The sequence below is a fragment of the Larimichthys crocea genome, chromosome XII (assembly GCF_000972845.2).
Source record: "Larimichthys crocea isolate SSNF chromosome XII, L_crocea_2.0, whole genome shotgun sequence".
NCBI lineage: Eukaryota > Metazoa > Chordata > Actinopteri > Sciaenidae > Larimichthys > Larimichthys crocea.
Window position 1 is genome coordinate 8787171 of NC_040022.1, and position 144179 is coordinate 8931349.

Genomic DNA, 144179 nt, shown 5'->3' on the forward strand with positions numbered 1-144179 from the left:
TTATTCAAAATTATTTTTATATAACTGATGTAGTGGAGCAGAAGAAGAATGTCCCAAGGAAGGAAAAGCAATACTGGGAAATACTAACAAATAAACTTAAATTTGTACTTCAATGCATTACTTGAGTAAACTTTTCACCACTGAAGAGCAGTGATGTTTTTCACAACTCACTATCCACCTATTATCATGAACCACTGGTTCAGTATTACACCATTCAGCATTATATTGCAGACCATGTAGTGTACAACAGTATGTAAATTTGGGACGTGATAAAAGTTTAACATGTCCTGTAGGCTTTAAATAACATTAACAGTCAAAGAAAGAATACTTTACATTGAATGAAGCATCTACAGGAGGTTAATGACATATAATAGTGAAATGAATGAAGTAAATGACTGTCTGTTTTCTTTTACATTTTTAATACACCTTGTGAACCTGGTTTATAGACTAAATTAAAGATGTTCTCTGAAAAACACATAAGATTTCAAGTCTTGTGGTAGCAAGAGATACTAAGACATTAAATGGCTTGTTTAGCATTATACAGGACACTTTCAGACACTGTCACACAAGAAGCGCACAATGCATTGATAGAAAAGACTTTTGTCAGAACAATTAATACACAGTTTATATTCCTAGTTGCAGTATATCATTTTGAACTGGGTGCTGATATGGAAATCATGTCCTATTAATTGTGTCTTTTCATTTTTGTCTAGGTCATTTGAATTCACAGGGTATTATTGCTGTGATGCTAAGAGTCAAAGATAATACCAAAAAAAAAAAAAAAATGCTCCGTAGCTCTGAACAGATCCTTGGAGTTATGATTTCAATTGCTATGCACAACTTGATGTTCAAGGTCTGGAGTCTTTCTTGAATGAATGCTTGGAATCTGGCTCTGGGGGTTAACAAGGAGGCTCCATATACTGTTTAACAATTCAACCCATGCTCACCCCACGTGACGGTGCATGCAATAGGGCCTGCACTTGTTTATATCTCTGGATAAAGCATCCCACTGGCCGCAAATTAAGCATTCAGGCTTGGCAGCCTTGTTGTGCTCCAGTATGACGTGTTTAGAGTACTAATCTGACTCTGTGCCCTAGGTACACCGCAATCTTGTTTGGGGGCTTCATAAGTTCTAAGGCTGTCATATCCTTTGAAAGGACTTCAATACACATGATTTACACTTGATACGGAAGTAAATTCATTCCTTTTCTTTAAATGGAATGACTTGTGGGGTTTATTGGTTTTGCAGTGTTTACAAATTAGAAGTCCAGGTTTGTCACTGAGAAAATGCAAAAAGAAACAACCCTTTTTCTAGATTGAGAATAGTATAAAGGCCATGCAACTGGCTCAACTTTGTGAGCAGCAAGATAAAGAGGGACCATAACCCAAGGATTAGTTGGAAAGTAAAAAAGATTTTTTGTACAAATAATGCCATGAATAAACCATGGGTGTCTGAAGGCCTAATCCAAAAAGAAGAAAGGATAGAGTTTGAGTTTGAGCTAGCCACACAATGCCTGAAAAACAAAGACAAAGACTAAGAAGAAGTAAACCAAACTAAGAAACAAGGAAGTGAAGACTGCACTACCAGACCTCCATGCTTAAAGTATAAACATAAAAGTTATAAGAAATAGAAGTTAACTCTAAAGACCTATTCAGGCCTAATCAGGCACTGTGAGGAATTGCCACGGGGTTGTGTTTATTTATGATGAACGTAACCACAATGAAACAATCATAAAATAACTTTTATTTCTCAGATTTACCACCTTTCTTGGTACTGATGCTCCCTCTCACTCATTCACTGTCTATATTGCTTGACCACTGCGCTCTCTGTTTGTCTGGGAGAGTGTCATAGTTTGAACCATAAACTTTGCCTGGCGTTTCAGGCTGATTGCATTTCTCCAAAAGTTGAATCTGACAACTTCTCTGCAACAAACCCAGACGCAGCCAAAATGCAATTCCCCGTTCAAATTAATAGAAAAGCCTGTGTTTTTGGCACAGTGCCGAATTTGGTCTGTGTCTGGCCTAAGGAGGTCATGTGGCTGCTTTGTCTTGTAGAGAAAGCTTCTTCTCCTCCAGCCTCCCTTAAATATGGGCAGCAGGGCCACCTACTAATCACCCAAGAATCAGAAACACCAGATAGCGAGAGAGGGGAGTGGGGGTAAGAATACAAGAAGCCGGTCGGTAACAAGGTCAAATTAATCAGACACCACTTTTCCATTTAAGTGTTCTAGTATAAAAAAGTCATGGACCAAAACTTCTTCACTATTAGCAAAGAGATCATTTTATTTGTGGTCTGATGCTGAAAAGCCCTCATCAGAAGACAAAGATGAATATCAAAGAAAATGTAATTTGTGACGTTTAGATTCTTTAGCTGTCAGAAATCATCAGAAATCAGTGTGGAGACACTGATTTCTTTTATATTTCCCCATCAAAACTGGCCAGAACATACAGTAATCGTTTGCCATCAATCAAAAGCAAAGTTTAACCATTTTCAAAATCTTCTACTATATGAGCCAATTAACTCTTAATGCAACCTGGCATCCTACATAATATCTTCTAATAAAACCTGATCAATATGTTCCAGGTGTATAAAGTTGGAATCAGCATCAAACTCCACACCAGACAAGTTTCAGTTGAACACATCCTTGTAGTAAATGAAATATCCTTCCACATATGTCGGGGAGACGTTAGGAAACATTCCTATTAAAGCAATTAATAGATTTTAGCTCGCACTGACGACTTGGGAAAATCCGGATCTTTAGAGACAATTCCTCTGACAACATATTACATGCATAATTAAGCACAAGATTCCAGTTAAGCACTGAGAGGTAAGTCTCTGAGGATGATACATACAAGAAGAGACACATGTCCTTATTTTATATTTTTAGCACTTGGTTCTGTTTCCTGTGTGTTTGGCTTTGCAGGGCAACATCATGTGCAGAGGTAACCCGGGTGTGCTTGCCTTTCCTTTTGATTACGACTCCCTTCTTCAATTAAATTCCCTGCATTTTACACAGATCAATACGGAGGAGTCTATAAAAATGTCAATACCTAAAGTATAGACTTCAGCTACAGAGAAACCGAAGAAAATAAAGCATCCCCCATGTGCGTATGCCTAACAAGTTCTCCCCTTTGAACTTAATGCAAGCTTCTTTTGTGAAATACCAAAACATTGATTAATCCATCTGTACTGATCTGAATTTTCTCCCGAGTTGTGTTGCATCCCTTTGAAATATTCAAAGCAGAGCTCTTGGAATAACTATTATATGGACCTCTGCTCTCATAGGGGCAAGCAATGAAAGTGGCTGCATACAAATGAAGTATCAGCAAAGCAAAGGGAGCACAGAGTGATTGAAACCACACTTGCATAATCATGCTTTCAGATAAAAAATAGCCAAGTCATTCATTACAGAGTAGTTGTCGACAGAATTGATTGCTTAATTAAGAGTGATGGTATCTGGCTTATCCGTGACTAAAATGTGAACTATATACATACATGTTGAAAGATTAAATATAATGGTAGCTGAGAAGGTTTCTCCAAATTTTGGGATTTTGAATGTTTTCAGCTAAATTAAACTAAATGTTCCTGCACGGACTGAGAAACCTCTCCTTCTTCTTCTTATGTTACCATTTGCATTAGCAGACTATCACATGAATGCATCATCACGAAACTGAAAACAGGGCTATTATCTTGAAAGCTCATGAAAAGTTGACTTTGTAGAGACCCAGGATGGTGGCACTTCTACATGTGCAGATATCTTGTTCCACACAAAGGGACTATTGAGTGACTCAAAAAGATTAAGCGATGATAGCCTGCACACTAAAAACATCTTGATGCAACTAGTTACTACTACACTAATGTTCTATTTCTTAGCATTAAAGTGCATCAACTATTTATTTATTTTTTTTCCTCATTCTGGCACATCCTGGCTACTGTACCTTGGCTACATCCTCTGTATGTATGATGCATCCGATATGTGCTATAAATTGTGGTGTTGATGGGCAGGCATTAAACAACATGGCTGTCTGCCAGGCAGTCGTTCTCAGTTTCCTCTGTATGTGGTTAAAATCTATCACCGTCTCTACATCTAATTGGTATAATCAGACATTATTGTGTGCAAGTTATACAGAACAATGAGCAATGTTCTGTTTACGTTTATAGAACAATATCATATCAGGTGATGCATGCTGGTGAAATTTAATAATTATGCTAATAGGTCTGTGGATTGCCTTTAAGTTAATTATATCTGAAAATGTATTCATTGTTGACGTGTGGGTATATAATTAATAAGCACTTTTTTTTTACTTTTTGGTGTCCAACTGTTGACACAGTGGGAAACAGGACAACATTTAAAGTAAAACTGAAATGAAGTGAAATATTCAGGATTAAGGGTGTTGTGTTTATATTACAAAGCATTATGAAAGCCTGGCAGAAAATAAAGAGAAAATAACAAAGGTGTTTCAGACGAGATGGACAAGTTAACAAGAAAAACTCTGCTGGATCTGTTATATGTTGTAAAAATATGTTGGACACATGCTTAAATCCTAAAGGTTAAATACATCCAATAACCCTAACCCTTCTGACATGTCCTGTCCTGTACTGTATGTTAAATTCCACTTATACTTAAGCTTCCATACACTCTCGTTCACTGTGACACATCCAGTCTAGTTAGGGACTGTAAAATGTTAAAAATATGCACTATGAGGATGGAGGTCTGGTAGCTCTAATGACAGAAAGTGGTTTGCTTTCCAGGCAAATTCATTTTTTTCTTAAATTTCAACATAGATTAAATTTTCCTCAGCACTTTAGTGCAGGTGAACAACCTCGAACACTCAACAATCAGGTGATGTCTACCATTTCACATCCTGTTCTGTTTTTTCTGTCCTTAAAAGATGATGCTGCGGGTTAGAAACACCTCATCAGTGGGGTCCATGTCAGCACAAAGACACAATTCATGCACCTAGCTGGATAATCTGTACCCCTCAGGGCAAAGCTACCTGGACTCTGACAGACCACAGGCAGGCCCTGACTGACACCCCAGGCATCCACATCCTCGGTTGCTTTTATTCGATAATTTTGCTTTAAAATATGCAGCGGTGTTAAACTCTTGGCTTTTATCAGCATGGCTGGCTGTCTCTGTGCAGAAATGCAGGGTGTGTTTGACTTTTCTTAAGAGATTCTGCAACAGGGGTAAGCGTCTCAGCTGGCCTCACTGTGTTATCTCTGGCACACTGCCAGCGTGATACAGTGTTCTGCATTTGGCTGGTTTCATCACATTAGAGGCCGACACACTCGTGGCACGATAGGGGAAATTAGTGGTTACAGCCAGCCACTGGCTGTCTCACAGGAGACTACGCTCATGTTAGCAGTGGACACAGTGCTGCTCAGTGTGACTTTTGGTAAACTACAAGTTCTATGAATTGTACCACTGAAGTCCTTGGCTTTCTGACCTTGCCGAAATTCCTGACTACTTATCCATGGTGGCTATTATGCATCTGCATACTTTCATACAAAGATTACAATGAGTCATTCTGGCAGTTAAAATAAATACAAGTCCTTTAATAGGATGTTATATGTAACAAAGCGACAGTGTTATTGTAGTGAAATGCGATCCGACTCGAATCTCAACATAATTTCTGGACAGGTTTTTACTGCAACCTCTTAATTAAACATTAGAACTAATGGCATTGTGTTTCTAGTCTACTTGATTTCATGCAAAACACAACAACAGATTACACACATTAAATATGCTATATGGTAGTAATTGGCTAACCTCCAGTACAAAGAGAAAAGCTATTATCATCAAGTCATATACAATGAAAGTCCATCCAGTTCAGCAAAGAAACCGAATTTTTCAACTTATCATTCCAGGAACATAATTTAAAATCTTTGTGCGAGAATTTAATAAAATTTGATGTTTGATGTCAGTGTAACTTGAAATGCTATTATTAGTGAGGCTGCTTCCTTATGCATATTATGGGAAATACAAAGGTCGCATTGACATAACCAAATAATGAAATACACTGATTACTAACTAAATACATATTTTTTTTTGTTCTTAATTTCTGAATGTAAACATTCTTTTGGAGGATCATTTTTGTATGTATCAGATTTTAAATGTTACCACTGTAATAATAAGTTAACACAGAGGGTTATATGTGGATGTGATTATTATATTGATAATTTAAAACTATAATCCAAGGATTCTAATTAAAATCTGTAATTAGGTTTTTTAATGAAGTCTCAGTTGACAAAGAGCAAATAATGAGTCTGTGTACTGCACCACCTTAAGAGCCTCAAGGGGCAGCATTGGTTGCAGTATGAAATGCTAATGAACAGATTCATTCAAAGCTTTTCATGGGAGAGAAAGAATGCAGCATTCAAGTGCAGTTCTTTTATGATATGGAGGACAGAAAGACCAAAGCTTAAAATAGAAAAAAGGGTTTTCACTGCAGCCCTGCATGTTTTTTTTTTTTGTTTGTTTGTTTTTATCGTAGGAAGGAACATAATCTTCATATTGCCACATGAATTTGGTAACAAATAACTAAATAAAGGATTTTTACAGTAACATTAATTTGTTTCTGGAAACACCACTACCACTGAACCCAGAGAATTACCCGTGAAAAGAAAAGGCAGACAAACTGTCGTGTATTGCAGAACTGGTGAGAATCACCCATTAATCTTTATTCTGTGTGGCTGCCACTGATACAATAATCGAAAAAAAACTTTTGTGTGCGTGATCAGATGTCAGCTGTTTAACAAATGTAAAGTAAAAGAAAGCATGAATGAAGAGCGATTTTAGTGATGCTTGGGTGTCACTGAATAAAGTGACCAAACATTATGGAGCACAAGTGCGCTGAGTTATTGACATGCTCGGGTAGGCAGGTGACATTAAGATTGCAGTATGCTGCTGGTTTGGCCTCACCACATACTCTACAGCGCTTCTCCTCCCGATCACGAACACTGAGTTACAAAATTGATGAAACGACTTGAATGCGGCCTAAGAAAAACACCAGTTTACTGGTGCATGGCTGCGTTTCATACCAAAATAGAATCCATTTCAACTAAATGAAAAAAATAAAACATAAATACAAACACTGGTTTTACAGGAAAAAAGTCACCAACCTGTGTAAATTCCACAGAAATGCACTTGGTTGTACAGATAACATGCTGCTTTGCTCACACCACTGAACACTGTGCTCCCCTTTTCCACAGATGCTATTTTTGCCTTGGCCATAAACTATTTAATGTTATTTTCTGCGGCATGCATTGGCTATGGCCAATTGTGATGTGCACTGAAGTGAAGGCAGGGGGTCATGTCCCCATATATTTAATACTTGAACCAACAAAATAATGTATTCACAAGAACTTGAACATGATTTTTTTAATCCGATTGTTTATCCACTTCCTGCGCTAATGCTGCCAAAAATGTTTTTAGCATTTTGTAGGTGAGAAAGTCACAATTGATTTAGCATTCTGACACATTTATTTATTTATTTATTATTTTTTCTTTCTACAGAAAAGTCAGGTGGCTATCTAAATTATGAAGCTGCAAAGCCATACAGAATGTGCCATTCATGTAATTTGGCATTTATATCAACCCTCATACGCTAATAAATAAAATCAGTTTAGTGCTTTATTCTTTGCAGCAGTAGTGTCTGCGTCTGCCAAGAACTCAGAGTTGTATCATGTAATTTATTTAGCAGTGTAATTTTAATTTCTACTGACATGCCATAAACATAATCTTAACAATGAAATCTGCCAACCCCCCAACCCCCCCCAAATCTGCTTCGTTTCTCTCCTCTAAATAGCACATTAAAGTTAAACCATTCAAAAGCTGTATTGCACCATAATGATTTGTTCTCATTATATTGCAGTCATTATTCTCTCACCTGACACAGGGACATCTTATATGAGAAATGGGAGCGTATTCCACTTTAAGCGGGTGGAAATTTCCTGAGCAAAAAGATGACAGATACATTCTGCACATCAGATTCTATTCATATGAAAGGTGCTTTATGAATCAAATTACACTTGAAATGACATATCAGCCCATTGCAAATGCCTTCAGACACATACAAATATTTTGCACAAATAACCTCAAGTTTCTAGAACAAAACTGTCAGGATAAACAGGATAAACTCACCGCTGTAGTGAATGTAATAGTAGGATTCGTGTGCAGTCTGCCAAGACCACCGCCAAGGTATCAAGGACAAAGAGCTGCCTGTTGAATCTCAAATTACTGAAGAGTTGCGATTGAAGGCCTTGAAATAAAAACACATAGTTATCAAAATCATACATGAAAGCTCAGAAGGCAGAGCTGTGGTTGAAATTACTCTGCACTTCATCTCCTGATTTTTTTAAATGTCTGTTGGAATTGTTGGTTAAAAGAGAGCCTGTACAAGAGAAGTAAAGATGTGTATGAAAACTACAAGTATATTAATATGCTCCACCTCTGTTTTTCTGAGATGACAGATGTGGAAACAACAGATATGTGACACCACACCTGTCAGTAAACGATAATAATTAATACAGTAGGTGTCTGAAAACTCTGCTCACTATACCCAATTGAGGATTCACCGTGCCAACATCTGGGCTGCTAAATACAGAAGCTTTCTCATGATGACAGTTCACTGGGTGAAAACAACTACAGGACGCAGCATTATACACAAAACATTGCGTGATGTTATTGATGGTGACATTTACAAAATGAAATAATCTGTCCAAGCAGAAGTAAACGCTGTTTACCATTTCAATAACTACAGAGCTGACCAGTTTTATTCCATTCCTACTTATCAACTGTATTCTAAATATTAGAAAGAGAATGTAACTATTTATTTAATCTGAAACATAAAGTCAACAGATTTAGGTTGGTGTTGGTGTGCTTGTCGAAGTTGAATTTTACATAGGTAACCAATAAAGCGACTTACAATCTAAAGGCGACCAAGTGCATCTGCTTGGGGAAACATACCTACAGCAAACTGATGTTGGTATGGTAGTATGTAGTCTCAAAAAATGTCAAACACGACTCAACCGAATGACAAAGGAAATGGCAACAACAGTTGTTGCGGCACATTTCACAGTGCGATGAAACACAGCATTTTACCTCCTCTCCCCACCTTCTGATCAAACTGTTGTATAGCTGTGGTTTTCTAAGTTACAAAAATACTCTATTGTGTGCAGGTTCAGGATGGCACTCTGAGTGGGCTCACCTATATTGTCTATCAATGCGGCAAAAAATGAATAAAAATTGCTGTGTGAAAGCCAGCAGACAAAGAGAGAGAGGGGGAGAGACAGAGGCAGAGAGAGAGACGGTGAAATATCGAGGCCACGCAAAACATGAGAAAGTCAGCAGCAGAGTTTCCTTATCAATATTCAATATTAAAAATGGATTCAAACTCACTATTTGACGAGTTTAAAGCAGCTCAACTCCCAAACTTACTAAACTATCTAAAAAAACAAATAAACAACCTCTAACTAACTGCTATCATCCGCCAAGGTGTGCTCACGTGAGTGATGTTTGACGTAGTGAAGCTTCCTCACTGATCTCCGGACAGTGACAGCCTCACAGGGATGATGAATTGTGGATCTGCTGCTGATCTCACACCATCATTACATCACACTGTATCGTGCTGTTGGGATGTTTACGTGTTGTTGTCGCCTCCGTTCAGTGACCGTAATACCTGGTTTAGACGTCATCACTTCATTACCATAGACATATATACATAGACGCCGCATTGAGCGGTTTGGTCGTTGGTCGCGATACGTCAACGGGTCCGCCATATTGGTTCGGGCAGATCTGCCGGTAAACTAATATATATATATATATATATGTATGTATGTATGTACACGTTAGTGCTCTTTATTCAGAAAACCCTCATGTCACATCTACATTTCAGGATCTGGTTATTATAGACACAGATTAAATGTTAAATATAAATATTTCAATATTTATCATCACAGTAACAGTGTACACACATTAGTAGCTGTAAACACTCAGCATTAGAAAAATACATAAGTTGGTTTGGTGCTTACATAAGGAGTAAACATTTATAATCATCACTTTAAAAGTTACATACGTTGTTTTTGGTGCCTGTTTGTTTCCCAGATATATTAGTGTGTGTGTGAATGGGTGTATAAGAGACATTAACTTAAAGAACTTTGTAGAAAGGCGCTTTATGAAGTTCAGTCCATTTCCTTGTATTAGTTTACGGGCAGATCTGCCCGATCCAATATGGCGGCGACCTCGACGTACGATTCAGCGCTCAATGCGGCGTCTATGTATATATGTCTATGTTCATTACCACAACACCTGAAAGTAGGAGGACAAAAAGTCTCTGTTCACCTTCCTTTTCAGGCACCGGGTGGTTGTCACCTACCGCGCCCCTTCAAGTGGATCCGTCCATGTAATGTCAGAGGTCAAGCTGGAAATAATCAAATGAAGTCTGAATGGAACATGAAAATGAAACGGATAAAAGAGAAAAGGAGTGGGAAAGGTCAGAGAGAGAAAGAAAAAAGGAAATCTGGAGGCTGGTGCTGCAAAATGTTTGTCACGTAAATGTCACGCCTGATTAAATTATGCAATGGCACTTTCTTTCATGACGGACCAATGCGTTGGACATGATGATGATGAAGATGACGATAAAAAAAATAAATTAAAAAAAGTTATCATGGATGATCTCTGCAGCATTGCATAAGGTAAGACTATTTTATGTTTACTTTAGCTTCCTGTGTTTGCTGTATGTGTATCACGTGACACCATAGTTTGCTGTCAGTTTGTGAAGATGCTACTTTGTTAATGTGCTGTTGGAGCTTGTTATTTATTATTTAGGGTACAGGTGTTGAGATACTGGTGCATGTATTTCTATTTATTGTGCAGTTGGCTTTGAGTGTTTCTGTACTGTGGGAACTGTTCGGGTCTAGTTGTTATGCTGTGGGCTTTGATGGGTAGCTATAGGCCAGGACAAAAAATTTTTTCTCCATCCGACACCCGCTTGTGTCTGTTACTTAGTGGAAAAGAAGTGATGGATGTTAAGTTTCAGCCACATTTACAGAAAATACTGCACAACTCCGACTGTAACTTTTCCTCATTGCTTCTGTTTTGAGAAACTTCTCCTTGTTACATCAAATCTTTGGTTTTGATTTAAAAGAATGGTATTTCGGGAAGGTAACGCTTTTTCTCAATAGGTTGATAGACCATGCTATCACGATAGACCAGTTTCAAACTGAGTGTCCCCCCTCACCACAATTAAAATGATATTATTTCTGTTTTCAGCTCTTGCATAGATCATGTTCTGTCCCACTCATTATTACGCAACCCAATATAATAACCTAAACAATGCGCCGCGCTTCTGAATTCACTGATTTGTCAAGTGTCCACCAATCAGTGTCATTTTTAAGGCTGTTTCCATAGCATGAATCACGCTTGTGGCTCTTTTTGACAGAACCTGTCACTATGCTAGCTAGCTGATTAGCTGTCATGCCGAAAGAAAAGTCTTCCATTTTTTTCAAAGAGCTCCAGGAAGCCTACTCCATCGTAAAGAACCCGGCAATGAAAATGCTGCGTTCATGTGTGTGCTCGGTAGCTCGGTGCACTAAGCTCTGAAATAAATGTCCACTATCCTGATGAAAACTTCCACATGCATGTGCAAGTGCATTCATGTGTGCGTGCATGAACGAAGGATCCTGGTTTAGCTACATTATTAAAGGGTCGACAGTCACTCTTTAACATGACAAACTCTACTTGCTGCAAAATACATCTAACCCGAACTACATCTGGGCTTGAGGAGATGTCAGTACCTGCTCTTCTGGTCTGCTATAGTTCTACTACTCATGTAGCGCTTCACAAGGAAGCTCTTCTGCCAACAGTTCAGGAAGACTTTAAGGAGTTTTCTTGCCTTGGGTCCTGGTGGCTGAATGATCTTACTTTTGGCTGAGATGCCTGGGATGACTGCTCCAGTTCAACAAACTTTGTGCTGCTTGTCGTATTATGTGGATGTCCATGTCTTGGTTTAAGCCTTTGTTTTCTTAGCAATAGGCGTTTAGGTAGAAGACTGCCTGCTTAATGTTGGTGTGTGCTAGCTGCAATTTTTTCTTCTCCTATACTATCCCCTTTGAGCATTCTTTGCGCTGGCAGTCTACTTTTTTGCACTAACTGCTTATTTTCCTTTGGCTTGTTGTTTGGCATGGGCATTATGATACTTGCATGCTGTTGATTGTCACAGCGGTGGAAATGAATACTCATGTTTCAGTATAATGAGTATTTTGGGCTGAATTGCTTTTGCAGCATATTTTCCCCTTGGTTGTTGCCGTTGTTTTATTGGGCTCCTTTCTATTTAGACTGCCAAGTCTCTAGTAATATTGTGCGTTGGCTATAGAGGTGTAATCACAACTGTAGTTTTGCACACATCCCTTTCACACAAATATCACCGTCCTGTATTATGAGCTTCCTGGGAAACTCAACACGTTTTTTCTTGCACAACAGTAGGTTGACATTTACATGTTTCCACCCACGTCATCCTCAGCTGAGCAGTATGAAGGAATTTCAACTCAGTTCTTACATATTATATTTTATAAGACAAGTGTTACTAAAAATGATATGCTTTGAAGTAATTCACTCATTTTGCTTTCATTTAATTTCTCTTCTCCAACCTGAACACCGCTTCAAAAAACCTCACCCAGGCACAGCTGGCACTTTGTTTTAGAGAGATCTCAGAATAGCCACCACTTTTTCTTTCTTAAGAGAAGTATTTTACTGTGCAAGACCAAATTTACTCAAATCTAAACAGCTTAATTTGTGGGTGCAAGTGTTTTGGAACTGCATTAACATTATCTTTGTAACATAGAGAGTCTAAAATAACTAACACAAAAATGCCTTTTGAATAATCATTAATTCAAATGCTGTTCTATAGGTTTTATTATTGCTGTCATGTAGGACTCAGACGTTAAGAGATCTTAAGCCATCTGTCTAATATTTGCATAACAAAGGGGTCATTCTAAATGGTGTTCCAATGGTTTAATGATTAGTGGCTTTGTGGAGGATATGGCATCCTATCTAAAAATGAGGCGTTTGCAGCTTGAGGGTGACTTTTTTCATAAAAAGTTCATCTAAATCTAAAATTTGACAACTTTTGCTGCTTTTTGTTGCTGGATCAGCCAGAAATATATGGCCACGGTGTACTTACGTGTCATATCACCCAGCTTTGGTATGAAATTCTCTACATGTTCAGGGTCTTTAGTCCTTCCAGGCATCTTTTTGTCTGAGGTCAGACTTAATAACTTACTTCTGTGATAAAATAAGTAGTAAGACAACATATTCAGTCATATGAAGCCTAATGGCAATAAGAAAACCATTATTTCTTTCCTCCCATTATGAGATCTTCCGCTGCAGAAGAATATGGTGGATGGTGGCCTACAGCCCTGGGACTACATTTTGGCGTAACAAGTCAAAGTCACATATTTAATTGAACACACACTTCTCCACAGCAACAAATCAAATTTAACTTGATCATGCCTCTTTTGCCACAGAACAATCTGACACCTGGCGAGAGCTGGGATTTAAGAGCTGTCTCTTTCAGGCCCATTTAGACTTTTATGTGTAGTAAAATGGGAACGAAATAGTTGCCTCAGGACCACATTTCAACTGTTGTAAGCACAACACTCCTGCTCTTGACTATTGCAAAATTAATTTTCATGATTCAAGATAAGAATGACAAATTCTAAGCTTTGGGTTGAACATCCATTAAATAAACCAAACAAGCAATTCCCCAAATCTCAAAATTACAAGAGCATTTAATGCATTTCTTTATTTATTAAATCCTAAGCCTTTTCTTTCTGTCATTTACTATTAGAGGTTTGTTAAAGCCATGGCAAGTCGATTTCCCTCTTTCTCCATTAACCACAACCATTGTGCATTGTTCTGAACTTCAATATGATTATTGTGGAAGGTGTGGATTCAGTAACCGGACACCTGTGATGCAGGTCTTTTTTATTGAAGTTAATATGCCAGTATTAAACTGTAGGTGAAGACAACAACGGAGTACTGTAACTAAGTAACATGGTTACTCAGAGAAACCAGGTACCATGGGCAATAGGAGAATGTCTTTACGTTTGATCGATTGATTGGTCGGTCGTCATGGGACAAGGACACTTAAAAACAGATAAATAGGTAGATAAGGTGCAGTGTCAAGATGATATGATGGTAATGGTATTGTTAATAACAGTATATAGTAATAATAGCAGTATATAATAATAATATAATAATAGTAACAGTATATAGTAGTAATAATAATAATAATAATATAATAATAATAATAATAATAATAATAATAATAATAATAATATACACATATAAATATGTCATATATCATATATTTAGCCTGTGCAAGGTGTGCATACATACGTAACTATATATAATATGTACACATGTACAGCTCTCTAATGTTGCCTAGCAAATAAAGACACAATCAAAAGTGGTTATATCAGTAAATGAACGGTGTGTTTTGAAATTTTCATTTGGCATTAAGTTGATAAGTGTAAGTCAGCAGGTGGAAGCAGGCTAAGCAAGGTAGTCCAGATGTCCCTCTTGCCAGCAACGTTTTTCAGCTCCTCCTGGGGATCCTAAGGCGTTCATAAGGCAGATGAAATATATAATCTCTCCAGCATGTTCTTGGTCTACCCCGGGGTCTCCTGCCAGTTAGACTTGCTCGGAAAACCTCCAAAGGAAGTCGCCCAGGAGGCATCCTGATCAAATGCCTGAACCAACACAACTGGCTCCTTTTGACGCAAAGGAGCAGCACATATTCTCCAAGCTTCCTCCAGATGTTTGAGTTCCTCACGTTGTGTCTAATGGTAAGGCCATCCAGCCTGCTGAGAAAACTCATTTCAGCCACTTGTATACTAACAAAACTAACAACTATTCTGTGCTCCTTTACACCTTTCTCAGCTTATGTCCTCCTCTGTAAGTTGCTTTGGATAAAAGCGTCTGCTAAATGCAATGCAATGTAATGTAATGTAATGTATACGCAATCTTTTTATTTTAGTCACTATTAAAGGCCCATGGCTGTATGAGGCTTTGTCTCAAAAAGGATCAGTTTGGGTGTTTCTGCAACTACAACACTTTCCCAGGATTGTAATTTTGCCTTTATTTTGAAATGCGTCATGTGACATAAAAATCGTTAGCAAATAATGTGATTTAATTAAATTTGTGAAGCATTTCATGGGTCCAACGAAGCTTCTCCTCATGTCCTTCAACAATCTCATACAAAAATAAGCTTTTTGAATTATGACATTTAATTTTTTTCATCAAGTGCATGTTTCCCTCAATGTGAGTCCTGAATGAAATCCCATAGTAAAAGTGTCTTTCAAAACCAAACAAATGCAGTTTCTATGGAAACAGAAGTTATCAAGTGGGCGCATGGATGACAGGTTGGGCCACCCACGCAAACTGACCCTCAAGATCAAGTAAAACAAGGTAAAAATAATCTTTTCTTCTGAAGTATTTGTGTGTCCTTACCGCAATACTTATTTTGTGTTATGAACAAAATAAAAAAATAAAAAATTAATATTACTGTTGAATTCACAAATTGTTAAATGCTAATAGTCAAACTTAACAACGCAGACCAAGCTGCCAGCTGCAATATTCGCAAAATGTTATTTCCGCAACATGTCTTTACTGAGGCAGCTTCAGCTGCTTTTAAAAAATAAACATTTTCCAGACTAAAACCAGAGTCAAGAATGACTGTAGTTGCAGAAATACTTGTTTACTGTATGCAGAACAAGCTTAAAAAGAAGGAAATACTAAGATTCAAAACGAGTCCAACGAACTGTCACATTCTGAGTTTGTGAAAGGGGATGTTTAAAATAAAAAAAAAAGACTGACTAAATAACTCGCTTGTCTGTCACTGAGGATTGAGCACAATAATCAACCAATCTTCACAACGAGCTATTTTAAATTGTTATGGAAATTCAGTCTGTGGGATCATCGGATACTGCAGTCAGTGACTCCATACGGCGGCTGTATTTTACTTGTCAGCTAAACCTTTTGAGATCTACAAAAGGTAAGAACAAAACCAAACAAACAATGATGCAAAGGAGGCCTTTTGAGTGACAAATTCATAATGAGATTCTTTGAAGAGAACATTAAGAGTATTTAAGTTATGTCACATTTATATATTATACATCAGGAGCCATGGGAGTGTAGGCTCCATGACGGTGTCGACATGAATAGCAAAACCGCTTTCAACCCCTTGAATTATGTAAAACTGACAGCAGACTATGTGATTAAGTTCAATGAATAGGCTTTGAAAAAGTAACTCATACTACACAGTCAGATTTCCCTGTCACTCGACCAGAAAATCAGCTGCCCTTATGCAATTAGAGTAGCTGTCAATGCAACAACAAACAGGACGGCTGTTACCATGTATTAGGAGAGAGCCAAAAATGGAGAGAAAGAAGGATACGGCACTTCCACAACATGCATCTTGCGTACTGATAATTTATCGTTTACTGCAAATAACACCTTCATTATTTGTTAGTCAGTTGGTTACCTGAAAAGCAAAACACAGTGGTTGGTTAGTGACATTAAATCAACACTGTTTCAAGCAACAGCAATCTTTTTAGATTCACAAAAATCCTAATTAAAAAAAGAAGCTGTTTACTCGGCTGTTCCACAGACATCATACAGACAAGATATCATACAGACATTTTGCTGATGGTTTGTGATGAAAAACTAAATGCAACGTCGTACATGGTGGAGAACCTGTATGCGTTTCTGAATTTCTGTCCTCCTATAAAAATCTGAAATCTTTCAGGTCCTTTCATGAGTATTTGGTTTTCCTGAGGACAAGGTTATAATCCAGAGGGGATTGTGCATTTGCCATCGGTGCACTAAAACAGTGGAACAGCCTCTCCCTTGATACTAAACTGTTTAAACAAGCTTTGGACATGACTGTCTTTTACTTTTACTGTTTTTGGTGAAACACTTTGTAACCTTAACCTATGAAAAGTGCTGAAATGTATTCCTGTAAACGGGTGGTTCCATAAAGGATTATTGAAAAGGGCTGACATACTTTAACTGAGGTGGAGTTGGACATAAAAAACGACACAGCAGGTTCGTAGAAGTGGCGAATACAAATAGACAACAAAGGAGACAAACTAGGCTACAGAAGAGCCAAAAATGTGTCCAACCGTTTACCAACCAGTTACAAGTAAACATCCGATCTGTGCAGTGATGTGAGTTATATCTGCATTGTAAAGGGGTTCAGCAGAAGAGATATTTCTGTGCTGCTTCCTTTCAGATTGGGTATGAGTTGAATCTCTTGCTCCTTGGTTTTGTTGAGTCATTGCCGTTTTTTTTTAACAGAATAAGGGACAGATCTGTGAATGAGAAACTACGTGGAGGTGTCATGGCCATGCAGCTTTGTGTCATTAATGGGAAGTTTCTTCAATTTGTATTAATCTAAAGAGATGAAGCCATTGTCACAGCTACCGATTGAGCTATACTAGAGGGTAAAGAGTTGAGATATTTCAAGGTGTGTAGCAACTAGGGCTGCAGCTATTGGATATTTTGGTAATTGAGTATTCTGTCGAATATTCTATCGATTAATCAAGTAATCGTATAAATCTATTATTCTTGTTACTTTAGTTTTGCTGCGTTTGCTCATTTTTGCAGTTTTCACTGTTTTCGGCGTCTGCCATTCTGTACGTCAACACCGTCCACACGTTACCAAAAGCCTGCTTCCGTCTTCTTTCACTTTGCAGGAGACGCATAGCCTGTGACGTAAGCACGTTATGTCACACTAAAAAGAATCTGTGCGAAACATGAGCTTTAAATTTAATTAAACGAGGCTTGGTGGAAGAGGAAATTTCTCGATAATTCTTTGTAATGGAGTTACTCGAGGTACTCATTCGTTGCAGCCCTAATAGCAACAAGTTTGAACATTTGAAGACTTAAGGTTTATGTGTTCGGAACACCTTTGTCAAACATATCTTCAAGACCTTACTGTTAAAAGTCACTTACTGTGACTCTTGTGGGCTCAACACTCTTAGTTATGCAGAAATACTGTACTTTATACTTTATACATTGGCATGGAAAAATAATGTTCCCCCTGCCAAATTCCCTTCAAAAGGTGAAAATAATGTGGAAATAATTGCTGGCTTCCTGCCAGTCTGCTGGCAGAATTGACAGGCTTTCCAGTCACTGCCAAAGATTCAGCAGCATTTGATTTGCCTTGTGGCTAGTGTTAATTTGCCACCCCATACACTAACATGAAATACTGCTCTTCAAGACAGGCAAAGTGACTAATTGCAAAGGACTTAGTCTTTTGCAATCAGCAACCAGAGCCAGCCTCATTTCTTTTGATTGATAGACACCCTCACTCATGAAAGGTGTCATAATGAAATAGAAATGAGGAAATATGTTTAAAGAAATTCTACTGTTTAAAACGAAAATCAAGAAGCAGAAGTTGAGTCTTAGTTGAATATTTTTGTTCCTCCAGTTGTGGGTAATTCTATTTCCTTTTTTAAATTCCTTATATTATTAATGCACCGTATTTTATGACATTTTTGCACTACATCTGTTACAGAGAGACTTTTTGCAGAAAGTTAAGTTTATTCTTTTCCAAAGTTATACAATTAGTAATTTCATCCTATAGTAGAGACAGGAAGGTTACTCATTGTAACCCCATTTCTATGAAAAGATGTGAATGTCTCTCATGGGTTTTATTGCACTTTATATTTAGCATAATACTGTTATTGGCCGATCAAGACAGAGCCACCATTTTATATCTTGCAGTCTGGATATCACAGAACCGTGGCCGTGAGTCAGGCCAGTGCTGTAGCACCTCTCACCCTTTGTATTGTCACTCCTAAAGTTTCGTCCTTATCATGTGTTCAGGTTTTTCCCTTGTTATCTTAATGACCCTGGCCTGAGATTGAAATCCACTGGAAACCTCCATTTTTAGACAGAAACTTTTCCTTTTTTCTCAAGCGAGTAAAATAAATATGTAAGCCTGTTATTCCTTTTGGACAGATGTCACAAAATGTGTTCAACAACATCAAGTCAGCGTTATCGTTAGACCACGAATGAGAGATTTGCTCTGTTTTTTCTTTTCAAATTTGGTCTTATCACAAACAAAACCTGGAAAGAGGTCTCTTTGGTGCATTGTAATTGGACTCTTGGATTTACGCTGGATTTTGCATTACAAGCTCTGCAGAACACACTGTGGGCTCGGTATCGACACAAGCAGCTGAACATATTCTCCGTCCTGAATTTTAAAGCAAAAACCTTTTACAGTTACCAGTTAGGTAAAAACGAGGTCAGCACCTGCAGCATGCACTGTCTTGGTGTACTCTGTATCTGATGTTTCATTGACTACAGTTGGCCTAAAATTTGCAAGATAATGAATTAATCTGCAATTAATGCAACAGACTGTATATTTGCACGAGTGAAATTTGAATGAGCTTTTTTCAAGAGCTACATTTAAGATGAGAGAAACTGATTTTTCATCGTCATTCTCCTCACTATCCTTTTTATTTTTATACCTTAAGCATGCCTCCACATGTGTTTTTCTTGCTTTATAAGTACTTGGTTTACTTACATTGAGAGCATGCAGCGCAATCCAAAGGTAAATCAATGCTATCACAGCCACCGTCACGACGATCTCCTGGTCCGTCATACTTAATGCGTTCAATACATTGTTGTATACAGAAGCTTCGCAGTTCATTCAAAAGTTGCTCGGTATCCAAAAACCCAGCGCAAAAAAACAAAAACAAAGCAAACCTCGCCATACTGCTGCAACACTGGATGGTTTGTGGACCAATATCTGTGATCGTTCTACACACAGCAATGTGGTGAAGAGAGCTGAAGAATGGGTGACAAAAGGAAGAAACTCGAGCAAAATATTAGGATAAACATACCTAAGATAGAGCAGAGCATGAGGGGTCACGTTCGTTGAAGGATGAAAATGATGTGAATAATAAGTGTCATATCATACACAATTCACTTTTTTCCTAATTTCCTGCAATGTGATGACTAGCACACCACTAGCATAAGGTTAGTACAGTGTGTTCTTAAAAAAAAAACAAAAAAAAAAAACAGCATTATCCGTAGTGAATAGTAGTAAATAGAGTTTGACATCCTGAAGCGGGAACCTTCTTTGTGCATAAATACTCTTAATTACAGGGTAAGGTAGGATGCACTGTCACTTGAGAAGTAAACTGAATGCCCACTGAAAAAAACAGATAAATACTGCACTAAACCACTCATCCTCATTATGAACTACCTCAACCGTCTGTAGGGAATAATCATACATATAATTATTATACAGATAAAAAAATGTTTATTTGGTGCCCTTTTGATTCTTCCTGTAGTTCTTTTAAGTTGTAGTTTGTGTTCATATTGCAGTTTAAAGAAGTAAAATCAAAACCCTTCCTTATCTTCCCTGGAAGGAAGATCTTTTTTTTATTTAGGGTACTGTGCCTCTGTCCAGTGTCTTCAAGTTTTATTTAATAAAGATCAGTAGTGCGGAGCAATGTGGAGAAACAACATCCCTGCTGTACTGCGGGGAGTCAAGACAGAAAGTTTTCACCCACTCCCATCAGCAGGGCAGTGGAGCAGACCCACAGGCCATGGGAAAAAGAGAATCTGGCCTCAGTAACACTAAATTAGTGATCAAAATAGTAAAATATTCAACATAAAGCACAGGAGCAAGACACTCTACCTTTGTCGCCTTTCTTTTGCAGCAGGCAGACAGACTAGAGTGCACTGGGTGAACATTTTTTCCTCAATCAGAAGTGCAATGATTAGACATGCAAATAATTGTAGAAGATTATTTGTGTTTTTATTATTAGTGTAATGAAAATATAACACACTGATAGTGTTATACCAGTATCTTACTTGATGATAAGTGAAACAGACTACAAAGGTCTATGCATTTTAAGTTGTTGAATGAGCTCTGCACTTGAGGAGCATGTTTGGCTTCACTGTCAGTGATGATTCTTCTCCAGGAAAAAATGCACATCCAAGAAAACCTCCAGTCTACAACATGTTACACGTGCACTATAGGACATTATTGCCATATGTTGTGCTATCACACATACAGGATACATTTAGTTAGGTCCAATTAGCATTAAAAAAAACTAATGTACTTACAATGTCTATCTAAGCGTGAGTCAATAAAATATAAAAAACTAAAATAAACAGATGAAATAAATAAATGTATGTAATGCTCTGTCTCATACATTCACTCCACTTAATTTGATGAAACTGGATAATTTTTATGGAGAAAGTGTTCGGCCTCAATTCCCTGATTTACAGATCTTTCTGATGGACAGTAAAGTAAACTGCTACGAGCTATAGCTGTTGTTAGCTAATGTCAGCTCAGTTTGTTAGCTGGGCTGCCCAGACTGCAGCTCAGAGCACCGGGGGAGTGTTTATACCAAAGACAATTCGGGCCACTGGGAAGAGGAGGATTTCAGGCCTGGGGCATAGGGGTATGCTAAAGGGGAGTGGATCTGATGTCAGCTGGGCAAGTGGGCAATGTGACCAGGCTGAGCAGCCTCTGTGAGAATAAGAGACTGAACATTGACAGAGGAAGAAGAGAACATGAGAGTAAAACTAATAGGCTACTGACTTTCAGGTATTGGCAAGAGCTTTGGGAAATAAAAGACAGACGCCAAGCTTGCTGCTATCAAGTAGTATTATCTGGCTCCTGTATCTTTCGTTGTTGCATATGCTTGATGTTTGGCTGTTTTAAAAAAGTTGCCGAATCACTATTTTTTGAAAAAAATAAAATAACAATATCTTAACAAAAACATGTGTACAGCTGTTATGACCATCGTATTGCACTCTGGAACGTGGGAGCACTGAATCACAAAAATCCTCCGATTTCTTTGTCTTTTTACACCGTCAAATTCAAGCAGATTATTTTTTTCAAAACCAGTGTGGCATATACAGAGACAATACCTACACAAAATAATTACAGTACTGTCAAAAAACAAAAAACTTTCTGTCTACGCTGCACATGCATGTGTGTTGCATGCAGGTGTGGGCTTGGATTCCTGTCGTTTGTTTGCCCATTAGCTACTGGCAGCAGAGAGGGAGCTTATTAATTTCTTATATACTGTCGTTCCATATATAGCATCAAAGGCTGTCTCGTCCTCTGTGTGACTGCTTGGCCCCGCATCATATAGGATCCTCTCATTTGATAATTTTGCTGCTTCAGACATGACAAAGAGGTGGCAAGTGTCCACTTTTTTCTTTATACTCATGATTACTCGCTCTGCTTTAAAAACAATGCTGATTTGTTTGAAGAGAAATGTGAGTATTCTCGCAGCATCCTCACACTGCAAACTGATTTTATCATTCAGATATTCCAGACAGATAATTACTGTAAACAAGACACAAGTGCAAACAGTGAGTCATGAAACTTTTATCTGTTTAAACTGCATTTGGCTAGGGTCAGATCCTCTCGCGGGCGAGTGAGGAGAGAGTAAATAAATGCCATGCTGTTGACACTACAGCTTCCAAAAAGGGAAATCATCTCAGTGCCGAGTACAATGAGCTTCAAAGGCCAACGCACTGCCAACTAATGACAAGCTGCATGTCCTTGTGTAAACTCTGCAATCACCAATAAGGCCACAGTAAACACTTCAGGTCTTTGGTTGAGATGCATTTTTCCGACTACCTAAGCAAACCACACAGTAAACTTTTCAAACAGTTCAATACAACGGTGCAGTAATCGGCTAGAATACATTGATTTCACACTGTGTGTGGATAAAAGCTCAAAGACTGAAATGTGTAAAGTTTTCCTATATTCTAATGTTGATACAGGTGACTCAAAAACATCCAGATATTACATGGACAGGTGCATGCAGCAACACACACACACACACACAGGCAGCAGCTGTTTCTGGGTGCTCTCGTATCCCTACCCAGTTCTCAGGATCTCCGCCCTGGCTACTGCGGGAATGAGTTCATTCTTTTCAAGGAGGTCAATATGAAGACAATTTTAGCCAATGATGTATCCTCAGTGGTGTAGCCCAGCATTTCTCAACTGTCATCACCATCCTGGCTCAATAACTTTGAAAGATTGTACTGGACAAGGTCAGTCCTCAGTCACAGCGTCCCAGTAGTTTCCAGCTGATTTTACTGCAATCACAGGGAGCGGAAAGGCGCTAAGCAGGCTGAACACATGCCTGGCATATTGTTATAGCAAGCAAACTAGATCTGGATAAACACAGCAGTTCCCTGCAGTGTGTGGAGCAACAGAGACGATACGCTCAGACTGTGAAGAATAAGCAGGATGCGATGCAAGATTTCTGATGTATTAGAATATGACGGGAATGTAGAAATGACACTTTCAAAACCTGCAATATAAACTTTAAAAAATACATTAATGTGTTCTTATATTTCATTTTCATGTATCATGATAAAAAATACAAAACTATAGTGATGATTTGCACGTTTTATTATATTGTCCCTAACGCTAAACATATTATTATCTTTCGAAAACTCCGAGCTGACAGGAATCTGTCAGCAAAGCTCTTTACGTAAATGTCCTGATAAATTCCAACTGAAGAGTCTTTCATGCTGGTTACATGCAGGAAACCTCACTGAGTTTCTGCTCAGACATACAGCACTGGAAGTCGGAGACACTGTCAATTGTCAGATCTCTCAAAAAAGAGGAAATCTAAGTGACTAGAGCAAACATTATCTAACTTCAGTCCTGTCATTTGCTGAATGCACTCGCTGCTACTGAGGTCATTGAAGTGTAACTGCAGCATATAGAAGAGTACAACAGAACTCAAGAGGATTCTTGCAAATCTCAACCATGCTGTGAAAGGTCTTTTTATGTGTAACGTACACTTTTTGTGTGGTGAGCTCAGTCAAAACTCAAATATCAAAATATGTATTTAAGTATTTAACATATTTTGTCTTCTATGTGTTTCAGATATGTCAGGCAGTGGTGTCTGTCAAACAGACGGAGAGAAAATAAACTAAGAGTATTTTTGTGTTTAGAGACAAGAGCCTACAGCCATGCTGGGTGTAGTGATGGTTTGCATAAAGATACGTTTCTGTTCATCTGGGTGATGCTATCGAATGCGTGTTAGTATGTTCAATGTATCCACAGCTCTTTCCTGTTGTAAGCAAATTTGAATTGTTCACAAACAACTGACCTAAAGGACGCAGGTGGATCTTCCAGCTCCGGCAGTTCATCTGCACTCGCCAGAGTGTCTTTTTTTAATCATTACACACATCAGTCTACGTATCGTGCAATCTGTGTGCAGCTGTCTGATATAGACTGTGAAGGTTCCGCAAGTACACAAAGACCTACAAGCCCAAATGCCAGCCGCTCTGTGTTTGGCAGACAAATCTGATCGTGTTCACTGCTGTAGTTTAGCACGTTAGCATGATAACACAAAGAACAGCTGAGGCTGATGGGAGTGTCATTTTGCAGAAAGCCTACTGATAAACCAAAGCATTAATTTTGACCTAGTGGTGTCCTGAGATGAAAAATCAAAGGATCAGCAAAGTTATTACAGTTCATCCTATGAGGAACATGAATGTCCTTAAATTAATATCATGGCAAAGTACTCAATAGTTCCTGATACACTTCACTCCAACCTCATGGTTCAAGGGAAAAAGTCAGGAAATCAAAGACAAATTAAGACAATTATCTGGGAACCATGAATGTCTGAACAAAATTTCATGGCAATCCATCTAATAGTTGTTGAGATATTTCACTCTGTACCAAAGTGACATTGACGTATCCCTCGAGGCAGCTGCTTTCAAGGCTAAAAGACGCCGTAATTTATTTTTGCATGCTTTTCATATTTTCAAAAAACATGTTCTAAAAGATTTGTTAATATGTTTTTTTGATTTTGGTTTGAATTGCCAGAGATGGTAAAAAATGCCCTTCACACTGAAAAACAATTTCCACCCCGAACCTCATGTACGTGCCCTTATCAAGGTTTGGCTGAACTGGGAACGTTCTCGTCTTTTTCATTCGTTTTCTCTTTTTCTTTTCTTTTGTGAGGACCAGAAGTCTTCTATCATCATTTACATTTTAAGAGATCATTCTGATATGGAAGGATAGAAATACTAAAGTACAGCATGAACGAATAGCGACAATGTGAGTAATTGTGAACCCATTATTGGGCACATTTAAAAAAAAAAATCCCACAGAGAAAAAGAAAACATGGCTGTCAGTCCACTCTGATTGAACAAACATGAATTAGCTTCAGTATATCAGGAAATAAGAGAGAACAAAGCAGGAACTGCTCAGATTGGAAAGAATAAAAAAACCCCCCACACATTTCATTGATTAAATCATTGGGACTTTAAACATGAATAGCTCTCTATGCCTCCAGTACATCAACAACACTCAATTTGTCAGCAGCGGTTTGATGTGACCAGTGCGTAGCAGTGACTATACTCAGGGGTAATGATGGTGCCTTTCACTCTAATAGACATGACAAAAGGTTACACACAGTGATGTTCTTCTGCATGATCTATATGTTTGCTGCAAATTATACTACAAAATGTGCACAGCAGGCCACAAAACATCTATATCTCACCAGCCTATAACAGTGGTGACCGTGGCTGCACTAAAAGAAACATGCATTGATTTGAAAAGCCACCGCGATTTGGCTCATTCTTTAGTTTATATCCTGTTGTTGAAGTATTGCTATTGGATCATTAACAGTTCTCACGCTGCGAACACAAGAATAGTGCACAGACAGCAGGTGGTATTTGGAGTTTGTGCTGTAGTATAATATCAGAAATAAAACTGACCAGAAAGATATTATTGTCTATAAACTGAATCTCATTCTTGTGATAAGAAGCATTAGGCCTGTGATTTAAGTGATTAAATGTTTAGTTTGCAAACCAGTATAAAACAAATATGTCTTAACAAACATGAGTTTTTCTTTGGGCATTTAAGGTAAAAAAAAATATGACCATTTGACATGAAATATGTGAAGTATAAACCAGATGAAAGCCTTTATTACTTATGTGATTTAATGTTGTATAATAAAACCAAGGTGCATGCTTTCTAGCTATATTCTTACTAATGTACTTATGTCAGATTGTTATGAAAGACCTGAGAAATCTTTCATGAGATTATTATTTGTCGTAAAACCTGGACATATATTTATGTTAGACACGAGGGCAGGCAGTGATGTATGGACTCAGACACAGCACTTAAATAAAACTAAATATCTTTGTCAATATACTTTTACTGTATTGTTTCAGCGTATATTGCTCTGGGCTCTGCTCTATGAGTGCTGGTCACCCCTTTTTTCAATCTATTCATCAATACTTAAACGCTGCAATAGAAAAACAGATTTTTTTTTTAAGCTGAAAAAGGTTTACCACACCAATACATCATTACAAATAACAGCGGTGTAGCAGTGCGACGAAAATGTGGTTTTGACCGACAACTGCCCAGCTGAGTGTATATATATATATATATATATATATATATATATATATATAAACTGGTCTATAAAGCCCAAGCCACCCTCCAGCACATTGCAAGTCGTTTTCTTCCTGACATTGTGGGCAAAATGCAGGTGCATTCATTATCCTGTAATTACCCTGCTGTTAGTCTTCTGGTATATTATTCATTACATGCATTCTCTGCAGCGTTGTGACAGGAAAGGTAAAATAAATGAGCGCCATAGATAGGATCAACTACACCAACCTCCAATGCCATCATTAATACTGCGCCACAGCCACAAAGTAACGTGCTCTCAAGGCCACTGCTAAGTGACCGCTCAGACACACATGTTCACACATACACCCACTAAAACCTTGGCAGTCTAATACTGAAAGTGTGAGCTTTAGTCCAATATTAGACTGTGATAAGAACAAATCTCTAAAATCTTTTGTTCACATCACGTCCAGCAGATAAAATTCCAGTCCATTATTGTGAATACAGGTGGCACTTCATTCTTGGAAGTTTTTCATTTTGGTGCTGGAAAGCGCCAACAGCTGGAAAATGTAATGTTTCCGTAAATGATGCTTCGCGCTTGATGGTGAAGGCGACGCTTGCTGACTGATAATGTTTCGAGGGGGTTGAAAGCAGGCCAACTTAGAAGGATTTGGGAGGATGTAGGAGAGAGATAGGACAGTGAATCACTCTGTAGGGATCACTGCACAAGAGGAGCAGCTCACCAGGTTAAATGCAAGCAAAGCTGAGGGAGCTAGATCCTTCTGAATAAGACAAAAATACATCCACATTGTATTGATCCACTAGTGATCCCTGCAGTGGGCCAAGCAACAAGAGAAGTCTCACAGAGATGTGACACAACATTATAAATAAAGGGGGGGAAAAGGAGCTTAAAGATCCAATTGGAAAGTGAAGAAACGGAGAGAGAACGTGAATATGTGTAATATGTGACACATATTTATATTTAACATGTATATATGTATAATGAAGCCCAGTATTTCCAGGAATTATGCTCGTTTTATTCCACACCTCACGATTTACACCTCGTGCCGATGTTCAGTGTAGGTTCAATAAATAGTTTGCCCTTCATGTAGGCAGGTGGAAAGTAAAGCTGCTGGGGTCAGGGTGGTGCGTGGGTTTGTAGTGTGTCTGACTTTCATATGGGAGGCTGGAGTTCACTTCCTGTCACAGACCTGCAACTAATGTGTGTTTTTTTTAAAGCAACATTATGCAACGTTTCTTTTTTTAAAGATTTTTTTAATTTTTTTTGGCCTTATTAACTTTTATTTGACAGAGACAGTTGAAGAGTGACAGGAATGTGAGGAGAGCGAGAGATGGGGAATGACATGCAGCGAAGGGCCAGATAGGTCAGAATGTAACTCTGGCTGTGTTAAGGACTGAGCCTTCGTACTTGGGGCGGATGCTCTACCAACTGAGCTTACAAACACCCATTATGTAACATTTCTACCTGAAAATAACACGAACAGCTGAAAAATCCATGCGACATGGACGCATCAAATCAGTGAGTGGAGCGTTTTTTTTTTAACCTGCAACACATACTTTGTTTTTGTAGCAGGTAGTTGCGTGCCAGCTTCACTGTGTACATATTGAGTTTTGAGTGATAACACAGTTGGTTATGAAGGTTATGGAAGCATGGCTTATATGAACTAGATATGAACCAGTCCTGAATTATTTAACTGGATCATTTTAACTGCAGCAAAGAGCCCAGTTCCGCCCTATCAACGTGATGCCTTGTGTCCTTGTCCCATGTGGTTCGGCTGTAAACAAGGAAGCAGGAAGTTTGATGGAGGAAGCTAAGCAGAGATAAGGAGGGACTGACTGACTAAGAGGCTGCCGGACAAAAGTAAATCTGAGACTGACTTTTAGTCATTGGCAAGAGCTTTGTCAAATAAAAGGCTGAAAGATCGACGCTGAGCTGGGCTTCTTGCTGTTGAACTAGTTTTAGCCAGCTGCCATGTCTTGTGTCGTTGCACTTCCTTGCTGTTTGGCAGTGTTGTCGACTCACTAGTTTGCAAGCATGAGAAATACAATTATATACCATACCATATTTACAACAGTGGTGTAAGTGAATTGTACTCTGAATCTGGTGCAAGGAATACCAAATATTTCTCAGTAATGTTGCTTTTATTATAAGCAGGATCTATTTTAGTTGCCAAACCTTAAGTCGGCATTGATTGGTTTCTTTCTTTTCTTTCGGCCACATAGGATATTATCAGCTTATAAATCCCAACACGTGAGCAAATAGTTGACAGTTTACACATCCAGCAGACGCAGAACAACATCAGTATTCATCTGGAGTTGAGTTTATCTCCCCCAGATTAATACTAGTCCAATATTACCTCTCTTTTAGCTCTGTTTGTGGTCTCCACCCACCTGGTCACTGACTGTGTGTCACTGCCATTTGGTGATGGGCATGTTGTGCACAGTAGGTGTATTAGAGCTTATTTTCCTAAAAACATCTGGTAATTATGCTGATGAGAGCAGTGAGACTGAACCAAAACAGCAACGTTGCAGGCAGTAAAAGCAAAACAATGAGCTGAAGGACACTAAAGCACTCTATAGAGCCGTAAATTGCAAAGTGAGGTCATAAATGTGTTTGGATTCACTACAAGTGACCTTGACCACATTACACATAGTAATTAGAGCCATTTTGAATATAGAAATATTGATGAGAGCAGCTTTAATAATAATTTATTTGCCATAGCCACTTAACTACTGCAATTAAATTATTTGGAACTGAATTTAAAAATCATTTTCATTGATTGTAAACCACATTTAAAATAATAATAATATATTTTTAAAAAATCATCCAATATTAACATTTATGACTAGTGATAGTACTGGTATAATGTGTCACATGTGTCAATTTAAATATTTGTTATTCAATTTCAGTCCAACAGAGAAAACGTGTTGAACCAAAGAGAAATTGTGAACATTGTGTCTCTATTTTTCTCAAAAGCTACAATATTTAATACATTTCGTCCAACTTTCCAAACTTCACCAGGAATGTTGTTCCTTAAGGTAGAGCCTGTAGAAAGCCAAGACCTGTTTGTCCAGACAGTGTTTCCAGACTGCTCTTTAGCACGTCCCAACAATGAGAAAATGTTTACAACACAATTCACTTTTTAATGCATTTTTATGATGTACTGCTGTGACGCTAATATCTCAGTGGTGCATCACTTACTTGAAATATTTTGCAAAGCACAGTCAGAATGAGAAACTGTTTCACATAAGAACCAATTAAACGCCCGCCCTTGTTTATCTGTTCCCTGCGTGTTTTGGGATAAGATTCAAAATTGATTTTGCTGCAGGTGATCCAGAACTGTCCAAAGGAGTCCTCACCGGTACATTTTTCCTTCAGCCTTTAGTCCCACTTGAGGTTTGGTTCTGGCCCTCATCTTGTGCCTCGGTCTAGCAGAGTTTCTGCAACACAGCAACATTCATATTTCAGCGGCTGAATATGAATTATGCACAATAAGCAGTGAGAAGGAATTTAATGATGCCTCGCTGGTACAGTCTGCCTCAACAAACGAAGAGTGATTCCCCCTGTCTTAGCTGCGGGGATGGAGGTGCTGATTTGAACAAATCTTTGACCTCATCCTTCTTGTTGCTTAAGGTTTGCAGTCAATGCACAGGTTTGGAAAGGGAGATGGGAATGAGGGTACCTCACCCTGTCAGAATATTGATCCACTCTGACATCTAATGTAATGATTCTTTGTCAGTAAAGAAATTACTGGGCAGGCTGAATTTGGGTCGTATCACCAGTGACTTTTAATTAAGACTCCTCTGCCATCTCCTTTTGACCTCGTCATCTATATCAAACTGCAGCCAATGAGAGTTGATTTTTTTGTCATCCAAAGAGTGAACACTTCTCCCACAGAAATTGGATGAGTTATCCTCTGTCGCTCAGTATAACCTTGATTTGTAAGGCAGATAAATCCTCTGCCTTGAAATCAAATATTACTTTGCAACAGTATAAACACATTCTAGTATGCGAGGAGCGTTTCTCTGAGTCTTGAAAAGCCCCGCATCTCTAAGCTTCGTAAACAACAGACGGGCTGCTCAGGCTTCCTTCACAAACATTTGATTTAGGCTCCAGGACAAATTTAAACATTTAAACCTCCGTGTACACTAACACACACTTCCACCCACACAAAGATTATTACCCAGCCTACCCCCAAATTATATCAAACATGCATCTTTGACACTGACAAAGTCACATTTTATCTGAATGTATCACTTTCTACATTCTTTAATTTTTTAAAATTCAAAATTAAATTAAATATTATTGTAATCTGTTGTAATTTGAATAGTGTAGAATAGTACATTTTGTATCAGTGTTGTGAAACCAGATGGGACTTTTCATTTTCAAAGAACCACATATTTATTTAATTTTCCATAGAATATAATTACTTCTCAGTCTCTCTGCTGTATGTGTCCATATTTATTTTCCATACATTAAAGTTTTTTAATCTTGAATGTGTCTTTTCTGGTCATATTTGTTGGTGTAAACATTGGTTACTCTATGTTATACGAAGTGACTGGCATTGACTTATCCATGGCTGGCTAACAATACTCGATTTCATAAAAGTGCATTATGTCAAAATGTCCAAGTGCATTTATCAATCAATAAAACAGGTAAACAGACCATTTATTTTACTTCGGTGGTTCACAAGTTCACAGCAGTTTCTGTTTGCTCACTGAAATCAGCAAGATTTTATCTACAAAATATTTTTTCTCTGTTTAATCTTAGAGAGAAGTGAAGTGTCTCCTGCTGTGATAAGGGAAGATAAGTGTTGGAAACCTTGAAAATGTTTCTTTTGCTCTTTCATGCCGACGCTGACAGAAAAACGTAAATTGACATGTTGCATACATCCTAACAGAGGTGATAGGAGAGTGTCTTCAGCATGAATAGTTGGTTCATGCTTAGAGGTTAAGATCATGAACATGAACAGCTGTTTACATATATTATTAAATATGATGACTTGGATAAAAATATGTTGGACCAAATAGCAGGAAGTGGATTTCTGAAGGAGGATTCATGGGGTTTGGTTCACGGCCAAATCAAACACTTTTAAAATTAGAATCCTCTGCCTGTGAGTCAGTGTTAAAATAGAAAGGTGAAAGGCTGCATGTTGGCTTGGTGTCGTGTTCGGGGAGGTGCGTTGGTTTACCTGTGGTGCCACTTAGATACTGGCTACTTTCTGAATCGTGACACAAACAACTGTCATTATAATTACCATGCACTATAAATACATGTGCCAGATTCATGTATTTAATGTAAATTGTTTTGTTTTTTTTGTGACATACATAATACCACTGTCATTGAGCCCACGTAGATGCAGCCATCAAGTTACTTTGTTCAGCTATTTATTTTTTTTTAAAATAGGTCATAAAATAAAACACATTTCTTGGTGTGATGTTGAAGGTTCTTCATTATTTTAGAAGCTGAAATGGTTTTGAAAATGTTTTAGTTTGTCTGCGTGTGGCCTTGGGCTACCATTTGATTCAAGTCACAACACTGGATGCCTTTGGACGTTCGGTTATAGTGGCGAGCTCTATTCAGTTCACTGCAGACTTCTCAGAGTGAATTCTCAATTTGGTGGCAGATTCTCATTGCTGCACATCTGGTTTGCATATCACTGAAACAACAAGGGGTGTTTTAGCCTTGTAGTCTGCGCATAGCAAATCTCCTAAAACAGATCAATGACTCAGATACAGAAAGCTGTGTATCTGAATTATAATTGGGAGGTACATATACTGTAGTACTACTTTGAAAATACTCTGGCCAGTCGTCCACATATTTCTGCAACAAATGAATTTGCCTCAGTGGAGTTTCTACCGGCTATGGATCAAAAACTTCATTTCTTCACAATGAATCCCCAGCTGCTCTGTTTTTTTCTACCATACCTCCATGGGATGCAGTTATGTTGTGTCTTCTGCACATCTCTCCCCATCTTACTATCTGCTGTGATTTCATACACTGTCAATTTCCTATTCAATTAAATGATAAGCATTTTCACTATTCAAATGAAGACAGTGTCCAAACAGTTTTCAGGCGCAGAGGTTATTCTTTAAGTTATCTTTTTAGAAATGTTCTTACCTGTAAAATACTAGGCTATTTCTGTTGTTTCAAGAAATATATGATCAATATGTTTGCAGCACCTCTGATCATATAAATCCACTTCTTCCTCCTTAATTATAAAGTCTGTCTTTTAGAGCCGGTTTCTGCTGCACAAATTGGTGCTTCCAGCAGACGAGGGATTGTCTTATTTGTAGAAGACATTAACATATTGCTTGTTGTTTGACAGCATGGACAGCAGGCTGGGAATACCTGCACGCAGCAGTGTAATCCCAAGAAGGTTCATTACACTCAACCTGCTCAAACTGTATTCCCAAGAGGATTTAAGAAACACACACACACATACACACATACGCAACTGCTCAATATTTGAGGTTGTATTGTCTTTATATTCTTTTTGTAGTGGTAGTTTTCTCCTTTTTCTGTCTGTGTATTCTGTTGTCTTTCTCTCGTTACCATTCACTTAACAGGTTTATTAAAACATTTGAGGCTTAATACTAGAAAAAATGTTCTTAACATAACCTGGGATGTGTTTCAGAGATGTAGATGTGCTGGTTATCTATATACATCTAATGATGTTTTCATGCACTAACCATGTTTTTCACTTTAGTATTGCTCTGCACTGTTTTGCTTAGGAGTTGGATAGCTTGAGGCAAAAACCTGACATGACTTTGAGCCCTGCATCATTTATGCATCGTCAGCATCAGGATGCAATGGTTGCAACAGACTCAGCCCAGTGAACAAACATATTGACATGTTGCTGCCAACTAAAAGATTAAGTTAAATTAAATTGTTTGTTCCATATCGTTCCAATGGAAAAAAAAATCAACTTTTTATTTAAAGTGCATTTCACACACACACACACACACACACAAAAATAATTTAAAAAAAAAATCCAGGTGAATGCCAACGGGACAAAAATCCTTCAGACACAAAAATATATGTGTGTTTGGAACGTTATGTATAGGACATGTGTACATGAATGCATCTGTGCATGTTCAGTGAACATGTGTTGGCGGTTTTCAGTGTATGTTCTTGCACTTTTATGTTTGAGAGACACGTTGAGCTGCAGGCCTAAAGAATCAGAACATCTTTTTTTAGCAAAGTGAGTCGATTTTGGCAAGTACTTACTACTTCAAGAGGCTTTTCTAGGGTTAGGGCGTTGGAGAAGCATTGAAGTTTGGGAAAGGATTAAGTTAAAGGTTAGGCAAGTAGTACTGATTGTATCTGCTTGAACTGCAATCCCTGTCTTAAATTTCCCTGATTTGTCTAGTGCTTGAGTTTTAGGAACTATACAGACTTAAATGTCTATTATGAAGTCAAACTGAGTGAAATCTTTGAATCCTTCCAGTCTTTTATTATGGCTTTACCATTATATCGAAAAGAAAATCAAAATGTTGTTGTTACAAATTTACTTGTAGCATCATATACTCCATTTGGTATCTTTGAAATTTCAAATGGAGATATCTTCCCTGTGATTTCATATAATGCTCTTCCTGCTCAGCATTTGTATCATGGATTGAAGAAGCTATTTACGATAAACGACTTGTCAGTGGAGGATCCTCACGGGAATGGAAGTACCATGTTTCTTTGTGTGTCGCTGGAAGAGAGTTTCTTTATTTGTAAAATGTATATGATTGACCAAAGCCATCACAAGAGCTCACAGAAACATTTCAAAAGATAGGAAAAAAGCCAGTTCGGCTCATGAAGGATATCTAACCCTTAAAACAACAGACTAGTATGAACAGGTTTTGAGCCATCTATGTAAAACAGTAGGGCCCATATACACACATAGGTTTTCTTTTGGTGTTGAAGCCAATGACGAGATGATCAGGATGGTGGAATGTGCTAAAAAATGATTAAGTGCAATAAGTCTTTTGGCTGACCTTAATTTTTAAGACCAGAGAGCAGAATATTAAGTCTTTATTGAACAAAGGCATTCATAGTCTAAATTATAGAAGATTCCTAGTTTAGGGTGGAGGAAATAATTCAGTCTAAGGTCATCGCAGCAACTGTCTGATGTGAAAAATACTGAATGTCAAATGTGAAGTTTCTGCATCTCTCGTGGCCTAAAAATCACGATTCTGGCCTGTTTTGCATTCAGGCCTGCGATGCTTTTCATCATCCTAAGATTTATGCCTGCCACATGTAGGGTCAAGTGTACTCCTTCAAACTTTATCTGTGGGCTGACAGAGGTAGTGCTGGTGCAGGAGCGGATAGTATATCATTTAGTAACATTTAGGGGGAAAATTTATGTTGATAGGAAATGTAAACTGTTGTCATGACCAGCTGTGAGAGTGAGCAATCAAACGTGATGAGAAGATGCAGCTGTCAGCTTTCATGACCAGCTTTGACTGAGGTTTGATTTAATATCAGGAAAATAATGATAATTACAAAACACATTTCATCTTTTACTTGTCATTGTCAATATTTTACTTCCCCCTGTAGTCCCCTGTAGGATGTTGTTCATGTAATGTAATAATTATGTTAATTATTATTCAAACATGCACTGCCTTCCATTACAATGCTGTCTGTCTGTGTCTGACTTACACACTTGACATGTTCCTAAATCCAAACTATAATTTTATGTCTTTTACTGAAATGTTTCATATTTTGCATTCCTGCATTTTTTTTTATTAACAAAAAATCTATTTGGAAAATGAATGCATACACTTTTGACACTCTTCACCCACACAAAATACCCTCATTAGTGCCAGACAATGGGCCATGGGTGTTGATTCCCTGAAGTGTGAAAGTTTCTGCCTCCGTTTAGTCTCTGTGTTAAACAACACACACACTTCTTTCCTCTACCTACGCAAAGTATTCTTCCTCCGCCAGAACACTGTAATCTGGTTTATTTCAGATATACTCTTGAGTATTTTTCATCTCCTCAGATCTTTGCACAGTTTTTAAGCATTTATGTGCTCCACAGTGACATGAATAATGAGCGTTTCCTTTGTTGTCCATTAAATATTTTCAATAGAAATCTTTCAGAAAGTATGTTGTATTCTATACTAAACTTGACTGCACCATATCAGCCCTTACCATTCTGAGCACATACACTTTATGCACCTTTTTTCCAGTTGTCTTGTTTCTGTAAAATTCCCTGTTTGGTGGAGGATTTACTGGACTCCTGTTGTCGGTGTCTTTCACAGCAGTCAGTAAAAATGAAAGAGTGTGATATTCTGGTTTGGAATCCCATAAACTGAAGTGAGGCTTGTGTGAGGAGTACTGAAAAGGAAAACAGTGAATGTGATTCACAGTATTATGTTGTATATTTCCTAATATTGAAGCACAGGTTGGGGTTAGAAGAAAAGATGGGCAGTACGAATTGTATTCACTTGTCCAAAAGCATTTGGATATTACAGAGTGAAAAGGGAGAGACTCGAGGAGTCAATGTGAACAGGATAAGAATTTCAGGATAGTCTGGAAACTGTAATTACTATCACTTAAAAAATCACTTGTGAGCCGTGCAGTGTGCTTGTACAGCAGCAGTGACAGTGAGTGCTAGTCATGCTACAGTTTGACAGAACTTGATTGCAATTTCAAGAATAAAGGATTCTTTTTTTGGATTTCTGCAAACAATGGTAAACGAAAGCTGCTGGTATCTTCTTAGAGAAATTTCTTGTGGAATCTCTGATTGGAGATAAAGAATTCATGTGGGAAAATCACCACTGAAGTGACATTATGTAGACACAATTTAGCGCCCCCAGCTTCAGGGCGCAGTTTCACTGTACATGTGTTGATTATGATTACTGTGACTAGTTCTGATCTAGGCTGTCGCCAACTTTGCTAACAGCCAAACATCAAGCAGGTACAACAACACAAGATATAGCAGCCAGCTAATATTACTTAAGTCTCCAACAGCAAGAAGCCCAACTCGGTGTCTGTCATGAGCCTTTTATTTCACGAAGCTCTTGCCAACGACTAAAGTCAGTCCCAGATTTACTCTTTTCCAGAGGCCTCTTGCAAGTTCACTCTCCTCTTTTTTTGCTTCTTCTGTCAACACTCTCTTCGGTCTCTTCGTCTCTGCCGTTATGTCCATGGAGGCTGCTGAGCCGAGTTGTATAGCCTACTTGTTCAGCTCCGGTTCTGGCATGACACCAGCTCAGCTCCGTGTCAGCATTCCCTCACCGCACCCACCTCAGCCATGAAAACTTCCTCTTGTTGGTGGTCCAAAACACTAACACACCCCCAGTTTTCCGAAGTTACAGTCTGTCCAGTTCAACTAATAACAGCAGCTATAGTTTATGGCAGTTTACGTTACGGTCCATCGGGAAACTGAATCACCAAAATCAATAAAATAGTTGGGGGTTTGTGACTTAGACTCCATTCACCTGATTACAAGTCAAGCATCAAAATGATTTAAAATCTGTCCCTATGATCTATATATAGTTATAGAAGAATATTATATACATGGTTTTAAAGACTAGTAATTTTTTTTACCATAAAATAACAATTTCCAGAACAATAGAGCCATCGGTGCATTTAGTCTGAGGCAAACTGGGAAGCAGTGACCAGGTGCTATGCAGTAATGTTGCCTGCTGCAAAGTTATGAGTATTCAGAGCATGATAATTGTCCTCAAAATACATGCATGACTACACAAAATAGCACAAATAACCCCCCTTGTCACTTCTGGGGCAAAACATACTCCGTGTGAGGTGAGAGATTAGAGGAGTTCTAGTGGAGGTGGGTTGGGGGTGGAGATCAATAAATCGATCATTTGAGTGTAAGAAGTCAGCTGGACATCATGAAGGACCTCTAATGTCGGGAGCCTATTAATTGTTTTGTTTATGTAGCTCCAATCACAACATACCACACCTCTCCCACAGAAAATTAATGATTACTGGCAAAAGGTTAATATCCACTCAGCTGAAAATGAATCAACAGTGAATTAATGAGATCATTACCTGCATGGATTGATAACGAAATTAGTCTTCTTTCAAAGCAGGACTTTCTGGGATGTGGAGGTATTGATTTGAAAAATAATGCATCTGTTGGTAAAGCCCTTGACCAGATGGCCTGTGCTGAGTGATCCTGACTGTTAGAGGTCACGGCCAATATAAGAACTGTTGGAGTTGTAACAAAGTGTCCTTTATACTTGGTAAAACTTGATATAATTTAACATGATTATAGGCCATATGCTGTGCTGGCTGACATATAGTAATGTATGTTTTTCAGGACCAAAATTCACACATTTGAAAGTGGAGGCTCTTTTTCTAACAGTGTAAAAGTTAAATTATAAGACTTGCTGAAGAAACCGAAGGTTTTTCTTATGCCTGCCTGTTTTTGGAGTCTTGAGGAGCTAAACTATCAGCAGGTCCCAAAAGTGATTTCAGGAGTGATTCATACACATGAAGTATGTCTCTGCAGAAAATTGTTCTGGGTTATTAATTGGCAGGGAGTCAGACAGGACTTAGAGAAACCTCTAGAGATGGGTTGATCCATGTGTCAATTCTTCATTTGAACAGCTCTTCAAAGTTAACCAGTCAGTCTGTATCAGAACTGAAATTTCATATTGGTATCAGCCTGTAGCTTTACAGTTTTTCACACGACTAAAAACAAACCAAATGTTTGCAAAAGAGACAGCTGGTTCCTGTTTCTAGAATCAGACTAATGAAGCAGCCCCCCTCACAAAATCACAAATGTCCAAATTTTTTACTTCACTACAGGGTTGTGTTTTCTGAAAGATTGTATTTTTCTTTTTGTTTTGGAAACCTTGAGTTTTTAGGGTGTTTTATTGCTGGCAGCACAGCGAAGGCCTGGGAACAACAGACCTTCATGTTGGGAAATAATTTCCTATTAACTTCCTAGAAAGTTTCCTGAGGAGAACTACACAGTTTGGTTCTACTAGTTAGGCCATTGGGGTGGTTTTCATTATTAGACCCCAATAGATGAGATTCAAAGATGATTAGTGAATCACAAGCAGGATGATTGGTATTGATGAATGCATGCAGAGATCTCCACTGCAGACCAGAGATGCTGGTTCCTCCGCCTGCTGTATCCCATCCTATTGTGTGCATTTATGTAAATGGTGTAAAAGAACAGTAGCTGAGCTGTGCCAATGCTTTGAGATGAGGAGCAGACTGAGTGAAATAGTGTGATGATGCTGAAAAGCTTTTAAAGAAAGAAAAGCTAATGTGTCAGAAGGTGACTCCATTTTGACAAAGTACAAAACAAGCTTCTGCTTTTAAAAGTTGAAAACAGAAAGAAAAGGTCAGGCAGGGGTTGTGTTAAAGTTCCCGAGTGCATTTACTGTTTTTCATTTCACTTTTTTTTTTTCATTTAGTTGAACTGATCTTTTTCAAAACTGATACTTTCTCAGAAAATATCCACTGTTTTTGTTGCATTTTACTGAATGCATGACACTTTAAAATGCATCCTGTAAATTTGGATATTCATTTTTGGATGAATCTGGTGCTTATCAAATATTTTTCGGACTCCTACTGAAATGTAGGTACAGTGGAAGATAATAAGACTGTGGGGAAGAAGGGAGCAACAACTGGGAGCTGCATTTTATAGGAAAAGAAGGAATAAACCATTTTTATAAATACTGGATGCATACAGGGCACAGCACTGGGGAACAAATGGATGTTTGGGGATAATGGTGTGATCAACGCACAGTCTGCAGAACCTATAAAGTTATAAATAACTGCCATGAGCAAAGGGCAAAAGAATTTGTTTTTATTGTACTTTAGTCAATCCAAAGGCCATACGCTGGTTGTTTAACTACCTTTTCAGTGGGTGTTAAGTGTCCTATACAGTAAGTGCATTGCGGTACCCCAGCACTGGTGATAAATGGAGACATATATGTTATATGCTCTTCATTAACATGCAAGTTTTGAGATATTTTCCAAAAGCCTCTTTCCCTAACCCTGTTGTTTTTGGTAGCATATTGAAATTGTGAAATGCATTACCCCATTTTCTCCAAACATCAGTTTTTAGGCTAACCAGTATTTGCAAAGAAATAGTTCAAACTTTTCCTCCCTTTTACCTCATAGTCTTGTTTTCATCCAGTGGGATATAGTTAAAAGTTTTTGTTCCGTGTATGCTTCTGTCCTGGAGAAATTGTTTTTGCTGGGTTTTTTTGTTTTTGTTTTGTTTTTGTCATTAAAGCTGTAATCTTTAACACCAGAAGAAAGATCTTTTGGTGTTAAAGATTACACCACATTTTTAACACCAAATCTTTTGAGGATTTGTTTTGTTTCAACAACATCTTACAGATGTGAATGATTCCAATTATGCAAATATTTCACGTTTACATAACTGATACCACTCATCATAGTCAGTGTGTTGTGTTTGTATGAACACATTTATCACACTGATAATGGTGTATTTTTAACAAAAGTAGCATCAAAATCCTTGGATTTCCCAACACAAAAAAAATATTTTGCTGTTCTTAAGCCAACTTCCTGATCATGTTCATTAACACTGAGGCTTCTGGATATGAATCTGACTGAATCCAACCTGCAGCCTGCAGGGGGTCCATCACCTTCAGAACTAAAATAGAGAGTTTCTGTTTCAGTGCCTTGATAAACTAGAATACTGCTTGCTTCTATTGTGCTGTATGGTGGCCTTCAGTTCAAGGAACACCTTAAACAAGCTTTTCTGCCGGGAGAGCACTGGGCTTCATGACAAGCCCCTGCTTAGGCCTGCAGCCTAGACATTCAATTCTGCTCCTCAAGTGCTGGTTTTGATCCTCCTTCTGATCCTCTTTGATAGTTAATGGTTCACACTTGGTAGATACAGATTCAGATCTAGGTGTGGCTTGTTTTTCTGTCAGGGAGGATCAAACCTTTGCAGGATATTTGCCCTGGTGGGCCAGATTTACTGTAAGAACCCAGGGACCAGAGCTGTAGAAATTATTTTCTCCCCACAGAGACTAAGAATAATTAATTGTATCATGGCTTTTGCCAGTTGTTTGCATATCTAAGCCTCATGCAGTGACATGAGAAGGTAATAATTACCTCTGGATTTTAAGTGAAAGTATTTCATCAGAGTGCAAAAACAACACTAAATGTTATTCCATGGATAGGTTTAGATTTACGCTTTTCTTTCTCTGCACTGCACACTCTCATCTCATTTGTTCTATCTATTTTATTCTTCCTCACACATGTCAGATGTACCCAGTGACCTAAACCACCTAAGAACTGATCATCTAGTCAGGTCTTCAACCTCATGTACTCTGGGGAGGCAATTCAAGGAAAATGTAAAACCTTGATCTGCTTCTAACTACAACTTATATCAATACATACATTTTCCCCTCTGGCCATATGGAATATTCAATAACATGATACACCATAAATTTTGTTGCAGATTTAAGTTATCTGTAACATAATTTATGGTGTATGGCGTTTTCTAAGCGTAACAAAAGTTTATATATTCATATTTTTTGGGTTGTGACACCACTGATGTACTGCTGGAAGTCAGGATATCATGATGAAATAATGCCAAGATGCTGCAGATTGCAGTTTTTTTGCATACATATTATGAATGTAATAACAATATCCTAATCTAATTGTTTGTAAATAAGGTGCCGAATTGATTTCAAGGGTTAAATTATTTTGAAAACTTCCAAAATAACTTTGTCCATTAAGATTGGACCTGGATTTTTGCTGTGCCACATTCAACTGTATAATAAACAAATAAATAAACAATTAAACCAAAAATTGATTTGTATCAAAGTATTTCCACTGCTTAACCAAGAGGCTTTCAACCAAGCAGCATGGCAGAGTTGTGTTTTACGTATGTACCTTTTTGTGAGATTTTATATTTTGTCATATTTTCTGCATTTATATACTATACTAAGCCTTCCCATAACTATATAGTAGCCGCTGTACCAAGTCTGTAACAGGAATATTTTTAAATCTATTAGCATGTGAGCTACATAATGTTCTTAGCAGTTTCTACAAGCTTTCTTTAAGAAGTATATAGAGTTTTGCATAGGTCAGACTTTAATGTTGACCTAAAAGAATGTTTACCTTGGAGGAAAGACAAATTATGCTACGATGAAGGGTGTAGCTATCTGTTCTTTTCTGAACATGCAGAAAATGTCTGAAAAGGTCTGTCAGCCTTTGGTTGTTAAAAACAGATTTTTCAGTTGTGATAAAAACATTTCTGCAATAAGATAAAAGAGCTAATGTATTATGTGTTTCGCCCTTCGCAAGCTGGGCTCCTGGGAGCTGAATAAAGGATGAGGAATTCAAAAATTCAGTCTGAAAATATGAATCTGATATACTACATGTCAAATTTCTCCCTGCTTTGGAGAAAATAATGTACATTTCTACCAAAACCTGAGGCTAGAAAAAGACATAATTTCTTTATTTTTTTCTTTAATCGGAAAATCACAAAAATGTAACGCTCAAGGACTCACTGACAAATGCCTGTGTCTCTGATGAGTCATTATATTGAGAAACATTGTGTAAAGTTAAAGAAAAGAGCTACAGGGCACAGAGGAGTGCAGGCTAAGGAGGAGAAGAACCCTCCTTAAATCATTCATGTACATTTTTTGGAAAAATGTTTCTTGGAGAAAGTTGGAGGAGGACGGTGTTTTGAAATCCTGGTCATCCAGGCAGAATGAAGTACTGCGAATGTTCTATCCAGCCAGCTAGTCAATTGCAGTCACCTGCTCTCTCTAATTAGAATGGAAACCGGTTGGATGATTTAGACTAGGACTGAAGATGCCAGTTTTAACCAGTGATGCATGAAAACCGTCTAAAAGACCAATTCACATCTTGGGCTTGAAGCATCAGATCCAGATCCTGTATAAAGAGACTTGTTGTTGTTGTTGTTGTTGTGAGGATTCATAAAGGAGGAGGGGTGGAGTAGACTGCTGGGTTAATACTATTCAGTTGCGACTGGATTACTGCACATTATCATAGCACAATTAGAGCAGCCAATGTGATTTTCTGTTGATTTCATAAAAAACATACATTAATTATGATCCCCCAATTTATTGGTTTACATCATCAACAGATTTATCTTTTAGTGATTACTGCTTAATTGATGATAAGATGATGATAGCTGTGAGCGCAGATGCTGAGTGGCTTTTTTAAATTTTTGCTTTTGAAATCATCCTAGCTCATGTGGACCTTTTTTAAATATCCCACAATACCCGCACTGATCTCACAGCATCTCATTAGTTAACAGAAGACAGAAAACTGAATTAATAGTGAACAACGCAAGTGTAAAAATAGCTTCATATGTGCTGGACTTTTCTGCAATAATGAGTCGACCTCCATCTCTGCTCAATTCCTAGCACTCAAATTGACTTTTTGGTCAGTTTTAAACACTCTTTTTTTGTAAAACCATAGACAATTATATTAAGCTCAAAGGCATTTAGAGCCTTCAAGCGTCGACTAGGCATTTACAAAAACACACAAGATTAAATGAAATTTTAGTTCCTGTAAAGCATGTTGCATGCAGGCAGGAATCACAGAGTATAGTGTGGATGGAAAATCACCCAAAGAGGAGAAAAGAGGTTTTGAGTCAAGATTTATGAGAGGATGCTTTTCCTCTCCTGAGGTGGTTGAAGAGGAAGTTTCTGATTCAGGAAGCAGCAGCAGATGAAATGAGTACCCCTGGTACCGACTCTGGTTTGTGGAAATGGCAAGAATTGTTGATCTGAGGATATTGTGATGTGTGGATGAAGACATTTAAAAAAATTATTTTGTTCCTGTTGTTATAGACCTTGTAACGGTTTTTGCAGCAATTTCAGTCCTCGTTTTAACATACTTTTCAGCTCTGAAATGGGGTGGAATATCATCTCCACTCCACAAAGCAGGGCGGCACTTAAATACATTTAAGATTCATGGAAAATTTTGTGAACGTGGAAACGCCTTGCTTAAACAGAGGAGATTTTATGTTTTGTATGTTGCGTTGTGCATCTCAAAATCTTCAGTCACAGGTTGTCCTTGGCAACCAGTGGATGCAATGTCCTCATTTTTCTAACACCCCATCACCCCTCCACACACCCAAAGACAAAGAGAGCGAGGCGGGGATTGTGCTTAATCCTTAATTTGGTTATCAATATGATTTTGTTGCATGGATAGCAGCTAAATTCAGAAAGCGTCTGAGACAACATTTCCGTGAAGATACTATTGCAGTATGACAGAGCCTCTGGGTTTATGAAACTAAGCCAACACAGGGGTGTCTTAAACCTGTATTCTTTCTAATGGCCAGCAGGGGGCCGCTCCACTGGCTGCAAAAATATGGTCTGATTATATAGAGTCCTATGTTGAAATTACTATTATTCCCTCATTGATTTATTACCTCCTTAAATGGTTTACTCACAAGTTCATGGTCTCAATCAGTCGTTTCAAGTTTTCTTCCATACAGCATGATGTTCACTTAGTAGATTATAGTCCCACCGAGAGTGAAATACGACGATTAAGCGGGGTATGCTTTAGGGTGTAGCTACATTGTTATGTCATGTCTGTTTCTCACCTGAAATCTTGTTCAGAAACCTATTTCAGCTTTAAAATGAGAATGTTTCAGATCAGGCATATCACCATTTTATCACCACACTCTCATCCAAACATGGTCACTGGTCAAACCAAGATGGCAAGGGCCATAATACCAAACTCAAGGCTTCAAAATGGTTGTCCTCATACCAATGGGTGATGTCAAACATAGCTAAATCTTAATGTCATGTGTTTTTCTCAAAAGTTGATTTTTGTGGACTAAAAGGACATTTACAGTAGAGACTATTTCTGAGTAGATTAGGTGCAAAGTTAGTTGTAAAGTGTGGCTCTTTACATCTAATGTTTCACTCAAATGAAATGAAAGAAACAATTAGTTGGTAGTAAAGCAGATTTCACTGAAGGTTTTTTTTTGTGCAAGTATTGACACTGGTTTGGTTCAAAGTGAGCTTGCTGTACCCTTTCATTATGCCCTCAGGCAGTATATAATTAGAGATCATATAACAGAAAACTGAATACAACACTTTAAAGCACAGATTATAGCCCTTCAACCAAAAATAAACACACAAGCTGCAACTGCTAATCATTTCCGAGACGAATCCAGGTAGCTTTTCCTTGCCGTGAATAACCATTTCAGCTCTTTATCAAGTTTTCATTGACAGCTGACAAATATGAATTTGCTCTTCATTTTTGAAATTCATAGTTTGATGAGCAGGCGCTGCTTGTTCATCATCACTTGATGCTGGAAACACTGATGAACCACGTAACGTGGCATGACCCCCACCGGGAGGAACACATGAAGGACAGCTTAGCATGTCTTTCATGCGTTGTAACTCTCACAGGATGTATCACAGCACTCCGCCTGTACCTAAAACAAGCATGAGCTACAAAGGAAAAAGGTGTGTGTGTGTTTGTGTTGGTAAGAGGTTCGATCCAGGTTTTCACTTTGGAGAGGAATTCCCTCATGCGTGCGTGATCCTGTAAACGTGAAAGAGCATATTCATGGGGAATGGAGTCCTCATCTGTCCTAATAACACTGTAGGGTGCCTTCTGTGGATTTCTTTGAGCATCTCTACACTGAGTAAGTGTAACGGTCTGGTTTGGAAGGTGGTTTCTAAATGTTTTAAGGCTTGGAAAAAAAACGGGAATTAATAAGTAACGATGAAGGCTTTTCTTAAATGTATGATTAGCACATCTTACATGCAGTTATCTTCACACAGAGAGCTGCAACGTCATACCACATCCACTCTGAAAAAGAGAAGTGTGGATAGAGAGAGAGAGAAAGAAGAAAGGGGGAGGTAAAAGTGCAAAGAGACCGAGAGATTGTCAAAAAAAAAAAGAAAGAAGAAAAAAAACACCAAGGGATGGCTGCACAGAAAAGCCTCAAAGTGGAAGTTGTGACTCTGGGATAGTGAGACTCAGAGGTAAGTGTTCAGGCTTGGTGCTACAAAGGGCAGTATAGTGCTTACTTTGATTGAATCAATTGCTCTGTGTAAGTAGCTGCTGGTGCCGGCCTCCCCAGGGTGACAGAGAGGTCTGCAGAGAGTGAACCAATCCAGCCATCCATGGCCAGAGAACAGGGAGGATTAACAGAGCAATGCATCATAGCTGTAGCAACCAGTGATGTGTAGCAGACTGTATTTATTGACTCATTGACTGTATTGATTGTCTCAATTGATGAAAGTCCAGAGACAACAGACAGACGCACAGTGGGTTATGCAGAATAATAAAGAAAAGATGATGGATCATGTTGTTATTTCATTGCATGAGTAAAAAGGAGCATTTCACAGCAAAAACCCTGTTCAACAGAAGCATCCGTCCCGGTTCGTCCTGCTGATCACAAGTGTTTGGTAGTAAACCTCTGGTTACAGCACATTTCACTGGCAGGCATCATCTCATTCAAGTTAAGTACACACAGTAATGGCTTGGTAATTTACCTGGGCATGTATGTAGCTTTTTTTTCTTGACAGCAAATTCTCTCTGACATTGACATTGTTCCAGCAGCAGCGGTTTATTTAACACACCATTAATCTCTAACGACAGAAGACCGTGCTGTAGCAGATGTTTGTTAACAAACTTCTGCTCAGTCTTTCCGGTGTTGTTCTTCACCCTTGTTGACATGGATTACTGTGACAAGAAGAGGGGTCACGAGGCAAACATCCGAGGACCGCAAGAGTTAACTGATATTTTGGGTGCGTTTTGGCGACAGGAAATTGTTTCTGTCAAGATAAAGAACTATTTGATCCATTTCTAACCCTTGATATTTGTAGTACATGGATCCATTTGTCAAATTATGCCAAAACCACTGATAGTGCGCCACATCTGAGTGCATGGTCATCAGTATGCTAATGTTCAACAATGCAGTGAAACAATCCAATTATTGAATGGTGGCCACTTTACATCAGCTCTCTTATTGAATATGTGTGCAATTAATGAGTGCAGAGCAACCAGAATACTGGCACTGAGTAAATGAACACTTTGGTAAACTTAGACTGACAAAAAAAAAGGATTGTCTCCACTCAAAAGATGGACAACTAAAAAGATGAGCATATGTCAAAAGATCACTGTACTATATGTCTATCATTTTTCTCTTTTCTCTTTCTTCTAAAGCAGCAGGACAATGTGAAAAGACATATTACAGAGCACTTCATGGCCTGAGCCATTGAAATAGAGTATCTTGTTGTACTGAATGCTGGTGAGTGGGTGTGAGGGCAACAAACTGCAGGAAAGTAAAGGGAGAAAAAAAAAAACAGGCAGAGTTTACCCTTAGGGCTCATGAGGTAAGGACACTTAACTCATCGCATGCATTGCCATAGTCAACAGGATTTTTATATCAGCTCTATGCTTTAAAAACAAAATGAATAAATCATCTCCTTTTCACAAATATAAATATATTTTATGTTTAGTATATACAATAATGATTTGCCATCATCAACAACATTAGTATTGAAGGGAGAGAAAAAGCATGTCAGTAAACTCTTGCTAATGGATACAGACACTGCAAAGACAGCCATGATTGATTGGCGTGCTCAAGCACTCTCTGAAGACGAAGCGAGACAATAGTAGTTTGTTTTTTTTCAGTTTTTTTTTTTTTTTTTTAGAAGGCTGGTGGTGTGGCTGCGCCGTGCCATGCCGCAGTCTACTAGTCCTGAGAGCTACGAGATTCACTGTCCTCTTCCAGCTCCCATTCAAAGTTCTGGCCGGTCATTTGGTAGAACATCATGTTAAAGGGTTTGTAGAACTTGTGCAGTCGCCGAATGACGTCCGGGTCAATTTTAGGGTGAGTTCTCCCTTTAGACTTGCCGAGGCATCTGGGAGTACTGCTGTCCTCTGGCTTCTTCAGACACGGAAATCCTTTAGTTTTATTGAAGTAAAAGTGTTTGTCTGTGACGATCCGTTTGAGTCCCAAGAAGTCCTGCACTTTGGCCATCTCGCCTGCGGGATCCACAATGAGCCTCTCCCCGCTGACAAAGTGCATTTGGGAAAGAGGGAAATACTGCATCCAGCTCTCCAAGTGGAGCGCATATATTCCTATACGCAACGCACTCCATGAGGCATCTATAAGTCCCAGCGTCCGGTTCTTAAAAGCCAGAACCTCAAAGGTTGGGATCTCAGGTTTCTTAGACAAAGTCTGTGTATAGTCTGAAATGGCTCTAGTGACAGGATTACGCACCACAATAATAAGCTTGATGTCCCTGGCCATGGAGTGGATGCGCTTTGGGGCATGGTTAGTTACAAAGTAGCTGGGCGTCTTCTCCATGGTGATCTGCCCCTCCAGCGTTGAAGGCATCAGGTCTCTGGGAACATAAACAGGAGAAGAGACAAAAGCAGCTTAGCACAGTATTATCCTTAGAACCTCTTCCCGTACAAACGAAATACCCAAGGACACAGTGCAAGCAAATTTGGTACATTTATTAAGCAGAACATTATTTGAAATTACAAGTGAAAATAACTGTTATTATCACTGGACATTATGTTGTGAGGAGAAACATACAGCTAATTACATCCATGGAGTAATATGCAAGAGATAAAAGAAAGAAGATGAAACGGCAGGCAAGCAAGTATGCTCATTGCTTAATTGACTCCATCTGTGTTACTCCAGGAGCTGTTTGGGAACTTTAATAATGAGTTTGCTGCATATCATTAATACTGGGGTGCCTGGGGTATTGTTTTGTCATACATTTATTATGCATGCAAGACTCACACTCTGTGCAGGCAGTTTTATTTCTTAAGCACATGCACTTTCAATGCAATGGGTGCAGGCAGCTCTTTTCTTCTCCTCTCTGTACCATGTTTAAGGTTAGGGGCCGTTCATTGAAGGCAGCAGTGATTAATTATCAGATTCAAGGTGATAATTTGTAGTACAATAGAAATGTCGCCGACTTGAGAAATGTATCCTGGGGATAACGGGAAGTCATTTGCCATTGCCACGAATATTATGTTCAACTTGGTCGGTGAGAATGAGTTGCAGGATATGTCGGTTCAGAGGCAAGTATATCATACGCACAGGAGCAAGTCTTGTTTCTACGGTTTCTATTTTTGTATCAATAATAAAGCATAGCATTTGCCTGGAGCAAATCCTTATCAAATGTTTACACTGATGTTCATTCCAATCCGTGCAGTTTTCTTTGTTTGTAGGCTATGTGATTCAGTGCTAAATTGGTACATTAAATCCTCTGTGAGACATGCAGTTTATTTAACTACTAACAGCACAGGAGCGACCGCAATCTAATTTATAATGTAAAGTGAGGCAGAATTTAACCATGCACACTGTTTTTGCCTCCACAAATTAAGTAATATTTGCTTGGAAATTAATATATAAACAGCCAACCAAAAAAAATCTAAATTATTCCATCTGGAGTCTCACAGAGTTAGTGCAGGAAAATTCTCCATAAATTCTATGATAAAAGCTATTTCCTTCTCCCTGCAATATTTTTTCCATTAGGCTGCCCTGCACCCAAAACCTACAGTTGTAACGATATAGTCACATCAATCATTTGCATCTTGGACATATTCTAAATTAACTGTTCTCCAGCAAAGAATCCAATTTACTCTGCAAAACATAAGAGCTGTTATGCACATATCGACCACCCTCACACACACATGCACCCATGGATACTGGGCTGAAAGTCTCACAAGTGGCCTGGTAATTGCATCTCAGTAACAGTATTGCCTTCCTGATGGGTAATTTCCCTCCGGATTATGTTTGTCTCTTGACAGTATAGAACTGTGGTTACTTCTGGGCCTGTAATGGGATATTAAACATATCTACAGATAGCATAGTGACTAGAAAGAGTATTCGTTTTCATTATATTCCATCACTTTCCACTTCCTGACTCGCAGTAATGAATGGCTAAAGATTTTTGTAACCTTTTCAAGGACTTCAACTCTGTCTGCCATTTAACTGAACTCCAAAGTACAGTAGGTGGTCTGAGGGTGCAGCATCGCCATGTATGGCAATAAAAAAACATACTACAGCCAATCACCTTGAAACAACCGGCATCCTACTGTATGGACATGAGCTGCAGCGTCTCACTGGTAATGTGCCGTGCATCTTTGGAGCATATCCAATTGACAGGACAGATGTAGAGTGTTCAAGGTTACCTTTTTGAAGGCATGCACATAACAAGCTACTGTCCTCATTGGGCTGAATGCTAATTATCATATATTTAATTATGAAACAATGAATACTGCACAAGCCAAATACTTTGTTTCGTTACTGAGGCTTCATTTTGATTGGGAATCAGTCATGGATCATGTACGTCTAAAATGTCAGAGGGACGGCGGGGCGGGACGGAAATCAAAACGCTGATAAACAAGCTAATTTCTCTGTGCATGGTAAATGACTCCTCTGGCCTTGCAATCTAGTGGAACTGGAGTAAACAAGAGCAAACTGTTAGGTCTCATTTTTTTCTAAGCGTTTTTTTTTTTTTTTCTTTTCTCCCTGCATCAGCTGCAGCTCAACACAGGTCATTCAGGTGGGTAGGTAAATAAAATCCATAGTGCTAAAGAGGCCCTGCGCACCATCTGCTGTTTACTTCCTCAGACTGAGAACATACCACATAACATTTACTTTCTCACATTTCATCACATGTCCAAAGCTATATTTACATACAAAACAGAAGCATGAAGATGAAGGTGCCTCATACTTGGATCGTGGAGTAACTTTTAACCTTTAAATGGTTCTTCTACCCGTTGGAATACAGTTTGCTTCTCTGTGAGAGGCATGCTACAGTATGCCTACAAGACAATTGCCTTTGTTGCAATGAGAGATATAATAGATGCGAGTAAATAATACAGACAGACTAATATCAGCTCATGCAGAATGTGACTCCGTGATACTTCACTGAACAGAAAACAGTCGAGACCCATTAAATTTCCCAGGAAAACATCTGAATGCAGTCTCATTACCGTTCTATAATTCGTAAAAATGCTGACAAATTCCCTTGCAAGCAGATCCATTAAATGTAGCTAAAACATGTCAAACAAATAAATAATAAAGGAGAAAATCAACCTTTTAAAAATAAATTTCACCAATCTTTTTGTGGCCGTGTACTTTAACTTAGGAAGGAAATCCATTTCACACCCACTCCACATGAAACTCAGATCCCGAGCATGTCCAGACGTCTCTAAAGGTTTATTCATCATTCAGAACGTGCAGTATACCAAATCACAGCAAATTTTCGTGTTTGTTAAGACAGAAACTAATCTTCGCAGATAATCACAACTCTTCATGCCTAAGCGCCCTTCGCGAAAGTAATCTGGAACATGCCCAAGCATTTAACTCAATGTTTCATTACGTTCTGTCAAACTAGAGTACGGGGAATATTTTGAGGCATGATGAGGTGAGGGATCACGCTAATTTACATTCCCAGATACTAATAGGTCCAAGCTGTTTCTGGAGGAAAATCGTTTCTCCAGAGAAGTTAAAGTTCTGTCTAATAAACTCTGGCAGAGAAATAAAAGCTCCCCCAGTCTCTCATTTGGATTGATCACGACTCTGCAGCAGAGTATCAATCCGCCGAGCTTCCTCCATGTCATGTCAAATACAATCAATTATTCTAAAGGAGTGCACTCATAATAAGCTCCAGAGTCCTCAGAGAGCACATTTTGGAGTTGGTGCTGATAATGTGGGCAGACTACTGTAATCCTCTGAATAATTCCTAAAAAAATAAAATAATCCGATGATGTATAAATGTCAATTTATTTTTTTCTAGTTTGTTTGTTCGTTTTCTGTCAATACTGACCCAGCAAGAGAGACTAATCCCTGTGTTAGGAAGCCGTTGGAAGACATTGAATTCATTTTAAGTATGAGCATCTTCTCAGTAAACCAGCCTAAGCTATCAGTACAGGCAGGTAATTGTATTGGAGGTGTTACTGAGTCCGATTGCAAATATCAATCGAGGGTGTAATTCATCAACAACAGTCAAGTCAAGACATTTGAAGTGAGAGATACTGTGGTTAGTTTGCAATGAACAATCCTATTATGACACCCTGAGTGACATGTCTGCGATTACAGAAGCTCGTAGAACAAAGACATTGGTTTCCTGAGAACTTGGGTGAAAAAAAATAAAACCATTAGTCAAGTGAATCATTCTTCACTCAGCTCTCCACAAGTAGATGTGCACATGTTTGGCACACATGAAGGAAAACAGGCCTACGGGCCACAGCTAAGGGTCTTGGTGGGTCTCTTATGGAGTGGGAGCTATTGTTTTGTAACGGGCAAGGTGCAACTTTGTGGAGGAAAACAAACTGTGAGTGTATGCTGCCATTCTCAGTGATCGGATCACACTCGGGTAATGGTGGGGAGTCTGCTTTGTTTTTGTTTTTCTCACCTGATGCTGACCTCACCACTGGGCTGTAGAGGAAAAAAATACTTCAGGTGGGCTTGCTTTGACACTATACTGGATCTAATTATGTGAGTTACAAAGGCCTACTGTAGGATTGATGCTGATTTTTCTACACAAATATTCTCTGTTAATACAACTTTATTTATAAAAGTATAAAATAATACGATTAGACTCAAGATTACATATTTTCCTCTTAACTATAGTGCTATTTCTCCATCTAGATTTGGAGTGTTTTGGTGTGAGTTCCTACAAAATAGTTTCTAGATGAAACTGTTCACAACAAGGTAACCAAATGTCTCTGGAAAAAGACTATTGAGTTTTAATTGTGTTGGCGCTTTCAGCACCACAAGCGTGATGGTGAGTGCCATCTAGTTCCATTATATTTGAGCAAAGGCAAGTCACACCAAAACATTTTAGAGTGAACTGTCCCTTTAAAGGCGACAGAGCAGCAACATGTTCCATCATATCTTTCTGATCCATTTTATCTTCACATTCTTTAAGTTATAGATTGGACCCGTAATGAAGCTCTGGCAGAAAGGCCACCTCGCTCTAACACTTTTCATTCACACCTCCTTTTCCAATCAGTGTACTTCATATTCTACACACATTTATTCCCAAACCAGTCAATCTGTTTCTTTGCTTTTCATGGTTCCTGCTGAGTCATATATCCAGTATTCATCAATACAATCCCGTTTATTAGGTACACATATAGCTAAAACTAGTCTAATAGTCTGCAGTCCAATACAGCATGCTACAATGTTTCACTGTGAAACATTGTCGTTGTGGAGGTTGTAATCTGTGGTGCCGTTGAACTGAATTTCATCATGCTGAGAATTTCCAATACTTTGTCCACCCCATTAAAATCAAAGAGCTATAACATTCTCACCCGACTTCTACCTCTGACGGTTTGCATTTCATCATCATCAACAGTTGCTGTCAGGTAAATGTCAACAATGGTTGTCTTGAAGGCTCTTTTCTCAATCAACTTCTTGCTATGAGTGATGGGATCTTTTATGGCCACAAAATATTCCGTCAGAGTTTGAACTGTTTTGGTTAACCGGTTTTAGGGTCTTGTGTATTTCAAATTTTTCTTTTGGCTCTTCTCGCTGGTTTGAGTGGGCATCATTTTAATACTGTCTGGACTTTTAATGTTAACTGCAATCTCAAAACCCAAAACCAATGCCTTTGCAATGAGTGCATTCAATTATATAATATTCTAAAACGCTGCATTGAGAAACACTAAAATCTCCAGACAAACTTTCCTGAGGGATCCAAGGAGAGGGATGTTAAAGTGCAGAGCTTGATTGCGTCTTGTGATCCGGACTGTTTTACACGGGTGTCGTCATGCACAGACCATAGGAGAGCTACAGCAGCTTCCCTTTCTGTATCCTGGATCTTTGCAAAGAAGAAAATGCCATTCGTGGACTTGAAAGCATGAAAGAATGCATGCTGGCCATGTGAATGAGGTATATGATGATTCATTAACACTAGTGAGACATCCACTTTTAAAAATGTACCTGTCTGGGATGTCAGCTATTTGCAGGCTTGAAATTCTAGCTGCCGATGCTTTTAAAACACTCTTAGAAGAACTAAAAAAAAGTCGTTGTTATGTCTATAGCAGTCAGTGAGTCCACAGACTAAACAGCACATATTTTTCAGTTTTTTTTTTTTCTAAAAAAGGTTTTAAATAGACTGCTGAAAATATCTGGCCTGTCTACATTTCCTGGATTTAAATCTGGCCCAAGCGAATTTCTAATTGAATATCCTTGTTTTACATCTTTAAATCTCCCTTAAGTGTGCCACAGTACTGTTTCCTCTAGTGTCCTGGACCTTGATGGATCACAGACTGCATCTTTGAGTCCATCATCTCACCTACAGTACACAAAGTCACCTACAGATCTCTCAGGAATAAATCAATTTCTGAGCCTGGAAGTGTGATTTTAAACCAAATGATCCAGTCATAAATAAATAATGTTATTAATCTACATTAATACTCCTGAGTACATTTAGCTTTAGCGACAAGTAAACCACGTCTGTTGAATGGCAAAAAAGAAATAAATAAATAAAATGTGAAACTAATTAAAACACAGCAGCCTCCCCACTCTAAATAAGCCCATTATACTTGTACTTCTGCAGGACTGTGGGCTTGAACAGAATAGTTGAGGACAGAAGTGACAGCTGGTCCTGATCAAAACCTTATTCCCCGCTCTCTTCCTGCGATCCCCTAAAGACCGACCACTTCCAACAGTGAGCAAGCCAGGTACTTCTCTCCCCACATCACCAGACTGCAGTGCTGAGATCTGAAGCTCTGTTCACATGCCCTTTGGACATAAAACATCATGAAATAAAGTGGGGCGACGAAGGAAACTATGAGGATGTTTAGAATCCTGCATCATTAGTCCATAACAGTGCATATGAGCTGGAAAAAATGAGTCTATTTTTAACTGTATTAAAGTCCTGTGAGAAAATGGAAGCAATCTTATCTCAAATCAGAGACTCAAAGGAGGATATTGCTTTTTTTTAACTTCTTGTGTCTAGTTTTAACATTACTTGCTATAAAAAAAAAGACAGATTTCTACTCACATACCTAGAAATAAATATACAACACAGACCTTAGACCAAAAATAAAACTCTTACATAATGACTCATCTCTGTTCTAATAAAACAACTGCAGTCTGCCACTCCTCTGAAAGACTATTTTCTTTTTTATTGTTCTTTGCTTGTTTGTTTATTTGCCTTTTGGATGAGCTGATGAGAGCACTTCAGGCTAGACTCATTCAGTTTGATCACAATTGTCCTCGATATTCTGTTATTGATGTTGCCACTACAAAAAAACAAGCAGTCGTGATGTGCCGGCCCTTGCTCTGCAGCAGCAGCGAACGCACCCTCACACTGTCAGTGTCATTTAGTGACAAAGTTGAAACAGAAACCGAACATACATACAGCAATAACAGGCCAATCAATAGGCAAATTACAGTTCATATCCTCTCAGTACAACATGTTTTTTTTTTCATTCATCACTGCAGTCTTCCAAATATTCTTCCAACAGTGCTAAAACACTCTTAAAATAAGTATTATCTCAGAGAAAAGCACAGAATGGCCAGCTGTAATTGGAAGTCACACCTGAATACATCCGAGTCAAAGGCTAAAATTTACATCCAGGAAATGTTGCAGATCCGGCTCAGTTAAGCAGAACCAATTAATATGACAGTTTGAACATGATAGATTTCCTTGCCTGAGAAAAATGGCCGACACTTCAGGATAAAAATCATTTCACTGAAGTTGACCGCAGCTAAAACTCTGCACTGTCTGACCACAGCATACGGGGCAACATTTTTACATAAATTCTCATTTATTGCTCATTCGTTACATGACATATGCATGACATTTAATGAAGCACACTCGTATTAAGTGGTTTCGAATGAGGTAATTGAAGTCCAAATGTGAGATGACTAATATCATTTCCAAAATGAAAATATTCCTGGCATTTGGTATTTTTCATTTCCGTTTACACACTGCGCAGCATATTGTCTGTGATACAGCATCTGACGAGATGACAAGATTGAAGGGCATCAATTACTATCTGGATAAACAAGAGGCAACAGAAGATATAAACTGCTTTCCATCAGAGCTAGGCCATATGGCTGAAGTCATCATCAGAAACAAATGGAATAAACCAAGTCATTAAAGACACCAAATTTACCAGCATGTGTCTGATTTCATCCTCTGCAACAGGAAGCAAAAATGGTTTAATTTTGAATATGATCTGTTAATATAATACCTGCTTCTCTCTGTATGTTGCCCTGAGGTCCATTGAACTTGGTGCAGCAAAGCTTACAGGAAAGATAGGTTGTCTGTCTTTTTATATATTTATATATATATCCAAGAGGTTATTTTTTTTGGCAGCACTATCAATTAAACACCTGAACATGAACCTTTCCAGGAAATTACCTATCACAGTCACGTTTCCCACTTTTTTTCTTTTTTTCTTTTTTACCAGTTCATTATGGAGCTGTAGGTCGGTATGACACCGCAAAGGATGAGGCTGCACAAACCATTCTCTGTGCGAGACATTAGTACATATATCCAGTAATACAGACAGAGCTTGATTCAAAGCATTTGGCAGTTTTCTCCTTTAGTGGAAATTTAAGGTAACTCACAAAATGTCAGGATGAATATCAGGGCAAAATTATGGCAGGCAAACTTGTTACTTTTTCCATTTGTCATATCACTAAAATTGGTAATGTGTGCCTTAAAACAGTTTGGAAATGTCAGCGTCAGTCTGCTCAGAGAACAGCAATACTACCACTGGGTCTACATATTGTATCAACCTTTAGGTATTTACACTTTCAACCAAGGTTCCTTAAATGTGTTTGTTAGTCTACCAACATTATTGAAAGCTATACGGAATATGTGTAACAACAATGGAAAATGTAGCTTGTAAGCTCCAGTAGACACACAAAGAAATTTAAACACAAACTGCAGCAATGGCACAAATATATAACTAGACAGAATGGACTACAAAATATAATTTTAATAATATTTATACAAGATCATTTGACTTGTTCATTAGCAAAATGGTAGCAGTGGATTCAAGTCTAATCATGGCAGCATTTTAACTATGGTTCTCTCATTTTAAAGACCTGATTCTGGCATTATGGCCATTGCCATCTTAGTTTTTTTTGGAGCCAGAAGTGATCATATTTGGATCAGTGTTGAGCTGGTGGGTGATGTAATGCGAGCCCGCCTAGTCAGTATTATTCTTGTATCCAAGCTGATCTGAGTTTCATGAGCCTGCAGTGCTGTGCTGGACAGACAGACTCACTGAGAATTACTCGTTAATCAAAATGTAACCACGCACCATGCCCTGCCTAATTCTCTTTTGTATTCGAAAATGGACAATAATTTCCTAAATGAACATCAATAAGACAATGGGTGAAATAAGGTTATTTCCCCATGAGACTCAATACAATTAGATTTCTTTTTGCAGCCAGTGGAGATGTCCCTGCTGGTCATGAGAAAGAATGCAATTTTAAGACACTTCTGTGTTGGCTTCACTTCACAAACCCAGAATCTCTGTCCACTGTTGGTGCATCAAAGCTTAATGGTACTTTTTGTCTGATGATTTTCCCATTTTACAAGCTTTGACTGATTTGTTTTGGACTAATAGCATTTTTAAAAAAGTGGGGGAAAGTATGAAGCTCCTGAAACTGTATGTGAACTTAAAATTCAGCACAAAATTAACATGTTTAACAAATGAACGTTCTCTATCACAAACCATTTTCAAGCTCAGCGGGGATTTCACAGGGATAAATGGTGTGTGAGTCTCCTACTTTGCCGTGAATTAAAATGAGAAAGGAAATAAAGATGACAGACACATTTTATCCACAGCCATAAAATATTTATGATCAGCAGAAAGGATAAGCTAGCTTGGCTAACTTACCATCCAAAGCTTTGAATTCTAACTAATATGGAATACATTATGATTGAAGAGTTTCTGTGTATATACAGTCTCCGGCCTTGAGTTTTTGTTTCAATTCCTCTGTGGACTTATCACGGTTAAATGTCCAGCCTCATCAGTGATAATAACTGCCTCTAGCATACCTCTCTTTATTCTTGGTACAGTGAAGACAAGATCAGGTCTTGATCACATGCACAGGATTTATGTGAAGTACTTGTGTGTCAAAGAAATAGAAAAAAAAGCCTTAAAAGATTTGATAATAACGTGTGTGTTACCTCGCTGTTATGTATCCATTAAGCTCATTAACACTATAGGTTCATATCTACAGTGTCTGATCCTGCTCTTTTCCAGTCCAATTTGTTCCACATTTTCTATTATAATTCCCTTTGTTCTAAATTGAATCATAGGGGTGATTTAATGAAGAACAGTAGTGGAGTAATAACTGAATAAAAATGTCATTGAATTGTAATTCCTCTCTATGTCCATTGTAGTAGTGGCTCCATCACAAGAGGTGTTAGAAATACCTTGTGGCTCCTGTTTGACCCCTTGTTATAATGGCAACATGCGCCACGGCACCCTGACACGTCATCGGAACGTGTGTTGATCCTGCTATTTAAATAGCGGCACAAGTTGAAGGGCTTTAAAACAAGTTTCAAAAAGCAATTTACACCTGCAACTGGTCAGCAACTAAATGTGACGAATGGGAATGATTTTCTCTCTTGAGGTGGGAGGGGAGTCTATTCTAGCGGGTGAGTGTGGAAACCTGCTGGGGTGTGTGATTTTGCATCATTTAATTTATGATCCTGTGCTGATAGGCATTTGTAAACAGTGTATTTCATTTTAAACATGGTGTGAATCATGTGTGATAAGTTAGGTTATTTTACAGCATGTTGATACTGTCAGGCTGTTATTCCTGGTAATAGCATCGTCACTGAGCACTACAGCCATGTGTTAATCCTTTTTTAATATTATCTAGGTTCCGGGTATTTTATACCTAGCTCTATACTGAGGAATATCTTGTGTGCTTGGGAATGTGTAGTACTTTGGTCTTTGCATTTGGAAATCTTTTAAGATTTTTGCTCCCAATAGACAAAAGTGAGAGGAATAAATCTATTACATTTTGTATGAGAGGTTTACCTGCTCCCTCTATCTTTATTTCTTCGCCCCAAAGACCGCTTACATATGTTCAACACACACAAAATGCACGACAGTGTGCAGTGTGCTGCAAAGGCACCTTAAATACCAATCAAACACTGTGGCATACGTTAAATTCTTTTCAGTGGCTGTGGCAGATCATCTGAGCAGGTTGGCCCAGCACAGTACTCATTGTAAAATATTGATGTGGTGTGTAGCCATAGAGGAGAGAAAGGGATTGGAAAAGGGTCCTCAGTAGATATGAGGAAAAGCTGGTGAAACTGACATTGGGAGAAAACAGGTCAGGAGGAGCTTCTTGGATCTGTTATTATTTCCAAACACCCTGACAGGACATTTGTTTCCCCCTTGTTTTGTACTGTAAAAAAAAAAAAGGTCCAGTGTGTAAAATTTAGGGGGCTATATTTACAGAATATAGCAGAAATGGAATATAATATGCTTAATGACAATGTTTTCATGAGTATATAATCACCTGAAAATAACAGTCGTTATGTTTTTGATGAGCCTTTTTTAATCTACAGACATCACAGAGTCCACCATGCCCAAAACACACAAACTCAACACTGGCTGTGCATTTTTGTGCGTGTAGTTTCTCCTTCACGCTAGGAAGGAGAGGGTGAGCTGTTGCAATCAACACCGCTAAATGCCACTAAACCGTACACACTGATCCTTTAAAGCTGCAGATTTTTACTGGTGAGACAGGAAATATGAACTCCTTTTCTAATTAATAAAAGTCATACCATTTTGGATGTACACATGACGGCAGTTGGCATAGCATTCACTTTAAAAAAAAAATAAACTGCAAAGAAATGGGAAAGATCCTGATTCACTCATGCATGATAACCCCAGCATTGTGAGACCAAACAATTATACTGTGCATGCAAAAGCACAACATTTATCTCATTGCTTCCTCGATGTGCTGCATTCATAAAGCTGTGGGCTGCCTTGCAGCAATCTGCTGGAAAAGTGTTGCTGCCTGAGCGTGCCGCTCATAAACATTCACTTTAATGTTTGAAGCTAGTAAATAAAACTCGTTTTTAGTTATAAACGAGCTCATAAATGGAAAAAAAACAAAAACAAAAAAAAAAAGTTTGCTGATTCGATGACTAATGTGAGGAGGGGGTGTTATTGAAAATACTGTATGATCAGAAGAGCCTGGGGCACTTTTTAGCCAGACTGCACTTTTAAAACAACTAAACCACACAGTTGGAACAAACACTGGAACTGTCATTTGCGAATAAAAAAAACAAAACAATTGATTTTTAACAATTTTAATCTCCTTTTCAACTAATTTCCATCATTGACAACACTACTGATGAACCATTAAAACCTTTAACCTTGTCTCGGCCTGTTGAACCTGCATATTGATTGTGCTGAGGAAGCGGCTGAGAATCACTATCTATTATTATTAACAATACACCCTTAAATCCTTGGTGTAGGTGAATGCTCTGTTTCACACACGGTAGTATATGTGACATGACGGACAACTTCTTTCTTCAGAACAGCTGGAACAGTCTAGGGGGATCTCTGATTTGAAGTGCAGCCACAACCTGAACTGTTGAAAATAAATTCTAAGAGAAAAATATAGTTTATGAATGCAACTTTATGGCAAATGAAAAGCAAAGTGTGAGCAAAATTACTGAGCTGCTAAATATCAATTAACTAAAAGACATTCGTCATGCCGGCATGTCTCAGGGAAGTGGCGCAGCTAAAAAGTCCCGTGTAAAGTAGTTAAAACGTAACAAAGTTGACAATGTGATGCTTTGATTCAGCAAATAGATGAACCAGCAAAATCATGCCCAAGATAATAACTTTTACAATGAATTAAATGTTCTGAATTATTATTATTAATCTTTTACAGCTACAAAAGATGATTTAGACATTTAGTAGAAACCGCAGCACGGCTCCAATTAGGTTTCTTGTCCAAATACATGTGATATGCAGAAATTTTGTTTAATAAGTGCATCATTTTATGTCCGTGTGATCTAAATTTGTGTTCAGCCTAAAGAGAGGCAGACACGTTTGTACTGTAACATCTGGATGCAACGAAATAGGCTGCTAAGAATGTTATAATCATGCAGACAAGGCCTAAGCTGCTCCATTACGGGCTGAGCTGACCGATCAGTGGGGCTTTTGCTAATCCAAATTGTGCTTTAGCTGGCAGAGATTGCTCAATTCAAACAGTCAGCTGGGAGAAAGAAAAAAGAAAAATAGTTCACCTGCCATGTGAGCTTCTATCATTTCTAAGATATTTATCTCACAGAATGTGCAGAAGAGCTGAGCTTCTTCTTTCACTTTGAAAAGCTAATTTTCATGGTAGATATTCTATTTGCTTACCATATAAATGCCAGCTATGGCCAGTTGGAGCGCCTTAAGCGTGCTTTCATGTGACACAGACTTAATAGCCTCAGCAGCCATACTTACATCACGCTCAGATGGGCTGAGTGACGGTTATATTTACAAATGCAGACAGGGGGACGCACAGAAGAGGTTCTTTTATGTAAGATTTACTGTGTTTACTTGGAGAAGTGCATGAATGTTTCTCTTAAAAGCTGTTTTTAGGGTCTCATTTTTTGGAATGCAAATGGAGTGTTTGGCATCCTTAAATTATTTTTTTGTCTTTGGGGAGTTCTTTTTCATTTTTGCTTCTGACCAGCCACTAGGTTAGCTGTTCTAGTTCCAAAGCTGGTATGACTGCCGCTAATATCAGCAGCTCACAGATACACCATGTAAGCCAGGCTGACATGACACTGGGGAAATTAATTTGCCACAGTCATATAATGGTTGGTTATTTAATCACTGTTAGATTTAATCTAACACCTTAATCTCAGTGGGTTGCTTCTCTTTCTGGAATTTCATACCTGTAAAATACCGAAGGGATTAGAGTCCACTATGAAAAGGAGTCTGCAGTATGAGTGGCTTCACTGTGCTATCAGAAAGAAAATGGCCACTGAACAATAGCTGCATTAAATGTCTCTCTTTTGGTCATTGAATTCAAAGACTTGCTATGATAACATTAGGCGAACACCAACCAAAGACCTCTGCACAGAAAGGCTCTGCATGACCCCTAACCTGTCTGTTCCACATAATTTCTGCTGGTTGCAGCCCCAAAATAACATAGAGACAGACAAACACCTCAGCTGTGAAATGGCTGTTGCAAGTCATTGAACATCTCACTGGTTTTCAATACTCAAGATGGGAGATATGAGGATGTAATCCTTGAATGGATCTCGGTATAGCCCTCAGCCCTTTGAGCAGCTTGTTTGAGGACTTCCAGTAAACCCCTGTACACACCCTTAATCTCCCCAGCAGAGGTAGTTTGACACAGTGAGTGAATCTGCCATAAACACGCATCACAAATGCAGGATAATGTTTTAGAGATAACTTGTGTAATCCAGGCTGCCAGCGGGGGAGCTTAAAGAGAAACGTGTCAAATGTTTATAGATAGAATAAAACCAAATATTAAACCTTAATCTCCAAAGGCTTTTTTCTATTGTTGTCCTCACATGCTCTGCTGTATTCTGGGAGTATATGGAACATCAATTACAAATCAATTACATAGCAATGATGTAAGTAACCTTAATAAAACATTATGGCTTTAAGTTTATTCCTAGGATAAATCAGCACAGAAGACAAAATACTTCTTTGAAAATGTAGGTAGTAAAGGAAAATTCGGTGAATAACATTAAGTCATCTTCATACAAATGGTTTTTCCAAGTCATTTCAGGAAATGACTGAGTGCTTCAGTGTCACATAGCAATTTGCAATTAATTTAGAAGACGAGGTGTTAAAGACAAAAAGATGTCTGCTGCCCTAAACACATGAGCCGAGGATATTCTGTTAGGAGAAACGCAGCCAGCCACAGCTGTCACTTTGACGAGAGCAAAGTGATAAGAACTGCAGTTATAAAATAACAGAATAATATTAATAAAATCTGTTACAGTAATTTTGACACTTTAAACATCCTCTGATCTACTTTTTACTTTTTACGTGCTATTTTTAAGGGGAAAACAAAGTCCATCATTTCAGTGTCTAATGTGTGTCGCTGGGATTCAACATTATATGTAATTACATATGAGAGTTGATGTTTTGATATTCTGTGTAGCCCATTTGGGAGACAGCACAGAGGGGGGTAAGAATAAATTTCAAAATAAAGCCAATGATTAACTCCTTAGCTGGAGCAGTCACACTTGAACGCTCCCACAAACTGCTTTGAGCATCACAAGGTCACATTTTCTCTGTCAGAGAAGTCGGAGAAATAAAACTAGAACAGCCACCTTGTTATTTTGTGATATTTTGTCTAAATGATATTTGAGACCAGATACAATTCTGGTCCAAAGGATAACATATAGTTTGTGCTGCATGATACAATTTATCAGCACAGCTGGCTTAGAAGTGGCATGGCTTAACACATTAGGGCCATCAGCGTGTATGTTTCACTAGACGTTTACAGTCTGACAGCATCAAAGTAAACAGCCCAGATAGAAATTAATAGCTCAGAGCCGTACAGCATATGGTTTTGCTTTCAGCTTGATGTTTTGGTTGCCACACAGCTTGCTGCAGCAGTACCACCTGAAGGATGCATGCACCTCCGTACTGTAACAATGGCGCTGCAAGCCGTGTCTCCGACCAGTTCCCTCTGGTTGAAGGGTAAAATTTAATTCAGAAGAAAGCCCAGACATAAACTACATCAGTTATTCTCAACAGGTGTTATGGCTGCAAATCCTGACCAAATCAGTGCCACAGCTTGGCTGTTTATTTGGCCCTCACCTCTGCCAAAAAAAAAAAAAAACTTGCTGACTGGATAATACACTAAGAGACATACAGTGTCCGCACGATCCCCATGCATGTGCTTATTAACTGATAAATGCAGGTGTGGACCTTCTGTTGTCCTTGTACCATCTTCACTGTGTTAAAATGTAAATTATAGTTTATTTCTGCTACCAAACACATTCTTATACATTAACTGCATCTGAATATTTCCTGTAGCCAGTGGGAGGATGGATCTGATTTAATTTTCTGATGGAATATAACCCTATTTCAGAGTTTTACCTGATTAAAACCTGCTTAATTACGAACTGCGTAATAGCTTGATTACTCTTCTATATGTTGGTGTGAATTACATTTTTGAGATGCTAAGATACTGCTGACCATGAAAATCACCTTATCAATAACCAACACTTAAAGCAGGTACAGCTCCAGCACAGAGGATAAATGAGTTTAAGCAAATTATGCATATGGGCTGACTAGCATGTTTTAATTACTTGTGAAACCTGCTCTGCTATCTCTGGCTGCCTGCATTTCACATCAGTATTCAATTAAGCTCTGTGATCAGATGATTTGGCAGAACAAACTGCATTGCGGCTTTTTGGTGCTTCTCCCGCTGTAATGCAAGAGAAACTTAGACTCCAGGTATATTACAAAGACAACATTTGAACATTGAATATGATCAGTTATGCTATTTTTAATAACACATGGCAAATTCAGGGTTTGCTGTTATACTTTGATTCCCCTTCTATCTTTCAGAAGAAAACTGGACTTCAAACTGTTGTCTCATCTCTGTCAGTGCTCAGGCTTCCTTAAGGGTGGCAGTGATACTATACATCATTAACCACTGTGAGCTCTTCGCTGATTAATCATCCAAGAAAAACTTCTTTGGTGTGTCACACCGGCGAATCTGACCAATTCTTGACCTCTCCATGTCAAGCTACATTGGACGCAAACCCTCCCCTGATATGAAAGAAATACCATTTGAAGAATGTAATTTTAATATCAGTCCACTCTCATAAATCGAGTTGGACAACTGGGTGTGTTAAGTTGTACAATAAATTAATTGCCTAATGACTCTTTCACATACATGCAATATATTCTAATGATAGCAGTGATAGAATAGAGGGCTCAGTCAGCTTTAGTCGAGAGCTTACAAAAGAAGTGAACAAGAGCTTCATGTTAGCAGACGTGTCTCATAATCTTGTAAGGACATTTTAGATAACATTCACAACACCGGGAGGCTTTTTCTTTTCTTCAATAAAGATGTGTTTAGGCAATAAATGTCGAAGAAAAGCTCAAAACAACTTTGCCAATAAGCTCATTTATTCGGCAGATATGTGTTAAACGAAAAACAGTTTGTCTCATCCAGTGATGTATGATTATCGTCATTATTCAAAAATGTAGTCTAAATGAGACTCAGAAGTGAAGCGCAAGAATATCCAGCTGTTATTTCATTTAAGAGTGTTTATTACTGAAGAAAATGTTGCCAGGATGCCACTTCTGAAATCCTTCCAATACCCTGGAAAAAGCTAGTCTGTATCTATTGGTCCGGTGTGTTTTTTCATGGTATTTGCTAGTTTGTTAAAGGTTAAAGGTCAAGTATCTAAAATTTAGGGGACACATATTCAATATAATATAACTATATTTTCATTAGTGTATTACAGTACTAACTGAAGATAAGACACATCTTCGTGTTTTTGTTACCTTAGAATGAGCCTTTTATATGTAGAGACACTGTGGGTCATCTTCCATTATGTTGAATCACCAGAATGGACAAACTACTGTAAACACTGGCACTAGACGGGGCCTCTTTTTTGTAGCCACCATAGTTTCTCCTTCATCCTAGGGAGAATATGGTGAGGTGAGGGGGGTCACAATCAGCAAATACACTGTTATGGGTCTTGTAGGAAACATTGTGGGTAACGTCTGGAGTAAAAGTTTTAAAAAGAACTAAGAGGGTTGGGACATAAAATAAAAAGGTAGTCACTGATATAGTTAGGGATTTGGGATTTCTAAACAATTAAACAATTTTATGTTTTTAGACTATAATGTGCTTCCAGCTTTGTGGTGACAGTTTGGAGAAAGCCCTTTTTCTTTTTGTTTCAACATGACAATGCCCCTGTGCATAAAGCAAGGCCATGAAGAAATGTTTTTATGTTTTTCTCTGTTTTGGTGTGGAAGAACACGCTTGGGATGATCTGGAACGCCGACTGTGAGCCAGACTTTGGCACCCATGGTTCTGGAAGAGGCTGAACAATTACATACGGGTGTACTGCTCAAGTGTCCACATCGTATCTTTGTAAAAAAGCAATAATCTGAATTATATTTCACTGTGTTCGTCACGCTGTCATTATACAGAACATAATACGTCTGTTTTTGGTCTGTGTTAGGAGAATTGGATTTACAGTGCATTCATATTTGTCGTTTCCTGCAGTTTCTCTGAGCAGATGTTGTTGTAATTAATATTACACACCACGGTCATCGTTCACACAACAAGGATTTATTCTTCATGGTTTAAAATGTAAATGTTGGTCTCTGCTATCACTTGTGTCTTGAAGACATTACGAAACTAGGAATGGTTTCAACAGGGATAATCTCTGTTGAACTGAAATGGCTATAGAGTTATTAATGCTTTTAATGGACAGTTTTTATATTTGAGCATAGCAGTTAAAAGCCTGTCGGAAAGAATTTTCTCCTCAATTAATCCTCTGCTTAGTTGTTCACATGATCACATTTCAAATGTACGTTTTCAAGTCAACAGGCACTACTGTACTAATCTTTACAAGCCCGACTGAATGTCGTGTGCGAATCCTTCAGAAATTTGCATGATTCATGTTAATATCCGCACGCTGCAGAAAGCATGTTGTGTGTTGCTGTTTTGTTTTTTTGTTTTTTTCCAGTTGTAACAAGCTCAGGAAGAGTTACTGCTGCTTGTCTGGGGGAAAGTGTGTGAGCCAGGAGAATTTCAGGGCATATTATGAGAGACAATATTATCATGAGGTCCACCTAATGATTGCCTCATTATAAATGGTCTTCACATTGACTTTTACCTCAGCAAGACAGAAGGCTATTAAAAGATGCTTTATTCTCCTTCTGGATGTTCATTATTTCTCACAGCTAAGGATGCTGACATCTCAAACAAAAACGCTGAAGTGACCAGCCTCAGGCCTGTCAGACAGAGTCAAGATAAGCCTCATATGCATTCAGTTTTTTCGCCTGTTAGTATTTGTTTACATGACCAAGAATGATGAGGTAGGTATCCTGATAATGTCATTTTTGCAGAGTTCTTTTACACATTGCATTTCTTAAATTGATCCCTGTGTAACATGATAGCAAGGAAGAGGAAATAAAAGTCACAGCTGCTTCAGACATTTCTGTGACAGAATGATGAAGTCTGAGAGAAAGACTTATATTATTGATAAAGATATGTTACAAGTCCCATTTGGACAGCTCTGTATTCATGATGACTTAATGTGCAGCTTGTGACAAGCAATCTCATGACCACGTTGTCAGACATTCCCAATAAAGCCTGTAATTATTTGTGTTGCTTAAGTGCTCCAAAGCAGAAAAAGTGTTGGGTTTGGTTTTAGAAGCACATTGCTATGAAGAGGTTTGTTTTCTTTTCAGCACTGTTAGAATCTTTATCTATTTCAAAACTGTCTCTTGAGGTAAAACTCAACGCGCTGGCAAACCCAACCGCTTTTTAAAGCGATAAGGTTCTGACGTGGAGCAACTTCTCCGTTTATGACGCGCTCCGATTGCTCCCAGGTAATTAAAATGTCTAACTAGCGTGTTTGCATACCTTAAAGGTTAATTTTGTTATCCAGGGCTGTGTTTTTTGATGTCCCTGACAAAATCAAATCACACATGTAATATGTTGATTAGATTAGTATTTAGCAACATAGTGGACCCATGGTATTTCTTTGTTATTCTCAGAACAGATGTTCAGTGCAATCTGATGGAGAACAGCGGGCATATAAAAAGAGCTGTTAAAACAAATATGATGGGGGTATTTTATATAGGTTGCATATTTACAGACCGAATAATTAAGATACATGAGTATAAGTAAAAATAGAAAAAAAGAGATCATCTAAATAAAAAAAAGAATTGCCGTAAGTGGCATCATTACAAAGAATATAGAGGAAACAAACATCATATTTGGTACGTTACTGAGAAATGAAAGCTGACTGTCTTCTGTGATCTCATATAAACACAACTGACCATTGCAATGGTTGTCAGGCTCTCCATTGTGCCACAGCATTGTAAGCCTGACAATCGCAGACATATTTGAAACAATGCTTCCATGATTTCACATAGAGGTAAACAAAAGCAGACAACCTCTCTGACAACCGTGGCTGAAGTGACAACTCTCACAAGCAGACGAGTTTTAATGTAAGCTCACGCTAATGCAAAAACTCCTTCTCCAGCCGACTTTTTAATGGTATGATATTATTGGTTTTAAAACAAGATCCCTGTAAAAGGGTATTTAATCTGCACTTGATGGCTACATATATGATATCATGCTAATGGGCTGAAGCTAAATTAAGCTGCTTGTAACAGGCACGAGAGCAGCAGCTTCACCAGCTGATAGAAGCACGGAAATAAATAATGTTGGTGTCAACATCATTTTTAGATGTTTTGATAGTTCAATTTAACAAGAGAAAAATATCTAAATCATTTGGAAGATTTGACACATTTGAGTGTAAACTTCCACAAGTCGATGGCAGAGCTGCTATTGTTATTCTGAACTGTGATACTGTAGCACTTACTCCTTTTTAAAAAAATAATAAATTAGAGCAAATAATCAAATAGTTTAATCCATTGCTGGCACTTTTGCTTTAGGAAACGCTAAAAAAAATCCAAATCCCAAAAATCCCTAGTGCCTATAATGGTTGGTAACTACAATAAGATGATCACTACTGTATATGGGGGCAGGGTTTAGCTGATGATCAGTTGGACAAGTTATTTAAAGCTAAAAACGATGTATGTATTATTTACCACAAAGCACAATCTTTCCTCCGTCATAGTTACAGTAGGTGCTTCTTGAGCACTAAAAACATCACTTTCCATTGCAGTGAGTGTTTTGTGATGTTTTGATGATATGGCGCTCCCTCGCCATGTTTTCAAGTATGTGTTTCTTGGCCCCAGACAATCCTCCACCTCTGCTGCGAGCTGAGTGACAGAGTGTCCCGTCTGGCTGTCATGTGTCCTGACCATGACAGAGAAACACATGGCTGAGGGCTGCATACGGATTCCTCTGAGCCGAATCTGCCTATGACATTGACACTCTATCTCAGCTGGAATGAGCTGTGTTCAGACCCTGAAAGCCAATGTTACTGTCTGTAAAAGAAGTGGGTTTGAGGTTGCTCTGAATACCTGTCAAGACACATCATTGTTGTTCCTTTTGGCATTTTTAACTAAAGCAGCAACACAAGAAACACAATGAAAATCGCATACAGCACAGCGAGAGCTCCCTGCCCCACAGCTGACAGATTCATCAGCCAGCTTGGTGTTTTTTTATACAGGAACAGCAGTCACCCTGATACCAACATATCCATATCACCATGCTAGGTAGAATAAGTATCTATGTATTATAAAAAAAAAAAAAGTATAATACCAAACATCCTAAAATATACTAGCATATTCTCTGATCATAACTAAATAAGTTAACATTGGACTTTATTTTAAGTACAATAAACCATTTGATTTAGTGTAACCAAACAAGACTTTGCCAGGTTATGTCAGTATTAATTAAGTTGTTCTACTGACCTCTAAATTTGATTTGAATTTAATACATCATTTGCCAAGACACTTAAGATTGTTGGCAAGAAAGTAGCACTGAGCTAGTTGTCACTGTTTTGTTTCAATTAACATAAGCTGTCCTAAATATGCTGAACACTAGTTTTCTTCAATACCACCCCAGGGGCAATGCCTTAGAGAACAAAATAATTAACAGCTGTGCTGACACTTAAATCTGTGGTTTTACTGTTTTCATTATCTGTGTCAAAATCATTTAGCTGTGTCATCCCCGTCGAGAGCGAACGGGAAATTGTTAAAAACATTTTAGCGTCATACGTTATTGGAGGGAGATAAATAACTTGACTTCAGGGAGTTTGTTCTTGTTATCCGATAACACGGCATGAATACATGGTTGGAGGTGTTTGGTTTTTTTATCTGAAGTTTGAAAAATAAAACACTCAAATGACCTGATAATGCAGTTTTTCTTCTTCCTTGAGAGTTAGATGAGAAGATGGACACCACTTTAACGTATGTACGATAAATGCGAAGCTACAGCCGAAAGAGTCACAAAGAGTGGAAACAATGGGAAACAGCTAGCTTGGCTCTCTCCACCTCTAAAGCTTCCGAATTAACACCTTTTATCTTGTTTGTTTAATCTGTACCAAAACCTGAGTGTAAAAACAACACGTCCTGGTTTTACACTGAGTTTTGTGCCAGATCATTTCTTGGCCAGGCGTAGTGAACCCCTGGAGTGCTGTCATAACAGTGTGGTTGCTAGGAAACCAGCAGAGTCTTTAGGACGTTACTACAACTGGCCAAGAAATAGTCTGGCACAACCCCCCTGTAAGATTCTCCGGGTTAATGTGTTAATTATTGAGCTCCAGAGATGTATCTATGTGGATTTTGGGACCTTTGGACAGAGCCAGGATATTTCTTTTCAGTCTTGATGCATGAATGTCGTATGAATCTTCTCATTTTAGCCACCAGAACAAGAACCAATAAAACCTTCTGGAAATAATTTCAATCACTCTACTGGTGACATATATTTTAATGCCGAAGGTACTGTCTGTGGCCTTTATCCAAGCATCTTTTGCCCATTTTGCCATCTTTCAGACAAAGGTTGCTGCTGGTGTACTAATCAACCACCTGCCTCTCACAGAACCCAAGAGTTGTATCTCCTCTCGTTAACATCGTAGGTAAAACTTGCCGTTCTGAAGCTAAAAATTGTGCAAATCACTTTCCTTCCCACACCTCGTTATTTCAGCGGATTGACTGCACGTCAAACAGTTTCATAGTCATTAGAACAAGAGTCACCAGAAACTGATCAACAAACTCAGGATTTCTATAGGGAATAGCGCTCCATCACATGAAGAGACGATTATAAATCCAAGAGTATTTCTAAATCTGTCAAGACATGGTAAGAAAAACAGACTAATGCTTGTCTCATAAATATGTTTTTAGTATACTGTCATCCTGTTTCTCTTGTGTATCTAAGGCCCACAGAGGAAATAAATCTGACTTTTCTGTCCTGCATTTCTGTTCTTCCTTGCACTTGCATGAACAACTTGATGTACTTTAACATTAGAAGAAATCCTGTCTAAACAGCTGTCATTCCTCCACAGTAGACCTATTGCGGCGGTTGCACAAAGGAGATGGTGAGGCTATTAACCACAAGTTCTTCGATAGCTGTGTTGATAGAGCGGTTTTTGGAAATCTTGTGAATGAAAATATGAAGAAAATGTCAGTCAAAGCAGTTAAATGTCATCTGAAATACATCAAGGATCACAGTTTAAGACTTCATTGTAGCCAATTAAAGATAAATATGCCACAGACTGATGCAAGAGACGTTTTTCAGGTCACTTCTGTTTCATAGCAATTAGTCTGCAGAGGAGTCAAAGTTCTTGTGAAGGCTGAGGTGCTCAGCACAGTGCGAGTAACTTTGCAGACCTGGCACATGACATCAGTTAGCTTGAATCAAAGTCCCTGACCTTTGCTTCCCTTTAAAATTGTCGAGTCTTCTGTACGGTGTTGCCCGAGATCATAGCGTGTACATACTGTAGCACAGTGAGGGCAGATCCTGTGACCTATGGGCCTCTTTTTACCCCTTACTTGTTGATGCCCTTCATGTTGTACAACACATGGCCTTTATAATGCAGAAAAAATAAGGAAATACCTCATATGACCTTTTGAATGTGCTACCATTTTCATCAAAATTGACCCGTGAGCCAATTATTTGCCTCCCCTTGTGTACAGAAAAAATAGTTTCAGGGCATAAAACACAAGTGTGTGTGTGTAGGTGTGTATTTGAGGGGGGGGTGGTGTCAATTATGGCGCAACAACATTAGCACTGTGGTTGAATCACTGACCTCACATCTTTTCCAATACTATCTCTTTGGTTTTAGCAGATGTTGTTGATTTTGGATGTGTTATGAACCTTGTTATCAGAGATCAACATGCGAGCCAGGCAGGTCGTTCAGTTTCACCTCGTGCTTGTTCTATCCTCTGCGCTTGATTGACCTTTGCTCTGATTTAAAATGCAATGCTAACGTTGCTAATATAGACACAGCGACGGTGAATGAGGTTTGTACAATTTGTATCGAAGCCAATGTAACATGTTACCCTCTGTTCCCGTTCTGCACGCTTCTGAAATAATGAATGCCATAGAAGTGATCACATATCTACACTTCTGTGACATTATTACATTAGTGGCAAGGAGTCTTTGCTAATTTTATCAGGAGAGACTAATTGAAAAAGCTTTATTGAATCAAACAATTTAAACCTTTGGCACAGACTGCAGTTGTGGTGTCTGCTTTTGGCGAGGCGAATGAAAAGCAGTTTGTCATTAATTCCCCGGCAGTCATGAAAGAAGCTAAGCTGATGGTTTAAACTGAAGGGATGCTGCCTTGTTGAGATTGAAACTGATTGGATAATAAGTAGCAAATGTACAGTCAGAAGAATAACAGGAATAAAAGAAGTACACCTTGATTGATTATGTAGGAAGGGATGGATATTTAAATTAAGTGCTCTTATTGATTGAACCAGTGCTAGGATTCATTTGACAGTTCTGCTGAAATGCACTAACCTGAACACATTGGACTTCTTACTGAGCCTGTGCCTGATTGCTTTATTTTCTCAGCTTCTACTCTCATTATTGTTGAAATTCTATACATTATGTCAGGCTGAATACTTTGCACGTGATTGCATTTGCATTGGCACCTGTAAAAATCTGACTTTTAGGAACCCTTAAGCTCCAGAGGCTATTTTTGTTATAAAACCAGATGTTCCCTGTGCAATATCAGAGTTTATGTACTGTAGTAGCTCCAACTAAACAAAGAATGCAACATTAATCTCCAGCCTGTAGCGTTCAGCACACCAGATACTGAATTATTGATGCCCTTTGTCAGTGTTGTGAGGCAGTCATCCCATGGTGCCTTGAATTTTACAGGTTAATCACTCAGCCACATTAAAGCTCAGATTTTCACAGGTTGGCGCATCAAAAAAAAAGTTCTTGAATTTGGATGATATGATGCTACTATACATACAGCACACTAGCCGTATGGCACTCTGGAGAAAAAGAGAAACAAACAATATCATTAAATATGTATGTTTGTCTTCTCTTCTAAAACAACGCATTTGACCAAGTAATGGATTGTTCACATAGCGATTGAGACACAAAGACGTAGGCTATTCAAGCAAAACAATATGGCCCTTTGAGAGGATATGATCGTGTTGAAAAATATCCTAAAGATTATGCTTGCAGTGGGAAGACACTGTAGTGGAAAACTGCATACACGCCCTCGTGGTTTCGACAAGGTTCGTCTAATTTTAACTTGTGATGAACGGATTTATTTGTCATATTCTGATGTCCGATGTTCATGTAGTCTGCTACTTAAAATCGTCTTATGCAGTCCTTCAGCTGCACTCTGTTAGACATGGGCTTTTGTCTGAAGGGCCTCTTCCATTTTCCTCTCAGTCCACTAATTGGCATAAGTGAATAATCCAATGCACCAATGACACTAATAGATGTGAATGTATTGATTTCTCAGTTACTGTGATGACAGTGAAAGGCATGGATATCTGTGGGAGATCTTCTCACTTGATTGAAAAAAATAGAACGGATGGTGTTTCAGGTGTAAAATAATACAATACATATTGAATATGTGCCTCTAACTAATATCTTCTGCACTGGGGTCAAAAGTCAGTGACAATGGATTTATCTGACAAATCAGTTATTACCAGCTCTTTCTTGTTGCAATTTAATGTACAATAACAACTCACTTGTCAATATTAGCTATAAATATTCTTCCTTTTATTTATCTCTTAACATGAGAGCTAGAAAGCTGTTACTGTTTTGCATTTCTTCTTGGTTTCTTCATCAATAGAGTTTTATGCAATGTTTCTTTATTAGTACGTGGAATTTAATTTCATCTCCTGGGAACATCATGTAACCTCTCAGTTCTCAGTTTTACTTTAAGAGCCTGTCTGAAGTGTGTAAAGCCGTGGGGCTTATTTACTCGTCTCGTCCATCATCTATGTGTCAAAAGCACTTTTAAACTCTTATCACTTCATCTGGAGGAGGAGGAGAAATTAAATAGCACTGCAAAATGAAAAATGTGCATGATAATGACGGGCAGCCACGATAAAAGACGTGTGAATACACAGCAGTGACATGTCTACTGACAAGCGTGGCCCTGTTTAGAACAAAAGCAATATATGGACATATCCTGTAAACCTATTCAAGCCTCATATCCAAGTCCTGGGTGAGGGATAAGTTTGCACCTGCACTGTGTGGTTACCATGGTAACACAGTGGAGAAAAAGAAAAGATGAAGGGAGAGAAGAAAAAAACACATTGAAATATACATGTGTTTGTATATCTTCATCAGCTCATGGATATATTTCAAAATAAAAGGAGCTAAAAATAAAGTGTGGTTTAATTATAAGAAATAATTTTATTTAAGTATTAACTGTTCTTTAAAATGTGCGTTTATCATACTTAGTATTTAATTCTTGAACAGTAGTACTGCTTATTAAACAGCAGATTTAACAGATGCCTTGAAATATATATATATATAATTAAGGATACATATTAAAAACACACTCATTACATATTAAGGCCACAGGTTTATAAAGTAAACAAAAAAACTAAACTCAAAACACAACAAATGCAAATCAGAAAGAAGACAATGACTTAATTACTAATACAAATACACAACAAATTAGCTCAGTGGAAATTACAGAATAGCTGTTTTGGGAAACGAACTGCTGTTTTCTACACTGTAATAAAGATGGTAGTAATAACCCACCGGACCTAATAAATTCAAGCAACAGCAGACACTAATAATTCTATAAAACTATAAAATTCAGGAAGAAAGAAAGCCTCTTCTGGCAGGGAATACCTTTGTTTAAGTCAACAGACCTTTCGAACCAGTTTGATGCAGACATACTTTCTTTTTAAAGTTCTTTAAAAACACGATATAGTACCCAATTATTTCTGTTAATAAGAAAGCCTGATCAATATGAGAAACTGTTTGTTTATGTTCCATAAACATAGAATATTCATCGATTAGACTGAAGCCACATATCACACTGTAGTATTCATGCCTCGAGCTAATTTGCAGTGCCTGTCCCTACATTGCCCTTAATTGCTAACTGCTGCTTAAATGCTAACACTATGAATTTTTCAGCAACCATTAATGAGCAATAGCTTAGAGAAGGCATTTAATGGATCATTGCTGAATTATAAACCTTCATGAGTTTATTTATGACTGTGGCTGTGAAGGGTAATGTACATTAAGTAGTATATGTGAAATGTATTTACATTTTCTCAGGGAATGGTTTTATTTCAATGGCCAAAAGGGAAACACTATCATTCTCTCCAAAGCTGAATTATTATGGAAATAATATTGTCTCTCTATAAAATAAATGAGGGTGTCATGCAGCTGAGTCATGAAATGATGGCTTACCCTTTTCGGCCAAGATCACAGCTTACTGCGAGTGTTTTATTAATCTTAGATATTTTTTCATCCAGACTGATAGTAGAAGACATATTACAAACACTGACTTTCCTCCTCTCCTTTACAACAAGGTTTGTTTGACAGTCACATGTTTTATTTTCAGGACAGCGCTAAACATGTTTTTTTGGAGTGAGGGTTTTGATACATAACCTCAATAAAGACAGCAGATTTAAAAAGGGTTGTAAATATCAATCATTACGAAATCTGCACATTTTAGAGCAGCACTGAGCTGTGTACTCTCTGGTAATCCTTTAAAACCCAACAAATTCAGGGACTTTGGGAAACTAATGCCATGCTTGACCGCTCTGATATGCCTATGCTGCTTTAACGCAGCAGTGTAGTGAACAGAGGCGGTTTTGACATCTAAATCACTGTTTGCCAGCACATGTGTGGGGAGACAGTTGACGGAGTCATTTGAAATGTGCAACTACAGCAGCTTATTGGAAAATATTCTGCGTGGGGTGATCACGCGCGATTATCGGTTTGCGCGAAGGTTGTGCTGTGGTGTAAGCCATGATTATATTTGTTTGAGAACGAAGCAGACAATAATCGTTATTAAAATGAATGACAGCGAAAACAGACCAACTAATTGAGCGTGTTAAGTGTCCTCAAACCAAATGAGGTATGACTAAATGCATCCTTGGAAATATGAAGCTGCATTAGGTTTTGGAAAACAAAGAGTCGTTGCATTCTTTACCAAACACCGCGGCATGCAGAGGCATATGGTTTTCGTGCCAGATACATAAAATCTGCAATCAGCAGAAAACTGTGTGCCAAAGAAGAACCCCGTGATTTCTAAATGTGCTGTGACTATGATGGAAATTCGAAATTGTGCTGTGTTTGCCTGTCTGTTTCATTATGCTGTGATGCTGCGGCTTCAAACACTGCACTGAAGCTCAGTCGGACACAGGAAATACATATGAAAATACTATGACTAATTTACAGGGCCCATGTCAAACATCCGAGATAAGCCTGAGATACAATTTTCCTTCAGATTTCCATACCGCAAAATACCGGTCTCTTTATGTGTTCTATTAGTTTTACTTCTTGGTGACAATGAAGGATTGTAAAAATAGACACAGTGATCAAAGGCACATGTGGGACCGCTGAGAAGAAAAAGAATTCATCAACCGTCTGAGAAAATGGGTTTGCAGCTCCACATCTGTCTAAAAGCAACGTAGAAGCTACCGTGCTGCTCGTCGCTCGCCTCCTCTAAGAGCCAGGTGCTCGAAATCACCTGAGGTCACCAACTCTCCTCCCACGTGGGCCACCGTGCGCTCTGCAGACACTCTCAATGTTTAAAAGCTTTGTAAGCGGGCAGAGACTGAGAGGTGCTGTAGAAGCGAGGGGTTTGTCATATGAAGCTAGAAGCAAGAGAGAAAAGAAAATAGGGGGGATCAGGGAAGAAAAAGCAGGGTTTGGAGAGAAGAAGTGGTCATTTTTGTTCACTTTGCCTAACCACTCCTGCCTATTTCTCTAAAACCGCTTATTTCTAAAACCTCAAGTGGGTCATTCATCTTGGCCAGTTGGTGTCCAGCTGATCTAAGAAATTGGCTAATTCCCCGTTAGCAGAGTAGGAAACAAGTATGAAAAATTGATGGGAAACAAACGGGTAGAAAAATAACCTAAAGTGTCTGCTAAACACCGGACAATAATTTTATTTAAACATCAATTTAGCCTGAAGGAGCTGTACCTCGCAGTGTACAACTCGGTGTAATTAAGTACTCGCTTCATATGCGGCGGGTTTAATTGCTCCCCAAAGCTGTAGATGAAGAGAGTGCCGCTTTTTATTTATATATTTATTTTTTTGGTGATGTGGCACTTTTGAGGATGACGCTAAGCTTTGGTATTGGGCCCAGTCACTATGTAACGCAGTACAGTGTTGTGTGTGTGCTTCATACAGAGAGTCGCTTTTAGCAAAACTGAGATCCAGAAACCTGCGGTGTAAATTACAACAACCACAGCCGTCAGCTCGAAGTTGCTCGGGTGAGAAAGCCATTACTGGAGATGTTACAATCCATTACTAAGTGCCAGGGTATTCTTGGTAGTGAGCAGCATGTGTGTAAATAAGTGCTTCTGATTTAGGAAAGCAACATGGAGACAAGTGATGAGAGGGCTGAAGCTCGCTGTATGTTTTTTTTTTGACGGTGTCTGAATCACAGCTTTGCCTCCACAAATAGACTTTGATACACCGGGAAGACCTTTTAGCTCTTGTGTCCGTCCTTCAGATGAAGGTGTCTGGAAAATACTTGTCAATATTTGGATTCATCATGAAGTTGGAATATCAAACAGTCACTGAGATTCAATGAACTTGTGTCCCACTGTGTGACATTACAGCATACACTCCCTCTGCACACTTGACCCAGCATCTAACGTCATTAAACACTGGATCAAGAGTGCATTGGATAAACTTGAAGGATGTCGTGTCCTCCTCGAGCCTGTTTCTCTTTAAAGGGTTGATTCACCCAAAGATTTCAAGAACAAATTTCATGCAGGACGTTTTTGTTTGATTTGTCATGATATCTGACTCAGAGTTTTTACCCAAACACAAGGTGAGCAGCTTTCATAACTGCATTTCTTCATCAACGGTTTGTTCTGTTGGAAATACTCTGACGTCTGTGGGTTTCTGTTGCTCTGAGCATCATAAATGAGATTCCATTGACTACCATATATTGCGTTGGTTATTCGAACTATGTATGCACATGCCTAGACACCATGAGAGGTAAGTGAGAAAATATGTATTTTATTTTTTTTTATCTGGAAGAATAAGCTCTTTGCATTAAGCTAGCTTGAAGTTTTATATAACAGTTAAATGATTTCATTATAATTCATATTGAGCAAAATCTGAAAATAATTGAATTGATCTCTTGCTGAAATATACTCTCTAAGTTTAGCTATGAAAATGAGTGTTGAGAAGCTTTTCATCATTTCAATACCAGCTCTCTGCATATATTGTATGAACTGCATGTAACGTGCTCGTATTCAGTGGACTCTAAGTGTCATCAAACTCTGCCTCATCAGCGGCAGCGTCATTAGGCTGGAAGCTTTGGGAGCAGTACTCAGCCACCTGACACCACCACTGTCAGAAATATGAAGTGCGACTGCGATTAGCGCAAAAAAAAAATTTGCATCTCAAAACAAATCTTCTTCGGCTGCGCAGGACAGAACGCGGAGGCTCTCTGCGTTTTATGTACATTTGAAGTTGTCACCGGTAGCCATGTCACTTTCCTGGGTATAGCACTGTGAAAATAACCTGCTGTGCTGTAAACGAGATGAGATGAGTCCTGTTGAGAAGTGGCTGCACAATCTGTCTCTTTCTGTGTGCCTCTGACCTTCTAATGATCGAGTCACGGGCCCACGATGACGACCTTGTCTGAAACTGCAACTCAAGCCAGAGTCTGAGGAGGGAGATATGAAGTGTTAAGACTATGGCGCGAAGAGACTCATTTCATAGCACCTCGCCAAGCTGATAACGAAATCCCTCTGACATTAGGGAGTTAGCTGCCCTCCCATTTTAATTACCTGGGAAACTGCAAGCCAAACAGTATTACTCCAGATTCTTTGATGGCATTTGTCATTTTAGAGAGAGAGGAAAAACTATCAAGTAGGGCTAACCCCTCTCTAAACTGGCACATAAGATTTCCAGTTAATCCGAGCGGGAGAGGGGGAGACTGAATGGATAAACACTGAATAAGACTGAAGCGAGCAAACAATTTCAGCTGCAGCTCAAAGCATGTCTTAAAAGTAAACACCCTTGTCAAAAAGATGCTCCTAAATTGTCATACCTTGAAACAGAGGATGTAGTACAGTGGTTTTACTTCAGACCGGGTGGGGGGGGCAGGTAAACTGCAAACCAGTATGTGGTGTTATTTATTTATCACGCTGCTCTGGTGGTTATAGAACGTGGGACATTTTTTACAGAAAACTGTTCTTCTCAGAATGGCTGAAAATATCCTCTGAATAAGACACGGACAAAAAAAAAAAAAAAAAAAAAATAGAAATAGTGTGTTCTGCCATTGTAAGCAACATGCCCGGGGTGAAAAGGCGCTAAAAGCTAAAATCTGCTCCGAGCTCCTGTCTGATCCACAATATGTTTAATGGCATGGAAACACTCAGGTCAGGGCTGGTGTTTCTTTATGTTTGTGTTGGTAATGGTAGGGCATCTCTATTGATATGTGCTCGAGTAATTAATGAGGTCATGGAATCAATCCAAATATATATAATCCAAATATATATATATATATATATAGAGAGAGATTTTTTTTTTTTTTTTTTTTTACTTTTTCAAAATAAAATAAAATGGCTCTACATCATAGGATATGTCTTCAGATGGTGTACTAAAACTAAAACTAAAACTCAACACAGATTTTCTCTATAAAAGAAAGTGTCTTATTGTATATTAAAGGAAGAGGATGACTCTTTTTTAATCTGCAATAAAACAGTTCCTGTGTAATATTTACGTTCAGATTTCACAAAATACCTAAATCTTACTCGGACTGTCTATGATGCAGGCATTGGCTAACATAGAACAGAACATTATGTGGATACAAAATTGTATTACTCTTATTATCTTTAGGCAAATACATTTATCCTGTGGTCTTTTCTTTTCCTTTCTCATTGAGTGAGACTTCTTTCAGGACGAGATTTAATCCAAAGGTCATCACTTGTCGCTTAACTGCTCTGCGATTTCATCTCGGCAGCACCAAAGCCTACATCGAGGCTTTTTTTCCCCCCTCTGTTTTTTTTTTTTGTATTTGATGACACAGCGCAGATACGGGAGGTGGGTATGAGGCATGCAATAAAGGTGCAGGGACACCCTGTGTATGCTGTGATACTGTTAGTAGAGTCTGTTTGGTCGCCTTAGTCAGTCTGTGTAATGGAGAATTTAACAAGATTTTGAGATAGATAGATACAATCATTTAATTATTCTGGTTTCATTGTGAGAGCTGGTTTCAAACACTGTTATTCTAAACAGTAATCAGTGTTGCGTATCCTTTCGAGCCGGCTGGACTTTAAGTAGCACAGCGAGGTGATGATGAACGACTCTGAAGGAGGATCCTATTTTTCTCCTTGATCAATGTTATCTCACCCTTTTCTGCGATGTTTTCTGCACTCTGTTCTTGTCCACTTGCAGTAAGTCTCACTTGAGATAGTGTCAGTGGAAGGGTACGCCGAGCACTTTAACATCCCCTCCGTTCTTGAGACACTCTTTGTCTATCATCAAGAATCCAACCAGACATGGACAAGCACGCTCAAAGGTTATCTGGTCATCGCATGCCACCATTAACGATAACGCCCTGCGTACACAATGGCAGCTCGGTGACACAAAATGCAAAACCAAATATGAATCCATTTAGTTTCAGAATTCAGTTTAAAAAGTGTGTTTTTGTTTCATAACATATTTTCCTCCCAAGCCGTGTTTCTCCTGCAGTAAACAACACCCTCAAATCCCTGACTAAACTGTGTGATTTTCAGAAAACTGAAACAAAATATGTCTCAGGAGAGGAGAACGTGTGCTCATTTGATTTACTGTAGAGACGGCAAAGAAGAAAACTTGAAAGACACAGGTTTACTAGAGTGAGGCAAGACTTCCCCCGGCACACACTAAATTATCTTTTTCACTTTGAAAGTTAGAAGCAGAACTAGAACTAGGAAAACAGCCTTTGGGGGACAGATGGACATCTGTTAAGAGTAACATATTTCTGGTTAAAAAAAAAGTGTAAATGTTTATTCATAAAAGTTTTTATGTACTGTACGTTTGTCAAATTCTCATTGAAACTCATTAAAATATAGTTCAATGTGGGAAACATTCTCATTGAAACTCATTAAAATATAGTTCAATGTGGGAAACATTATTCGTACTGAGGGAAAAAAAAGCTTTTTTTTGTCAATGTGGCACTGTATCTTGTACTGCAACTTGAAAATATTTTCTATATATTTTTAACTATATTTTACAAGGACTGTTGATTTTGTTGTTGTGACATTCACAGAGATCCTGCTTTTGGCAGGTTTGTCTTTACATGCAACAAGAAACTCTTCAGTAAAGGCTCTGCACTACACCATGCCATGTATGTGCGAATGCTGGCACTTAGACTTATCATGGAGAGTATTTAAACTGGTCTGGTTATGCATTAAGCCTGACCTAAGACAGTGAGCGACACTGAAGACTTTATCTTGCCCAAGAAATATCTCAAAGCGAAATATGTATCATGAATGAAAACGATTTATATTCTCCTTAAATTTCTTGTTATAAGTAGCAGTTCTTTAATATCCCTTCAGTGGCTGATAAAGAGGTGAAAAGGCCTTCCCTGTGATAAATTAAGATTCCTCTCTCTGCTCCTGATGTGGTTATGTAGCAAACCTTCTCTACGTTTAACACTTTACACGGACTGTGGTTTCCAATAGGTTCACCAGGAGTTAGAGGCATTTAAAATAGAGAAAGAGAGAAAAAGAAAAATCAGCCAAGCATTTACTATGTAGAGCAAATGTCTTTATCCCTCATGACAGCAGTGAATATAGAAAGAGTACCAGGATAAGTATGTAAATGTGTTGTCCCATCTGAGACTAATTCAAACTCAATCTAGTCACAGATTCTTCCTGAAAGAGACTAAACTTTTAACTTAAAAAAAAAAAAAATACGGCACATTGTTATAGATGAAATCACTTGAGTTGTTAACAGTTCTACCGCTCTAAACGTCTCACATAATCTCACATGAATAACTCTTTGAGTGTGAAACTATTTATGACCTGTATATAAAAACTGGATACATGTGTGAAATGCTGTGTTCACACTGATGCAGGAGTATTAGCAATTAATAATGTTATTTATAGAATGAAATATGAGTAGCAGGGGACATTTTACCGCAGAAGTACTCTTACTTGTGATACTTTAAGTACATTTTGCTGATGGTACCTAAAGCTGTTAAATGCAAGACTTATTATTTTTATTTGACTTTATTTATTTTTACATTGTGGTATGGTTCATGGTCATCCATTGTTCTTTTCTGACATGTTTACACTGTGTCTCTGTTACAGTTTACTCGATTTGATGAGCAGCATGTGCATGTAATTACTAGCTGATGAGATATTTTCACAATATTTAAGATTCAACTGGATTTTTAATATAAATATTTACTAAATGTAAATGCGCATCTACAAATTAATGGAATGACTGCAGTGGTTTATACTGGATGGAAATTGAGTTTCAGTGACCAGACTGTGGAAATAGAGCACACACACACACACATACACAGAGAAAGAGATGATGCTGAATTGAAAATTAATGCTTGGTGTCCATTTTTTTATAGAGAATAAAGAAGTTTACTTTGGACCAAAAAGAAAGGAGGGATCAGAGAGTGTTATATAGCTGATTATTTGCTATCATTACGGTTGGATAAGAGCAAGTCAGGCTCGAATAAACAATGATCCTCCGCACTGTCCTACTTCCCCCATCAAAAGTCGTGGTGCTTGTTTAAAGCCCTTGTGTCATTTGGGGGGAAAGCAGAGACAGTTAATTTTTAACATATCTCTTCATTTATTTATTTTCCGCTTGCACGGCCCCTTTGTGTCATCCATCCCAGTTTGAAAGGAGCTCTCTTGTGCCCGGCCATAGGGAGCCAGTCATGCAGTGTAATGTTGCAGTGCAGTGCAGGCTCATGTGACACACAACAACATGTTCAGGCATAAGAGGCTACACAGTATCAATGTTGAGACACTGGATTTATGGTTTAAAACACTGAAATAATCTCCCCTTTCATTTATTTATTTTACCATATAACAAATGCCCACAGCTATAGTAGAATTAATTAAATCAAGTTAAATGCTTCAATATTGTCTGTGAAATCTACCTGTTTAATAAATAAGAATACATTTAAGTGACTGCAAATGCATTTGAAGGGATGCATTGTCTGACAGGGACAGAGCAAACATGATGGTGGCTTGTGTTTATATATCCTGCAGAATAATTCTGAGGTACAGAAACAAGTAGGCTCCTGTTACACTGCTATCACTACTTTATGATTACCATTTTTTTTCTCTGACTAATCACCTCTACTTTTGGCATTTTTCTCCAAGTTGTTAAAATGTGACAAGCAAAGACAGCATGTCACTCTTGGTCGCAGAAATTGCAGCATCAGTATGGCCATTCGAAATAGGAAATGTGTGAGAGAGAGCATGTGCGAACAGCATTAAAATGGATCAAAACAGCCCGTCTCGCTATTATGAAGCAATATATTAGACTGCGTGTTGTGTAAGGCTGTAATGAATTGTCACAGAATACCAACTTGTGTGCCTTCTACACAGGATGAGAACAAAAGACAAAAGACAAAGGGATAACAGAGCTAGTTGTCTCCGATATTGGATATTACACTCTATGCCGGCAGAATCGCTAATGAACTTCATCCAGTTTCATGCTAATGGTTATCAGGGTGATTTCATTCCCCTGGCCTTTGTGTGTAATTATTGATTGTCCCAAGAAAGGTGGGGTGTACAAAGCCCAGTAAACAGCAGGTAATTAGTATTTTGGACCTTTGGCAGGATAATGTCCTGTGTTGCTTTTATTTGTATGCATGAAAGCAGAGAATGCAAGAATTCTTTTCACACACCAACATAACTGGGACTATAGGCTCACAATCAGCGACCATTTTATCCTCTCTCCTAAACATGTTAACAATTAGAAATTACAATTGGAAAATACTTTTCCAAGGAAGCCAGTGAGATTAATAATGTGCAAAGACTCAGAGTTTTTCACAATAATGGGAGTGGTACATGGAAAAGCTCTTCCTTTAAACCTTATTGTGCCTGAATAGGAATGCTATTACATGTTATTCCAATATGCCGACATTATTCTCATTATCATGATTTATCTGAAGCTCTTTGCCAAAATACAATGTGAGAATCCTTCTTCTCCCAGAGGATAAATTGCACAAATTAAGTATAATCTAAAAGGTAGGCTTTCGTATTCATGGGGTGTCTCAGCTTGAGGACCCGTTGTTGGCTCGTGGTAGGGGACCAGTGAGTGGGGAGGGCATTGAAACTCAGTAAAATCTGACACGATACATATCCTGGAATCAGCATATAGACATAGCTGTAGTTTCAGTGTCCATTAATTTACTTAGAAATCAGAGAAAATAAGATCCTTCTCATAACTTCTCATACTACTACTCTCGCACTACTCTCCACAATGCAAATTCACCAAACTGTAAAAAAAAATATCGGCTTAAAACAACGGATGAAAAATGAAAGTTCATCTCGAGCACCACAGCATCCTGGATCACCACTGTGAGAAGCATGACTCAGCAGCAGGATACATCTTAGGGCCCCCCGCCCATACATCGTGCAATAACAGTGATCTTTCTCGTTCTTGCGCGTCACATCTCGTTATGTAAATCATACAGTAAGTTGCAAGTGACAGATTTGGAGAAATGGGCCCGAGGACCAGTATTTTGGACTGATGAACAAAACTTTCACTACAGTTCTCTCATTTATCTACTTTTGTAGAGTTTTTACAGCCTTAAAGCAATTAAGGTGTTTCGGTAGAACAACTTTCTGTTAGAAGAGGGACTTGGGCAGTCATCGCTAAAGCACTAATTCTTGAGGTCGTGTCCACATTAACAGTTCTTTTCTTGAGGGGCAAAGAGCACAGATTAACGCCTTCCTTCATATCTATTAAACTCCATTTAATAGCCCCCATTCCTCTATTCCTAAACACTGATTACCAAACACTGCAGGTGGGATGCACAGAATATACTTTGCATTAGAAGAACATTAATTCACCATCATGGCGATGTGAGACTATGACCATGTGGTTGTTGCTCTTGGAAGTGAAAATGTTTGTCGTATTTCCATCATGGGAAGCCGCTACATAGCAACAAAAACTATTTTTCATTAGTACCCTTCATGTAGAGTGAAATGGAAAGCTGATTTGTGCAGCATGGTGAAGCATCACCTCTGCTGGCATGGATGGGATGACCTGTGCTGGGCTGGAAGAATTCAACAGACTTGCATGAAACACAACACACCATTAATGGACATTTGTTGTGGATCACTTACTCCAAAATGTCAACACGGCTACAGGCTTCCATTTTTTTCTCCAGCCCGTCAGTCCTGGTAGCAAGGCGGCGCAGGGTCACTATTAGAAAGGCCCTGAAGCTCTACATGTGCATGTATCATTCATGGGCTGGCAACAACATACAGACTGAGAAAATAATGCCAGAGAAAACAGGAACATTAGAGCAGGCTGTGAAAGCATGATTGTATGTGTGTAAGTTAAAGGAACTCTGTGTTAGTTTTCCAAAAAGATTTAAGTATTATTTTGATCCTGTAGACCTGCATTAACAGTTTGTCCTGGACCTTCAATGCAGACGCAGTTCCTAAATCCAAGAAAACTTTGGCTGTCTAAAGTTTTGGGAACAGAGTGCCAGGTTTCAGAAGAAATATGCACAAACACCCACACAAGTCAAACCTCTTTTTGTCTACACAGGTGGTAGAAATTCATGCAGTCTAAGTTTGAAAGAAATCTCTGACTTTTTCCAGACCTCAACCTGAACTGCGTGATGACGCACACTGGTGAATTATTGGTCTATTTATTTAATAATTGGACACATGTTTCTAATTCTACTACGAATCATTCATTTACACCTAAAAATGATTTTAATTGCAATATAGTGTGTCCTATATATTGAATACGTTCCAACATCAAAGGGATAGAAACTGAAAAGCAAAAATATTTTTCTTTAAAAGTTCAATTTCTCAGCTGCAGCTACAGGTTGTTTGTATGCATGTTAATGATACTGACAAATTCAAGAGGAAATTTTAATGGATTTCATTTTATAGTCTTGCTGTTGGGTGGGTTCATAACAAACACCACCTGCAATGGCATATGTTGTTGCCGTTCTCCTGCTAGAATAAATCAAATGCTATGATCTCAAAATAAATCCAAAATGAATGCACAACTTTTACTGCACATCCTCTGCTTTGTAAAAAGGTCTATGATGAAAATGAGTCAATCAAAAATTGGTCGATGAGCTTTGTGGAGCTTGAGCTATTTTCTACTTTTTGATATTTTGCATTTAAATTTTGAACTGGATCTCAACCTATTAACGCTCCTCAATAGCACCCCACTGAACAGAGCCCCCTTCATGGACTGTTAGCCGCTAAAAGTGTTGTCTGCATGAGTTTGCTATGAAGAAGGCTGAGACGGTTCTGATGTAAATGCTTCAAGAGTTCAAACTGTTAAATCTTTCAGAGATATTTGCAAATCCTGTGAGTGGGAGCACAAAAACTTTCTCCTCTCTCTTTACCTGATGCATTATTTAACCACCTTCTAATGACACTAAGCGAGGTGAAAATTGAATAAACCTCAAGGAGGCACAAACTAATTAAAACAACATTTTCATTTATGCACAGGTATGGAGGTGGAGGTGTAGGTAGCAGTCCCATGCCCAGGGATGGCTGCCATGCTCCCTGATGGACTGACAGCCTCTGGGCTCGGCTGTCTCCCCCCTGACACTAGATGACCTGATTGATTACCGATACTGCCAGTCTTCCTGACAACTGCTAATATCCAATGTCTTGCCAAAATAAAGGCATCAAATGTGTATCTACAGTTACAAAGACTCTCTGCCATTGGACTGCAGACTCGTGATGCCTGAAATTTCATATGCTCCAGGCTCTACCGTTCTCTTGAGTTTGTGCCTCATTTTAGGAAGATTAAAGTCATCAACAGTGTGATGGCGCTTTTGGTGAAGTTAAAAGAGAGAAAGATAAGCTGGGGACACGATGATAAGGAGCTATCCATAAAACGCAACTAGAAAAAATCTTTTCAGCTCAAGAAGGTATAGGATAATCACTACCAGTATTCCCTCCGTCCTTTTATCCACGACGGCATTAGATGTTGCCTCTGACAGAATACAGAGTCCGATACATCACTTGTACCCCTTAACAACTTTCTGAGTGTTATATAAAAGTGAAAAACACACATCATTAAAAAGACAAATGTGAAAAGTGGTGAGATGTGAACAGAGAATAGGGGGTGTGTATCAAGACAACACACCTCTTTCTTTAATTAATTCTGCCAGGCTGCTCTCACTATACAGTAGCATCTCAGATTACACAAAGCAAATTGCTATGTAATTACATGCTAAAAGTTAGACAATTACAGCTATGCTCTCCTTTCTACAGTAACAGCTGCATAATGACATGTAAATTAGTTTGGGGGGCTGTTATCTCTTACCTATGTGAATGGCATGCTGAAATCACTGAGGAGCAATTTTATGCTCAAATCACTTATTCTGCCATTAGGAATAGCAAAGACTCGTATGGAGAATGATAAAGAGTTGGGTTTTAATGCACCGAACGGTTTTTAAGGTTAAAAAACGTCTGGGGTGTGATTACCCCAATGGTAACATCATGTTCTCTAAATAATGGAAATGTAATAGTAGCAGTGATTTTGTTATTTGCTTAGTTTAGTTCCCTAGACGTCTCACTGAAGAGAATATAGAACGAGGCAGAGATGGGCAATCATTTTTACCATTTTTTTTTTTTTAGGCAAGGGAAAAAGAGAGCTGGCCGACCAAATTCAGGGAACACTTTAGTTTCTCCACTGTGGTACCTCCTGGCGATCACTTATCAGCAGGCAAATCAGCTTAGTCATTGACCTGGTGCCCTCTGGCACTCATTAGTGCAGCATGTGACAGTGATGGAAGGGTGGGCTTGTCCTGGAGTACGCGGCTCACACAGGGAATACATAGGTCACAACTAGTGGGTGGCCGGATTAGTGTGTACCAGAGAGAGCTCTCTGGTGTGTTCTGCCCCGGGCATGCTTTTGCGTGCTTTCACCCCAACCCACCAAACCCCTTATTCCACCTTTTTTTTCCTTCTACTTCCAGTTATTCTGTTCTTGTTACCCTGGATATCGGAGGAGACACTAGAATTTGAGAGTGGCTGAGCTGAATGATGCCATGTAGCTCAGGCAAGCACTCAAGGCATTATGGGCCCAACGTGCTGAGTGCACTGAAATGAGAAAGGATCAGCTGCAGCTTTCTAGCTCTTTCTATAGCATCATGGGCCATGCACACCGTGGCATCTTTGGAGAACCCCTGGGGTCAGTGTGGAGGTGCATATTTGGTGTTGGTGTTCTTGACTAAAGCCAGCAAACAGGACAGTGGACCTTGAAAGAATACAGTAACAGCGTAGCTTTAAATCTAATTAAATCCAAGATACCCAGACTTTGTGAAGCCTATAATATGTGAAATTCATATAAAAATGTAACTTAAGTATAACATTGCAAAGTATCACTACTACTTAGCACTCACAGTTGCTCATATTAGAATACTAGACTTATAATATGGTGTACAGGACTCCCATTAAAATAAATACATTTTGTATATAGCAAAAATAAAAAAAATATATTTACTGCTGTTTTATTGGTATCCAAACAATGATGGAATAGCAAGTGAGAGAAGATCTTTCTGCACAGCTATTAGGGAATGTATTGGTTGTACAGCGGCTTCACTAGCTTTAAATATCAAATGATCACTAAACTCAGTTCTGAACTATAGCTTTACAAATAAAAATTAAAAAACACACGCAGTAAAAGTCAAATACTTTGAGCGAGCTCTTCACATTTGTTCAGTCTGTCTTTTTATTCATCAGGGGATTTATTTTCAGATCCACGTATCTCCTCCCACTTCCTCACAGCTCCACCTGGGGACTGGATTTTCAGCACTCATACTACTGTAGGTGACGCATTTGGAGGATTCTTCCTGTACGTTTAGGTGTCTATTGGCTTCACTCCTCTAAATAACACAAAGTGCGATGTTAACACATAATTACTGTGTGACAGAAGATACGTAAAGAAATTGCAGAGAAAGAAAAGACTTGAGTGTGTGGGATGTGTGGCTAATTTCATTCTTTAGTATAGGCGGGTGTGAACACTACACTATAGTGTTCACCCACATACTGTATTGTCCAGATTAAGCTGGTTGGACAGAAGCTCCCATGGTATTTAATCAGCTTCCCCAGGCCATTACCCCAGTATGGGGGAGTGCAAACACCCAGTATTGTCTTTTCTCAAATTCTATGCTATCTTTTATTAAACCAGCATGACAAGAGGAGACAGTGGTGTGTCTGTCTGTGTGCGTGCATGCATGCATGTGTGTGTGCCAAGGGGCGTACTCTTGCAAAGCTTTAAGGAATCACAAGACCAAAGAAAGTCCACAGAGAGATGGAATATCTGAACCTCTAACAGGGATTTTAATTGGCTATTCAACGATATAATTACACAGACTTTGAGTAACAATTACTCCAAATATATGACCTTCAATGCTGTTAACAGTAACCAAATTGGCATTGCAACTCTATAGCTGTGATGTCCTTAGAAATAAATGATTCAATAATTAAATTATACTCTATTTAAACCATAAAGGACGAAGAGAAGAAGATGAAGGAAAGTGTTTGACTTTGCTTCCGATGACTTCAGTGACCTCACCTCTGTGGGTTTAGAGTTTTCTGTGTTGTATCATATTCTGTGATAGATTTTTCTTTTACAGTTAAAAAGTTAAAAAATAGAAATATGCAACCTTTGTGAAGTTTTAGTACGGAGTGTGCCGGCCTCTCTGAAATGGAGATGACTAACCACAACACTTGGCACAGTTTCATACTGAAAATGCATTAAAATCATTGTATGCCACTTTTGGAACAGATGTAAATCGAGGCACACAATCGCATACAAAGGTTCAAGTGGTAGAATTATAACCTTAAGTACATTTGAAAGTGACAACATGGTTAGGATGAAGTGTGCACCATTGAACACCATCAGTGCTTTTTGCTGAGCTGATAAATATTCATTTTTCACCTTCTCTAATGAATGTGATAGCAGATGCCAATTATAACAGTAATAAATTATAGTTTTTCTTATCCCAAATCTTTTAGGTCACCTTGTGTCCCCTTTTAAAACAAACACAGCGCGGCTTCAGAGCAGTAAGAGGCAGTTAAGATGTTCTGGCAAAACTCACTACTCAACTCAACAGATCAAAGTGTGAGGCTTTGTCCGGTTTTAAGATCAGCCTGTGAAAGTGGGACCGAGGACTGGCAGACTCAGCTCTTTCCCTCAGTATTGGGTTAATTCAGTTGTGCCACTAAACCTGTCAGAGCCTGTAGCAGCAGGGCAGATGTACAGCTGCAAGCTTTAAAATGCTATTACTGGTGCTACAGTCAACAGCAATGGAGCTACGAATGTCATAAACCTGATGTGTTAAAAAGAATCCAATTAACATTAAACCATTTTTCATTGTGGACACTTTCACCAGTTGACAGAAGTCTTTTATAGTGTGGCCTGTTAACAGAAATGTTTACTTTATAATATTCATTGCAATGATTTTAACCTTGTTTCTGAATAATGATGTGATAATAATGTGTGTAAAGTCTGGACAACGCAAGGTGTTTTATATAAGTCAGATTCACCACAGACTTCTGTGTTGCAGTATGATGTGTCTTTGTTCTGAAGATGAGAAGATCTAAAAGCTATGTCACGCTTTCATCTCAGACTGGCTGACTTCACAGGCCAGTCTCTGGCTACAATTTAAATGAAGTCTTTTAGTATATAGATCCATCCCCATATCCAAAACAAGGACACACTAAGATAACATTATAATGCAGACAGAGGCTACAGCATGAGGACACCATACCCGAGAGCATTTCTTTCCTCCTAAAACCATCTCTTTTTGTTTCTATTATGTTTCTGATTCAGACGTCCCCAGAAGGGAAGACAAAGAAGATTTACTTTGTTCGATGCAATGTAGGCCATAAGCCTTACAGCAAGGGTCAAGCCCCGTAGAGTATTCTCTGACCAAGTCTGGAAGCGAATCAGAGAAAACCACCAAACCCAGACGCGTGCTGGGGTTTTTCACGCTCTGCTAACTTTTAACAAGCAGTAACAAACGAAACCGTGAACACACATGATTACATTTTGCTAATAGAGGACTTCCCTTTTGGTGTCTCTGTCTCCATGATCTATGATCTATGATCTGGAGTTAGCATTATTTTTTAAATTTATTGAAGTGGTCTTTTTTCTTTCCTCTGTAATGGATGTGGAGTGTTCAACTTAAAGGTTTAGGGGGATAGATAGATAGATAGATAGATAGATAGATAGATAGATAGATAGATAGATAGATAGATAGATAGATAGATAGATAGATAGATAGATAGATAGATAATGACATGTGAATCCCACAAGACTGAATATTTAATGACTGTTTTCTCTCGACTGTCATTGTTTACACTTTCATATGGCTGAAAATATTCTTTAAAACTGGCTTAATTATTGTGAAAGATTCATTCATCTAAACTAGTTTGAATTAAGATGAGTAAAAATAACCCAAACACCAGTCAGTTCATGTTTTGCAGCTTTGTTTTTATGTTGGGAATGGGAAGCATTTAGTTTTATGTTGCTGTAAAACTCAAAAAATGGAAATGTAGTGTTAAGCCATTTAAATACAACTGGCAGCTCTCAGAGGTACATGATCAGACAAGTGTTAACTTATTGCTGACATTATGTCCAGAAAATGTTGACTTTTACAATGAGTCTGTTAACTAACATTGTGTCTACACATTTAGCAGCACTCAGCCTGAAAGTAGCTATCAGTGTGCTTTGCTGTTGATTGTTGATTGTTAGATCAATTATAAATCACTTGTGGAGTGGTTTGTAATTAAAGAGAAGAAACCTGGTTTATACTGTACTTTTAGTTAACAATTTGAGGTCGCTGGTTTTCATCTCTTCTCATAAAGACTTTAAAATGTTTAGTTTCGAGTTTATTGTGAGATGCATTTTAAAATGTCAAAACTACTGCATTAGTTTAGGCATTAGCATGAGCCTATATAGTATACTGATTCCCAAATGCTGATAAATGTCTCATCTTTCACACCATTATATGAAAATTGTACTCAACTATGCAGCAATTTAAACTTGTCAGTATCTACTCAGTTCAGAATACAAAAGACGAGATTTGGGGGATTTTCAGCACATTTTTGCATTCACATGCAGCCCTATTTACCCTCCATCACAGTGTGGCAAATTACATGAACATTCTTCAGCTGAATAATGTAGCAAGCAGCGAGGCTCATTACTTGATTCAAGGGTAGTTCTTTTGCTAATCTGTTGTGCAGTGTCAAGAGCTGATTTTGATTAGCTGGCTAGCCGAGTGAGAAAATCAGTTTACTGTTGCCATGGAAAACTGTGTTTCATGCATTGATCACGTCACTATTTGAAAAGAAGATTTTGCTCCAGGAAAGTTGTAAAAAACAAACAAACAGACAAAAAAAGAACATGTGAGAAACGTGTGCTAAAACTTGCCCATGTTAGTGGTGTTGTTACTGTGATTTAATAGTCAAACAATACATAATATTTCAGAATTGCTGAAAGTGCTGTGATCTAAGTGCTCTACACACTCTAAGGCAATCTTTTAAAAAATTCATCAACCATCCATAATTCCTCTTCATTTAGCCATACGGCCAACTATAAACAGGGCCACAAGGTTTCCTCTTGTTACAGAAAAAGTGTGAATGAACATAACAAACCTGTACTGCACTTTTCTTGTTTTATGTGCATGTGAAGCTACACCTTCATTTTCACTAATATGGTAAATGCACTGGTGCTTTTTCCAGTTGTGTAATCACTCAAACTACTTTACACCACATCCACCTATACACACACACACACATTCATACACACGACGAGGCTGCCATGCAAGGTGCCAATGTGCCACCTGCTCGTCAGAAAGAGTGAACATAATGCTCATTCACACACACACACTCGCACACCATTGGCATAGCCTTTGGGAGCAATTTTTGGCCAAGGACACTCCGACATGAGGAGTAGAGGGAGCCGTGGATCTAACCTCCAATCTAAGCCTCATAATATCAACAACACACTATTTTTTATTTTTCATTTTTTGTTCTTTCAAGGTCTAACTAACTTATCAACGAGATGTTTACTATTTACCTAAAAGCATGAATGCCCACTAATATGTGATTTATATGTGATATTCAAACAGGAAAGTGGAATATAGTCTGTGAAAGGGTTAAATGCATCCTGCCTCAGGCTCAGCCCTGACAGCATTACTGTTAACAGACAGGGCAGGCTGGGCTCTATCAGGAGGGATGCAGCGGACATTACCACAGACAGGTATCAGTACAGCCAGGATGCATGAGGACAAGAATGAAGGTGGATATTAACATATCCCCTCATTACCATATTAACAGTGTGCATGAAAATGTAGCCCAAGCACTTACCTCAATTAAACTACAGTTGGATACCAAGGTCACTGCTACATTAAACTCTGATCGTATAACAAGTCTAAATAAATCATTTTTTCAAAGCACAGCATGTGTATATATATTCAACTCCGAAAAACGAGGGTCAGCAATTAATTCATCAGCTGAGTAACTAAGTGTTTTTTTTTGTGTTGTGTGTGATTGTGAGGGTGTTTGCTGTAGAATCATTTTCTTTTCTTATTTTCTTCTATTCTTTGTGCTGGAGCCAAGAGCAGAGATCACTCTGCTCAGATGGCGGATGTCGATGAGTGAAAGTCTCATGAAATATTCAGGAAAATAAGAAATAAAAGAATAATATCATCAAAATCATGACGGTGGGTCGAAAGGGTGCACGCTGGCAGCAGAGAGAGGGTGTTTCATTATCCAAGATGTAACAATTAAAATAGGACGGTTGAACTTTCAGTCACAGGCAGATTCGTCCCCTTCATTGTTTTGAACAGTAGAGTTTGACAGATGGGAAGGATGGAGCAGAGTGTAGGTTAACATACGCCAAGGCAGGATGGTAATTCCCATATCTGTACACAGGCTTGCTGTTTACATAACATTCCAAGAGGGGTTGTGAACCACACACTGCATGCTATTTAATATCATACACACCACAATTTCCACATTACTGGGCATGCAAACAGCTCCTTTAATCAGTGAGTCATACAGTGTATAAATAAAGAATGAATGTAAAGCATACAGGCAGGGTTAAAAGCTTCAGCTACTGCACTGAAATGCTCGAACAGGCAGGATGTGTGATTGCAACTTTTAACGTGTCATGGCTGTTCATACAAGCGTCTCAGAAACAGCTGATCTTCAGGGACTTTGGCACACTGTGGTGTTTATATTTAACTGAGAATGGCGTGATAAAGTAAAACAAACATGAAGTCAAGGCAGCAGGATGTATGAAATGGTGCGGAGAATGTTTTCTTAACACAGTTTAGGCTCCGTTGTATCAGCCGACTATGTGAACATTAGAGCACTGTCGCGATACACGAAAGAAAAAGCCGAAATATAAGTCATTTTGGTTGTGTCGCATACAAGGCAAGAGGAATGCAATTGTAGACTCCTTTTCTAATTGTCGTATGGAAGTACGGCATTGAGATGCATCATATCTGTTTCAAATATTCAGTGAAATTGCCCATTTGTCGATGTGCTGCTACGACGGGCTGTCAGATTGAGGAATGGTTCGTCATAGTCATGCCCATGGGCAGTGTGAATTGAGTTGCACAGCTGGAGTTATGTTAAACGTAAGGCGAAGTGACAGAAATGCTAATCAAGTATCAAAACTGACACTGCATCCCATCGATGCACATCAGACCGTCAATGATTTATTAGTCAAAGTGAAAGCATGTGTCACTGTGTTGAGTGCTCATGGGTAAACACGGCTCTCGCCAAGTTGCACCACTTAGCAGCCCCTCCCCCCCCACCGCTTCCCATCAAGCATGAACGGCACGCGGAGAGTAACTTTCACAACAGGTAAGCCACACGCGATATATCTAAGCAAGTCACTTAAGAGTGTACTAAAGGGCTAATAAAAGAGCTGAAGGTAGAAGGGTGATGCGTGTCCTTACTTCAAATGGGTTCTTCTGCTGAGTAAGCCCTGCCTTCTTCTCTCTTTCCCGACTTCCATTCCCTTCCTGTCCCCAGATCAGAGAGAGCTGCAGCAGACCCCAATTATCAGACCGTCATTCACAATCCTTCATTTACCTCCTCAATCGCTGCTTCACTACTGCAATCATTCGAGCCTGGATATTCCTGCCAGAGCCTTGGGGAACTGGGGGGTGGAGAGGTTAAAGACTCCACAGAGGAACTGAGTTTTGGCATAAGAACGGAGGGGACGAGACATAAAAGACGGCGAGTTCTGCTTTTTCCCTACTGGATATTATTTGCATCATGGACTGAGGAAGAAAGTTGTCTGTTTGCTGTGTATCCGCTTTGGTGTTGCCAATTAATTCTGAATTTCTTTGTGAGTGGATTGCTGGAACAGGGCCTGGTTTGATGGATAAACAATGCTCCAGTGCATAATTTAGTTGAGCATGGAAGTGAAAACGTAAGATCCATTCACTCTCACTCTCTCAGTTGTATTCTTAGCATCCACTTAAGTGAACTGTGGGGTTGTAATGAGATTGTTGTGATTGAACAGCTGGTTTTTGGTCACTCAAATGTGACCAGTAATTGTGAAATATGACATACTATAATCATGCCTGGATCTTCTTATGCAATAAAGAATATTACATATAGTGATAAATATTGAAATAGCTGCTTTCTGCATAATTCATACATCTTAACATCTGAGAGAATGCCCGCCCCCGCCAAGACATTTCATTGGCTGCCTTGCAAATCAAGACGAAGGTCCCCGTTGCCAAGTTTTGCAGCTATAGTGGATTTGTTCATTTTTAATAGCATGGGGAGAAAAAATAGAATGGCTAATGATGTTGATTATTCAGCTGGGCAGACCAACATGTTTGGTTTTCCTTGAGAAAAGCATGAATCATTTCAGAATCCTGGACTTATAGAGGATACTGTCCTCATGCCAGCACACACACACGCACACACACACACACACACACACACATGCATAATTGTTGTCCAAGGATCCTATTTGCATTAAGTTTCCTCAGTAACTTTGATGGTGTTTATCACCATTAACAAGATTCCTGTGTTCGTGTTTATAATTAATGCAGAGTCTTTGATTACCTCAGAAGAGGTTGAAATTAATATTCTACTCTAGGCAAAATTTATTTCCACAAAATCATAATTATGCATAATAAAAGCCCTCCAGCCATGAACGGTGGTGTCCCATGAATTTTTTTCTTCTTGACTTATTCTTTTACTCTTGGGGAGCAGTTATATGATGCCTGCTTTTCTCTGTTACAGTATGGAAGAGCTGTTGCATGAGAGTAGCCCAGAGCAATTTATGCTTTCATGTGAAAAGTGAAAGGGAAAAAGCTGTGGGAGATTAATGGTACATAAACAATATAAATGACTTTGTAAGCATAGAACCGCTTCCCAATGTATGTTGCTTTTTTAAATGTATATTTTTTTATTTAGTAGAAAAGATATTTGGCATGATTCGAACTTTAATCTCAAAAGACACATGAGGCTTTTGATGGCACATTTGCACTACCAAAATGAAAGGTAAGCTTGCTGGGTAAGGTGAATTATACACAGCCAAATCAAGATAAACACATGCTGACAACATTAATAATTCTTCTGTCTGACCACATCCATATCATCGGATAATGAAACGAATCTGATATGTATGTGCAGACACCGGGCTGCTGCAAAGGTGAATCTCTGGCACTGTACTGCAAGCTGAGAATGAAATGAAACAAAGGGTAAAATGAGACAAACAGGTTAGTTACAAACCTGAATCACACACTGTGCTACATCTGAACAAATGTATTACAGCATTATGTTAGTTTATATTACAGGCTATACATGAAAGCTTTGATACGCTGTGTACGTTTGTTTGCTTCCCTCATTAAATCACCTAAAACAAAGAAAGGCTGTTATATTTCCAGGAAAGAATCATTTGTCGAAGAGTTTGTCGAGCGAGTGAACATTACATGGTCTTATGAATCTTCCACAAATCAATTTGAAGCCCACTGAGGATTTCTAATGGAATGCAAATGTAAGTAACCCGCAGGGAATAGTCCCCTTAATTAATTTGGACATGGACCACACATTTTGGACTTTGGATCGAGGTGTAAACAGATGTTTGGCAATTTACAGTACCTCCTCTATGTAATAAAGATGTCCCCATAGCATCTCCAAATAGCTCCAATATGCAAGTGAGGAAAATCAGAGTGCCCTGATTTATTTGCTGTTATTAATGGGGAGGTGTTGAAGGAAGTGGTCTGTGGCTGCCAGCACAATATCTGACCTCTGAGAGTGCATTAAATCAAGGCATTAGGGAATGCAGTAATAAAGAGGCCAGCTAAGGCACTGAACCTGCTCCAAAACAAACAAACTACAACACTGGCATAGAGAAGGCTAAGATCACACCCAGAGGCTTCTCTCATACAGAAGAAGCCGACATGAAAGTCCACCATCATGCCTCAGTACAACGGCATCAGCTGTTCATTCTTAAATGTTGTAAGGTTATGCATCATGTGGCACAAAGCTTTTCCTTCTGGTGGTTAGGATAAAATAAAACCGCCTCAATAAAAAGAAAAAAAAAATAGTTCCCTCTATTGTAACAGTAGAATTGGATTTTGCATTCTTTTGTCAAACTGGGAACAAGTGCAAATTCATGTCAGGGTTAACAAGTGCAAACTCATGTTAATGTAATCAGTAGTGTTTGTTTGAACAAGAGTAAGGGTCTAAAGCAAAGCTAGAAGCTCTGTGAGGTTGTTCTCATGTAAAGCTCTGCTTTAAGCACAATATTGTCAGTTTTGCCTACAATGACAACACTAAAATACTGATGTTTAGCAGGATCTTCAGCCTTCAGCATTAACATGCATCTGCAAATTTAGAAAAATGACCTGATGGCTAGATTAAATGTCAGGCAGTCATAACGGTCATTACAGTTCATCTTTTGGAGAACATGTATGTGTACTCTTATGTTATGCTAATCCATCCAAGAAATTTCATTCTGAACTACAAATGTCATCCTCGTGGCGACACTGCAGGAAAAGCTACAGGATCACCAATGATTCATTCTCTGGAAACCATGAATATTTTTAGAAAATATTGTGTTAAACCATGAAGTAGATGTTTAGATATTTCCCTGGATAGGTGAAAGAAATGACGTGATGATGGCACTAGAAGAGACATTAAGGGATCGCTAGAGTCATCGCAAATCAACCCTTTGCAGACCATGAACATCCAACAGACCAACATTGTGTCCCATCGCTATGCTGTTAAAATGGCTGAAAGGAACAAAATCCCATAAATAACTCATGTTGGTTAGCTGACTGTTTCTGGAAATGGGCATCTAAAGACTTAAACTAAAGTAAAGTAATTAAAGTAATGTATGCTTATGTTGAACACTGGGAACAATTGAGCCCAATTTATATTTTTTGCCTCATACTATGTCACAAAGGGAGCGGTTTATTACAGCACTACTTCGTTTGTTAAATTTTATATGGAAACACTGTTGGCTACAAAAAGTAGGACAGTTTTCAGATATTGAATATGTAAGTGTGCTGCTGTGTAGAGCATCTAATCTGTTTCAAACTGAAAGGCAAAAATCACAATAATTCAGTAAACTATAGAAGAAAAACTTTTCATAAGTATCCAAAAAAATGTTTAAAATGTCATGGTGAACAGAGATTTACACAAATGACAAAACCTGGCAACCGTAATGTAGCTAACTTTTTTTTTTTTTTTCCCAGTTTAAGACATTTTGTCAAAAGCCAATAGTAGTGCACACACACACATCCGGCTACCATCTGCTCTACAATTTTTCCGCTTGCAGACTTGATAATAATTATGGCCAAAGCTGTGCGTCACCTCACTTACTGTACTTCCCCAGAGCCATCACTATACGCAACCAACAAAGTTAAGATCCAGCTCCCACATAGCCAAACAGTCTCTTGACTCCTACTCGGATCCACTTGATCCGTCTGTCAACTCCCAATGTTTGCACAAGCTTTTACACTTATCATATTCACTCACACACCCTGCAAATGGTCTATAAAACTCACATAATATATGCTATATGCTCTGTGTAATTGTTATACAGAGAATATATACATATTGTTAAATATCAAATCAAACAACAACAAATCAAACCTGTGCTGTCTGTCAGATATACTGCACTGACATGAAGAAATCACAGCAGGTCTCCGTAGGTCTTCTTCCACAGAATCCCTCATGTTGAACCACCATGTTTCTACAGTAGTCTAGAATGGACAAACTTAACACTGGCTGCAATGAGGGTCTTTTTGTGTTTACTGTGAACTACATTTAAAATGCATACATGCTAAATATAATTCCACTTAATCACATTCTGACACCACACCTGGGTTCATAAAGAAAGGCAAATTCACTTCTGTTAAAGCAATGTTTCCTATTCCCTTAACCTCTGCAGTTACAGATATTCTACAAAGTATTGTACAGTAGTTGGTGGTGACGGATCTTTCCCCCCCGTTTTACATGTTCATAGCGCCTAGACCTGACATTCTTTTTGTAACTGCGTCAAAACAATGGGAGGCTGGATGATTACATTAATTTTCACCACACGATTTCTCTGGCGACTTTCAGAAATTGACAGAACGTGTGGTGGACATTGTTGTGCTTTTCAGATTTTCAGCTTTCAGAAGTCTAAAAAAATAACTCCGGAAACAAAAAGCAATGAAGTCATGGAGAAAAAGAGCCATGTCTGACTCTGTGGGCTAGCACTTATCGAGGGCAGGGGGGCATAGCCTCTCTGATGTCAAAGTGTCTGTGCAACCCACTGTCACATTATGAGTCTGAATAATTTGCCACTGCACCGCTGCAGACATTCCTCTGTGAAGAATGGCAAGCCTCAGAAAACGTTAAAAAAAATGTTTTTTTAAAATTCTTCCTTTTTTTTGTTGTCGTTGTTTTGGCTGCATTTATAGGGAAATATAATACTGAATTATGTTTAAAAGAAAACATTTGCTGAATTGCTATACAGTACAGTGGTAGATGATTGTTTAAGGCAGTACTTCTCAATCCGAACCCTCAGGACCTAAATGCATGCTGGTTTTCACACTGCACATGTAATCAGGAAGTGGTTTACACCTGGGACGCCAGGTGAAGGCAATTACCTGCAATCAACTACCTGGCAGGATGAAGGGAAGCAGTGCTCTGCGTCCTCAAGACCAAAGTAGCGAATGGTTTTACAAAGGAAATAGGGATGCTTGAATATCCTTTTGAGGTGGTTTATAATGCATATTTTTAGCGTTCTAGTTGTTTTTGAGGAAATCTCGCAGGACAATAAAGTGCATTCTGATATTCTGATTGAAATTGTATAAACCAGTTCATTTCTACATTAGTCCACAACAGGAAACTTCAAACCCCATACAGAAAGATGATGAAAAGTACGACCGGTGCATGCAAACATCCTTAAAAGAATTTCTAACAATCGTGGCCGTACTATACATGAAATAAAAATGAAATACAATTCTTGTGAAATAAGCGGCTGCCACTGTGGCAGTGTGTGATGATCCATCTGTTCAGATGTGACAATATAACACCAGGAGCATGAAATAACATGAAGAAACATATGCACATTACAACCAAGGCAAATTACTCTATATATTATTAAACTCAAGGTGTGAAATTCCTTCTGCTGGCATTGCTTAACTAATTATCATGGCACATTAATTTTTTCAAACCCTGAAGCCCTTGTTGAGTTTACCCAATGTTCAGAGCATAGATGTTTATTCCTGTAAAAATTAGGTGTATTACAAAACAAATTTTAGAGAAAGCATTTCGCTCTGAGCTGAGACAAACACAACCGGCAGCTTCTGGGGCATCTTCATTTGTATTCTGCAGATTGTATCAGAAATTTGGAAAATGTTAATTGGGGACAGGGTGTTAAGAGGCAGATATGGTCTGACATGTAGCCAACATAATAGTATTAAGGATGAATTAATTATTACAATATGCTGAGGGTGAAAACAGAATGCCATTCTCAAGCCATAGAAATACGTAATAGAAAAGATAGCAATGAATGCTCAACATTTACTTGGGCAAATATGCCGGAGTGCCTTTCGGCTGACACGTTGCGATCAAAAGACACTGCCCTCCTGCATCCAACAGTGGACATGTTGACAAAGCCCTCATTTATTACAGATTCCCAGCCTGGCGAGCGTTGCACCAGCGTGACGCTGATTAGAAGGCTTGTACGAAATAAGCTCGAGAGCCCTATTTCACCACGAACCTATATTCATTTAGTTCTGCAGATTTATACATCCAGCTATCCAGGCACAAAAATCCAGCATGACATGAGAGTGTATTCTGCTCTTTTGAAAAAAAAAAAGGGGGGTTAATCTCTCTTTCTTTCATGAAGAAACCTCAATCTTACAGTGACCAGCATGTCTCATATGATGCAGCGGCTGAAGCAATAAATTGAATTAAATAAACCCATTAGTTACAGCAGCTACCTTCTCACCTCGGCCCAGATACACTTTCATGGTAAGTTGGCCCTTTTATAAAGACCAGAGGACACAGCTTAAGACTGTGATGGCAAAGTGACCTTGAGTCAAAAGACAGAGAGCATGTCCTTGTTCATTACTCAAATCAATTAAGACACCCTGTTTGCTGCACAGCGCAACCCCGGCGTGTTCTGCAGGTGTTTAAAAGTAAATGTATGCTCATTCAAAAATCAATTCATACTTAGGATTCTGCCTCCTCCTGTCTTGTAGACATGAAACAAACTAGAGGTCGATTAGAGTAGAGAGGGACTATTGGGAGATTCAGCATGGGCGTACTTAAAATGCATGGAATGACTAACCAAGTGCAGTTCACATGAACTTCCGTTTGGAAAAAAAGACCCAGAAAGAAAGGATCCTAATCTGCAACAGCCTGAAAGGAAACTGGAATGTTACAATTTTGTCCCCGACTGACTCCTCACCTAAGGTTAGAGAAGGTTTACACACAAAGACATTTTCAATCTTTATTTGACTGAGAGAAAAAAGAGGTTCTCAGAAAGCAAAAAAAACAAAACTCTTTTACTAGAAAGAGAAGATACATCAGCATGTTAACACACAGATGAAGGTGCCTCCGCTGGGCACGAGGGTTTGAGAAGGCCCTCTGTTAGCAGCAAATAAAGCGGACAGGATGTAATATATAGATATATACTATCAGTGTTATAGTAAGTGAAGTGAAACCATTTCATAACAAACTGCAGTGGTGCAGGCTTTATATTTTGGTATGCAAACATGGTTTGTAAATCTTTACACTGAATTCTCCCTATTAGCCCTGTGGCAGCACTACCGCTGTATTATGAGTACCATTTAAACAAAGTGTTGCCATTTTTTTTCTTTGTCTGAATCATAATTCACTGCTGATTTTATTATGTTCAGTTGTGTGGTGCATTATGCATAGAAGACAATATATCATCCATATCAAAGGCCCCACAAGGGAAGAGTTGGCTTTATGGTTGAGAGCAGGTAACAACCTTATTAGAAAGGCAGAACACGTCAACTCTTTCCTAAATCTCTAATGCCAATAATCCAAGTTATCCAGGGAAAACAATCACCTCCTGATACAGCCATTAGCAATTAGCATAATCTCTAAAAGCGTCCTTTTGAATTTCATTGGCTTAATCCAAGTCTCAGTGGAGTTTGGCACATGCCGCAGCTTGTGTTAATGACTTTCAACATACCAAACGCACTGAGAACGCTGGTGGGTGGAGACATCAGTAATACTACAGGCTATGTTTCACTGCAGAGCTATGAAATCAGGATTTTCCTGATTGAGAATTTCCCTTTTCAAAAAGTACCAGTGGATCCTGCACAGCTGCACTTCTACTGTATACGAGAAGTGTGTCGAGTGCAGTTTACACATCTAATACTCAGCTCATACATTGTTTCACACTGTGCTAAAATTATTCTAACGGAATACCCCATGGTGATTTGAGAGAAAGAGCATGAATAAGTAAACAACATAAAGCGATGAGAAACTTCAAAGGCGACGGGACAATCACAGCAAACAAGATCCTGGAAGCCAATGAATGTGTTTGTCTTTGTTTGTGACAGTGACTCAGGGGTGTAAACAGAGGAATTAGCTTGCACCTCCGGAGTCTCAACACATCACACAGCCATAATTGAATTAAGTCTGTCAGGTCGTTGCTGAACTGTAGATGCTGTGAAGAGCACGAGATGCAGTTGGTTCCGAAAGATCATCTCAATAAATGGTCCCAACTTTTCATTTTCATCAGATCCTTGAGAAAAATAAGAATCCTGAAAATGGCTGAAATGGCATCTATGTTTAGCATCCAGCGTTAGATACTAATTTCAGTGCTTTCATAAAAATGGTTTTCTTGATGGAAAAAAAAGCCATTGCTGCATATGTCTACCGCATAATGGTTATATGATAATGCTGCCTATACTAGTGGGAGAAGCCCCCACCCTCCCCATCCCTCAGCATAACACTACAGAGGCACCTATCAGCTCATGGACATACATTTGAAACATACTCCCAGCAGTCCCCGTATCTTGGCTTCATGACCATTCCTGTCAGGGTTTTCCCTTTGACTGAACAAATGCATCAGCTTGTGTCATGAGACCACATCCCTCGCAGCCAATAAGGAGCATGAGCAGCACAAGTGCTCCAGGAGATGTGGAAGGAAAATTGGAATCTTGACAAGTATGATTGACATGCGTATTTGTCCCAAGGTAGTCTTATTTGCAGAGATTTAAAGACGTCTGTAAACCAGCATTCTGCAGAGCAGAATAATTGTTCCTCCAGACTAGAAGCACATCATGGCAATTCTGTTGCATGCAAATAATCTTTTGGGAGAGACGAATCCCTTTGAGCATAAAATGACTTCGGCTTATACTTTATTTTGGGTCTGAAATAAATAATTTAACAGATGAAGCTATGTCTTTCTTTTTCAGACAATCTGTCCATGTCGTGGAACAAAAACTCAAGCCTAAGTCTTCCCTTCTATTCTAGCAACAACACAGGAGAAGGGTGTTCTGAATGGTATCTGCCCCTTTTGATGGACACAAAAATAAAGTGGATATGAGCCTTGATGTTGAACCATAACCCACGGCCACTTCATAGCAATGGAAGGGGGGGGAAAAAAAACAGCGAATTAAATTCTAACCATAAGTAAAATAGACTTCCACTTGAAAGCATCGGAGTGTAGCTACAGCAGGGCAAGAAAAAGAGATGAATGTGTGTGTGAGAGAGACGAGGAATGCACATGAATTCTGAACAGGACCAAAGGCAGGATGAAATTGGCTCTACCCATTAACTGCTCAAGAGGGTTTTTTTTCCCCCTCCATATGCAGAAAGGATGGAGCCATATTACTACTTCCATAATTCCCATGTTACAATAGAGATCGCAAGAATAAGATCAAACCAATCTGTAATCCTGGAATGAAATGGAAAAAAAGGGAGCCTTTATTCAGGCAAAACAAAACACCACTGAAAGAGAAAAACCTCCTGAAAGGTAATTCAGCACTGTGCTCTTTAGAGTATGTGTTGATCCGCCGTATTAGGATATCTGTTGCAGAAAATATGAAACCCGGAGAATAGTGTTGTAATGGTTGTACTAATTAGCTGTGCTGAAATAGTTGTAGCTTTGTGGCTCGACTTGTTGAAATTCAAATCTACAGAGTATTAGAAAAGGAAAATTTCACCTGAGATTTCAATAATTCAAAACCAGATGGTGTTAATACATTGGAGGAAATATGTGATGGTTCAGCGCTATAGTATTTTACTGGGAAAGTGTTTCTCTCCTACAAATTACATTTGCAACAGCAATTACATTTATATACTCGCCTGAATAGACAATAAAGAAATGTTTTGAATACATAAGTTAGAAAACGGATTAACACAACAAGACATGATGTGTTACTTAGTGAGCTTTTGAGGTGCTGGTAGGCGGATTTTATTTCTCTTGGACTAAGATGGGCTAGCTCTTTTTTCTCTGTTTCCAGTCACGCTAAGCTACGCTAATTGGCTGCTTGTAGCTTTATATAGACTTACACTCATGAAAGTGATATTGATCTTTTCATATAACTCTTGGCAGGAAAGCAAATAAATACATTTTCCCAAATGCCACCTTTGCTGCAGGCAGAAAGCACAGAAGTGGTCAAAAATATAATTCATATAAATATTGGATCATAAAACGTGGTGGACATTCATGAGTCACAAATGAGAGGGACTATCTGGCCAAATATGTTAGATAACGTTAGAATCATCCAGGCATATTAATAACCAAGTGTTTTTACATTCCATATCATAACACAAACATGATTAAATTTAGGATAAGACATAAACGTACGACTTACTTACGACTATTACGACTACGACTGTTGATGGCATGACACTGACCTGAAGCCGGGTGAAGTTGAATAAATGATACTGTCTTTTAAAATATTAGAATGAAACTATGAATCCTTTGAGGCTCATCTCCAATAGGCATGGCCTTGCACATTAAACATACTGAACAGACCTTCACTCAATACATGCACACATGAATACATACATGCCGCGCATACCATTAATGATTCATGTAACTTGATTCAGTCATGTATACATTTGTCCATACAAGGGACCATTTGCAATGCCACTAGAATTATATCAAGCTTCCAATATGCATGTGCACTGTTTTTAGTCTCCAGATTGCACAGCCACTCACTGGTCCTCCACCATTACACTCGACAATCCACTGCCAGTTTGATAATCACTGAGGAGTGGCTGTTCACAATAAGAAGTCACCAGAAGATCTTCTTCTGGCTTCATTATATATCAGATCCAGCAGGAAGCTTAGCATCCAGTACATTGACACACGTACTTTGTGTGAGGTATTGCAGGAAAAAGAGACTGCCCTTTCTACCTGTAGGTTATAATGAGTGATTTTCTTGTACTGTGCTGCATCTAAAGAGATACTCAAACAAGAAATAAACATGATTGCTCCTGTGGTTACTGGAACCTGGAGCTCCATGATGCTTGGGGGTTTAATCAAGTAGAAAGAGGTTGGGCAATGAGAAAGACTGTACTGAAGCAGTCCACTCTCTTGACAGTGCCGGGATATGCTGCTAATTAAAAAGTTTAATTCCACAACTGCAGCACTGGCATCAGAGCACTCAGAGGTGCGTCCTTGTGAGTCTTGGCGCCGTCTTATCAGGCGTAGGCAGATTCTGCCATGTTGGGGAAGGCGCGGGACAGGGAGGCACTGCAGCAGCACAGAGGCCCAGCTGGAAGAGATGGCATCCTGCCTACTCGGGGATCTGGCCCACCTTGCTCTTTCCCATCTCCCAACTGAGTGGAGTCACGGGCTCCCAGTCAGGTGGCAAGAGTCAGGGGCTAAGCTGCCCAGTGAGCGGCTGAGAGAGAGAAAGAAGGGCTAAACAAGGGATAAATGCTGGATTTAGGCTTTCTGCTGCTGGGCTCGGCAGTGGATCCATGTCTCCATTACACACCTCCTGTCATCGGGTCCTGTCTTACGACCGCAGGTTGCAGGTACACTAAAGCCTGTGCTGCGGTACACACTGTTCCTTCAAAGTACCACAGAGTCTGAATAAGACGTGATACACTGACTCCATGAATAGACTTTAATATTTCAAGTAAAAAAAGAAAAAAGATGTGAATTCTTCACAATACAGTACAGAGAAAGGATCTGTTTCTTTGATGGGGTGAGGAGTGAACGTACTGCATTGTATGACCTTGGTTGAGCTAAAAGTTTTGTAGCTGTGTAGGATCTATTGATTAGAGCACATTACAGCTCACACAAAGAGAAAAGTCCTTGAAAATGGCAAGGCTCAGTCCGTGACATCCTTTCTTAAAGGCCACATCTTGTGAAGAATCAAGAAAAGATGATTGAAATTTGACTTTCCTTGCTGCTTTTTAGAGTATGCTGAATAAAAACAATGTCTACTAGGACTAATCTCCATGAGCTGGAAGCTATCACTAACTCGTTTCTCAGCACAGACGGGCAGCCCTGAAAGAAGAACACAGCTCTAAAGATTTATAGCCACTTCCCCTCAAAGTTTATAGCATTGGGGGTTAAAGTGTCATTTTAATAACACAGAGATATTGTAGTCTGCAAACCTCAGTTAAACTTTGATTCTGGTTCACAGTTAGCTGATTTATCTTATATGTAAATACTTTAGAGAGGCACGTGTTGACCACAGATATCGAACCTTCATGTAACTATCATAATCTTCTAGGATTACCAGTTTCCAAACCTTGTTTTATACATTAACGCTGGTAGATTTTGCAGTGTGACGAAAGTCATGAAACTCCTTCAAACTAAAGTTGTTTAGATTATGACCTGCTGTTGCTTCGTCTTTTTCTCCTTAAAATATGCTTTTAATTTAGTGCTGCCAAGTCCCAACTGTGGTGCTATGATTTTGATAGATGATGTACTCAGCTCATAAACAGGTGAGCTTGGCAATAAATCCTTTAACAGTGGGTCAAATCTATAGACTGTGGTGAAACCGTGGTGTTATAGGAGGTTGCAGCTGTAGCAGTACGCTGACAGGGCGATAAGTTATTCAGGATGGCTACTCTTTGCTTTCATATGCTGGATGCACACTCCTGTTACAGACAGAGACAAATGTTTCTTCATACATGGCTGTATTGTCTTTTGTTCTAGCTCTTACCATATCTGTGTACTCTTAATGGCAGTTTTTTTGATGACACTTTTATATCCTGTTAAGTCTTATACTGAGAACCTTTATGACAGAAGCATAATTTATGGCTTTTGGCCAATTATGGTGGGACTGGACATGAACTATAAACAGGCACACACACGCACAGAGACAGATTAAATGGATGGACAAGTCATTTTAGTGGATTTGAGCAGTGAGGCTTGTTAAATCACAAAATGTGCATTTCACATTTTACGTGGAGTAGATGTGAAGGGTGTGTATTTATCCCTCGCAGATGATTTATTTAGCTACATGGTCCACAATCTGAATAATACAGAAATGTTTCATTTGTAAATCAAAGGTGATTCAACAGGATTCTATCAGGTAAATTTGCCATCTTCTTAAGGGAGCAGTGTGTAGGATTTAGTGGCATCTAGCTGTGTAGTTGCAGATTGCAACCCATTCCACTTGACATCCCGTACTAAGTGTGAAGGAGAAACAGTGGCCAGTGGAAAATGCAAAACACCCTATTTAGAGATGGAGTTTAGTTTGCATGTACAGGAGTACTGTAGAAACAAGGCAGGGGTGAACATGGTGAAGACTCAAACTACATGTATGCCATATTCTGTACATAGAGCCCTCTTAAATGTATACACTAGACCTTTCAATTTATTTCAGGTAGTGTTGTGCATAGTGGAGTTTCTTTCATGTGGGATCATTTTCAGGAAGTGGATGTCTTAAAGTAGGTATTGTATGTTACATATATCCTCACATAAGAGGAGCGGGTTGCACGCGCACACACACACACACACACACACACACACACACACACACACTAGGACCACAAGGACACAGAGGCAGAGTTACTTGAAATTTTAAGATCTATGTTTCACAGCCACATCGATTTTTGATGAATTTCACACATAATTTGATTCGGACCTGTGGTTCTGTGTGGATGTAGCTGTGTCTCTGACTTTTGTATCGATTTTCTGTATAAATATCAGTTCAACACTGCACCTCTGGTAGATGCAGATACTGATCATAGCATAGATAGATAGATAGATAGATAGATAGATAGATAGATAGATAGCATAATCTCATTATTACATAGCACATTTCTCAGCACAATTGCTCCATATCAGGTTCTTTCAGTGTGAAGATAGCAATTCTTACTTTCTGTAAAAAGACTGATAAAACTGAGCTGACTGTTTTACTATTCATCATTGCAGAGCAGGATACCATTGAACCTCAGCAGATGAGAATCATCATGCCTTCTTCTATATTATTTAATCTGGTCATACATGCTTTTCAACTCAAATTAATCTGAATCGGGAAATCTAAGGCTTTAAAAAATGACGTTCTTTTTAACGTGATAGGCTCATACTGCCGTCGTTAATCTGTAAGTTAACTCAAATGTCAAGAGCTTTAAATTTTTTATATTTTTCTATCTTGTAATATAATAGATTTTAAATTAGAAAAAAAGAACTGCTCTGCCAACAGGATTCCGTGGTAAGTGATCATACAGTATTTTTGTACCTCTTATTTTTGCTCTGGGTAAGTGATCATACAGTATTTTTGTACCTCTTATTTTTGCTCTGGCAGTTGCTCCTTTCAAACCCTATTTGTTAACACTAATGTAAATGCTATTTGTTTGGCATTTTGCTAAAATACCAAGCAGCCAGCCTAACTAATAAGCCCTCATTAGGCTAGTCCCTAACTAGTGTGACTTCCTGGCGATACTGCTCACCCACAGTAGACATAAATCTTCATGTATGATCGATAATCAATGACATTCTTCAGTACAATTTATGAGGCACGTTGTATTTTCACTAAAGTAAGCGAACAGTGGCACAGAGCTGGAGTAACATTTGCTCTATTGGTCATCAGGCATCAGATATTTCCTATTCCAGGTTGAGGCATGCTCAAGAGAACAGATAAGTTAAATCCTTGTGGTGGCTCATCCTCTCTTCACTCAGAAATAGAGGCAACATTAGAAGCGCCAATTGGCTGTTGAAAGTCCTCTGTGTACGGTAATGATGGCACTACATTGCTAATTGCTTGTTCAAGTAAGCCCAAAACACACTGGAGAAAGTGTCCAAGAGTGCTAAAAACAGGACAGCAGCACCAATCACCAATCTGGGCCCATCTACGGAGGTTCATAACAGACCAGCAATAAACCAATTCCTGATGTGAATATTAGATATGTGCTGTTTTTTGTGCTGAATTTTACATGGAACTCCTTATACGATAGGATAAAACCATCTCGGTGCCACCTCAAGCGGCGATCACTCTAAGAAATACAAAACATACTGAATTAACTCCAACAACAATGTAGACAAAATAATACAAAAAATACAAGCATTAGTTTCCTTCTGCATCCTCAGATTGAGTTCATTTTGCTAATTTAGAATTTACAGCTGTACAGTACAAGTACAACAGAGCAACAAACCATGAAAACATTGTGCTATTTTTAAAGCATGATTGTATGCAAATTATTTTTTGAAAAAGTACAACTAATATATGTTCAATTATTTTGAAAGTAATAAGATGCACAGCAAAAAAAAAGTTTCTGTCCATGTTAACAGATATTGGGGGATATTAGCAATTATCCATCCATCCATTTTCCATAATCACTTATCTCTATCACAGGCGCAGGGGACTAGAGCTATTCCAGCTGGCATTGGGTGAAAGACACCCTGGACAGATCCAGTGGCCAATTGCCTTTAATAAATTAATATTTAAATAACTTTAAACTTGATAAAGTGCAGTTATTAAGATTATTTCTCTCTATAAGTAATGCACATACATCCTTTACACACTCCTGTATTCATATGCCTGTATTTACTTCAGTGAGAGAACATAGTGGCTGTGGAATAGGAGGGGGCGTTCGCTTCTGCCTACATAAAAGACCACATATATTCACTTTTTTCCCCACCACTGTCACTGATGTTTGAACATATCAGACATTTGCCAGGATAATGATAACACCCTTGGCGTAGATGATTCTTTATGATAGAAAAGTGAAAACAAGAAACATTTACTGTTCAACTGAACTATAGAGGAGCATTTTCTTTAAATAAGGTTTCTAGAGCGGGAAGATGGCAATTAATGTTCACATGGCTTTAACACATTTTTACAGCTCTTCATTTAGCATCAAAGTCTTATTCAGGTGAACTAACCCTACAATAACCTTCAGTGAACCAGACTGTACTGCAGTGGCAAAGACTCCAGGTGAGCCTGAATGAATCCACATTGTATATTTTCACTTCATGGTAGATTCTTTAATTTACAGCCAGTAGCCTAAGGTAGATATAACGTGCCCCAGTGCACGCTATGATGATGGGCCCTAGCTACTGTATACTGTGTTGTCACATGATCAAATAAAAACTTAACACTGGATAACGTCAGCATATAAATTGCCCAACAATCATCATCATCATCATATGACAAAATTACCAAAGAAAATAACAAACTAATTGTAATAATTGTAATTGAATTGAACAGTTTTCTATAATTCATTAGACAGAGTTGGGTTATATATATATATATATATATATAAACAAATGGCGCATAACTTCTTCTTTTGAACACAGGTGTATTTCTGAATCACTCACAAGCCTCCGTTCTCCACCCAACACATTGTTGGGCCTGTTCTTTCTACACCTCTTCTTAGCCCACGGGCCCCAGTGCAACCGCAATGTCTGCAGTATCTATATTTACGCCCCTGTTCCAGGCACATGACTAAATGGAACTTTCCTTCATCCTGTTTTCTTCCCTCCGAGGAATCTCACAAAGTAATAGAAGAGTATTCGGCTAAGCATACACAAACACATACACCTTTCTAAAGATCACTACACCTGAATATGTTTAAAAGGACAAATATCACCATTTAAAGCTTCAAGCTTGTAGTGCAATAACACCAAGACATCAAACTGAACATTTAAATACTTGTAAGCACTCACAAGATGCCTTTGGGTCATACCCCCCCCCCATTCTTGGTCTATCATATCCATCAAAATGAGGAGCAGGTGTTACTGAGACAGCCCCAAATTTATGAAACACATTTTATGAGATAACTGGTCTCGGTTAACTTCACCAATGTCAAATGGTTGCAAACATCTAAAACTGATCATAATTTCACTTCGATTAAGTGCACATTAGCCATAGAATGACAGACAAAGAAGAGAGATGCAGTATAATGCATCATTTAGAAATAAACAACAACAAACGTGGTTTGAATGAATTTATGTATCAGTGTCTGAAATAGTGGCTCAACTTGTCTCATTTTTATCCCTTCTATCATTAACATTGTTCCCATTGGTGCAAAATGTGTCCCGCGTGTTTATTGGCTTCCTGAACCGACCATACTGAGGTGAACGTTCCACACAGGACAATGACAGGTATAAAATCAAGGCTCCTTGATGCATTTTTTTTGACTCAGGGGCCCTAAAACACACGAGCACATTTATTATTATTTATGTAAGCATGTCATCCTCCTGTCTAATGAGCCTTTCACCAGCAGCGTAATGAAACAGCTTGCATTAACACAGGCTAAATGAACAGCCGAGAGCTCCCATGTCTATGCAGCAAGATGAAAGCAGATGCTACGCAAACCCAAACACCGGTGTAGCAGACCCGGGTTTCTCCAGAGAAACAGAAGGGACTTTGAATCAGCGTCATTCTCGTCAGCTCATTGACTCCATTACAAAATCTTGAATTCCCTTGGTCAAACATCATTATGTGAGAAGAACGTCTAACTGAGCCATGACCAGCTGACAAAGAGTGAACCTTAAAATTGATTTTTTTCTTTCTCCAATAAACACGGCAGTGATAAACAAGGACTTCTCCGGCTAATAAACCTAGACTCAAAGTGAATGTCAACCATCACACACATTACCTCCCCAACAATTCACACTCCCGTGGCAACCAGCAGCAGAACATAGACAAAAGCCCCAAAAAATAAAGCGCTTACTACAATATCGCATGCTAGATTATATGTCATTTAAGTAGGTGCTCCAGTAATTGGTGGGTTGAATGCTCTGTGAAGGAGGAGAGAATACTGACTGACTTTAAGATCAAAAAAGAGCAACAACAAGAGAAAAGAATCTTTTTACATACATCTAAAACATAATATAGGATATGCAGTCCAATATGTATCACATAAAAGAGCTCTTTCCCTCTGTTTGAATCTGTGAGCGTGACTCTGCATGTGAATGTGTATAAAGGAAACTGAAACTGGGGAATAATGAACTGTATAGTAAGCCGGTTTGTCTTGATCAGTGTCAAAACAGGCGAGAAATAACAACATAATATCAATTATTTAATATGTGCATCACATGATGATATCATCATATGGACTGCTTCTTCTTTTTTTCTTTTTTTTGTCAGTGGATACAGAAAATAGCCTGAAGCACATAGAGGCTCTGTCATAATACAACGCCAAAGCACATAAAATAATCTGACTTTAAGGTAGACTAAACAAAATAAACAAAATCCTGAAACTACACTTTGACACTCGTGTGTGTGTGTGTGTGTGTGTGTGTGTGTGTGTGTGTGTGTGTTTACTCTCGCTTCATGTGTGCAAATACTGTGTAACCCTTTTAAAGGTCTAAACTTGGACTGTGTGATAGAACATCAGCTACGGTATCTTTACTGAAGAGAAGTGCCGTTAAAGATTGTGAATTTTCAAGTTGAGTTCAGCATATGATTCAGAAACAAAGTGAGAACTCTCCAACAATAAAAAAAAAAACAAGACTCATTTCATTCACTTAGGACCATTTCACTAAATTTCTGCAAATCATTACTAAGCACTTTCCAAAGCTGTTTTTCTTTTTTTGAATTCCAGACAATCATTGCTTTTCATCCCTGTCCTGTAGAAAATATTTTAAAAAATCAACATGCAGAGACTTTAAACTTAGTGGAGTGAGATAGTCCAGCACATGCATTCCCATCCACAGTGATTAAAACTAATGTTGAGTTTATTTTTTATCAGAACTAAAAATGATCTGAAGTGCAGACTGAGAAAGTTTGACAACAAACATGAAGAAATGATTTTCTCTGATTGATCTCAAGTCTCCTGCAAATTGATTTTCTTACCACCCACAAATGAATGAAGATTCTCGTTGCAAGTTTCTGCGTGATAAGAAATAAACGGAAAACACTGGAGGTCAGACTGAAACTCACCGGTACCAGTCCAGCCCCTTCTCGTAGTTCCTGTCAAAGAAATGTGGCTCATTTCCAACGGCTCTGACGTCCGGGTGCACCCTGAGAGCCTCCAGCAGGGCTCTGGTCCCCCCTTTCTTCACCCCGATGATGATGGCTTGGGGAAGTTTCTTCACTCCATAATCCATGGTGCAGTTCACCCTGAGTTCGCTGTCCGTGGTGCTGAATTCCTGGTGCTCCCTCTCCAGCGCGGTGGTGTGATACGCCGCCGCCGATTTAGTTGGAGACGCCTGAGTCCTAATCCACTCCACCGTCCTTTGTTCGGCCTCAGCATGATCCTTAACGGTGGGGACCGCTGTGGTTCTCTCGGCCTCTGTGAATTCGTTAAAGCCCTGGGAAGCGGAATAAAGTTTCTCCCTCAATGTCACAAAAGTTGTCTCCTCTGTCACCAGCCTCCCCTGATACGCGTAGTTCTCTTGCAGAGGGAACTGCAGCGAGTTGTAGCAGCTCATCAAGCTATAGAACAAGTAGGTGACAGAGAGGGAGAGGGTGAACATGAATAAGATTTTCCGGGGCACTTTAGAGGTGAAAACCGAAGTGCTGGACCAAAATGCCATCTCTGATAGCAGTGATCCTCTCAAAGAAGTGGCCAGACATGTTTCCACCCCGAGTCTTGCATGGACAAAATCAACGGCAATAATCAGTCACTATCAGCGCTGCTCCAGCTAAAAAAGCGTGAAGCTGGACCAAACCAACCTAATCCAACCAAATCGCATTTTTATAAGGATGGCGGGGAAACAGATCGTTAAAATTCCGGAAGAATATCGCGTCCCCTTTCTTCAGTATCGATTTCTTATTCCAAGGCTGACAGACAATGTCACAATTTATTGGACTGAACTTGCAGATTTGAGAGGCTGGAGGTCTGGCGTCCTTCCAAATGAGCAGCCTGGCTTGAACTGGACAGAATATTTTGAACGAAATCCTGGCATTTTATGAAGAAGAGGAGGGAAAAGAAAAAAAGGAACAAAGAACATGAACAACAGAGTGTTTAAAGTAGGCTTCTTCTCATCAGCCGCTCAGCGCCCCCAAGTCCAGTCTGCGATACAAGAGTGGATTCACATCCATCCAGGCAGCTTCCAAATCCACTCAATCTCCCCAGAAAGAGACGAATGAGCGCACAATCCTCCACACTTCTCTCTCTTATTTACTTTCTGTAGTAGAAAGTCGGGCAGCCTTTTGCACAAAGCAGCCACTCTTCCCACTGACTACCAGACCGCTGCTCGCCGTCCTTGCGCCTTCTCAGATTGGTAGGATCCTACGATGTGCGCATCGGCTGGGTGAGCTCATCTGAAGTGAAGCGCCGTAGAGCTACACAGCACAACTAGTGTGTACACCCACTTTTTCCTCTCTCCGTGCACAAGTAGGGCTCTAAACGTCAGATTTTCCTCATCTGAAAGAGTCGTGCGGAAAGCTGTTTTCCTCCTCCTTCACGTGGCCACTTGCAGAGAAATGACTTCCAGTGGCTGAATACGTGAGATCCTATTACACTGTGAATTGTTTCAAAGTTCACTATAAAAGTCCATCTCACAAAGATTATTTTGATAGAGATTGTATTTTACAGAAAGCTCATGTCTGCACCCTGCTGGCTTTGTGTGGAGCATTACATAAGTTAATTTACAAAAGGGGGGGAGAAAAAAAAACAGAAAAATAAGTTTATCCTGCTAAATATAAAAGCAGCTTATATGAATCAAAGTGGATAATAAGCAACATTGTGTTCTGGATTAAAATGATGAGTCATTGGGGGTGTAGTTCTCCTCTACATATTTCTAAATGCAAGAGAGCACATGCAGAAAACAATCCTGTGTTCTGCATAATGCCGAGGATGGGTCTGCTGCTTAGGCGTATTATACACTGAATTTATTATACATGGGTGCAGACTATAATTACTGATGAGAATATTCACTAGACCTTAACTTGTACACTTTGTTGCCGCAATATGAGGATTTAAAATTGCACGCCACTGAAATGTCTCCCTGTATTAGAGAATCTCATTCATCACACACCTCCAACACACCAGGAGAGCCAGCGTCACACTAAGTACTGGGTCACAAATAATTTGCAATGCCTGGCTCTTAGAACAGCGAGCCACTGTTATATTTAAAGTTCTGCGTTTGAAATGTGGAAAATATTTATATATATTATGTTGCCTGACCAGATTTGTCTCCTCTAACTGTCTGTAGCTGGCTCGGCATGCAAACTAGGGGTGACACAAAGTCATTTTATTATAGCGTTGTATCGAGTACAATGTTATTAAAGGACAACAATATAGCAAGGGAGCTCTTTTGCATTCACTCAGTGCATTTCTACTGAATCAGAAAATCTATGTCGTCCAATGAGAGCTTCCAGTACAGACAGAAAATATATCTTGCTGACTTTCCTAACGCATGGTCCAGATGTTTGAACCCAGTGGAATTAAACTGGAGGTGCTGTCTAAAAGTAAAAGCTGCTATCAATGGTTTTATAAAACAAAATGAAATAAGCAGGTGTTTGACAAATAATAGGTGATAATGTGTCAGTGCATGTTGGGTACGGCTTGTTGACTCTTATGTTTATTTTATGTAGTGATGCTTTTTCCTTGACCATTAAATAAACAAACCAAGTCAGGAATTTATATTTTTATGACAAAATATGAGTTACATTTGTACATGTGTGTGAGATACTGATGTTTAATAAACATTCATCATTGTGCTCTAATTTCATGTTGAACCAATATGAAATATTGAGTTATTTACAAACTACACCTGTCCGTAAGCAATGCAGATGATAGGGTGAGGGGGAGGAAAGTGTGAACAAGTGTTTGGAGCACAATGGTTCCTGGGTGTTTGGCAGTCAAGAGAGCGTAGGAGAACTCAATGGGTTTGTTGAAAATGTCGTATTCATAAATTGCCACTCTGAGAAGCAGAGAGCTCTCTAAAACAAACTGCACTGTTCTCACTGTTCTCAGATTTCCTACAACAGTCACCCTGTCAGAGATTTCTGAGCATGCTCAGACACTCGTTTCGGTGTTAACAACACAAGTGAAGCGCTATTAAAGATGGCTGCCACCACTCAATGCAGATGATAAATTATTATCAGAGCACAAGAGAAAATATATTGACCCGTTTTATCTTCCCTTTGTTGTGTCTGTTATCTGAGCCATTCATAAATTGCTCAGACATTGTCCGTCCCTGTGGAAGCTGAGTGCTCAAATTGTTTCTATTTGCATTTACAAACAAGCAGTCGCTCCAGAAAAAAAATTAGTTTATTGAACTTTAGTGTACATCCAGGCGGCTGAAGAAGAAGGGAATTTATTGGTTGTGTCACAACATCAAATGAGCAATTTTCTACCTCACCTACAGGCAACAGGTCCTAACAGGATTAAAGTGAAGCTAAAGATTTTAAAACTTCACTGTTTTCCACTTCAAGTCAGCCAATAGTAATTCACTTACTCCAGTTGCGATAAAAATTACTTTCCCATCTAATTTTTTCATGTAAATATGACACAACCTAGCCACTCTAGTGTAGCACCGTCGTCACGATGAGACTGTGAGCCACAGTGCCCCTCTTTGCAGCACACATTAAGATTCACCTCATGTCTAGATTGTATTCAGATATGAATTATCCATATTACATTTATACCTGGAATTAAAAATGTGTCTGAGCTATCCAATGTGTGTCTGCAGTACCGCTGCAATTATGGTTTTCAATCTTGACAATAACCACTCATAGTCAATGCAAAATGATTCATCTAATTCGTTATAAATATCATCTCACAGGCTTTAGAGGAGCCTTCTGTGTCGAGTCTACTTTATTCCACTGCACTGCATGTATATGTCTTTTATACACACACATGGTCCTCTACATTTGATGCATTTTTCATATACCTATCAGGAAAAAAAAGACAAATTCAGTCCACAGTATTTAATAGCACTGTAGCTGGACAGACAATATTAAAACATCTTCAGTATAAAATAGTATATTTCATAATTTCTTTATAAATGATCAGGTACAGATAATGAGTTTTTCTAACCCTGACAGCCCTACACCAGTTATTGGTGGTCAGAGTATTGTTTTGTGTTGATGCAGCCTGGACAGCCTGGAGGCAGTTAGCACAGACGAGGTTAAAGACTAAACTGCATCTTATGCAACACCTGCCATCACTTCCGTGGTGAACTAGTGCAGCGACAGAGTTGCTTCAGTGTCTCCTTTGACATCAAAAGGTGCAACACAAAGGACTCTACAGTCTCTGATTTATTCCAAAGAAAACACAAAAGACTGTAAAATAATTCCTGTCCACATTTCGATGAACGCACCACACATCAGTGTATGCTGTCAGTGTAAAATACATCGGGCCCCTGGCACTTTCTCAATATAGCTACAGCTCAGGAGCTGCTGCTCCACCTTGAGATTTGGGTCTTCTAATATGAAATGACCTGATTCTGAACTCTGTCACAGCCTGAGCCTGTCTGGTGGAGCAGAGATGAACGGCCATTGTAGGGAGATTTTGGCAGGTCCAAACTGTTAAAGTGCTCAGTGTAATTTAAGTCAGAGTACTGCAGCCAGTACCACACCCTGTTGTTCTGCTGGGGCTGACAGCAGAGGTGGTTTATCAAGCTGGAATTAGACAGAAGATGACAGAGCGGATACAAGTCACCATCCCTCCAACAGCTCAAACAACTATTGAGGGACCTCAAACAAAACAAAAAAACTGTCCAAAATGCCACGAGGGGAAAACATTCAGCCCCATGTAAAATTTACACACGGAGTAATCAGAAATCAATATTTATATGTCACAATACATGTTACATCCTTGTGAAAAAACATATAAAGTCATAGCACTCTGTCTCAGGTTCAATAGTGTCTACAGTCTTGTAGGCATTTAATGAAGAAAACAAAATTCATGAGGAAAATGTCCTCGAGTCATACTTGAAGGCATGTTCCTCATGAATGGATTTGTTTTTTCAATCTTCCTGCAGAGAACTTCTTCAGAGATTTCTCTCGGTGTCAGGTAATTAGTAGAATGATTATTATTTTATTTTATGATCTTTTGAACATTGAAATGTAGTACAACATTGTGGCGCTCCCAACAGGAATGTCTCATTTCTTTTGCAACAAACCACCTTTATGTTCAGGTGTCCAGTGAGGGCTGTGACAATCCCATGTTTTATTTCTGAGGCTGGAAAAATGCATTTGGATCAGTATCACACAAACCTCTATGGAAAGCATTGGGCTTCTGATAGCATACCAAATATAATCATGAACCTGGGTAATGCATATGTGAAGGCAAGCTACCTGACAAAACAGACTACCTGAAGTCTGAGGCTGTGCATATAAACCAAATCTGGAGTGTTTAAACACAAACTATGCAAATGGTGGTAATGTTTGAGTGTGACAGCATGAAAATATGTAGTGAAATATGCCATGTTGGGGTAAAGAGTCATACCAACAATGTAGTATCGACTAAATTGCTTTTGTGTTTCACAAATGTAGGTAGTGTATACAGTATTTTATGCTTTTGTGACATAGCTCTGAACATATTGGGAAAAAAAGAGAATTGCAGACAGATATTTTTCTTCTCTCAATAGATTTTTCACAGATTTCTGGTTGAAGTTTGGTTATGACGGCCAAGTCAGATATTGTGCAGTTATTGATTATTTAACAAATGTGCAGGGGTGTTTGAATTGTTGTGAACAGTACAGTGAGTAATGAGTAATGCCACTGGGGGAATGGGAATAAAATGGAGGCAGACAGAGTTACAGTCAGTGTTTTGAGCTCCTGTCAGTTCAGCTGCAACCCTGGACTTTTTCCTCCATCCTTAAGGACTTTGGATGCACCTTAATTCAATTAAGAGGGTCAGCTGCAAACATTCTCTTGATTGATTTTTAATTCAATTGGTAACAGTCAAGGGAGATGACTCGCTTTTGATTCAATAACATGTCTTGGCTTGATCAGATGTTTCAGATGTAGACCTTTAAATTCAAAGAGAGAACTCTAGAAATTCCTTTGGTCTTGGTCTAACGGATTTAATATTGCAGCTTTTGACAGAAATGTTTTGCTTTGACACATCAGAGCAAATTAACATGTCAAACAAAAAATATTCTCTTTTGTGAGGACCCATATCTAACCCACATATGACCTGCTTCACAGTCAGGAAAGGTTTGCATGTTTTGGATTGTTGTTGAATGAGGAGACAGAGAAAGCCAAACAGGGAGAAACTGTGGCATTTAAAGTAATAACAAATTATGGCTAATTGTAGGAGCTGACAGCTATTGATTTAGCTAGCTATTAGGCTTGTTCCTGTGCAATATACAATTTCATATGATTGTGATTTATGATGACAATCATTTGCACTGATGAGATAATTTTGTCAATTAAGAAAAACTGTGTGTAGGTGTTTGCCCCCTGATGTGTGCACTGGTCCTCATTGGTCATTTCTCACAAACATTCATACCCTGACAAATCCTCTGATCCTGCATTAAATAAAAAGTGTTTTAGAGCACAGTTTTGCAGAACATGCACATATTCATAACTCACACCGGATAGTTACACTGTCCACTGTCCTCTTGTTGTGATTCTTGCAAAGCTGCAAAAACCCTAAAAAAAAAAAATCCTGAGTGGGCTGTTTGAAACCAGATAAGTTATTTGTCACTTTAGCCTATTATGGTTGCTAGAAAGCTGTTTTTGAATTGCTGAACTTGCTAGCACAACTCAGCAGGGTCAGCTGTCAGAATGACTAATTGATGCAAGGATTGACAGTATTGATTTGTTTGTTCGAACGTTACACATCTCAGTGGGGATGTGTGCCAATTCAGGAGCTGCCTGTGTCAAAATACGCAATTCCGAAATCAAATACATCATAACTCGTTGACACGCCCTGTCCAATTCCAAGGGCTACTTCAAATGTGGGAGAGAAAGGCGGCCTTGTTTGGCTGAATTTGGTGGACACGTCATTTGAGGCTTGCACCTCAGCCAACTGTTTACTGGTCAGGATACCAAAATGTTTCAGTAGTTGAGGTTCCTACGATGCTGAAGCATCTCGTTTATGAAAGAGATTGAGGCGTAGCCACAAATCATCAATCTTCTATACAGGATGCACCTTTTTTTGGCCTGCAAACTGGGACACAGCTTGCATGTCTTCTCATGTCACGTCCTCCATGGAGGAGGCATTTATGGAATTTGCTGCTGCCTCTTATGGAGGAATCATCGGCATTATCTGCTGCAAAATATTCATGATAACCTCATCCATTTCCTGTTTCATCTTGGCTTGTTTTCTGAGCATCCCACTAGGTCATGACAACCTGCACACTTACCGTAGATCCTGTTTACTGTACAAATGAATTAGTAATGAATTGGGCAAAAATATGACTTGATGTGATTATCTGAACAGAGAGATTGCTTCAGATGTCCGTTTTTTTTGTTGTTGTTTTTTTTGGTGTTATGTTTTCTAAATGTTAATTATTACACTAAATTTTTACTCATAAACTCTCAAAACAATAACCATCATTCAAAACTAAACATAGCAATATTTATTATCGTGGTTGCTACTATACAGTGCATACGGAAAGTATTCATAGCGCTTCACGTTTTACACATTTTGTAATGTTACAGCCTTATTCCAAAATGGATGAAATTCATTTTTTCTACACACAATACCCCATTATGACAATATGAAGTAGCAATTACAGCCTTGAGTCTTTTGGAATATGAAGCCACAAGCTTGGCACACCTCTCTTTGGCCAGTTTCGCCCATTCCTCTTTACAGAACCTCTCAAGCTCCATCAGGTAGGATGGAGAGCGTCGGTGCACAGCCATTTTCAGATCCCTCCAGAGATGTTCAATGGGATTCAAGTCTGGGCCACTCTAGGACATTCAGAGTTGTCCTGAAGCCACTCCTTTGATATCTTGGCTGTGCGCTTAGGGTCGTTGTCCTGTTGAAGGATGAACCGTCGCCCCAGTCTGAGGTCAAGAGCATTCATCGTTCCCTCAATCCTGATTAGTCTCCCAGTTCCTGCGGCTGAAAAACATCCCCCACAGCATGATGCTGCCACCACCATGCTTCACTGTAGGGATAGTATTGGCCAAGTGATGAGCAGTGCCTGGTTTCCTCCAAACATAACACTTGGCATACATGCCAAAGAGTTCAATCTTTGTCTCATCAGACCAGAGAATTTGGTTTCTCATGGTCTGAGAGTCTTTCAGGTGCCTTTTGGCAAACTCCAGGCGGGCTACCATGTGCCTTTTACTAAGGAGTGGCTTCCGTCTGGCCACTCTAACATACAGGCCGGATTGGTGCAGTGATTTTCATCCTTCTGGAAGATTCTCCTCTCTCCACAGAGGAACCCTGGAGCTCTGTCAGAGTGACCATCGGGTTATTAGTCACCTCCATAACTAAAGCCCTTCTCCCCTAATCACTCAGTTTAGAGGGATGGCCAGCTCTAGGAAGACTCCTGGTGGCTTCAGCTTTACGGATGGAGGCCACTGTGCTCATTGGGACCTTTAAAGCAGCAGAAATTTTTTCTGTTATATATATATATATTCCCTCTTTTTTTCAAAAGTAGTTAAACATTAATATTTAAACTAAATTCATTATGAGTTGGCTCATGAAAGCATTTATAAAGTGAAATTAAATATTAAAAAACTACATTTTATTTCACATTATGATTCTAAATACAGATTTTACTTGTACTTGTGGTGTTTATTTTGCATTCTAAATACAGATTTTACTTGTACTTGTGGTGTTTATTTTGCAGTAGTACAGCAAAGTCAGAACAACAAGTCTATTATTCGATGGCCTAACCGAGGAGAACAAACAAATGGCCTCTGTTTTGAATGGCATTCATGATTCTCGTCGCACTTTGCTTCGGTTATATTGTCTTCCCTGTTTTCAAATGGCTGGAGTGTCGATGCTGAGGTGAAATGATAGATACTATCCTTTACTTGATCAATAATTCTGCTTCTCTCCAATGTTGTCCAGGCTGCCACATTGTGGACTAATTAGATGATAAAAAGTGATGGATGTGTATTAAATTCTGCTGGCCCTTAAGAGAACTCCTTTGGGCTTTGTCGCATTTCCAGCTGACCTTTTGGATCCTAACTTTGTTGTACGTAGACACAGTTACATCAATTTGTTGGATGCTTGTGATGCAGCAATTGGCTTTTGTTGCATTGATTCACAACAAACAAATAAATAAATAATACAGTGTGCATGTTTGTGTGTGTGAGAGAGTTATATAGTTTTTAGATACATAGATAGATTGATAAAGAAGTCTGACAAAAGGTGTATTGATCCATATTTCAACACACAAGATAATGAGATTTCACAAAATTTGTCCCGGATAAGTCACAGTGGCTTTGCTTCGAGAAAAGGGACAAATTATTCCTACTGGAGCTTGTTGTGCCTGAGAATCCAATAACCTCTATGAATAGGTCATATGTTCAATAGCATCCTATGAGGACGTGAGGACCAGTTGACCATTACTGGAGAGGAAATGAAGAAGGTGTAAATCAAGGCAACTCACATAGATCAGATATTCCCAACAGGATCAGTGAGAGGCCACTAGAATGCCCTTATACAGTAGCTACTGCAGAATAGATTCACAGCCTATTTTACCATCAAGGCAGAGTACGTTTTACAAAAATGTTTAAGCATATTTAGTAGAGTTAAAATGGATGCATAGCTTACAGGGGCAAAAACCAAGAGTTCTTTTTCCAATAGCACAAAATGACTAATACTCTGTTTTGGAGCAAAAACTAATTTCAAGACTCCAATCTCCTCTTCTAATCTACTCCACACACATCCTCAGCTGCTCAGTGAAACCAGCTACAACACCTTGTTCTCAATGCAAAAGGGTAAACCCAAACCAATTCTGTTGTTACTGTAAAGTGTTTTGCATTATGAATATCTAAAAAGGCGATGAGCTGAGTTCATCTTAAATCTAAAGATACCAAATATTTGAATATGACCTTGAATGTTCCCTAGACGATGAGGGATTTTGTAGATGTGGATGTCAGTGATTTGGAGGAAGGCCCATGTCTTTCTTTATAAAGTCTAATCCAACTGTTTTTCAAACAGGATTTTGTGCTTTTCACATTTTTCCTCATTGTTTACACATGCATTTTGATCACAGTTTGTTTTTCACTCATCCTCCAATTGCACCAGTGTGCTAACTTTAGGGTGTTGGTGTTAGACTGATGCAACACTTGGCCTGCTGTGTTTTTTTTTTCTTTAAACATGTCAGAGGCAAATAATGGGGTACAATTAGAGCAGTGTTGAAAATGTTCCAGTGGAAACATCATCACGGAAAAAGCAGCGTCTTGAATGGGTTTCTTCTGGAGCTAGCCTAAAAATCACTTTTGCTCGGATGACCTATCAGTGCGAAATGTCTTGAATTGATGACATCCATTTGCCCTTTCCACAAATTGTGCTTTAGAAGTCATTCCGAGTCATAATGTCCTCCATGGAGTTGCTTTAAAGGCTTACTTTTCCCAAGGCGGTACAATGACTTCTGGACTGGAGCTGCATGGAGTGAGCTGCCTGTAGACCGCAGGCCTTCTCCTGAGTCGTTGTTCCTGAGTTAGCAAGACGTCCCCCGGTGCCTCCCAGGTGTGGCTCCCTCAGCATAATTAAGGTGGGATCTGCCAGGGCTTCTGGGCCAGGGTCATTCATCAACTGGATCACCCGCAAGATTAATGTGCACTTGCTGCAGCGCTCCAATGGATTGCTGCCACTTGCTGAGATCATTAGCGTTGGCCTCCGTATGACTGCAGAGGGCTCCGCTCAGTGGATGGGGAGATTTGCAGCTTTGCATACTAAATGAATAGTCCATCATTGCCTAATTAAGGGATTATTGGAGACACTTGTGTCCAGTCCCCTGGACAGTAAACCATAACTGAAGGGCAAACTAGATAGATTAGCTCCACCTGCTTAGTAGCAAAGTGCAAAGTAATGAAACTGCTGACAAAAGTAAGCTCAAAGAGAACGAGGAGGGAGTGCGTCATTACACAGCATGTAAACCCCAAAGGGACTCAGATACATTGTTTAATGACTGAGATTGCAATATTTCACCATTCAAACACAGGTTAGCCAGCACTGATTCTGCTGAAAATAAAGTGCCATGACTTGAAAAAGAGTTTAAAGTGTTACCTTCGATCATACAGCATCTTTTTTTTCTATCTTTGTAGAGTGCTAATATTATACTAATGTAAAACCGTTATTAACACTTTTAAAATCACACTTTATTTATATTCTGTATCCTCATCTAAATTCAAATTTTCTTTCCACTAACATGGTCCAACAAAAATACACGTTGCTATTGTCTCCTGTTTTCTAGTCGACCTGTACCTTTTACCTTTTTAGTTACAATGATTGAATGATGACAGAGCAAACAAGTTGTGAACACGCCATTAACAAGCAGCCACAAAAAAACTATCATTCATTTGGAGTTGTGTTTGTGTCCACCTGATGAATCTAAGTCCAATATTTGCTCTTTTAAGTTCTGTTTTTGGTCCCTACCACCTTCTGAGGGAAAGATTTGGCTCTGTAGCTGCTTAATGCTCCACTAGTCCACTAGTGTACAGCTAGATGTGCAAGTCGGTTTCTAAATGCCTCGTTCAACTGAGTACAATCTCCCAGCTTTTGTTGGTAATAGTGGGTGGCAACCAGACAGAAAAACTGCATTGCAGAACCAATCCAAAGTCTTTATATTGGCCCTGTATATCAGGCTGATGATGTACATAAGTCGCATGCTTCTAAATACAGAGGAGAATGGGTGGATAGCACTGAGAGATGTGTCCTTGAAAAATGTACTGGATGTAGCTTTGTTAGTGGCTGCACTCTCCACCATTCAAGTAACTACCTTGCAGGCAGGGAGATCTCTGATTGTCTGGTATCATAAAAACTAGTGTACAGTGTTTTTGTTTTTATTTCTAAAAACAGTTGGATGCTGCAGCCAAAAGCTACAAGAGTGTACCAAAACACTAAAATGACTGTCTGGACAGCTAAACAATGAGCTGAAAAGAACCTATTGCTGAAGGAAGCAAAACCAACACTTTTCTCTTTGGTTGGAATTAAACTTGTGTTGCCATAGTGAAGACACATCCATACATGCTTTCATATTTTTCAATTGATGGATTCTTCATAAATATATTGATAATAGACACTTAGATAACTCTAGAAACAGTTATTCTTCTTCTTCTATACTCATATGACATAGTGTTTAAAGCTACAGCAAGCCACTGAAAAGGTTAAAAAACAAAACAGTATTGCCTACTTAGAGATTTAGCAAACATAGAACAACATAAGCATCTTACTAAAGTCGTAAATTAATGCATTAGCTCTCTTTTGGTCTCTTTCAGCAGCTAGGGAAAATATCATATAGCTAAATGTTCACTTTTATTCACAGGCCATTTATTTAGCTCATATCTCTGTGGTATCGTTCTGGGTAACATTATTTTGTCTGATTATGTTTGCTGGAAATAGCTGCATATGGCTTTATATTGGGGGGTTAATGAGAGTGTGGAGACTTAACTATTTTGTCTATGTGCAGCCTGGGAATCTAAAACCTGGACAGTGCTGTATAGTTGTGTTTATGTTGTTTAAAAGGTTAAAATTACATTACTTTTTTTTTCTTTTCCGGGGCAGTGTTCAGCTCTGGTGGTAGAGCAGCCGCCCCATGTGCGAAGCCTCAGTCCTTGCTACGGAAGCCCAGGGTTCGAATCCAACCTGTGGCTCTTTCCCGCATGTCATTCCCCGTCTCTCTCCCCACGTTCCTGTCACTCTTCAGCTGTCTCTATCCGAAATGAAAAGACCAAAAAAATAATTACATTACATTTTTTAAGCAGGCGCTTTCATCCAGAGAGACTTATAATAAATGCATTCAACCTCCACAGGAACAACAGCTAGATGTCATGAAAAAATGATTATTATTTCCAGCAACAATACAAATTTACATGCGTCAAAATGACCAAAAGAGAGGAGCTTCCACTTGTTGTGCAAAACCATTATACAGTTTCACATTGAGAGGCGAGGGGAGGGCTGTGCACGGCTTTTCTGGCTGTAAGCCTCCCTGTATATGAGGCTTGTTTTTCATTGACTGTGTCAGGAATCAAGAGGGCTAATCCCTCAGAGACTTCAGATGAAAGTTTCAAAAGAAATAATGAAAGGCATACTGCCTGAGGGTGCATATCGGGGTGAACGTACAGCAAGCTGGAGAGAACAGCAGCGGCGCACGACAAGCAGCAAAGGAAGAACATAACAGCTTCCCTTGCTGCCACCCCCACCAGTCTAACTATAAATCACATATTCTGTCTCCAAGACATAAACAAATACGCAGCAGAGCACATCAGAAACTTGGCACAGCATGAATACTTATAAAATGTAACATTTTGCAGCTTGTACTTTTAAAATATCTGAATGATCTCTAAAAATGACTAGAGACTCCATAAAAGGGAACAAGAGTGCGTTGCTTTGTATCAATGTGTCTTCTTTAGTATTAAGAAGTCTTGGAAAAGGTTTGTGTGTGTGTGTGTGTGTGTGTGTGTGTGTGTGTGTGTGTGTGTGTGTATAAATGTCTGTGCGTGTTTGCATTTATTTTGCTGTGCCTGTGTGGGAGCATGGGTGAGTGCCATGTGGAATCTGTCCACATTGTTAGGTAGGTAGATATGAAATTTAAAGACTCTTGGCTTCACACTTTGGGAAAAATAAAACAATGCACAGAAATATAACAGGATTATAACTGATAGCTATATAATTTTGCCACTTAAATTTTTCTTTTAAATTATTAAGTAAGAGGAATTTTAAAAAATGCTGGGTAAATAGGTGGATCTGGTGGACGTATTTCACCACAATATAGCTGTGTCAATATTACACCTGTTAGCTGACTCTTTGTGAATGCACACCATCTGTAGGTTTGCAAAAGGCCACACACGTTGTTTGGGCTGCATGATGACTGCATGTGATTCTCCTCTAAATGGACCTTTTGTTTCACTTTCAGTTTGACATTCCAGCATGTGGAAATGACACCATATGTTTCTGTCATCCCTTTGAGTTGAAAGATAAATTGGTCCACCAAGAGATAACAATTTCTGCTTGCCATTACTTCCAGTTGGTTTCATGGTTTCACAAACATATCACTCTTATGCCCTCAACTCCTGCAGCAGATGATGCATGTAGACTCTGACCCGAGGGGCTTGAGCTGCATCGAGTGCACACCATACCTCTGAAGTGACCAAATTAGAATGCCATACTGTTCACGAATCATGTGCAGTGAATGGAGAACACCCCTAATAGTGTTGGCAGAGAAATGTATCTGCATTCTGCTGGTCATGCATATGTAAATGTCTTTTTTCCTCCCTCCACATAGTGATGATTTGTAGGTAGGATCAGGCAACTTGGCCAATAACCCTTGCAATTATTAATGTGCAAATAAGATTTTTTTGAAAGATGCTGTTAAGTTAAATTTCTTTACACAGTGAGCTCAGTTTGGCTGTGGTTTGTATCACTGCTGCCAGCTACGGGCGGAGCAGGCAAGCCATAGTTTCATAGAAGCTTAAACCGTTTCTCATAATTGACCTTCTTTATAAAACATCCACTCAGCTCCGTTTAGATTACTGTGTCCACAATAATTAAAAAAAAATCAATGAGGGGTAAAGCCTAGTTATACAGTTGCTCCCAGTTGCAACGGATTTCGACTTATATTTCCTTTTTTTTATGGCAACAGAGATGAACATTCTGCTCACTCCATATAATTTACCTTGCTAGAATTCACAGCCAGCTTGTAAAGTACAATGGTAATATGCTTTCTGCTGCGAACAGGTGCAGTGTGACTGGTCGAATCAGCTGCTTCCAATCAAATGCTTCTATAATAGCATATTGTATAACTTTATGAACACTCGTTTCTAAAATGGTTGTGGTGTGTGGGCTCTTAAGTTTAGGATAATCATTGTCTTAACCCTCCTAGCACCCTACTAGGTTTAGCACCAGTTTAGAATCCACAGAAAGGGGGTGGTTGTGTGTGTTTTTTTTTTTTTTTTACTAGCAAGCGAAGGATGCTTTAGAGATATTTTCAACCACACCAGTGGTGTGACTCTAGGAATGGCATGTGTGTCTGTCAGTTACTACTGTCACACCGCGGTGAGGTCAAGCTGGGTTTTTGTTATGTCTTGTCATTTCCTGTTTTATTTTGAAAGATAACTCTCCTCTCGTTTCAGGTCACTTGCCCTTCCTCGTGTGTCACCGGTCTGATTGTCTTCCCCGCCCTGATTGTTTCCACCTGTTCCCCATTACCTTGTGTATATATTGTCTGCGTCTCCCTTTGTCCCGTGCCGAAGTGTTTCGTCTCTCGTAGCGTTCACCAAAGCCTTATTTCATAGTCCACAGTCACAGCATCTTAGCTCTAGTGTTCTTTTGTTTGCCTTCCTCGTAAGAGTGATTTTCTGTTGTACTTCTTAGTCTAGTCCTAGTCCTAGTCCTTCACTACAAATATTGATGGTGCCCAAAGGATGAACCCAAATGACCCCCTGTTTTTCTGTTTGCACCATCAGCAGTGAAATCTCCACATAAACTTGACAGACTGGTACATTCATGGTACCCAGATGATAGATCCTGATGACTTTGGTGATCTACTTTTTCTTGAATGAGGTTGACCCATAATACATTTTCGTCTAGCTCATCTGGTCCAAAGACAAAGCAACAAAACTAATGGCATTCCCATCCCTAGCTCCCATCCTCCTAGTATGATTTCCTCATTAGCATGTGTTAGCATAGTAACTAGAACCAAAGCAGGAATACACAATCACTGCAGTTACACACATAAACGTACAAATATGTTTTGCATGTGTATAGTGGGAGTGAAACGCGAGCCTACTGTAGTGGTTAAAACTCGAGAACATTGTTTCTGTCAAACACATTTTTCAGTCCTGCAACTCACACATGTCATACTTTCCGTGTAGCCGTCTTATTTAATCATGTTAGTCATTCCATTTACTTCCCTAAGGGTCACTAAACAATCAGCAAGCATAATAATAATATGCTGCTAATTCACAGTTTGTCTGTTTACAGAGTCCAATGGATAATTCAGGGTGCACAGAAATTGCACATCTCCCGAGTAAATCTGTCTAAATGTCGGCCTGACAGTGCTTTCTGAAAGCTCATCTGTGAAGAGCGCTGCGCATTTTCATGCACAGAAAGAATAGCGGCGGCAGCTGTCTCTGATTCTCCACCTGATTTACCAATAACTGACATGCAGAGCGGGTTTCCACAATTGTTCTGCTCTGGTGCGCTGGGATTTAGTTTCACACATTGCATCAGATGTCAGAAAAACAAGAGGGTCAGTGTTTATTGCAGGCATCAGAAAAAAATCACATTCAAGTCTCCCATTGGGTACCTACACCACCAAACCCAAATCTCACCTTCTCCACCGTTCCACAGCCATTACCTTATGTAATATAATGTTGTTGAGCATACGATACATGAAGTTGACACATACTTTCTCTGGGATGACTCTCCTCTATGTTCACATCTGGCCCACATCAGCATACGTTAATTAAGGTTGAAAGTGCAAACCTCTGTGCTCTGTTTTCTTTCAGCGTACTGATGGGTGATGAAGCTTTAACTGTGACAGCCCTGAGACTGTGTATTAGAAAAGACATCCCCAAAGTATCAGATCAGCCAATGGTTAAACTGTTTCTAAACCCTGTTCTAATTCATTAGCATTTCACTGTGTCTGACATGTTCTTCTTTTTCCCTGACATACGTTTTTAAGCTTTCAACCACATCAGTTTTAACCCTTGTGTCTTAATTATGCTGCTGGCATTTGAAATCCTGTGTCCTCGTCAAGTCTAACTTCAGAGTAGATATTTCTTGAAGTGAACGCCTCCTTGGGGATCAAAATTTAAAATTTTCATGAGTATAAAGTTTTCTGTGAATGTCGAATTTTGGAAATGAATGAAACACTTTTGAGGCATGTTTGCACTGCGACTCGCTCATTTTAAGTTATATGTTTTCACTGTATGCTGAGAGACCTGTGACAGAGAATGTTATGTTTCTTCCTGTGAACAAGCATGGAGTAATTTAAAGGATTTATTATAGGCAAGACATACTGGGTGCAAAGGGAACATTTGTCCAGACATGAGATTCGGGATATACAGTACCTCTCCATTCAGAGAAGACCAGAGGGTAAATGTTCACATGGACAAGAAATATGGTCCTGCTCACTGGAGTTTGATAACACCCACACAGAGGTTAAGTTTATCCACTATGTCCAGAGATAAAGATTCTGGTTTAGTTTTTCCATTTCTTCCAGGATATACTGAGTTCTTATCACTGAAGTGTGACATGGTGGAAAAACAGAAAATTGTCGGACATGGCACTCTAAAGCCAGGGAGCATGATTAGATATTCTATTGGTTATTATCTGTGATCAAACTGAGTTATGAATTTGAAGCATAAAAAATGTAAATGCGTATTTAAATTAAAGACATTTTTCATTTTATTTCATTAATCAGAGCTGTACTATAATTGTGGCATCTAGAAAAATGAATTTATTTGCATGTCTACTCACTTATTCAGTGTCTGCATTCACTGAAGGTAATGGGCACAACTTACTTCAATTTAAATGTAAAGTAAGCTATATATGATATAATATAATATACAATATTGCCTTTGACCCAAATGTTGTGCACATATAGCTGCCTCCATGTAGTAATAGTAAAAAATAAAACAACATAATCAATACTGTTGCAAATCACAACCTAAAGAACACATATTGCACATTACACATATTATACAACAAGTGATGATAAGAACACCATCAAGCAAACAACATTATTTAAAATGTGAAAACTGAAATCTGCTCACAAATACAAATACTGATGCAATATACTCTCTGCATATTGCCTGGCAATGAAGAGATAAACATTTCTAAACACTACTGTAAAAAATCCAACCAAACTAATTTCTCTCGTTTTTCTTTTAAACCAGCCACAAGATACACTATATGACTTATAACGTTGTCATAGGAAATGAAATATTCTAGCCGTAGTTCCATATTTTCACCTTGCATGTGTGAGTGAAGTGTACTGAACAGTTTCTGAATGGCCGTCAGAATTAAAAGGAGCTAGAAGAAGCAAAACAAAAACATTTGTCTGAAGCTGAATGAAGGTCACGGGGACCTCGAACAAGCTGCGGAGGAACCGTTACCAATTCATACCACGTATTGAATGAACAGCAACTCAAAACTATACCATCAATTCATGAAGCTCTCAACTGTCCAATTAGTCTTATCTGTGCTTTGCAAGAACAAAAATGTGTCATTTAATAGAGAAATGTGATAGAAATGTATGAATGTAGCTGTCTAAAGAATCAAGAACAGAATATATCATCAATTTAATACCTAATTATATAATGATTTCAAAGCTCTGTTTGTGTCAGTGCCTGTTTTATAGAGTGCCACAGGTGATTGTTCCCAAAATGACAAATGAAGATTTCAATTAAAAATGGCTTTGATGGAGGAAAATTATACTGGTCTGTCTTACAAACAGAGTGTTACACAGCCAGTAGGTGTGTTATTTAATCCTTAATGGATCATAAAACTGCAGGAGAAAGTCATATGAGCGAAACGCTGAGATGAATCAACCTCCTAATGGGCAGCACAACAATTTGGAGAGGAGGATTTATGAGGAGTTTTGTTTTTAGTTTGATTGATTTTCTTTTAGTTTAACCACAGCAGAAACTTATAAGACTGTAAAGCATACATTCTACAGGCCATCATGGCTGCATCAAGGTCCATCCAAACTATTTCAAATATTCAGTTTGCTGTCATCTAAAGATAAATGTTTTCATGAGAGTGATGCCGATGTGACTGCAATAAAAAGTGAATGGAGTGTACAGTCTGAATGAATGAACAGGTGTAAATAGGACAGCTTCTTTATCAGATGATAGACATGTCTGAAATGCATCCCCGGGAAATGTTTGCACGGTATTCCAGCTGTTGAATTTCAGACATAAAACGGTGTCATTATGTCTGCTGGCATCAAGGACACCTCTCGCTTGAAACAATTCCACACTCCTCCGCGGGCAAGTTGTTACTTCTCGGCAGGTGCCTGTTGCGATTGGAAGTGTATAAATCATAGAGCGGGAACGCTGTCAGCCATGATGACACTCCTCATAAACACTGCTGACCGTTTGCCATGGCATTGTACTTCTTCATCACCTCTCCCCATCACAGACGAGTGCTGAGGGCACTGTCCTCTTCCTCACTAGAGGGGAACAGCAAACTCTCTGGCTGACAGAAAACAGCTTTATACTTTGGGATGCAAGGCTTTGAATTGTAGTGATGTTTCCTTGGCAAAATTTAGGCCCAAGTGCCCACGGCATTGATGCAGAAAAACAAAATTTGATTGCAGCAAGTTTACATCATGCTGTAATGTGGCACCGGCTTTTATCAACATAAGAAAGCTGGGCCGCTATGATTGGATGTTTGGTTCACATTAATATTTCTCTCAAGGCTATTAGATTAATGAATATGGAAGAAAACCACAAACTATACTGTATGTAGTTCAACACAGTTAAAGCAGGCTGACATTAATTCAGCAAGACAGCAACAATTTAATTTAATGGTTTTCAGAGATGCTACACCCCATGATGCGTTCAAGGTTTACTCACAAGCTCTGAGTTATTTCTTTTCTTACAATAACAATGTGTCTCTAGATGAAGTTCAGTAATAACAGCAACACTAAAATTACTGGAAATAGCAACGTTTTTCTATTTTCAAGAGAGATTTTCGGAGTACCTGTAACAGCAGCAGATGCTGCTTTGAGTGAAGTATTGCCTGCTCCATCATCTTGTTACCGTAAGGATTGCAGTTTGCCTATTTGTTCAATGTCTGATTTGCCTAATTGTTAATCCTGCCTTGTGTTGGGGCACTTGAGATGTCACTCAGTCCACCACTTTGTTCCAGATTGAAATAACATGTCATGCATTGCCATAAAATACTATACACACATTCATGGTCCACTGAGGATGAAGCCTACTGACTTTATTGATTCCTTCTAGCAGAGATGGTTAAGAAAAAAGACGTCATACTGAAGAGTCACCCCCTGTCATTGTGTCACGTGGGTTTAGCCCATGCCATTCCCCTTAATAAGAATAGCAACAGGTCTTGAGTTGACTGACTGACTGCACATTATGGCCAATGGCAGGGAGACCACGGACACTTAGGGTGGAAATTGTTATGAATTATCTTCTGTTATAGAAATATCTTTGCTTCAAGTGCTTGTCTGTTTAAATTTCTTTGCATTAAAGAAACTCTTGGAGGAGTAAATCACGAATAAACGGATGCTTTGCTGCCTTTTAATCTTGACGAGTTAACATTTGCTTGTTATAGACTGGAGAAAAATAATTTAAATCACTGCATCTTTTTAGGTTTTTATTTCACAAAGCCCCTTTTCTCTTCTTAGCTTCCTTCCTTTCAGTCTCTTTCCCTTTATATCCATAGAAGCTGCTTAGCCCAGTGACATTGCACGCTTGGCCAGCTTCGATTCTGGCATGACACTGGCTCCATTACACCAACACTACCCCAGTGCTCTGAGCCGGCTAACAAACTGAGCTAACCTTAGCTAACAGCAGCTACAGTTCACAGCAGTTTACTTCACTGTCCATAAGAAAATCAGAGGAACCAGAGGACAACAGAGCGAAAATATTTTCTTCATAAAATTTGAGCCAGTTTCACCAAAATCAGTAAAGTAGTTGGTGGCGTGGTGTAAAACTGTTTCATGCATGTGACTCAATGCATGGGTTGACCTCCTCGAGAATCTTAAATATGAATATGAAAAGCATTCTATTTGTTTTTATTGCCTCTTTTTTCATAATGCTGTAGTGATGATTGGATCTTTAAAAGCTTAAATGTATAGAAATTTCAACCAGATTATGTGCACTGTGAATATTGGCAGAGCATCGTGCCAGTGTGCTCCAGCAGCACTACAGTACACCTACCACATACCTACTAAACATATTATTATGTTCTACTGTGCCTTAGTGCAGACACACAGAGCTGTTAGCACTGCAGTAGACTCTTAATAAGAGAGTCATAACAGCATCTGTGACAATACATGAGTCATGCATATTGTCATGTTTTAACATAGAGGTTTAAGCGCTGTTAGGTTATGTTTTCTTGTGCCTCATATGTTTCCTCATACAAACCTACTGTATGGATGAGACTGTTCTCTCTGAAAAGTTCAGATTAAAATAAGTGAACATTTTTTTTTTTTTTTTTTCTATTTTGTCCGCAGGTTACCAGTAAATCTCTGTTTTTTGATTGAAAACCTTATTCTCTGATACCGGGGCTATGACATTCATTATTTTCATGTTTTCCTTCTTGCACCAACAGTTTGATTTCAAGCATATACTTTAATAACTTTCCATAAAATAAATGAGATGGGGATTGTGTTAGCAGTAGCTGCTCTTTCCTCAGGCTATCAGGGACAAAATGCTCGTGATTAATAATTCATGTGATCTGTTTGATCCCCATCACCATAGGAATAGTTTCCTCGAGCTTAATGCACATCAGTCCAACATTAAATAATTTTATAAATCAAACAATTGCTGTCTTTGGAAGACGGTACACCTTGTCTCTCCTCTAATGTCTCTATTGCATTCAATGCGTTGTGTGCTGCACCATGTGTTGTTAGGTGGGGGACAGAATATCATTTCAGAGCAGACCTCAAGTAGCTGGATTAGATTTTACCTGGCAGGGTTGTTAACAGAAGTACTCTTCTTGTGTTGGAGTCACAGAAAGGAAGTGACTGCCAAATGAAGGCAGGACTAACCAGGTTTCTGCACGACATTTATTCACTCTGGGGGAACATTTCATCTAACACACCTCAAGGACCTGGGACACTGTCGAGGGGTGAAGATGAAATGGACTGTAGAATGAAAAGTAAAGTTTCATTATGAGGTGTGAGCATCATATTGCAGTCCGCCTTTATGCGAGACACTGCTGTTCCTTGGTAATATAAGATCATACTTCTATTCTTGTCTCTGTGCTGTGTGAATCAATCTCTTAATCTTGCTAGAAAGCTAAACAAAGTTTCATTATTTCATGATGATCAGTTCAGTGCTATTTGTTTATGGCCGTACGCACTAAAGGCATGACACATGTCGGTCCTTGCCGCTGAAATGCAGTAGGCTTAATGTTAGTGTCTCTCAGGCTTAATGGAAAGGCATTATGCAAAGGCAGTGATAGAGGATTAAAACAAATAGGTGCATTTATAAAACAGTCCAAATAAGGTCTGCGGCATATTGGTCATCTGGCAATAATTTCAGGCTGAGGTCTATAAACAACAGAGGAAATTATGTGTCAGATTGGGTGATCTCAATTTTTTAAACAGCGAAGCGTGACCATATTGATTGGTGTTCTGTGCACTTAATCAAAGCACAAAAGGAATTTAAACTGTCTGGCAACGTGTTTAATCGCAGTATGTACTACATGTGCATCTTTAAGGAGGTCTGATAAGTAGGGAGCTTTGTGCAAATCAATAGCTGTTTATATTCAATATATCTTCACCATGTCATGACTGTGAATTTAATGTAACTCCAAAAAGAACATCACCACAACATCATTGTATTTCAGGAGAAAAATAACAAACCCGGATATGTCCATGTAAATAACTCTATTTTTCTATTGTGTGTACTCACCTAAGCCATAGTGCAGTAACTAACTGTATACATAGGGTAAACAATGGAGTAGGGTTAGGTTTAGGGTTAGCATGTATCTTGCCTTGCCAACAATACTTAGTAGTTTATGTTATCTTAGAGAAGATCATATTCACAGGATTTGTATTTCAACATATAGAAATATGATTTAGTTCAGTATTCTTGCTGGCAGGCATATTATTAAGGTTATGGCTGAGGTTAAATGCTTGTATACCTAGTGTACACATATTGGTACAAAAAGGACCAAATAATCAAATAAATAAATAACAAATATTTTTTTCATTTTGGACGCACAATAAACACTGATGTTCAAATGTCAAACAGAATGTAATCCTGCAAGTAACATTGTTCGTTTTATGATTCATGGTTTTATCAATCACTGCTAAGTATTACAAACATCCTGAACTCTGTGATTGATGTCAAGACCTTTACAAATTAGAAAGCATGGAATTAGTTGTTTTATAATCAGGACAGCCATCAGGGTTGTACAGCCTTCAACTCTTTGACTAAATTTTGTCCAGTAAAAATTACTCCTTTAATCAAACAAAATAGTAGTTTGTTTGTTTGGAAACATATCGTTCCTGTTTTACCTTAAAACTTCCAAAAGATACAGCTTGAATGTAACTGACAGATGTGCATCTCCTTTGTTCCAAGTGATCATATTGTAGGGAGGTCATGACACACATGCAGCACATGGTGAAATCAGTCTATGTGATAAGAAATCATCCTGAGCTGCAGAAACACAACCAAAGCTACTCATCTCTTTCATTATTTGTTGTATTTAGAAGATTATACACACTCGACTTATTGTTGAAAGGGGCGACTAAGTCTTTTTAAAAAGTGATCACGATTCTGCGATTTCCTTTGCTTAATATGCAACTCTTACACTGAAACATGCTGTGATTGAATGGCTTATCCTTCATAAAATGACTCAACCAACAGCCACCTACACATGTAATCGAGAGCAAACATAAGCCTGTGTCACTAATGGGGGAAAAATATCCCCTGATGTTGTAATCTAGGTCAAACAGAAATTACTTCCAAGTGGTTGTTAGCCTGAATGAAGTTATCGTTGTGGTTTTAATGCCATAAGAACACCATAGAGTGAAACAGTGTCTGTCTATTTCAAGCAAGATTAATACCAGAGTTCTCTGAGCAGTCAAGCTGATTGGGGATTTTCTTTGCTTTAACTCAGGCATATATAATCTCCTATAGTAAGATAAAGATTGCTGAGTTACACAGTAGGTACTGTATAAATAGTCTGTAGATTTGCAAGAACTTCAAGGTATTTAAATAAGTAAAGTACTTTTGAGAGTTAAAACCCCATGCATTGGAAGCAGTCTCATTCCATATATACATTATATTAGCAGGCTGCAGGCAGCAATGTTGTTATTGCTATGACTACACTGTGCAGCTGTGAAGGCACCTGATCCTCTGTGTATGGATACTGCAGGGACTGGATGCAGTTGAGCAGCAGAGAGGAGCTGACATGCACCTTTATCACATGGCTTAAGGAGACTGAGGCTGAGGAGAAGACAGGGCTGGTGATGAATGGGCTGCAGGCCTTGCCTCCCGTCTTCCTTTGACAGAGCTGCTGTAATCTGTTACAGAGCCACCGTTGCCTCTATTAACTTCTGACACATGCACACCTGCACACTCACTACCACTGACCTTCCACTCCTCCGCATTCAATCCCATTCACTCTGACTCCAAAGCGAGAGAAAGAAACGGAGTGAAGCTAAATATTTGATTGTGTTTACTGTAAGATCTCTTTCACGCGGTGAGTCACGAATGCAGAACCATACTTTTCTCTCAAAACAAAATCGCTCCATTGTTTTTGTCAGAGTTGTTTAAAATGCGCTCTCACTGAAAGGTGGTGTTTACTTGTAAAATCTCACAAACTAAAATAACATTTTTTCAGTCAATACACTGATTAAACCACAGGGTTAAAGACCTCGAACACTGCAAGATCTCTGTTTCTACAATCAAGGATATACAGTACACACAGGGGAGCCTGCCATTGTTTGTTTTTTTTTCCCCCTTGTTTTTCTCCAAGTTTTTGGTGACAAGAAAACTGAAATAATGTTCTGTCAACATCTTCACCAGAAAACCATACGATCTGGTGTAAAACCAAACAATGACTAATGGAAGTGAAAAAAAGAGACATCAACAACGTTAGGAGTTCAACTATTAAAGATCCAGTGTGTAGGATTTATGGCATCTAGAGTACAGTAGAAACATGTAGGCGCAACATGGTGGACCCCATGGCCCACGTATAAAAGACTCATTTTAAGGAAACAAAAGAAAACGATTCTTATTTTCAGGTGATTATACACTAATGAAAACATAGTTAGGAATGTTATAACCAATTTCTGCCAATAGATCCTCCTAAGTGTTACACACTGGACCTTTAAAAGAAAATTGGAAAAGAAATTTAATGAAGTAACAACACTGATGATGGTAGAGCACAGTGTGTATTTTCTTATTCTTAACTGAGTCTATTTTAGAGGTTTCAAGGGGAAAAACAAACAATCACCTCCTGGCTCTTTTCTAGGATTCATAAAAAAGGGCTTTATCAGTGCTTCCAACTTCCCTTTTGAATTCTATAATAAGATGAGACAAAGTGTATTTTATTTATTTATAATTTTTTCATATAGAATGATTGAGCTGTTTTTCTGACCTCTTACTGATCTTCAAAACATAATTTCTTTGTGAATCATCTGTTTCTCCTTCTATCCTTAGAGGATGCAGTATATATACATTTGTTTAGTGATGAATCTTTTCACATAAATCATTTTTACAATGTCTTTATATATTTACTGTCAACAAATAAAATCCATTTTTGTAAAACAGAAAATATATTTCTTCATATTAAATTTCTCTGTGGTAAAACCTCAATATAAAAGACAAAATACACTAGAGATTCAAAGTATGAAGTACTTACTGTCTATTTTGACTCTTTTAATCTTTTCTCTCCTGTTAGTAAGCCAGGCGTGTAGCTACCTTACAATAAGTGGAGCAGAGGATTAAAATCTGATAGCAGTCGACATCAGTGGCCTTTAAGTACCTTATCTACCGTCTTAATGGGATTGAGAGCGTATCCATTACTCATATAGAATTGCGAAGGGGTCAAGGAGACAACTATCAGAAAGATCTATGTAATGAATCTACAGAAACCACAAAATTATTTTGCAGTGCTGCACTTTTACAGAGAAATCTCACCGTCACTGAACTTACTGTAAGAAGTAATACTGATTCATTATGAGGCCTGTTTAGGTTATAATTTATCTGTCTGTACAGACATCTTAGTTTAAAGCACTTAAGTAAGCTTTCTGCAGACTGAAACAAAAGTCAAAACCACGTATAATGGCATGTGCATAGTATTCTGCTGATACATCCTTTGTTGGTTTGTAATGAAAAGAAATTATTAGATGGTCTTAGTGGTTGGTGGGCAGAAAATGTAATTTGGTAGTACAAAATAGGATTTGATTGTATTGTAAAGCTGCTGGAGAAAAAAAGAAGTCAGGCCATTTAATCGCTGCATAAAATTATGACAACATTGAGGTATTCAATAAATTGAGCTGTTATGTTCACCCCGTAATTACACCACTGAAGTACACAGTAGCAGCTTGTCCACCAGGTCAACCTAATCCCCAAAGTCTACAGAGGAAGTCAATCACGGTGAGTATGTGCAGCAGCTGCAGGTTACAGAGGTTACTACCTGCATTTATTTACAGACGCAGACATAATTAACCCGTATATGAACTGGGGTGATTGAACTTCATTTTCAGACAGTACTGAGAAACGCTCTGCCTTCTCAGTGAACTGACATGCTGATAGAAATCTGTCACAGAATTCAATCTAAAAATCTGGATAGAAATATTGACATACAAAGCAACTAAACCCCAGGTTGAACTTTCAGCGACGTCAAAATTGTTGAATAGATGAAAAAAATGCACATGATAATCCTTTCAATCTATATTGAGTAGGAGCAGAATGCAGCCAAATTTCGAAGGGGGTTTATCACAACTTATTTTCATAGGTTTGACTTTGACCATTTAGGATTTGGATCATTTAAATCATGTAGTTTTTGCTAATTATACAGTATATATTTGGAGCATTTTTACTATCCAGTGTTGGACTATATGTGAAGAGGCAGATCAGAAATGTGGCGGGAGAGATGGGGTATCAAAAACCAACAAACCACCAATGTCAGTTATCTGGCATAATTATATATTAAACTGTGAAATATATACTTTTTAATATAATTACTTAAATTATGTCTATATTGTCTGTATATTTTGTTGTCAAACAACTGCTGTCAAACTGTTCTGCTGGTCACTAAAGCAAGTTTAAATGCTCAAACCCAATATTGTTGTATAAAGAACATTATGTGATTTTATCTCTACTTGTGCTTCAGTTGTAACATTTACTATAACCCTGCAGGAGCAACAAATGTTACACTTTCAGTTTAATTTTGACCAAATTACATTCTGGAAATAGTAGTAATGGAGTAAGCGGCTTACATTAACAGTAAAGATTGAGCAGTATGTCAGGAGAGGCATTCTTGCAATGAGTCTTGCAGAAGCAGTGTTGGAGTACTTGACCGGTCTAAAGACCACTTTGTGAAAGTCTTGGTCTCGGAATCGACTGCATTTTTACTTAGTCTTGTCTCTCGGACAAAGAAGACTTGAGTTTTTATTTCAAAGCTGGTCAAGGCCACAACGGTGGGTATATCACAAGTGTTTCCATATTATTCACTTAATAAGTTTAAGTTTCAAGTTTAACAGTTTCAAAATTAACTGAAAATACTTTTACACTTTAAAAAGGCTGCAAGGTGTGTGCCTCACTCAAAGAGATATAGCGAATTAACAACATGTTTACTACCTACCTACAGTAGGCTAAATACTGTCTGGTCTTGGTCATGACTTGGTCTCAACGCCTCAAAGTCTTGGTCTTGTCTTGGTCTTGATACACTCTGGTCTTGGTCATGACTTGGTCTCGGTTTAGCTGGTCTTTTAGCTCGACAACCTTGTGCAGAGGACTTAACAAGCTACCTGCCTTATTTTTTCCCTCCTTACTGTGGGCTGATCTTGCCACGAGCTAAGCTAGTGACTCAGCCAGTGTAGGCCTACATGAATAAAATAACTCTGTTGGACATTTATTCACCAAAACAGCAAAAACAAATATTCGCTAAGATCATTAGTGAGTTCTTAAAAACAAACAAAACAAAACAAAAACACCAAAAAACAAACCAAACAAGTTAATTTGAATTTTATTTAATTTAATTTGAAAAGAATTTTATGAATCAATGGTCAGTTCAGGCAGTGGAGAGAAAGTATGCAGGAGACCAAGCTATCTTATGCTGAAAGGTTTATGTAAATTTGAGAGTCTTCTATGTTATGTACCTGTATCTGTTGTTTTTAAAGACTGAGACATGTCCTCTAACTACTTACTAAGTGCTCTCACTTTGGCGTCTTGTTTATAGTTTATGTCATTGTCTGTTTCTGCCTTTGTTGCGATGTGACCATATTTCCAAGTCTCTGCAATCAATATCTGTAGCAGTAATGGTGCAACAGCTATGGTTATAAGTCCTAAGTTGCAATAAACTGGAATTATCCTTTACACAACAAAGCGTTTATAGCTTTTTTCTCATGTACAGTATGCTGGAAACGCAGTTCAACCGCAAGATATTGATCCCACAATATTGCTGCCGGTAAACATGGAGAGAAAGCTCTTCTAAATCACTGTAGTAAATGAAGAAAACACAAACCAAAATGACACATTTTTACTCAGTTGACGGAAATAGAAAGATGAGGTTCTAACACTCATTGTTTCTCTTGGGCACTGTAAATGTTCACATAAAGATGACAGACATGTCTGTCCCACAGTGTTACAGCTACTGGCCACATGGAAACACTGATAAAGGCTGTGAAATCAATAGGCCACCCAGTGCTTTATGATCTTTGTGCAGCAGGAGTGCTTATGCAGCACCTGGCCTCTGACCCTCAAGTGAATTTCCAACACTTGCTTTCCGTTACTGTCTTTTATGTAGTCCACAAACCTTGAAGGCCTAACATCACTGGACATCAGAGGTCACTAAGTATCATTCACTTTTTTTTCACCTCATCCAATTTTAGTGGAATCCAATCACAAATGTACAGACCTCTGGTTCCTCCCCCTACGGGAGTGCCGCTCAAAAGCCCATAACAACCCCGGCATCCTACAAATGAATTGTAGCCTCTAACAATGTTGCATGCTTCCTGGCTGTAGCAACAAAGGTGAGAGTTCATTTGTTTTCATGAGGTGTGTCCAGAGGAGGAGGAAGACAAATTGCAGAGCTGTGTGGCGTTGCTATTTGGCTGAATGCCTCGTCCTGCTGAAGCCTCCCCAGAGTGTCCTGCTGCTGGCGTCAGGTTCCATGAGGGGAGGGCAGAGGGGGTATCAGCTCCTGCCCACACAATCAAAATATAACATGCAGCATGCCTTTCAGCGTCTGACTCAAGTAACTTGGTAATCCAACACTCAATGTTGCACAGATCATTAAGGTCATGCTCTGATCTTCGAGACGCAACAAACAATTGGTCTTGGCAGTATGATATGGCTATGTTTCACCGTGACGGATTTAGCCGTGCAGCATTTGACAGCATGGACAAACTTTGAGACAAGACAAGGCGGTAAATCTGGAGCTCAGTCCCTCGTATAAATCTTTCATGCTCTGGCTCCTCTTAATGCTTTTAAGAAAGTGTCTTTTTATTTAGGTTGACCCCTCATTTATGGACAGTGTTGAGTTGGCTGATTGGCTCCTTGTCTCTTACTCAGATATTCGCTCTTAATTGGCTTTGCCTTGCACTGCGGCTGTGATATACTGCGTGTAGTGATGCTTCATGGAACTGTCCTTATACAGCATATTAATGTGTGAATAGATATGGCATGTGTAACCACATAGGAGTGTCTGCAGGATAAGGGCATGATGCAATATTCTTCATGCTTTGTGTTCTCGTGAAGTGGCAGCAAGTGTTTTTTTTTTTTTTTCTTGTCAGATGAAGGCCTAGACTTTTATGGAAATGAGGAACCCAGCCACAGGGTGTACATGTTGAATGAGGCACAAGATAGAGTCAATCTATATTGGCTGTTCATCATCTTTTTTTTTTTTTTTTCCTGCCCTGTTTTAAGTTCCAATTTGAACTTTCTTCAGCTTTGCCTTTCATCTCTCCTCGAGTTGCTGCAATTTACACTTTGTCTTTCAATTCCTTCCTGTCTGATGTAGTGCTTGGTTATCACTTCACCTCATGCCTTCCCTCAGTCAGACTTCTAAAAGGTTGTGGGATGAATCACGCGGGGGCATTCACTTGGGTGAATATGAGGCAAACCCACCAAACACCGTCCTCTTTATTTAATGTCTGCACACAAATTCCATTTCATCTCAGACAAGCAGCGAGGGAGAATTTTCCCTCTGTTGACATCATAAATCTGAACTAGATTAAAAGTACTACTACACTGTTGGGGAAGCTCTATGTTCTCATCTGTCACCTGTAGAGGAGTTAACATTAGAGACAAAAAAGCAGAACACAGCTCACCTGCGTATGCTTGTTCAACTACTGCCATCTGCAGTACGTTGCGGTTACAGCCGGCACTCTACTTCTCCCTCTCACTATTCAATTACAGCTCTAGGAAATGTGCAGTGGCTCAGTGATTAGTGCCTATTGTATGCAGAACCAACAGGCATGAAATATAGAAC

The 144179-nt window shown here is 38.8% G+C and overlaps 1 protein-coding gene and 1 long non-coding RNA gene across 2 annotated transcripts; one reads left to right on the top strand and one right to left on the bottom strand.

Annotated features, from left to right (window-relative positions):
* Nucleotides 1–15384: 15384 nt before the first annotated feature.
* LOC113747008 (uncharacterized) lies at nucleotides 15385–46473 on the top strand. Its single transcript, XR_003463283.1, has 3 exons — nucleotides 15385–15473; nucleotides 45199–45402; nucleotides 45479–46473. It is a non-coding gene; the product is annotated as an uncharacterized LOC113747008 (long non-coding RNA).
* On the bottom strand, nucleotides 45565–115339 carry hs3st4 (heparan sulfate (glucosamine) 3-O-sulfotransferase 4). Its single transcript, XM_010730580.3, has 2 exons — nucleotides 113714–115339; nucleotides 45565–47775 (listed from the first exon to the last, which is right to left on the bottom strand). The coding sequence occupies exons 1-2, from the start codon at nucleotides 114307–114309 to the stop codon at nucleotides 47121–47123; spliced, it is 1251 nt and encodes a 416-aa protein (XP_010728882.1). The 5' UTR covers nucleotides 114310–115339; the 3' UTR covers nucleotides 45565–47120.
* Nucleotides 115340–144179: the final 28840 nt, after the last annotated feature.

What these genes read in the sequence shown, in the direction of transcription:
- hs3st4 (XM_010730580.3), bottom strand. Translation starts at nt 114,309, where the DNA reads ATGGCATTTTGGTCCAGCACTTCGGTTTTCACCTCTAAAGTGCCCCGG. An exon ending in AAGGGGCTGGACTGGTACCG is followed by an intron (nt 47,776 to 113,713) that starts GTGAGTTTCAGT and finishes TTATGTTCCCAG; the next exon opens with AGACCTGATGCCTTCAACGC.